General features: G+C 37.6%; 2 protein-coding genes across 4 annotated transcripts; both read left to right on the top strand.

Moving 5' to 3' along the window:
* The first annotated feature begins 30000 nt into the window (after positions 1–30000).
* LOC116727505 (glycylpeptide N-tetradecanoyltransferase 1-like) lies at positions 30001–87709 on the top strand. Of its 3 annotated transcripts, XM_032574970.1 has the most exons (14): positions 30001–30092; positions 55524–55716; positions 66137–66194; positions 75168–75276; positions 75467–75645; positions 82671–82789; positions 83314–83405; positions 83832–83948; positions 84036–84206; positions 85025–85133; positions 85264–85434; positions 85556–85723; positions 85825–85962; positions 87323–87709. In XM_032574970.1, exons 4-14 carry the CDS (start codon positions 75185–75187, stop codon positions 87344–87346), a joined length of 1380 nt encoding a protein of 459 aa, XP_032430861.1. In that variant the 5' UTR covers positions 30001–30092; positions 55524–55716; positions 66137–66194; positions 75168–75184; the 3' UTR covers positions 87347–87709. The 3 variants fall into 3 exon arrangements, 2 of the variants coding, with proteins under 2 accessions (XP_032430861.1, XP_032430860.1); XM_032574969.1 differs by lacking the exons at positions 30001–30092; positions 55524–55716; positions 66137–66194 and adding an exon at positions 74254–75089 and having other exon boundaries at positions 75501–75645; XR_004340810.1 differs by lacking the exons at positions 30001–30092; positions 55524–55716; positions 66137–66194; positions 87323–87709 and adding an exon at positions 74252–75089 and having other exon boundaries at positions 75501–75645; positions 85609–85723; positions 85825–85959.
* A 1234-nt stretch (positions 87710–88943) lies between these two features.
* On the top strand, positions 88944–141420 carry LOC116727140 (supervillin-like). Its single transcript, XM_032574336.1, has 29 exons — positions 88944–89060; positions 104763–105241; positions 108525–108559; positions 111162–111205; positions 117518–117615; positions 119226–119325; positions 120501–121045; positions 122428–122563; positions 128710–128857; positions 129182–129256; positions 129391–129477; positions 130383–130566; positions 130766–130938; positions 132166–132321; positions 132844–132980; positions 133775–133922; positions 134018–134163; positions 134901–135076; positions 135287–135422; positions 136189–136489; positions 136580–136734; positions 136838–136940; positions 137896–138103; positions 138185–138318; positions 138406–138561; positions 139563–139706; positions 139983–140095; positions 140193–140348; positions 140433–141420. Exons 2-29 carry the CDS (start codon positions 104883–104885, stop codon positions 140517–140519), a joined length of 4440 nt encoding a protein of 1479 aa, XP_032430227.1. The 5' UTR covers positions 88944–89060; positions 104763–104882; the 3' UTR covers positions 140520–141420.
* The last annotated feature ends 2759 nt before the right edge of the window (positions 141421–144179 follow it).

The raw sequence follows: 144179 nt of genomic DNA, 5'->3' as shown, positions 1-144179 counted from the left end.
ATTAGGCTGCTAAAAGAATCCCAAGTTTATTTCCATACATACAGGGGACTGAACCAGAGTTTAGTGTTAGTCATGCTCTATGAGTATTTACCATCTCAGATGTTATGAAAAATGTTTTAGATTTTAATAAAATGTATCACAACAAACACAGATAATTTTAGAATAGATTAGTTTAGGTGCCTGCAGCTAATGGTAAGAAACAACAACAAAAAAAGCTTGAGTTAAAACTTTCTAATGATAAAAACTAAAAGATTTTAAGCACAGTTGTATATGCACAAGGGTATATTATCCCATATACAGCGATAATATGCAGACACATACAGTATTTGTTGTCCAGAGATTGTGCTAAAAACCTAAGCGAGCTTGAGGAAAAAGCCGGCCCACTCCACAGGTGTCTGTCAGTAACTGATAACGTCGTTGAAAAGTTGATGTTCGTCAGTAATTCAGTTCAAAATGTGAAATTAATGTTTTATGTAGCTGAAATACACACAGTGATATATTTCAAATGTTTGTGTTCATTTGCATGAATATGGCTTAAAGCGAAAGGAAGCCCGAATTCAGTTTCTCAAAAATGAAGGATATTGCAACAGACCAATGAAATAAGAATTTTTAAGTACATAAATTTTGGCTTACTGAAATGTATTTCCAATACTGTACAGAATGTGCGCTGTGTTTTTGGTTGGGCTCCTTTTGGATGAGTTAGTGGATCGCTGCGTGGCATGGAGACCATCAGTCTGTGGCTCTGCTAAGTCATAATGGAAACACAAGTTGTCAGTTCTGGTGTCTTTAATCATTCTCTTGACAGTACCCTGTAGGTTTTCTAAGGAGTTTAGCTTTGCTAAGTTCCCAGACCAATCAAGGCCATTGATACAATGGTCATTACAGCAGCTATTTCAGCAATGGAGGCAGGTGCCAAGTTCAGCTAAGTGTTTAGTTAATTTTCTCCTAAGCCCAGGTAAGAAGCTTATGGCATTGTCTCTGTTTTAGGATTGTCTTAACACAAATAATACGACAGTTTTAGCCAGCGTCCCGGATACTTCTGTGTGTGTCGTTCCCAGAACGCTTTCAGCTCCAGCTTAAGAAACCGACAGTGAAAATCCTTTGAATAGTGCTTATGTTTTTAAATTGCTTCCATATTTCAAATTACTATAATGTACTTTATCAAATTTACTGTTCTTAAGTCATTTTTAATGTTTGTTTTGTTCTTTGTTGCCCAACATGACTTGTGCTGACTTGAGTTTCTGAGAAACTGAATTTTCTTATGTAGTAGTGAAGCACAGGATCCAGATGCAAGGAGGAAGCAGGCAGGTGAAAATAAATTATTTTACTTTTGGGAACTTTGAAAACAATGATCCAGGGGGGAAATCTGAAATAATGCATATCAAGAAACACAGGGAATCAGGCTGGTAGCAATAACAGAATGAACTGACCAACAGAGAGATATTTAAGCTGGAGAGTTGATTATAGGAGCAGGTGGCTGATTAGAAATTGGGTGCAGCTGTGAGGGAAAGCAAGTAACTGAATAAATGGCTGAATGAACATGCAGGGAATAACGGAGCAGAATAAATAAAGCAAAACACAAAACCAAACTCAGAAATAAATACTCAAAATACTCTGTGTGTAACTAATCTCTCTAGTATTTGATTTTTACTTCATAAGATAGAAATACCACAAAATAACTTTTCTAGATTTTTCAATTTATCAGAAGACAGGTGTATCCTAATAAAAAAATCACAAAATTCACTCATATTTTGATGCCTGCTGAATGTTGTAGACTCACAGTTCAAAAGAAAGACTTCTAAATCTATGCACCCTGTGTGACTAAAACGAGGTCTGTTATAAAGTAAACTTTTTTTGTATACACAGTTGCCCTCAGGTTGTGAAGCATGTTTTCCACCTGCCTGTAGAAGTATGGGTTATTTATGAGTAAACCTGCTTGTTCAATCAACATTGTCCCTCCTGTGACAACATGTGTAAAGAACCTTCTACTCTTAGCATTTGTCAGCACAGTTACAGTCTTGACAGAACTGTGTGAAGAAAGTCCCAGAGTTGTCTAAATCTCCCTCCCTTCAGCCTGTAAGCATTTCATTTATTTATCACTCCAACTCCCCTTTCACTAATAAATAGTGATAGGAACATACACTTTGAAGAGCCGCATATGGAAGGAAGTGTTTGAGCATTGCAAGTGTCATGCAGAGTTCTTCACGGTTGTCATTGATAAATGTCTGCTTCCAATATTCCAGCCGTCAGTAGGGGTGCACAAGGTAACCCGTTCCCATCTGTTCCACCAGCAGGTAGCCTGGATAATGATGTGTCGCAGCACAGCTCTCAGAGGGCATCAGTGAGAGTCTATCAGTTTCCCCGTATCAGTTTTGGACAGGAAAAGTTACTTATCAAGTAAGAACGAAACAGAAATATCAGTCGTTTAACGGCTCACTCTCATACAGCAAAGTGTTCTGAAAATGTCTCTGTTCACGTTTGAAGTGAAAAGACATATATTCTTTCTCTAGCAAAATTCTTGACCTACACTCCCTGAGCTCGAGCAAATTTCCGCCCTAACAGGTTGATACCTGTCCAACGACTGCCTTCTGTGTACAGCATGAAAGCAGAAATAACACTTGCTGCTTGATTTATCTTGTGTTACTCAAGTCAAACTGCATCTCTACCACTGTTATTTTGCCTCCTCCTGCAGACTGCATCTGTTACCAACAAACTCCATGAGGGAAAGTAATTAAAGTGCCAACAGAAACATATGTCTGCTGCATAAATAGACCAAAGTAAGACCAATAAAGAACAAAAATGCATTGCAGTTCTACTTTATGGACACCCTACACAGAAATTTATTTTCAGTCTTTAAATTGCAGTCAAACTGGTTTGTTATACTCCACTATAAAAATGAATGGGATGCAAAATAAAATATATTGGGTTTTTTTTTATTTTCAAATGGTGAGTTTGTCTTGAGGCTTTGAAAATATTTTCAATGTTGGTTGTAATCTAGAATGTTATTACAGTGACTCTCTGCCTGACACAGAGCTTTCACACTTCACACTTCTGAATTCACAGATTGACGTATTTCAGATTTTTTTTCTGTGGAACATAATTTCAAATTATTGTTGGAAAATAAGCAAATGTTTTTGTAAGTAAAAAACACAGTGTGGGAGGCTAAAATACCTCAATATAATGCTATTTGACACAGTAATGGCTGGCATTAGCACATCATCTAATTCAGAAGTGACATTGGTCTGATTTTCTGTAGCCACTTTACACAAACGTTTTTATAGAAACAAGATAAACATTTCTAACAAACAACATTCTTTAAAAAGCGAACAATTACAGAAATTATACTTTAGTTTTAATTAGGCTAGAATGCATTTTCAAGAAAAAAAATGCTAAAATGGCCATTGGCCTATCACTTTATCTCATTTTGAGAGCATGAAAATTATAATGTTGTATTCATCACCATCCATTTGATGCAATACCGCAACTGTCAACGACGACACCCTTTCAAGTCTTTTAAAATACACATGAACATTTAATGGCTGGTTAAAAAAACCAAGGCCAGGTGTCTTTTGAAGACCGGTGTCACATCGTATGGCTGGCTCGCATAAAAGAGGTAGTTGAACCTGTCAAACACATTCCAGTATAGGCAACATGACTTCACTTTCATCTCTGCTTAGCACTATAAAAAAAAATCTAATGACAAAGGATTGTGCTTTGAAGATGTCTATCTTTGAGCTCTTTTCAGGAGTAAATGTTATCCTGGTGTATTTTAATTGGCTGTCAAGTTTTATTATTTGGCAAATGACTGAGATTGTGGGTCCACCTTGTCTTTTTTTCCCCCCACAAATGCTGTAGACAGATTTACCTGTTGATATCTGTATAAGTTGTTATGAATAATCCTTTTGCTGGGGATACAGCACAGCATGGAAGAAATACAGGCGTCTTCAAATTGCATTACACTTCACCCAGAACAAAAATGTTTCCCTTCCTTGCAGCACGGAAGGGATGAACTCTGGCAGAAGGAAAACTCATGGCACATTGAATTTGTAATTCAAATAAGAAAATCCATTGTGTTTGGGTCACAGCAGGGGGAACCTGAGTCAAGGAGGGGCTTATTTAAATTCTGAACATATAGAAAACAAAACTGAAGAATTATTTGTCTGCTGTTTTAGTGGCCACTTAGGCAGCACTTGAGCAAAAATGATGCAGGTGTGTATAGATTACCCTTAAAACAACAGAAACATGCAACACTGGCTGTCCAAGTGGTAACAAACAGTGCTTCTTAAAACACTTGAGAAATCATTAAAACCTTTTAAACACACAAAAAACGAATTAAATCAATGTTTTGCAGCCCCTTGACTAATACTTAATTTTTTAAAACTTGTATTCTGCATAGGTACCTCAAAAAACACAATGATCAAAACACAATGATAAAGAGATATGTCACTTATTACTAATGTAAAACTTTTTATGACATTCTAAAGAAGTTGATAGACCTTATTTAAATTATATTATATTATTTAAAATAAAATCATATCTCTTGAACTCGGTCACATTTTATTATGTCACAACCCAAAAATTCAATTCCCTTTGGATTTTTTAATATAACAACATTAAGTATTGTGTAGTGAATTTGAGGGAAATTACAAATGGTTTCCCGTCTTAAGAAAAAAAAAAATCAAGATACTTTTCTCATGCAATTGTATTGGGTCATCCTCAATTCTTTTACTGAACCACCTTCAGCTACAGCTGAACTGCAACTACAACTGCAAATCTTCTGGGGAATACATCTACCAGCTTTGCACATTGACAGACTGCAAAAAAGCTCAAGCTTAGTCAGTTTGGAATCAACATCAAATTTCAAGTCTAAACACAGGATTCAGGTGGGGACTTTGACTGGTCCATTCTGACACATCTGCTTTGAGTTAAACAATTCCACCGTAGCTCTGTCTGCATGTTTTGGGCTGTTGTCCTGCTGCTAGGTGGACCTTGGTTTTCTTGAAGTTTCAGGGTTTCCATCTTTCCACCAAATTTGGACAGCTTCCCTGTCCTCTCTAAAGAAAAGCATCCCCAAGGCATTCTGCTGCAACCACTATCCTTCACAATGCAAACAGCGAGTTCAGGGGGGATGAGATTTATACCATATATTTGGTGCTTTTCATGGCTTGTGATGCTGCAAACAGAACCTCATATGGGTTTTCTCTCACCACTCGTTCATAAAAGGTCGGATTTGTGGACTGGACAATTTATAAATTCCTGTCAGCAGATTTCCTCACGTTCACAGAAGAGTTGCAATTAAACTGTGAGGAAATTATACACAGAATCTATATGCTAATGAGGAATATATTCTGGGTTATTGTCGTAAAGAGAGTAGATTTCAAATGCACGTCACTCTTTTTAGTTCTGCATTTTTATAAAAGCATTTTTCTTCTCGTTCACAATTATCCACCACTCTGTTGATGTTGCATCATGCAAAATCCCATGAAAACAAATTGATGTTTGTGTAAAAACATCACAAAGCGTCATAAAAGTTTTAGGGGTGTATTTTGCAGGCTCTGCGAACAAATTAAATGAGAATAACTCAAAAAATCTAATCTAAAAATTGAATAACTGAAGGTATTTCAGTGGTAATAGTCCTACAGTATGTCATCAGAAGTAATGTTTTTAATGAGTGTATTTTTTTAACAAGAGAGGGCACTCAATCTATTTACTCTGAGCACTTCAGGCTCTTAGAGGATGTCCTATGAGGACTGAGCTTGACACTATTAAGACCTTCTGTTCCCCTCTTCAACACACCCACACACACTTCAGCAGTCACACACACAGCATTTCTCCTGTGGGGATTATGACATGGAATGCTCCTGACATTAAACACACACCTGAATGCATCAGGACACACCACTACACACACACACTAGTAGCTCCACACACTCTCCCTAAAGGGATTAGTATACCGCTGGCCTTAGACTTGACATTATATTCTATAGGTGATATATATAATAGAAATGAAGCCAAGGCCACCCTGATGAGCACAGCCACAGACTCAATGTGAATCTGCACCTTCCCCACCAAAGCCTTTCAGCTGATAAGAAACAGTTGCTGGTTCGAATCTTCTGCTCAACTATTTGCTGCATATTATGACAGGCAGAATAATTGTCAGGCGAAGAGTCTGGGACTGAGTCAAACATTTAGCAGTGAGAGCAATATTGAGTGAACCTACTGGATCTAAATCTAAAAATGGTTGGTATTTAAAAGCAAACTGCTAATTAATTACTATGAATATTTTCTAGGATGGATGATGTTTTTTTCATTTCATTCTTGCTTCTTTGGTTTATAAAATCAGTTCTCAAATTTAATAAATCCTTCTGATATTTATCTCTTTTTTCCATTATTTTTATTAAAAGCCAAGCTTTGTTGTTCTTGTTTGAGTTTTGTGTTTGAAATCGAATCATTATAGGTAGAGCTCCAGTATATCTTTAATCTTGATCTGAATTAGTTAATTAGGATTTCCTCAAATTAGAGTCTTGATTTGGCCAAATTAACATCCAATTAGGCAGAATTTAAATTAAAAAAAAAGATTGAGAGGATAAGACGGATAATCTCTCCTCAGTACTTTTTCTCATTGGCAGACGGATGATACTGATCAGGGTGTGGTGACGTCAATTTGAGGAATTCATGTCAGTTGATAAAAAAATTATCTAAAGAATCTCAAATGCCTGCATCAAATGGTTTACTTTTCACCAGTGCTCCTCCTGAATAAATATGTGGCAATAGTGGAGAGGAAAGAGCCAGAAAACATCCAGATTAAACATGTTTCCTGCAACAAATTGTAGGTTAAAGGACAGGAAGAAGCAAGAAATGAAAGCATTGACACATCGTTCCATGATTTATTGTAATTTGAAAGAAAAAAAGGAGTGAACATTAGTGGTTGCACCAGCTAATTGACTTTTAGATAAGTTGATTCTTTGCTCTGCAATGACTTTTTAGGTGTCAAGTTGACCAGTTGTAATCACAAAACTCATTTTTCCAAGAAGATGAAAGAAGAGGAACTAGGCGAGTTTATAAAAGCTTAGTTTATAATGTTCCAACATGCATAATTGTGATCAATGTAATAATTTGACTCATATAGTTACAGCTGTCAAACATGAGCATATACCTGAATATCATCAGTACCAGTTGGTGATTGGAGGAAAGAAAATGACTCAACTCTGTGCAACTTTTCCGACCACAGTCACAGAAGATTTAAAATAGAAGCCCTGAACCAGGAGTACTTTCTATGGAGAAAAGAAAAGGGCGTATGAAGTTAAGGGAAACAATGGATAGATCTAAAACAAAGACAATTTGGTAGATGTAGCTTCTTTTAAAGGAAATATGGAGAAAATAAAGTTAAATGTACCAACAACTACAAATTATGCATAAATGGGGAACAACAGGAGAAAATACAGAAGTGAAAAGCAGTCAGTATGTCCACCAGCAACCTCTAATAGGATAACTATAGCTATTACTCAGTAAAAGCTGGGGTACCGTACTTTAACTATAAACTACTGAAAAAGACAGACTTTTGATTACTTTGAAAGTGCATGAATGACAAAAGTATCAATTGTGACTAATTAAGGGAAAGAAAAGCAGCTGGGGGGAAACGTGGACAGAGGAACTAAAGGGAACCAATAAACTTGGTGCATACAGCCCAAATAATAACAAATAGCCTATCAACAGCTCTAAATACTCCTAATGCAAAACCAAGGGATAAACAAAACACAACAAAGAGCACAAAGCTATAAAGAATGAATTAATGGTATGCCTATAAGTGATCTATTTGTGTTTACAAGATAGAAGAGTCACTTTAGATGGAATCACACTGATCCGTTGTACCACTGAAAGCCTGAACATTTCATCATGTGGATCCTGCAAATGCAACTTTAACCCAAACATCAACGTCTGCGGTTGCCTCCATCCTCCAGTAGTTCATCACCGCCGATGTGTGTGATGAAAACTGGCTACATGCTTGACTGCATGCAGGAGTGAAGGAGGGGGCCAATACAAGATATCAATCACAGGTAGGGGGGCCTACTGTTTTTTCGTGAGAGCCACTGAGGGAGAGTGAATGACGACGTTGCCCTCGAACCATTTAGAGGGGTCCAGATGAATAAATAAGAGGAGATGAGATGAACACGGCAAAATGAGAGAATGTGAGCAGAGGTGCGTCACGTGTCAAAAGATCCCAAAATGCCCATTTAAAAAGCTCTTATGATGGAAAACAAAAGCAGGTTATTATACAATATATTGGCCATGATGCCATTCTGATCGATAGACATTAGCCTAACTGATTGATTGCAGGAGTGAAGGTGCCAGTCAGGCAGATAGGTGGCTACTATGAGGCCAGTTTGTCATCATCTTGTGATGATAAGGGATGATGTGACCTGTGAGGCACTCATCATTCATCTCTCGGGCTGATTGTCATTTGACATGAAAGATGATGACAGATTGCAGCACAGACTGAGGGATGATGTTTCTTCTCCTGACAAAGTGATACAGAGATGATTTTTACGTTGTAAAAACCAGGCAGACAACCGGGCAATCAGTCACTTCGGGAAAAGAAGGAACCCAAATCTTAGCTTATTATTTAACACTGAGATAACATTCATAAAAAAACAACAAAAAAAGAAAATACAGGTGGAAACAGGTAATAAAAATGAAATGATTCATCAATAAAATGATTGCTTTCCTCTCCTTCATCCCTTTACTTTCATTTGACACTTTTATTTTACTCTCCTGGGCTCTCTCCCACTGTTTGACCGAAGGCTATGATTACAGTCAGTGATGGAGTTCAGGGGTCTTTGTCTTGTGGAGTCTATATGATGTGATTCTCATAAGATATTACTAGTAAATAATTCATACTCTTACGTGCACAATAGTAGCACAAAACTGCCTTCATCCATTGGACTGCACACATTGTTCGGAAGTTACACACACATACACTCACTTGTCCACACATAATAAAACAGCAGCAGAACGCAAGCACTTTCAGAAAAGGATAATTCTGCAATATTTTTTCAGACTTCAAACAACCTAGTACCAAAACATAAACATACGCTTTACAGTTTTGGCCATTTTGTCTCAACCTGAAGAGAAAAGTGCATGAAAACATGTCAAGTTTCCAAGCAGAGATGAGTTTATTCGCGGTCTCTAATGTATGCGCACTCAGAAACGAGAATGCAAGGTTCATTTCCTTCACATTAGATGTACGGCTCATTTGCATACAGAGCCAATTTAGCTTTTGTGACCCACAGAGCCAAACAAATATATATTCCATATGTCTAGAGTGTGCTGAGTCCATTCAGCGTATCTTTGATGTATGATATTGGCTGCATTAAAACGGATCGCGTATACTAATAGAAACCTACTTGATAAAGTTGGAGGATTTAACAGTCACATTGTTTTACAACCTTTGACATACAATAGGCGTGGATGTGCTTAAGGGGACAGTTGGTAATAATTTCCAGACTTCTAAAGGTGCCTCATTGGTCTTTTCCATCAGAAATATAAACAGTATAGGAATGTCTAGTTGTAAGCTGTTCAGGATAATGTATGGATATGGATGGATCTTGTGTTCCAATGATGTGACAGCTGATGTTAAAAACATTTGAATATTCAACAAGGATAATTAGAGAAACTCTAGCAAAGATAAATTCAAGATAGAAGGGTTTTCTAACTTTATTTCCAACGTAACGGGGAAAACAGAAATGGCTTTTCTGATTGTTTATTTGTGTTTCAAAGAGTTTTGAATTTAGACTTTGTTTATCCGGGAAATTAAAAAAAGAAAACAACCTTGTTAGTGATCCGTCTCGCTCACCTTGTCAGCCTTACTTTGATGTGTTTTAGGACAAATAAACCCAAGGTGACAGTAATGTGCTTACTGTTTCCACAGGAAGCACAATCAAGTCTGACAAAAAATAAAATAAATGAACCCAGAGATGCAACAAAAACAAATCTGGAGTGAAAAATAGATATGAGGATAAATATAAACTGCACCTCAAGGCAGATGTGACCAGATGTTAAAAATCTAATAGTCTCATTGAGTTTGTCCATATGACATGAAGGTAGCAGGTTACAGATTTGCTAAAAATCAAAGTGCAGCTTTTTAATGACATCCTGTGTCTCTTCGGCTGTTATGCCTTCAGGCGCTGTTGGGAAAAACACAAATTAAAAGTGAATGCTGCAACAAAAGTGGTAAATGTGAAAAAATTGATATAATTTCTTATATTTTAGTTAGAAAATCAAAATATATAGTCTGCATTCTTGAGTTTCTTACTAATTATAGCCAAAACAATAAGACAGTGATGGCTAGATTGTGGGGTTTTTTTTCAACATGTGAGGTTTCTATGTAGATTTGTTGAACTTTTGGTTTTCTTCTGCTCCGCATACCCAGATGTGGTAAGACTCACAAATTTGAAATGCAAAACCTCAAGCTTAAGGAACCACTTCTATTCTGAAGCAATCAAAATAGCCATTTTGCCCATTCCCCAAATCCTACCTCAGTGTAGCATTAAACACACAGAGTAGGAGGATGGAAAGAATTCGGGAATGAGTCATGATGAAAGAACAGATTGTGAGGAGGAAAAACGGTAAGTTCTAGGACGATAATACAGTAAACATCAGTTTATGGGGGGCTATTTTACCCCGTACAGTGAGAAAACCATCTGGAATCTGCTCCTGATTGCTGCTGATGAGCTTCAGCTGGGACCACACCTGCCAGCCGCACCCTGCAGATGAGGAAGGTATGAGAGCGATACAGACACACCCATTAACCAGCTGAACACAACTCAACAGACACAATAGAAAGAGTGTTTACTGCTGTTTATTGCCTTATAAAAGCCACATGATCGTGTCAATCACAATCTCTTGTTGAATATTCTTTTCAAAATTGGCATCTGTAAACAAGCTGCTTGTTGGTTTGCACATTACTTGACAACAATGTGAGCAGATGACCTTCGTGAGATCACAAAAGGTATACCTCAAAGTTCAAACTTAGGGCACATTTTATGCACAACTCACATTTTTGACCTCTTTGTAAACTGGTGAAGTGGCTTCTATAATTTTTATGCAGATGATTCTGTATTTAATTGTTTACGTTAAATTGCAAAGATTTGAATCTCTTCAACCTGCTTTAGATGCAGAGCTGATTCTGTGTGGTGCACCTAAAAATGTCACCACTTTATTTTGGTTGTTTTGTAATTTTGAAAAATGTCCCATATGCAGTTTATTCAATTTTTTAAATAGCAAAATGAACAAATCATATTTAGTTTGTATTTTAGCATGCTAATCTCACTGCATTTAGTGCTTTCCTGAGGTTGAGACGGGAGCAGTAGAGGCGAAGTGGAACATTTGTTCGGGGGATGTTTCTTCCGGGTTGGGTTTGGGCGGACTTCCTGTTTGCCTCAGACGCAATCTGGACCCTAAAGACAGCGAGGTGGTCACCATTGCTGAATCCTGTCTTACTGTTCTCCTGGTCAGTACGTAGTTAAAAACACAACAAAACTACACTCTTATTTGATTATTAAATAGCGCCGTGTTACGGTTTCTGTGCACCTTTCTGCTAATAGTTGTACGTTTTAGCAGTTGAGGTTTAGATTGGCAGGATGTCAACCCACGCTGGGAAAGTCTAGCGGGGTAATGTGCTTTAAAACACCATGATATCTTACTCCAGGTTTTAGGGGTTTTGCTTAGCTACTGTTTGTATATTATTCAGCGCACGTTGCTTGGTGATACATGAAGTGGCTTAGAGTTTTAGAGTAAAGCGGGTCTAGCCGAAACTGAAGGTAGAGAAACTATTCTTTGTTCATGAAGTGTGGGAATTCAGAGGTTGAAGTTGGAATAATGCCATGTCATATTCTGTATAGTTTTGTAAGTCTTGTAATTGTATTTTTGATCAATATTAAGTTAAAATCAGTGTAAATTCTGATATTCAGACCAATTATTATGTTGCTAAATGCAGTAAAGCTTTCAAAGAGTTGATGTATCCTGTTTGATACACTATACATTGGTTGTCTTCATCTAGGTGAAGGATGGTACTGAGCTGAAGTCAATACTTGTGAGAAAAGGAAACAAGGTTTATGACAAAAAGGTAACGTAAAGCATTAATATTGTACAAATTGTATTGTAAAGTACCTGGGATAAATGCTACGTTCCAGTTGTAGTCGGAAAATTCTGACTTCCCTGTCAGAAATTTCTAGCGGAACGCCCTCTGAGCTTAATAATGTTTATGTGACCATAAACATTATTAAGCTGTTCATTTTACAAAACATAAATGTGAGAGTGTGTCTAAAATCAATGTTACATGTAGCAGTTGTAGCTGCCTGAACCACATTGCGAACTGTATGCTAAAGCTTTCACACCTTCCTTGAATGTAATTTATTAATTTTCTATAATTCACACTAGATCAACATTATAGCTGAAGGATAAAATATCTAAATGCTTAATATTTTAAACATGCCTTAGATTGCTGAATCTAGACATGAATTTTGTAACCACCAACAAAGTGTTGGGATAATTCTGACTGAATATTTGACCACTGTTGTTGGTTTAGCTAATTTGATTTGCTTGAGCTGATTGCAGTTATTTTTTTGTTGTTTTTTTTTTAAGCTTAGCGGTCATGTGCTTTTAAGCGCTTAATGTTAGCTTGTGTTATTTCACACTTAAGAACCCTGCAATAGCTGTCATGCATAGTGGTATCAGCATTGTTTTACTGCCAGTAGTGCTGGTATATTGTAAACTAAGAATTACCTCCAAATTATTGCCAAAGCTTGGACATAACTGATTTTGCATGTAAATATATATGAGCTTAAATGTATAAATTTGTGGATTAAAGAAAAATTTTAATAAATTCAAACTTGGGCCACAGATTCCCTTCATTATCAAAAATGAATAAGGTTGTGTGCTGTTTTGGTTGCACTGAAAAGATAAAAATTAAAATAAAAAAAGCCAAGAAATATTGTGATATTTAGGGGTGGGCTGTTTGGCGAACATCAAAATGCCACAATTTATCCTTTGTGGCTAAAACAGTCCACTGGAGTTCCTCTGACATTTGGGGAGAATATTATTAATCAAAGGAAGGATTTGGGAAGCTTTAGTTTTCATGAACAAACATTTGAACACCATAGATTCAGTGAGCATTTTTAAGATATTTTTGGAGCTTGTGTACCTAGTTTTACAGTTTAGAGAAGTGACTTCAAAGCGTCTCAGGTCAGCATTGCAGCGGGAACTTCACTCCCACAAACAAGCAGCAACGGCCCAGCTAGCTGTAGCAAAGGAATTGCATGATGCAACAATGGAGAGTAATTACATTTGTTCTCATTTAGCAATAAATGAGAAGGTCAATGAACACCAGAGGATGGTAAATAGACACTTTCAAGTAGCGAGGTTGGTTGTAAAATTCATAAAAAGTCTGAGCCATAATTTTATATTTGAGCTATTTCACCAAAAACCAGTGAGATCATACACTTCTAATTTTTTATCAGTGGTTACCTTTTGGTGTAGTATTTAATTCTCCCAAACTGCACAGAGAATTAACCATTTTATTTACTTGTTAACAGTGTTGAAAGATGAAAACCACGCATAATGTTAAGAAAATGTAAATATTTTTAGTATCAAACTGTATTATATAGTCATGAGCTTTAGTGTCTTATAGAAGTGATTTGTTATCATTCAAATTGGAACTACTGCTCCTTTAGCTAACAGTCTGATTCTCCTAAAGTACTCCTCTTTATTACTCAAAAGTAATCGTGTAGCAATACATTGATTACAGTAATATTTTAAAGCCACTGTACATAATGGAAGAGTGGCAAGAGCTATACTGAGTAATTTTTATTGGAGTTAAGAGATTAGGTAAGCATTAATGTCTTTCACTAAATATTTGATATGACAAGTAATACACAAGCTGGAGAACATGCAGCTGGACGGTGGTTACACATATACATTTATGTATGTATGAAGGTCGTCCTCTGATTAGTTATTGATCTGAACTGACGCTACGCTCTAATGTTTCCTCAATTATTTACCTGCAGACTGGCTGCATCTGTGGTCGTGCTGTGTGTGTAAAGCAGAACTATACATTGCAATGCTCCATGTAGACCATGTAATCACCCAGCAGAGATGGCAAAGAGATGAAATGGGAAAATAGCAATATAGCCTTTTGCGCCTGACCTCTCAGACCTCTTTAGAAAGGATTTTTTTTGTTTTTAAGAAAACAGATACTTTACTGTAGATTGACGTACAAGTAAAAGCCAAAAGGCCGATTAGCTCAGTGCAGAATTTCTGTATCTTTGAATGGCTAAGTCAAATAAGCAAAATGTACTAGATGGTTAATTTTTCTCAAAGTTAATGGATAGATCAAGGCCTGTGGGGCAGATGGCTGGAACATCAGTATTAAAACATTCAGCTAACACTTATTTGCAAGTGTAGCTCAATAAATTTGAATATCTTTGACAATTTTGGTAATTTCATTCAAAAAGTTAAACTCATATCGCATAGATTACATACCAGCCTGAGTGACAGAGCATTGAGAAAACTATTTTTAATACAGAAATCAAATGTTCTGTCATGACCTTTAGAATCATGAGGAAGATTTGCTGTCTTGAAAGCAGTTCAACACCAGATGACAGCCATCTGCTTGGAAATGATCATTGTTTATTTTTTATCAAGTCCAAACTCAACACAGCTGGGCACCAGCAAATTTCAGACCAGTTAAATTTTTTAAGTTTTATGAAGATGCCGATTTCCTCTCCCAGAAGGAGCTGGCAGCTATCCATGCTGCCAAAAACACCGACAACCTGTTCAACGACCATGATACTTCTGTCTGACTTGCCAGCATACTCTCTAAGCCTTATAGACAATCTATGGAGAATTGTCAAAACAAAGTAGGAAGAGAACCAGTAGACTGAGCAATGCAGAAAAGCAATAGGTTGCTACTGAAAACAAACTGGGTCTCCTTCACACCTCAGCAGACCCACAGACTGATCACCTCCAAGCCACTTTGGATTGATGCTCATGAATCATGAAAGACTGCTGTTTCCTGATATTTCTGTTTTGAAACAACTTTTTAATTGATGTGTTGAGAAACTGGATTTTAATTTATCTAGAATATCTTTTAGTTCTAGCACATGTTTTGAATCAGTATTTAGTTGTGCACATCATTTATGTTTGTGGCTTTGGGGCTCAGCGCTATGTAGTCCATGTAAATTAAAAGGTATCTGAAAATACCTTTTAATTTACAGTACACACGCCTTTGTGCTTACACACAGAAAAATTAAATGACTCTATTATGAGCCTAATTACATGTATAATGTAAAATTTAGCTGTCGGCCATTATTAGAAAGATTAAAATCTATGTTCAATCTTTGTGTGCAATAAATAGAGAGATGAACTAACATTCACAATCACAAAAAGATTGTGAGGGAATAATGCAAATTGTGTGACTAGAACCCCAAACAAAATAAATCCATCACAATCTGAATTCTTCACAGTCACTATCCTTTGCTGTCTATTTGGTTTGCACTAGCTAAGTTGCCTGCACACACCAGGCCCTTATCAGTAACACTTGTGGGCATACCTTCATGATAGTGATTGCCTTGGAGAGAAAAGCTGCATAACAAGGCTAATTAATTCATCAGAAAGCCACAGAGAATGCATTTTTGGCAGATAATCTGAGGGTATGCACGCATTTTGGAAATATTTACATTGGATCTGTGCACCTGCTCTGTGCTTTGTGATGGGGTGCCTGCATCTCCCTCACAGCCAGCATAAATTATCTTTACATTCAGACTGGATGGCAGGTGCTTGTAGGACCCAGTGACTACTGATTGTTTGGACAAAGTTGTAGGAATATTTATGTGTCCTGAGGGACTTGCTAGACTATAATTTTTAACTAGTTTGTCTACATCTTCAGGAAAGCTAGTATTGAGACACTATCCCACTTTAATGTTATGATTTACATGTGGTTATTTTGTTTTCAATTGTTTGATTTCAGCTATAACAGTGTTTTAAAACTTTAGTTATTAAAAAGCATTAATTATCATAAGCTCTTATTTAGCCTAATTTATGCTGTGATAAAACGGTGTGTTAAAGTTGCAGTGCTTTGGCTCAGTATCTGTTTACAGTCGTGGGAAAAAGAACAGAAATTCAACAGTTTGTAGAACCACCATTAGCTGCAGTAACTTGAACATACGATCTTTATCATTTTGGAAGACTCTGACATTGTTGGGGAAAAATCTGGTGTATTCTACATTGAAGTTATTCTATTCACTGCTCAGTTATGGCCCTACATTGTTTTAATCGCTTTATGGTCTGAACTTTGACTTGGACATCACAACACATTGATCTTTTTATTTTAAAGCCATTCTCTTGTGCATCCGTTTCTGTGTTGGGATTATTGTCCCTTTATCCGACACAATTTGGGTAAAATTTTAATGGTTGGACAGATGGTTACATTTGACTCTCGAGTACATTAATGTACAGAGACGTTCATTGACAAAAATACCAAATCATCCTTCTTCTGCCACCATGTTTGGAATCTCTTTGTGCTGATCATTGTTGCTACATTTACCTTGAAGGAGAAATCTGATTACTGAATAAGCCTTAATATTGAGCACTTTATTTCAAAAGTAAATAATTTAAATTACAAAGTAACAATAATGTCCACAATGTCTCTCCTGTTATTTCAAGCTTACCTTAAAACTGTTTCTTGAAGAAAATACCTGGTTTCATTAATACTAAAACAAAGACTGTATTTTTTGATTTAGCCTTATATGAATACTTAAAAACACTTACTGGTTTTGCAAGAAAGTCTAGCTGTTATTGTTTGGGTCATAGAGGATGTCCTGCATTAGTCACACCTCTCTTCTTTGCACTAGCCGGTGTAGCTTTATCTATAGATTTGTCTGCTCTAGAATCAGATCTTTCTCAGTTTCCCCAACACTGAGCCTAATAATCCCTCTCAGATTTATAGGCACTAATTAATCATTATTTTCGATCATTGCTGATGTCTGTCCTCCTTAGCATTATGGTAGCACACATCTGCATGTTCTAAGGCAACAAACTGTGAGAATGCATGTTTTATACCAACTGTCAAACTAGTGATGATCTTTTAATCAAATAAATTTAACAAGCTGAACTTTGGCTCTTCTTTCCATGTAAATTCCAGCAGAAGCAGCAAAGGTGCCATCACACTGTGTACTTATCATGTGTGCTGGCGTATTTAAAAAATGCATGTAATGCAAATTTTTTGACATATACATAACATCTATGGTGCTGCAATAACCAATATGTATTAAAGTTTTCCATTGAAAATCACATTAAACTATAAGGCAGAAACACGATAGTCTGATGAGGTATTACATTCTTCCATCAGTTTGGAAGAATGTAAACTGGGAATGGGAAATGGGCAATTTCCCATTTGTCAGTAGAGCATATTAGGGATATTAGGTGATTTTTTTTCTTCAACACCAACACATTCCACTATCAAAACCTAGAAAAACCACAGTGCTTAATTTTTGAAGTTTTAGTTGCAACTTTTGTAGCTCCACTCTGCTTAGACTGAGTGTGGTTATATGATTGCAATCAGTAATGTTAAGTTTCTCTATTAATCAGTAACAGAGAAAGGATAATTGCTTTTTTTGAATTGCACAATAAAGGGTCCAGTTTTCTGAATAACCTTCAACACACTGTTTTATCCTCTGCTCTCTTTTCTTCATAAAACATTTTTCCTTAATATGCTTTCCACCGAAAATTATTGATTCTTAATGCTTTTATTTTTAGTCATTTTGTTGGTAAAATGACTAAAACTAGCGATATGGTGCGGTTTTCAACAAAGACTGATATCAAGTGTTTGTAATGATTACAGCTTCATTCTACTGTGTTCTGTCAAACAATGTAGTTTATTCTTCCAAGATTCCCCTGTAAACATTGTCATTGCATGATTGCACCAAATTTGTTATTGATCTGCTTTGAAGGATAGTTTTTCACAAACAGGGGTGTTCACATTTGGAGATAAGCAAGAATTGTCGAGGTAATAGGTTATCACTAGGACTTTGCAAAATGTTTTTAGATCATTAAAACCTGCCAAATGGTGACTACACTCAAACTTTAGAGAAGTATGTGTTGTAAAATCGTTCACCAGAAGATAAACATCTTTTTCTACAATAACATATTATCTCTCTTACACCTTCACAAGTGGAGCCATACCTAGTAAAGTGAAAACTAGATATTTGCACGTAGTGAATAATAAGATAATTATACTTTTTAGGATCACCCATATGCTTTTTTGTTCTAGTTCTTAAAAATGAATAGAATGTCCATGAAAGGTCATATCCGATATGTAACATTTATTTTCCATCCTTAGTTTGACTGTTTATCTCCGACAGCGTCTTTTATTTATTTATGTACAAAATTAATTTTAAAAAATGATCAAAAACTGTCTGGAACATAATAGAGTTTTGGAGATGAGACTGCTAGCACCATATTTGTCTTATGTTATGTTACTAATGTTAACTAATGATAACATTAGTTAACATTTTGCTACTTCAAAAGTGCGAATAACACTAATGCTCAGTCATTCCAACAGCTTATGAAGTAGCATGGTTTTAAATACATTAACTGAGGATATAAACTGAATAAAGTCCTAAAATTACACAAAATGTATAGCTGAAGAAAATACTTTTATAGGATAAAAGTCTGTATTACTAATTGGCAGTTCTAACCACAAATTGTTTATTTTAGGTGTTTCTAGAAGTGTATTTAGCTCTTCCTGAACCTTGGGTGGACTTTAAGGTCTGCTTTGGGTTTTTGTTCAGTTTGAAAGTCTGGTGAATCACAGAAGACATGGCATTGCATGATGCTTGTCGTATGAACACTGAATATTTACAGTGTCAGAAAAGAAACATCACAGCGTAACCAACTAAGTGGAGATGAATTCCCTTCTGCTTTTGGGTCAGTATTGGTGTATGACTTGGAGGTCAGGCATAAAGGCCTTCAGTGTTAAGAATGTGCCTGACTGTGGAACTGAAAACAAACTCTTGAGCCAGGTTTTTTTTTTTTTTGTCAGTTGAGGGTTTTTGACCATCTCCTCCCTGTAGAATTTGGTGGCAACTGCTAATAGCATCCTCTTCCACTGTTCTTTTAAATTTACAGTAGTAAACCTTTAGTTTGATTGTGTCTCTTGTATCTTTGTTACATTTCTGTGTCCAATGATTTGTTGAGCTGATGATGATGATGGTATTTCCGGTGTCTAAATACACCAGCGTAGATTCTTGGTTATCAAAAAGGCAATTTGGTTTCTTTCCTGGTTTCTTGAACAACTAAAAAAAACCCTGTTGATTGAATTGATCATATGTGCCTGAGATCTTATTGGTCTCACGGTTTGTGTATCACAAAGCAGTGATATATGTAGTGTCACAATTTGTGAACATCTTTCTTGAATTTTTGAATCATAGAGAAATATGTTTTGGCAGGGAAATTCCACTACAGTTATATGCAACAGTTCCATTGACCAATAAACGCAGATCTTTCAGTGTAAGACTGATTCCACCTTGTTGATTGGTTCAAAGATAGAAAAATGAGTAAGCATAGCAAAGCCAAAATGTAATGGTTAGATGACTGAGCCAGAGTTTCTCACAAGGAACAACTCCAAGGACCCAACTGTAGTGAACTAATGACAGGGTCAAGGGTTTCTAAAGATCATTACGGCACGTAATTGAGTTTCAATCCAACAGACAAGCTATTGTGGTTCAGATTACTGAAGGTCTGAAAGCAGTTTCAGCAGAATTCTGATTTATTGTCAGATTATAATAAATCATGTTGTTGTGATTGTTTACCATCCATATGGACCTTACTTTTGACATGTAACAGTTGTCTAAGACATGTTGATGACCATATATCCCCATGGAAACTGTACTCCATAGTGGCAGTGGCCTCTTTCAAGATAGTACATCCTGCCATAAAACAACATTATGGTTGAGGTGTGCATTTGGCCTCCAGATTTCCAAGAACTGGCCCTCTATTGAATGTGCTGGATAAACAAGACAGATCCATGGAGAACCTCACCATTTACAGAATAGCAAGTGTTTTTGGCAGGAAAAAATATGCTGTGCCTCACTGATGTATGTGCATCTTTAGTTTCTGGTTTTCTGTGCATATTTACATGTAAATTGTCTCAATGCCACTTGCATGACAGTTCCCATTGACAATTCAATCTAAAGGATCAATAGCATGAAATTAACAGATATATGGATTTTTGTCCTGGTGGTGAAATGAACTTTATTTTAAGTTTTCTAATTCTCCAACAAACCAATGGAATTGAGATCAAGAGGAGAGTTGAAAAAAACATTTTGCAGAAAAGAGTGGTAAATACAGATAGATTAAGAAAGATTGATTTTATGAGGTGGGCAGGACGGATGGAGGGGATCTAGATGGTTTGGAGGGGAAAAAAGAGTGAAAAAGAGGGTCAAGCATAAAGACATGGCTGACGGATAAAAACTGATTGTTGTTTTTGTGGTTTTCAGGATCAGTGAACTGAAACGTCCAATGGCTATTTTCAGTTTATTGCATCAATTTGTTGGTCCATAATCCGTCCTCACATTCATCCATTTGTCCATCGCTTCTTTTCTTTGTGTTACATTTTACATATTTCTCATATTTCTGTAATGAATTTAAATGCCCAGTGTCTACAGTGTGTCTATGCTGGTCTGTGACTTGCATCAAACAAGGAGTCTTCAGAGCTTTCTGACATATGTGAAATAAAAAAAATGGTTTTGCATGCAAGAAGTTTGATGAAACGTTGTATTCTTAAAATTCTTTGCAAATGAGTGTTTCATATTAATAACACTCTTTAGCTTAGTGAGACAATTCCATTATGAGAGGAATAAAACATTACTGACTATTTAGGAGCTTGTTTATTCATAACGGCAAGTTCTGGCACATGTCTTTTTAAGTGGATTCTTGTTTAGTAGAGAGTCAGTGACAGGCAAAGAATGGCAGCTAAAAACAAGCTCAAATATGGATAACAGATGAATTAAATAAGATGGAAAAGTATGTTTTCTTGTTTTTTTCATGTGCTTAACCTTGAGTTATAAAGACGGTAATGAGATACAGAAGTATTGTGATAATAAAATGCTAAAATTTCAAGCAGAGTAGCAATGGCAGCTCTTTTTTTCTTCTACAAACTCCTTTGGTTTAAATTCCTAGTTATCTTGTACATTTTTGGGCTGTAGCTGAATTACTTTCAGAAAACACAGGAAGGAAAAGTGAGGACTTACAAATAATGCACAGAAAGGCCTCAATCAAGGGCAGCAAATTCTTAAAAATGGATTTGTCCAGATTTCTCATTCGCACAAATGAAACCGTTTGAATTATGCATTTCATCTTTTTTAAGCTCTGCAACGTTCCTTTCTCTGATTATCTTTCCTGCATGTTTATATTTGTATCCCTTCTGTCAAATGTCAGATATGAGAATATGACTTCATATATAATCACTGACAGGCTGGCAGATCAACAGCAACCTCATATGAACACTTAAGAAACACAAACAGCTGAATAAATATGGGAAATCAGACAGGCACTCAGAAAGCTGAGGAAATCATTTGGTTTCAGGCTGTTCTTCTTAATATGGGACAAGCGTTGTTTGCCTAGTTTCTTTAGATTATGATTTAGTATTATTAAAATGCATTAGATGACATCAAATTAATTTAAAAACAAATATCCTGAGAGAATTCTTCATGTCAGAATTCTCTCAGAATATTTGTTGAGAATATGCTAGGTTTCCCTATGAACACTGCCAGAAGGTGGTTTTTGTTTACAGAAGGCCATAATGGCAAATAGTGCTCTACTAGGCGATAAAGAGGCTTGTCTTGTAGAGGAAGAATAATTAAATGCTGCAGTAGACATTAAAAGTGGAAGTTTATGTAGATTTAAATCACTTCTTGTAGAAGTTCAGTATATATGAATAGTCTGGCTTCTTGCTTTTTAATTTTTTTTGTTCCACATATCTAAAATATATTTTAAAAAAGTGCAGCTTGGGAGCAGAAAACAAAGTACCTAGACACAATATTACTTGACATGCTTTTGCCTGACGTTTTGTAAAGTAGCCAATCCAAGAGCACCATTCATTTTCTTTTGCACCCATTGATTGTACGTCCAGAGATAAGAAAGACTGTGGATGTTACCTTCTGTGGCAGTGCTAAGACAAATATATACATATTAAGGCATATTTTGTGTCTGAGCTGTTAAAATTGGTAATTAGAAGCATTTTGGTGGTTTCAAGAATTTAGCTATTTGCAGATGGCATTACATCAGCTGATCCAAAATCCCACAACCAGGGGTCCAGTGGTTAGTTCCCCGTGTTGGAGGTGGACAATCCTGCGTGCAACTATATATTCTTCGAACATATTGTGAGCTGGTCAAAATGCAATGCTTAACATATGCAAGCAGTGTAAGGACAAACTTGCCAAAAGTTACAGAATGTTTGTGGCAATTAACTTATCCTGTCTTTTCAAATACGTTTTCTGTAAATATGGGCTGATTATGAAAAGCACATAGTTGCATAACGTTCATTGAAGAAAAATTCATATTTCCTTTGCTGAAATGCGTTACCAGTTACACTGTAATGATCCGTGGCAAGATGTGAAATAAATCGCTAATAATTAATGCTTTCCAGTTTATACTCCTGGTATCTTATGGTGTGTTTCAAAGCTTTATAACTATTTTTGTTTCCCACAGAGAAAACAAAATTAAAACATTGATGTTATTGCACTTTCATTGCTAAACAGCTGCTAGATTGATGCGATGACGCATCACTTTTAAAGTTTCTCATTGATCTTCCATCAAGTCATCGGCTGATGCATTAATGCGTCTCCTCTCTCTTTTCTTCTCACCTCATTATCAGTTGTATCACCAATGATAAATATGTGCACCCACGTGTGCATCCCCACACCCACGTCTTCCTCCGTGTTTCTGTGTGTCTGTAATTATCAGTGTGATAATCAGGGCTGCATTTAAATGAGAATTAAAAAGATTGGCGCCAGAGAGGATCTGACCTCTCAATGAACTTCTATACACACACAAATAGAAATGGCTACAAAAAGTCACACATTCGTAAACGCATTTACTTTGATTAATAGACATATTTCTAGCTTTCTTTTAACAGTTTTTTCTTGATAAGGCATCACACACTTGTTCATGGTTGTTTTTTTTTCCCCTTGTTTTGACTGTGGTTTACTGTTAAAACACAGTAAAGCATTTGCATCAGCAAATGAAGATGAAAAGTAATGCAAACTTAGAAGTAATTACTGATTTAAACTTTACTAGTTGAACATCCTAATGAACACTGTTAAAGTTTAACAACAGCAGCTGTTGGGAGCTAAATGAGAAAATCAAAAGCTTTGTCAACTTTCATTATCAGACACTTGCCACATTCAAGTTGAAAAATCTAGACCCATTACTGTAACTGTAAATGCAGTTTATGGGGACCAGACATGTGACTTCATACATTGAGTCTTAAATGAGCTGAGGCACAGTCCATAGAGAAGTAGTTCAGCAGATCTACATTAGCCTAAGCAACGGTTTGTGTGAATAAATGTATTGTTCATTACTTCTGGGGGTTTTTTTGTGCCTTGGGGATGAGCTGTATTCTCACATATTGCAGATGAATGCTTGTGCAGGTATGGAATTCATAATGCTAAATGGAGCATGTTAAAATAATGATTGTTTGGTTTAAAGGAATATTACATCCATTTCTGATGTAATGAAGCTAATGATTCTCTGCTGAAGTATGTGATACCTGAAATATGTTGTCTATGAAGTGTGTTTATAACACAGAAGAAGAATAAAATCTTCCTGTTGAAGTTAAAAAGAGCTCAACGTGTGTGTCTCGTCTTTCTCATACTACAGCATCACACGTTGAGGGAAGATCACCTACTACATTACCCTCAGCCATTCGAGGTTGCAGGGTAACACAGGTGTAGTGAATTTCATAAGGGACTTACCAGATAGTATTGAAAAAAAAGAGCAAAAATATAAAGGCAAACAGAATAACTCTGAGGTCCAAGCAAAGATCTTCATACATTTTTTAATCTGGCCTGTGTCCTTGCATGAATATTACTCAGCAGATATGCAAAAAAAAAGAAGAGAAAAACATCAGCACAGATCACAAAATGGTAAATCAGTTTGCCTAACCAAAACATACCATAGCATGTGACTTTGCTAAAGTTAGTAGCATTAAGACCCAGTGGGAGTCGTTGATTGAATGGAGGTCAGGGCAACCCCTTCAGTACACCACCACCCCACGCTACCAACATGCAACAAAAAAGACAAACTCCACTTAGAAAAATGTCATTCTATGCAAAAGAAACTTTGTATTATGTATCAGAACTGGATAAATATTGATCTTGTGTTTTATTAAATTTATTTAAGCCTTAGTCTTTCACAATATCTGAAAGAGAAGTACAAATGCACGTAAAATTCATATAAAAGCAGAAATCCTCTCTCTTTCTGCATCCGATTTGGAATTCAAATCGGGTGCAGATACCAAATTTCACCGATATTACTCAGCCACGGCCTGGGGTCATATTTGCTTTACGTTGCACACATTATGTAAAACATGATCTTAGTGAATTATCATCCGCTCCTTGTAACATTGCTGCATATTACTCAATAAGGAAAGTAAGTATTGACTTAAAACTTACATCATCAACTTTTTGCATTATTGGTCATCTGTATATAATTTTATTATCGGCTTTAAAAGAAAGGAGTAAACAAATAACTTGGTGGAGTGAAAAAATGACTAATAATTAATCATATGGACTAACTTTTTAAAAATTTCTTTAAATATTTATTCATCTTTGGTTTTATTTCATTTTCTTCAGTCGATTTCTTTCATTGAACTCTGTGTCCTTCTCAGGAAACGGAACATATTATTGATATGATTTTTAATTGTTTTACAAATTTACATTGCTAATCTTAATGAACGGTTTCTCTATTTTGCTTAGTTTTTGTTGCATAAATAATCGCATGGTTGAACATTTAATGTGCTGTTGATCATTGAGGCTTTGTTTACAGTGTTTTCATGCACTATTGATCAGAGATAGATTCAGAAAACTAAAAAGCACCACTGGAGAAGGAAAGTAACAGATTTTAGACACCATTTTGTATTTCTTCTCCAAGGTGATAATGTCAACACATGAATAAATTCTACAGACTTAATGGGTAGATGTCCATTCATCACCATGGGTGAAATGTCCATGCTATATTGATTTTTCAAACATTTTGTGAGCATGATGGTGCTGAAAGATGGTTTTGAAAACATGAAATTGAGTTGAGGATTCAATAGTTCCTCATAATTACAAAACAGATTATAGAAAGGCAGTATATGCTTTTTCCAGACAGTGCCATTTTATAACACAGTCAAGTAACTACATTACCTTCAGTTGTTATGAAAATGTTGTATATATCAAAAGCAACTCAAAAGAAACGTGATGTTACCTCATAGCCCTATCTGGCGCTTTGAAATTGACCTCTGTCTCTTTAATAACCTCCTGCCCTTTTCCGACTCTCCCCTTTCAGCACATCATCACAACTATCCTCCATGCTGTTTACAATCGTTAAGAGCTTAGCAGTTCCACCAGGTGTTTGCTAACTGCTGCTGCCACTAGTCTAGAGGAGTGGCACCTCTCCACCTCTCCTTGAGTGGAGAGGTGGAGCTGTGGGTAAATGGGTGGAGCATTGTAAGAAGAGGCGTTTGGCACTCCCAAATGGTTTCCACGAGAGATTCAAGGCATGAATGAGTCAAAGCAGCACTGGGTGGGGTTTTGAAGAGGGAATAATGTTATAACGAAAATGTCAATTACAATACAATAATATATTATTTATTTATAATATTTTGTAAACTTTTAATAAGATGTAATTTCTTTTCCAGGGTACATCCTTAAATTGGTACACAAACAGTTTTTATTGCTCAGCACACATTGCTGTGTTATGTTATTTACCTAGACAACCTTAATCTAAGTTTTTTTTTTTTTTTTTTTACATTTATTTCTAAAATACATATTCTTACAGTAGAAGTTTTGTTGTAAAACTGTCTTTTTTTCAGCCATTTCTGCGAGTTAAGAATACACTTCTGACTAAACTGTCATTTTAACACCAGTGTCAGTAACTGCTTTTTTAAAAATGTAATTAAGCTTTCTTTTTCAGTGTGGTAAGTAAACACTCACAGAGTGTTTTAGTGTCTATTTATATTGGTAAAGCACCATCTGTGTATCTAACTGCTCGTTTTTGTATCAACACCATTAGTAGAAATAGAAAGCAATATATAGTCATAAATATAATCCATTTATCTGTTTCAGGTATATCCGTAATGGGGTCCTCCAAAAGGACATTCCTATAACGGTATAACAGAAATGATGGGCAGACTTCAAACGGGAAAGCAATTCATTCAAGTAGAGCCTGTTAGTATAAATATAGCCAAGAGAGAATCGAGATCAGAGGGTTCATTCATTTGCATCAATATTATACTGTTGGTCTTTTTAATTATGTACACATGGTTTTAGTCTAAACCAAGCGACTATAGAATGGATTGTTGTATTCAGGTGCACCTTTTCGATATCTTAGTTTTCACTAAAACAGTCTGTCAATCACCAGGAACAAATTATATAACACTTAAATAAACAGCCAAAGCAAGACAACAGTGTGTTAATTATAATCTGCTAATTAATGTTTATTTATAAAAATTCTGACATTGGTTAATTACAACCTCACAGAGCACATGCATTATTGGATTACATGGATTTAAATGTTTTCTGTTGTGAGACTAATAATGTAAACAAAACAATAAACCATCTGTTAATGTATAAGTCATTGAACTCTCACTTAGAACTAAAATAACTCAGACGGCACAGGAGGTACAGGTTGAGTCCTCTGTGTATCAAATGAGACTTCAGATTTTTTGAAATGGGATTCTTTGGCATTGCTATCAACAGTCGGGTTCTCATCTGCACCAGACAACCATTGATTATTTCATTTTATAGAAACGAAAATAAGTTCATAATTGAATGTCAACTGTTAAGAAGGAAAGTTATTATGTTAGCTTAAATTTTGGAAAAAGCATGGCTCTCCTTTTCCTCCTGTTAGCCGGGTCGCGAGCGGATGTCATCACAGCTGCAAAAGTACGGCGAAACAGAATGACGTCACAGATCAGAGTTTAATTCATACAGAGCAATCGACAAGAAAGCTGCAGAGATACAGAGATATGCATTTTCTCATGAAAATAAAAACACACAAGGGAAGACAAACGAACACAGAGACAGACAAAGGCGCCCACGTGGAGAAAAGATGAAAAAAAACTCTCTTGCTGGCTTGCTGACCTGTATTTTTAAATGTAAGAGGCGTTTCCCTATTTAATATATGCAGTCAAGGCGTTCCGTTCTTTGACCACTCAGAGACCTGCCCCAGCCCCCAAAGAAACCCGAGACTCCCTGATTTATAGCAAAGGTGTCTGTTTTTTATCTAAGCAAAGGCGGATCACTTCGTGCCCATCTCCATCCGACCCGGGCCGAGAGGCGCCAAGAAGTCTCTGACCCCTTTTCGGACTGTAAATTTTATTGCTCTGTGTGTGGGGGAGGCAAAAGGGCCCTGCTTTTGTTTGAATGTCTGCTATTGTGAGCTCCCCCATGCTCCACAGAAAACTGTTCCAAATAAAGTGTTGGCTATCCCTTTACACATGTCGTAAGATTAAGTGTATTTTTAGCATTAAATAATCATTTTCCTTAGCACAACCTAGAAGCTAGTCAGTGTAGCTAGTTTTAAAGCTAATTTGCCATAAAACAATGGGTTTTATTTGAACAGTTCACTAAAGATGTCTGCATTGTTACTGTTGTTCAAAACCCAGATTTATTAAAAAAAACAAAATTCTTGCTTAAAACGTGAAACGTTACTCATTATATTCGTGTTTTAAAAATTAGGTCAGCAATAACCTGTAAGAGAATTTGTGAGTAGATGTGCCCAAAATGTTCCAGTAGATTATAAAGCCCAATTCCTTCACAGATTCAAGGTTTCGGCTTGACATCATTGCTACTTAGATCCCAGCTCCATTTTAATTCAACAAGTCAAAGATGATCCCTGAGCTAATATGGTTTAGGAAAACCAGCACTTGAGGGGATTAGGAAGACAGATGAGAAACGAAGTAATAAGACTAGAGTATAAGGAACAGGGAAAGAAGGACGAGTCGGGCGCAGGGTCACATGAAGAGCGAGGCAAAGGAGTGAAGGAGAAAGATGAAGAGAAACAAGCATAGGGACAAAGACAGAAGGATTATTATCAGCACTCTAATCTTGCCTTCCCAAAGGTATCTGACATTTACTGCATAGTAGGCCACTCCCAATGCACAACTGTGCTGAGTATTAGGGGAGCCCATAGGATCAAATCAAATGGTAAACATACTAGAAGGACAGTTGGTGAGAAAGACAGTTTGCAGAAGGAAAAAACTGAAAAAAAAGCAGGCAACCTTAGATACAACTACAGTCATAAATTAGTGAAAGAGAGACAAGAACAGAAGGACAAAGAATATCTACAACCCACACAGGACTGTGGTCACAAACAAAAACACAGAACTTTCCCTCCTGTGCCATTTGAATATTTCCTGTCCTGCCATAGTTCTGAAGAAAACCACCTTTTTGAATTATTTTTGGATAGAGTCAGAAGCTATAAAGCTGGTAATATATTCCCAAACTAGAGAGACAGAGTTTCATGGAGTGAATAAGAACCTTCGCTGCTGGAGTTCAGCTTTCCACCTGTGTGTAATTTAGAACACAAACTGCTTGAAATTCAGCAACTAAATTGCCAAAAGTATTCACTTGTCAGACTTTCCACACATATAAATTTGAGCAACCTTCCATTCCTACTCTGGTAAATGGTATATTCTTAATCTATAGCATTTGTTGTAATGTTGGTTCACCTTTTTGCAGTTGTAACAGTTTCAACTCTTCTGGTAATATCTCAAAGGTTTAAGATTGTTTAGGATTGTTTTGGTTTTTGTCCATTCTTCCAGATGTGCATTCTTGAGATCAGAGACACTAATGTTGGACATAAAAGCATACATGACAGTCTCCATGCCTAAAGCATAAGAAAACCTTACGCCTCAGGTTTTCTGTCAGGTTCAGACTCTTCACAGATACCTGTCAAGTTCTTCTGTACCAAACTTGTTCACCCAAACTTTGCTTGTACTCAAAGATAACTACAGCTTTGAGAAACTTTCTAGAGTTTGATTAAATATTCTCAAAGTGTGAAGTGTAGCTTGAAGAGGCACCACACACTGACCTCATGCTTCCCTCCAGTGACGGAATCTGCATCTTCGTAAAGTTTAGGTTTAAACACGTATTTGGAGTAATGACCATGAAGGTGATATACACCCAAACAACAATGCAGACACAGTAAAGGGCCGTATGAAGCAATGTGACCTTTCTTTGCATCAAAGTCTTAGGCATACATGGACCCACTTTCCAGAAGCCCAACATTTTGCAATTAAAATATTTTTTTATTCTTTTATTCTGATGTATTTTAATCTTATTAACTGAATTTGGGGTTTTAATCTGCCACATGCCATATTTATTAAACAGAAATAAATGTTTAAAACTTTGAGTAACGAATCCATATGCCATCTATTGAATTTGAATTACTGAAATAAATTTTTGTTTCAATGATATTCAAATGTATGGAGTTGCACCTGTACCTACTATCTGATGCTCATGGCCATCTTATTAAAATTCATTCAGAGTACAATTATCAAGCAGCAACAGAAGACAAAATTATGTTTATGGAGGCTTATTCATTTTAACAAGATGAATTAAGGCTTTATGGTAAGCATCGTAATAGCAGAGTCCTTTAACAAAGAGGAGCGGAGAGTTGCAATGAGCTTTTTAGTTCAGTCTCATAATGTTAATGTTACTCTGTTTGTTGCTTCGTCCTAGGGGAGAAGTGACTCATAGAACTTGTCATTCCTGACTTTGCCTAGCATGGAGGATAAGATGGTGGTCAAAACAAAGGCTGTGATCCTCCAGGTGAGCATGAGCAGTTAAGCAGCGCAGACAGGTTTCCACAGTTATTCCCAAGGTAAGGATTTGGATTAGCTGAGAGTAAGTTACTCAAACTTTCCAGAACAACAAGACTAACTCTATGGTCTTCAGGGTACTGCTATGATGAATAAAATAAAAGTAATGAACTGACACTGAGGAAAGAGGAAAGTAGGGCACAGAAACTGTGCACCTGTTAAAGAACATTCTTTAACATGCTAGAAATGTTAGGGGACCACTGAGATCCTGAAAGTGCGCACCTTTTTCTACAAAAATCTCAAAGGTTAAAAGGGGGATGTTATGTAAAATCAACTTTTTTGAGTTTTATATAATGTTAATCATTCTTCAAAAACATACCTAGAGTGTTGCTTTGATACTTTCATGTATGTTTCAGAAACCAGAAATGCTGTCCACACAATTCATTGCCCCACAAAGCGCTCCTTCCCCACACAGTTCCTCAGACTAGTGGCAGCAGCAATTAGCAAACATCTGGTAGAACTGCACATGTGCTAATCATATGAACTACCTCTCAGTACAGTGCTCCTAAGAACAGTTGTAAACTGCATTATGGAGAAATGGCCGTGCTGAAGGCAAGGTGTCGGAAAGAGAAGGAGCTTCTTAAAGAGACGGAGGCCAATTTCAAGGCATCAAATACAAAGTCAATTTTTTTTATTTTTGATAAATACAGCATTTTCATAACTCCTTGTAAGATAACTTGATTGTGCTATAAAATGGCACTATGTGCTAAGAAAATATTAACATTTTGATGTTAAAATTTGCTAATTTTCTTACTGTCATACTGTCAGACATACAGTACATCCCTCCATTGTCTGTGCCCACTTATTGTTGCAGGATTGTAGTGGGCTGTAATAGATGCTGATAATAATTGTCGATGCATTTGATTAAACAAAATAATTGACTTATTTTGCAACTGACTGGGCCGGCTTGATTTCTGTTGCAGGAAGAGATTGCATTAGTTTCTCCGGGCTGTGATGAGGTTTCCAGGTTTTTGTTTGATCAAAAAACACACATCCACACACTAAAATTTGGTTTAAGAAAAGGGTAATGATTTTTTGTGATGGAGTGAGTGAAGTTTGTCACTCCATAAGAATTTTTCATCTCGGAACATTACACTAAGATTGCATCATTGCCTGTATTTCCTGTTTAAGAGAGTCTCTTGTGTGTCTTTGCGTGTGTGTGTAAGAAAAAAAAAATAGGAGAAAGATTTCACTGGTCTTCACATGTGTGCATGCAGAATGGCAATGAAAGTTTTGAGATTTTGTCCTCAACTCGATGATGCCTGGAAGATGTCAAAAGCCATGATGTTATGATGATGACATACTGTTTTCAGAAAATAAAATAAAACTGAAAAATTTAATCTCTTTGAAGCCAGACATGACCATATTCTCTTGATCCAGGGAGCATCTACAGGGACTATGGTTGACATCTCATAACTTATAAACAAGACCTCTGAAAAGTTTTCTTTTACATTCTGCTGGCCTCTGCTGTAGGAAACGTTGGAATCTTTTACTAAAGAAAAAATAATTCAAGTATCAGATTAAAACCTTTTCAATCAGCAGGACTAACAGACAGCTTTGAAGTTATGACTTTGCTCCTGGTATGACCAGACATACAGTACAGACCAAAAGTTTGGACACACCTTTCTAATTCAATGGGTTTTCTTTATTTTCATGACTATTTATAAGGTAAGAAATCCACTTATTAACCTGACAGGGCACACCTATGAAGTGAAAACCATTTCAGGTGACTACCTCTTGAAGCTCATCAAGAAAATGCAGAGTGTGTGCAAAGCAGTAATCACAGCAAAAGGTTGCTACTTTGAAGAAACTAAATATAGTTAGATATAGAAAATATAAGGGGTATTTTCAGTAGTTTTACACTTTTTTGTTTAGTGCATATTTCCACATGTGTTATTCATAGTTTTGATGCCTTCAGTGTGAATCTACAATGTCAATAGTCATGAAAATAAAGGAAACTCATTGAATTAAAAGTTGTGTCCAAACTTTTGGTCTGTACTGTATATTGAGCTGCTGTTTGGCTAATAGTTTAAAATTCAGTATTATGAAAATGATCTGAGTCATCCCTTTCTCACTTTAATTTTGCAATGACTGATGAGAACAAAAGTCAAAAAACACCAAAGGTACACAGAAAAACTCAAAAGCTACTGATTAAAATCACTTAACAAAAAGATTACAATAAAGTACACAAATGACTATTAAAAATGTTAAAGTTCAACTGCTTATTAAATAGCTGTAGTAAATCAGCAAAAAAGATGCATTCATGTATCCTGACATGCTGAAGACGACTAACTGATTTTCAAACTGAGAATCAGAAAGACGGAGAAATGTTCAAGTGACTTGAACATACTGTAGTTGCTGGTTTAAAATGAACTGGTCAACGGTTTTCAGAAACTGGGATTGGTTGACAAAAAATGGTCCAAAAAAGAAATCCATGATTAGATCTCAAATTAATTGCACTGGAAAGGGAGCTGAGCTGAGCCGACACATCTGTAGCAACTGACAATAATGTCAATATCAATCAAAATCTCAGAAGAATGTTTATAACACCAAACTGAAGCTATGTTGCAAATAATTTGGGCAGTTTTAAGCGTAAAAGGGCAACCGATGTGGTATTTGTTAGAAGGTTGCTGATTTTTATATATTTCTCCAGTTTAATATGATTTATTAAATGTAGCTTTATAAAACACTAATTCTTTTGAATTAGGGCTTTTGATAAAGTTTTAATCATTTTTATAGTGACTTTTCAAAACTGCTAAAGCTTATAATCATTTATTCATGTTTAAGATATTTTTTGAGAATAATCACCTGCAAGCAAAATGTTTGATTTTGGTTCCCAAAATCAAACTTTTTGAAAAGCTGGCTCTCCATGCATCAGTTTCACATTGACTTTGTTTCGTTCTGAGTTACTGCTCCATGTAGTAGTTTCACAACAAGCTAAATGCCTTACTTCATACACTAGCTGTCTGTGTTGCAATGAAATGAATTCCAACAACCCAACAGTTGTTGGAAAGTGTTTACTCAGGATCTGTTGCAACAACCAGCTGGATGACATTATTTTCCATCGACCCACATTGTATATGATACACATATGCTGAAAAGGAGAACATTTTTAACATTAAAATGAATCCAGCATCCTCATTCACTTTTTCTGCTTGCAGGTTCTGTTAATACCTTGGTAAGCAACTCAAGTTCTACTTATGCATCCCGGTACATGCAGACTGTATCTCTTTACTGCCTCCAGGGTGAATGTTTGTAGTACTCTCAACGGGTCGAACAGAGGAAATTCAGGGTTATTGAGGCAGAATCTCATTTCCCTCAATCCAGCCACATGACAGAACAGATGTAGTTGAGAGATTTATGGTGTTGAGCTCGCGCTGCTTCATTAGGAAGAGCTGAACGTCTGATGATAGACTGGCCTCTGTAGTATCTTTTACTGTCCGTGCAGCTGTTTGGTGCTCCGGTCGGGTCGGGTAAAATCTGGATGGCTGCCATCTGACTTCTCAGGGTGGGTTACAGGCAAAGAGGACCAGACCAGAAAGGTCCAACCAGCATCTTCTGTATCTCTGCCAGGAAGCTGCAAGGGCCATTAAGCATGATATCACAGCCAGACAGCTTCCAAGTTGTTTATTATCACCACCCCGGCTCTGCATGACAGATGCAATAGTGAGCACTCGCACTATAGCGGGATCGCTCCAGCACCGCATGTTGCATGAAAGCTATAATACAATATCCATTCCTTATCAATCTCTTGAAACCTGTTGGGAGCCCTGGGCAACAATCCACCCTTTGTAACTCACTGGAGCTCCTTAATCTCACCGCACTGTCTACAAGACTTCCTCTTAACGTGTGTCCAAACGCTCCCTGCTGCTGGAACAGTTGCTCCCTAAACCAAAACATTCAGAATCACTGCATGGTGAGCGGAACAATACTTTCGTACAGAAATGTGGCTGTATCAACCATGTCTTCCTTTTTTTTTTTTTTTTTAAAGATAAACTGTTTATCTAAAACTTAAGTTTGGCCTCTGTATGTTTTATTTACTTAATTAGGCATAATTTTGTGTTCTGAAAAAAAATGTTTGCACCCTTATAAATTACATCTGTTTTTTGTCATAGTTAAAGGTTTCAAATATCAGATGATAACCTAAAAGGCAGTTCTCACTGAGTGATTTCATTAAGAGGGGAAAAAGTATCTAATCTAATCTGGGACCTTGTGAAAAAGTAATTACACCTTTAAAATACCAACTGGTTGTGCAACCCTTGGTAACAACCTCTATAAAGCATTTAAAACAACTGATGTGTTTTTAAAGTCCTTTGTATCTTTTACATTTTCTACATCATGGAGGAATTTTGACCTGGTCTTTACAGATATTTCTTTTTTTTTATTTAGACAATGGAGATTTTTATCTACTCTTAAATCTACAATTTAGGCACATCAGTGCTGTGGTTTTTAACTCTTGAGATCTTATGAATCCTTTTGGCCATTTCTTGATTCTGCAGGTCTGGTAACAGTCAGGACTTTATTTAGTCTGTCAAATTGAACCAAAAATTGTCAATCACCTTTAAGTCATAACCTAACAAATAAGGTGTTATTATATCCACAAAGGGCCAAGTTGATTTGGAAAGATTCTTAACCTTGATTTAAAAAAACAACCCAAAAAGTAATTTAAAAATCACTAGTTTTTAAAGTGAAAATCAGCATGTTATGTTGTTTTCACTGATTGTCTTAGTTTTTTGCTAGACCAAAGTGTGACAAAAAATCTATGCATTAAAGGTGAACGCACTGTTAATTTATTTTTAATATAAATTATGGTTTCCTTAAACCACACAGAAAAATTTTACTCTGATCTGTATCATTATTCTTTTAAAATATTGTTCTGCAGTGGCCACCAACAAAGCCCACATCAGAAAAACACAACATCCCTAATCCACAGGCAGGTTGTGTTGCTTTTGTTCAGACTATTTGACTTTTCTCAGAGTTTGACAACAGAAAAACCGTCTACTGAATCTCTGTAAAAGCAGCAAAACATTTGCTTGAGAGAAACAGTTTTTTCCTCTATGCAGCTGTAAGAACGTGTTTCAGGCTTACTCAGTAACGGCTGAGCAAAGTAATTGAGGCTAGTGTGCATTTGACATTACTTTTTACCTGCTTTGTTCCTTTTCAAGGTTGTGAGGACTGGAGCTTATCCCAGCTGTCACTGTAATTATTTTCTCACAAAGACTCACATCCTTCTCAGCTGTCAGGCTGCCGCATTCACTGACGACTCAGTGGTGAAATCAGTTGCAATGTCTACATAGTCAAATCGGCACCTGTAATTGGAGTGCTCTCATACATTAATCATGTTGTAATGGCCAAAGCTCGTCCTTCTATCTGCTTGCGGTGGTGCACAGAGTTTACTGGAAAACTGCAAAGGATTTCTTGACGGGGGGGAAAAAAATAGTTTTAGGAATCTTGTAAGACATGAAAAACATTTAAAACAGTGGCACACCCAGCAAGATCCCTTATATTAATTGTTAAAGAAACTTGTATATTATGACTGTCATTTATATACACTGACTATATAAAAATGCATAAAACATTTTCTTCCTTATAGCTTGACAGGAATAAGAGACCCAGAGAACGAAATACAAATATTCCATGTGAAACGCAAACCCTATCCTAAATTTACACCAATTTTACTGTTGAAACTTAAAAACAAATTGCAATTTACCAAAATACATTAGAGGTTCGGGACTAGGTCTGTATTTTATTTTTTAAGATCATGCTTTACTCACGGACGGCATCTCAGTGGCACTAGTCACATCTGATGCAAGCTACAGTGGCATCAATCATTCAGTATACATACTGTATTTGTGCACCAGGTTATTTATCTCCTCTCTCTGCTCGCCTCACACCGCTGTTGATTAATTTTGATGTAATTTCTTGCTCCAGATGGATCATCAAAGAGCACTTTTTCACTGGAAGGGGCTGTAATCTTCAGGATAGCTGGATTTAAACCCCTGTATTTTACTCTGACAAAACTCTCCTCGGTTTTTTATTAAAAGTCACTCCCTTTTTGCTGATGGTAGCAGAGTAATCCGTGCAGATATAAAAGCTCCTGCCATTGCATTACGCTCATATGGCTTTACACAACCTATTCAATTGTAAACGTAATGGAACTTGATAATTATCTGCTTTGGGAGACTCGGCCGTAGAAACAGGTTTTTATCTGGCAGGTTTTAGTTCTGTGGTGACTAATGCCAATCTCAAGAAATGTTTAATAAAAACTGTTACCTCTCCCTAGTAACCACAGACACCACCCTCTGGCTTTACACTTCTATATTATGGAAAAGTGCCATTTTTTACAAGTAAAGCCAACATTTCTTTGACTCTTGAGGCCATCTTTGAAATCCACTCACCTTTCACAGCCTGCAGTGACATCATTTGATTATCTTTAGTGTTCCTAGCCTCGATCTTTGGGGGACGTTTCACATGTATCCCTGCTCCAACGCACCTTATTCAAAAATAATAAATTAAACATTAAAAATGTATCCTTGGTTCTGCAGAAGCCTCCACTGTCAATCTGAATGAGTGTTAAAAGCCTGGACACCTTTTAAACACGCAGGGCAGTGGCTTTCAACTTTTAGCTTTAGCAACTCTGAGGTTAAACACCTGATTGGTTCTGTTTTTCCTCATGTCTTTATTAACCATTGCACAGTTTTTTGGAAGAAGAAATGTTTGACATGCATCACTCTTTTTATTTTACCGCCTTATTTATGTTTTCTAAGATTATAATCAAACACTGGTCAATGGGAATGTGTGGTTTAAAACTCAGATTATAAAACCTGTTTGTCTTTCAAGTTAATTAACATGTTTCTTCATATTAAGGAAGAAGTTTAAAACTGTTTCTTATTGACATTGCAAAAAAATGATTATTCCTAATCAGTGTGACAAATTTAAGCAATTGCATTTTCTCTGCCTACAATCAGACAAGTCTTTGTAGTTAGTCATAATTAGATGCAGATTAAACTAAAATTGCTTTAGTTTTGTTTGAGTCCGAAAAATATTGCAGCTGCTGCAGCCCAGGAACAGGAGAACAAGAGAGAATGTTGCTAGTTTGAATCCCAACTTCCACAAATCCCATGTGACATCTGTGGCCAGAAATAAACCATGGATTTAATTTCAGAGGGGACTCCATTTCAAGAATAAGAGATTTTTTGTCAGTGCCTCAGTTTCTGTAAATACATAATATTCTCTGGTAATTAGACTTGAACTTTTTATTAACTAAAGCTGATGTCTAACTAATAATGGGGCAGTTTTACCCATTCAGAATGGCTCCTCAAATTTTAAACTAAAATTAAATAGATTAAATAGATATCAACTTCACAGTTGAAGTGGTTTTAGCCATTCTTTTTTTCTGAGTAGCATCAGGCAGTTATTTTTGAAAGTAGATTCCTTCATTTTCCATAAATATGTAATTGGCTCAAGTGGACTTGGATTAATCAAAAAATAGCTTTACTTTCTTGTTGCAAATGTTTGTTTTTTATCATTCCATCACCTAAAAATATAATTATGATCTTTCCACGTTACAATAAAACAGAGTGATTTATGTGTGACATATATTTTTTAAAGCTTGCTTTGTTTATTTCAAAGGTAAAGTTGGTCAAGTTGGTCTTGTTGCTATGAAAATGTTTCACTACAGGGGATTGCTCTTTAGGTGGTAAAGGGTGCTTCCGCTTGTGCTAAGGTTAACTGATGTTGTTTTCAAACAGTAACTATATTACTGAAATAGCTCCCAATTTCTGCTGCTTTCTGGACTTTAGGTATAAAATATGCAAGAAATACAAACAATAGGTAGTGTAAAGTAGGTCTGTCACAACAAGCAATAAATCAATTAATCACTTGATAAATTAAAACAAGCTATTTCAATTTGTATGATTATATTATATGACTGTATGATTTACAATTTTTCTCTTTCTACCAAAAACTGGATGACAAACGTCTTCACTCCGATGCTTTCGTCTCAACTAACCCCCCCTTTTTTTAAGGACTGTATCGTTTACAGAGATTTTCAAATTCATTTTATTTGTTTTATTTATTTTGAATATTTAAAATGTCTTCCAGTTCCAGTTGTTAAATATTCATTAGAATTTAAAATTGATTGATCTTTGAGAACTTGTTCTTGTCATTACCATTATTTTACTTGAAAATGATCTTAAAACAACAATATTATTGGTCATTGTGATATGGAGCAGAGATTTGCTCATAATTCCAGTGATTTACTCTTACGAGAAAACGCCAAAATAAACACATAAGCCCTCATGTGGCGCAGAATCTCATCTTTTTTGCTACTCTCTATTTGTTTCCAATCCTTTCTGTTCCAGAGGTTTGAATGGCAGCTCATATAATAGGAAAGAAAACCCTACCTCTCACTTTCCTCATGCAAGCCCTTCAACAGCTGAGAAATTGAACAACTGCTACTTCTGACAGGAACTCAATTAAATCCTGAGGCCACTATAAAGAAGAATGGAGCTATGTGTTTGTATGTATGTTTGTGATATAAAGAGGAGAGGGTCCAACTTCCTTGTCTCTTTCTATATGCATAGTCGGAGACAACAAGGAACAATTTGAGGATTAAAAAGAAACACAGACTATGTGAAACCCAACAAGAAGCCAGCACGAATAAGATGAGAGAAAGAAACAGTAAACTGGAGACAAGACGTTAAGAGAAGCTGCCCCTGTGGCACTGGGTGATAAGGACATTATGTAGATTGAAACGCTTCATGCAGGATGAAATCAGCATAAAATAGTCCAGCAATTTTCTTTTTAAACTCGTGTTGTATCTTGCTGTGAAATTATATAGAGATTCCACATTTAGAGGTATCTGAATGACGACCTGCGTTGCGATGTGAAGATACAGAGGAGCGGTTCAGATTTGTCCACATCGTGAATTAAAACAAAGGTCAACAGTAGAAAGTGGGAATATATGATAGGAATATATGACAGGCAGACAGATGAGGGTTGTTCTTGTATGGACCTCTGTTCACTAACATTTTGAATATTTAACAAAAAGTAATAGATCTCCAGAGGCATATAAGGTATTTCCTCAATACTTTTAGCATGTAACAAGGTAAAAAAAATCTTATAAAACAGATAGTGGTATTTTATGACAAAAGGCATTATTCAAATACTTTAAAATCCTCCCGTTTTTAGCAGAACAGTTTTGCACTGTAATGTTTTATGATGTGTATTATTGCTGTCTATAAATACTGTCAAAAACTGTGAATAGACCCTAAAATATCTGTGCATAACAACATGAGATGGACGATGTGCTGAAACACTAAAACCCGCCCGTTCAGAGTAGCTTTTGAACCCTAATAAATGGAACATCGACCAACATACAGTATATGATGTGTATTGATGATTTTGATGATGGCACTAGACAAAATGCAATGTGTGTGACTGGTTTCTCAATTGGTGACTGTATGTTCTTATGACTTTTTATTTTTGTTTTTATAATGTAAAGCCCTTTGAACTGCCTTGTTGCTAAAATGTGGTGTAGAAATAAACTTGATTAATGTATTAGCATCCATGCTCCAATCAACACATTATGAATGAAAATGAACACTTTTAATCGCCTTTGAATTCACTTAAAAGAACTTATGAGTAATAGGTGTGACGTAAAGACTAAGGTTAATAACCAGAAAACCTGAGACAGCATCACAAACCAGCTAAAATACATCTGAACTGTTTAACACCATTTTGTTAGATTTGAGGATTGATTGGGGGTGTTTCACTTCACATCTTCAGGTGCTTCTCTTCCTGCACTGTGTGCTTCTGATCTGCTATTTCCACTCTTCACAGTGTGAGAGATTGCCAATATGGACTAAATTTAAATACTTGTTCACCTCTAGAAAAACTGTTGATACTTTAAAACTAACATCCTTCTAAGTTAAAGATTATGCCCGTCTTGTGATTTTTGCATCCTGGCAGCATCCAGGAACTCCCACTGAGCACAGCATAGGAATATCAGTGAAGCTTTCCAGTACAGAGAGAATGAATCTGACATTGGATGATGTTTGTCCAACAAATTGCCAGCTTTGTCCTTTGTTTGCTTTCTTAGACAAACTGTTGAGGATCTGAAAAGAAGCCAATCTTGGCAAAAAGTCTGCTGAACTATCAATACTTGTTTTTCTGTCTTGGTCCTAAAGTTTTGACAGAGAATGCCAAATACAAATGTGGCTCAAAAGCCTTGTCTATAAACGTGTTTTTATATTCCCTATCTTGATGTATTTAAAATCATATTTTGGCCAAAAAACATATTTTGGCAAAAGTTTAGACATGACAAAATGAAAACCTGTCACATCTATAAAGTGTTGAGTTTGATGCATTCCCATTTCATACAGTCCATATGGTTTGGTATTAAGGTGGTTCAGGCATCTCATAGTTCAAAGTGGAAGATGATGGATGGATGGATGGATGGATATTGGCATGAAAGGTGCCAAGAGTTCAAAATGTCATGTGTGCCCTAAAGTAGTCAATTAATTTAACAATTGAATTGAACAGAAAACAGGTCAGACTGTTTTTGCGTAACATTTATGTAAATTTTGTTGTTGTGGGGCAGATGTTCGATATATGTGGCATCTCTAACATGCAATATTCATGCCACTGAGGTTTTTGACGCCCATAATGCTCCCTTCCTAGCAGTCTTGCTTTGCTGGGGATCATGGAAGCTACAGTGTCAGATAAGTAGGAAGGTGATGCTGAATTTCTTCTTAATGTGACATACAGCATTGAAATACGAGGGAGACGAGCAAAAGTGTGATGGTGTGTAAGAAGGCTGGTAAAGTACAGGAGCATGTTAAACATTTGCACCATAAAGGATGACATGACTCATATTTTTTATATAACTAATTATGGTTTTTGCCACTAATTTTTCTGTCCCACTGCAGTCTGAATTCCATACAATAAGAAACATTAGGTGTAGAGATTTTAATCAAATACAACAATGGCAAAGATTAAAGGTAGGTTCCTAAAAACGATGGATCAATCAGAAACTATTCACATTCAATAGCAGTTTCAATAGTATACCCCATATATTTATATATTTAGTTTCAATTCCAGACAGCAGATTTTGCCTGACATTTAGGTAAAAGCATGGACAAAAACTGAACTTAAAGTAAAATTCTACATTGTGTGTGTAGTAGCTCATTCCAATATATATAAAAAAAGTACAGTATATACAAAGGCTTATGACAGAAACTCATTACCTTGAGAAGGAGAATGTCTTGAGAATAAAATGAATTATAAATGAAGCATAAAGAAAGCGAAAGAAGCCACAAGGCCCTCAAGTCCAAGGGAAAAAATGGACAGTAATGACACTGGGAAGAAGAGAACATTTGCAATGATTTAGAGTCTCTGCTCCGTGTGAAGCTCAGCTATTTCTGAGACCTGAATCTCATAATCCCCTCCCTGCAAACAAAGCATTTACTAATTCATTTCCTGAGAGCACCTCAGCAGCCTTAAAGCCACAAATGGAGCAATAAATAGCCTAATAACATGCAGAGGGCTCTTTTCACAGCTGGGTTGGCCCTGTAGCACCTAACGGTCCAAACTGACACTGCTCTCTAAGAAAATGTAAATTGTGGCAAAAGATATTTCTAAATGGTTTTTATATGAAGAGGACAACAGGATTTTAGAAAATAAAGTGTGTAATAGCATTTATTCTACATTAGACATATCAATATACAGGCATAATTTCTAATCAATGGAATTTAGTTTTGCATAATCAAAATGTATTTAGAAATATTTTTACATGTATTCTGCCAAATGGAAATCACTAAATAAGAAGCATGTGGATTTTATAAGATTTTCAGAAAATTTGGCCAGCTTCAATGAATTTATTACTCTTTAATCAATGAAATATCGGTAATAATAAAACACATTTAACACTATTAAACACTAAAATTATGTGTGTAAACGTTTGAGTACAAAAGTTTACACACATCTGGTCAGTATCAGGCATAACTGTCTTTTAAAATGTATGACTTTGGTCAAAACTTCTGGGTTTCATTCCAAGGGTTCATTATATTATCAATCAACCTAATATTTACTCCTTTATCACTTATTCACAATCAAATCTAACAAGTATGGGCTTGTTAGATTGGTCCAGGCTTGGTTCTGACAGAGCAAGGCTCCTTGCCCGTTCAGAAGGAAACTAGGTTTCTAAAAGTTTATCTGGGTGAACTAGAACTTAGTTTTTTTTTTAAAGATATTCAATTTTGAAGATTTGGGAATAGGAATACTATAATTGATTGTTTTGGTTAGACTCTTAGCATTTTGAAGGGCCTTTGAGAGCTGTTACATTTATGTGAAGATTCACATCTAAAGTGTTTGTGTTCTCTATAACCTTTTTAGATTCACGGGGATATTACATAATGTCCAATGATTTCTCAAAAAAGCAAATATCCATAACATTTCTCTCTCTTTGCTCTCTGTGCCCTTCTCAGAAGGTTCCTTGAGTTCTGGCGCTGGCAGCAGGTCTTTGAGTCCATGATGCTCAATGGAAGCTGTGTGTATGTTGTGAGGCACCAATAAAAAAGAAAGACCTTCCTGGTTGTTATGTAAACACACACAAAAAACCATACAAAATTAGAGATGAGACCGGGGGGGAATCTCTTTTCAGTGGAAAAGAAAATGTTCAGGAAACTAGTTATCATTTGATGGTCATCATCTAAAAGAAACAGAAAAAAGGCTCGCAGGCCACTGAGGCAGCTGTGCTTTCAGATAATCCAGCAGTGAAAACACAGATGGGGCCACCAGCCAATTTTGGAAATAAATATAACTTTTTTTTCCTATACAGAAAAACTCAATCGAGAGGCTTAAAATGATAAAATGTGTGTAAATCATGAGTTTTCTGTTTCTAATAAATCAGTTAAAGGAAGACTTGTGATTTGAACCATGCTCTTTCAACATTCCTTTTTAAAAACTACAAATTATCAAGCAACATTGGCACTGAGTTTATAATGACAGCTCATCAATGATTTGTTTAATTCCTCTCTCCAATACCGGGCCTGTGTCACTTCAGAGCTGCCAAATATTAAAGACCTAAAACTACAAAGCTTTACACCTGAACGCCTCACGCTGTGAACACGTTTTTTTAAGACCCCAGGCCTGGAGTGACGAGATTCACATTATGGTGTTTCAAAGTCTCACAAAAAGACACTTCACACAACTGTGATTAAATACACACACAAGAACACCCCGACAGCAAAATGGTCATACTGTGCAAAAAAGAAAATACGTGGATGAACGTGCGACTGCTGTTAATTATTAAATAAATGGAGTGATTTAAATATAGTCATGACTGGTGCTGAAGTCGTTTTATGTTTGGGGTTATATATATATATATATATGTATACATATATATATGCATATGCAATAAGAGAGAGGATGGAAGTGATATTATGGTCGTGTCTCTCATTATCTGTATGGAAAGATCTGACTGAACATTCATCTGACCGACTGGGCCGCAGTCGGTTTATTTTTACAAGTCTTTCATGGGAACTGAAAAGCTTTCAGCTTGTTCAGAAAGCAGCTATGTATTGGTCTATTAATCTTTCTCTCGCTCACTCACAAAAAAATGCTAGTCACGCTAAATGATTTTAATCTTTTATGAGTCTCTAGCACTAATACAAACTGCACACCAATACTCATTTAATAATTAAAGCCTTGAATTGATTTTTGCATTACAATGCTTGTGTTGAGGGACATTAGTCTGTGCTGCTGATGATAATAACATAGCTGATTCCTTCCAATAAAAGCAGCTTCACTTCGGCAGCAAATAGAAATGGAGGGAGAGACGAGGATGGAGGGGGGAGGGGTTGCAGCAGGAAGCAATATGATAGAAAAGATCAACATTCAGAGCCTTTAGATTGTGTTTTTATTCAAATAAAAGGCTATTTTAAAAAGAGATACTGGGTTTAATGGAATAATAGTTATTACAATTTTATGGAAGTCTAGCTTGACACCTACATCTCATTTTATTAATCTTAGGTTTTAAAGATTTTGTAAATTGTTTCTTCCACTACAGCAGTTTCGATATTTTCAGAAATAGCAGTTTGTATGGATTTTCTTGGGCTTTGTGATGTGCAGACCATCAGTCAACTTGTGTCCTTTTTGACATGAACACAATTTCCTCGTGCCACCAACACCGTTTGTGATGGGAGGCATGGCGTGATCAGAGTCATGTGCAGCTATAATCAGTTTTTTCTGCGATTTTTTTTTTTTTTTCCTACAAGTTATCGTATTTCTCTTAACCATTTTACATACTTTAAAGCAAAACATCAAAATGCAGCGCTTGGCATCACAGCAAAAATCTGAAATCAAACCCTAATTGCTGATTAGATGACAGGAGAGAATTGGATGCACTGGATCTTATTTAGGCACATTGAAATAAACAGAACTCAAATATAATTTCCCACCAAATTTTTTTACAGATTTTTTTTTTAAACTAAATTTTAAATTACCCATCTTTTTGTTCCTCTTCAGAATTACACATTTTCTTTCTTGGTCTGTCACCTAAAAGTAAGACTTAAGTTACAGATTTTTTTATTTATTAAGTTTTTTCAGTTAACCCTCTCCAGTGAGGCCTTCCCACTGAGTTATCAGAAACGTCTCAGTCCAGATGTTACCTGTAATATTCATCACATGAAAAACATTAGCATGGGAGGCACTGCTAGGGTTTTATATGTACACCACAACGCTGCTGGAAACCTAAAAAGATGGAAATCTGGAGAAGGAAAGAGTCGATCCCCAGTGAACCGATGATCCAACACATGTGGTATCTCTGAAGTTGACAGCCGGGTCCTACAGGGAGGCTGCTACCCTAAAAAGGCTACATTAAAGGGATTCCCAAGGAAACGGCACATCATTTATCATTCCTGCCTTTATTTATGAAGGGATGTTCGAATGTATTTGATGTCTTGGAATTGAAAAATATAAATTTTACTAAAAGAAAACAGACCAACTGAGCTACAGGAAGAAATTTTCTGATTTTAAAAGAAAGAAATGATGAGGTAGTCTGCAAAGTAGTAGATTTCTTCAGTGGATTTTTTTTTGTAACATGCTGAAGTGTTTTTAATCTGCAGGGTTGTTGTTTACCAGAGATGCAAAGAGCAGAAACATTCAGTGGACTGATTTGCTGAAAATTACAGCACTCTTTACAGCAGGGGTCTCTGAATCCCATTCTCAAGAGCTTCTGTCCCACAACACACCGGCTCTGTTCAGTCCGCCTCAATCGAACTCTAGTTCGTTCGCCTACAAAGTCCGCTTGATTTGGGGAAGTTTGAATCGAGCTCGGTTGCTGTAACTGATTTCTTGAAGCTCCCATTTCCTGTGGGACAAAAGACATGATTGTCCACTTTCTGCCTTGCTGTTTAGCTTGTAGACCAAATGCAACGTGAAGTCTGGAGAACCAGACTCGCCTTCTGTTTCTCCCTTGTTGACAGAAAGAGTGTTTGAAAGTAGAGCACAAAATATAACATCTGAAAAGTTAATCCAAAACTTTGAAATGTCAACCAGTTGTGTGCATAAATACACATGGAGGTTTCAGAAGTTCTGTGATATAGTATTATTGATTAATTGTTTGCTTACTGATAGTGGAAAGATATTTCTGTTGGAAAACTTAACAAATCTTAGAAGGAAGGAATATGCTACTTTTCTCCACTTGAGCTTTTTGATTGACCTGCATTCAGGTTCTGAAGATCTTAACACCAATCTGCCCGTTCTGAGACAGTAGAAACTAAAATGCTGTGCCTTAAGTTCAGGACAGAAGTTTTAGTGGCCTTTTAAAACTTTTAGACAAAGAATTTGACATATATAACGTATATAAGCAATTTCTGTATTTTTTCTATGCATGTGAGAGAAAAATTGTATGCGTGTGTGATATTTTAATAGTGTGTATGCACAATTTTAGTATTTTTTGAGTGTGTATAAGTCTTTAGTAGTGTGTGAGAGACAAAACACAGTTTTGTCCTAAACAGCCCCTCATAGATAAGCCTGACAGGTCTCTGAATGGCTCCTGTTAAATCTGCTGGTGGTCATCTCTTTGTCTGGGTGTCTTTTGTGAAGATGGATGCTAATTATGCCACCTGTATTTGGTGGGGGAGCAAGAGCCACAAGAGGAAACAGCAAGAGCAAACAGTGAGAGGGGATGAATGATTTTTTTAAAAATCTCTGGTTATGATATGAAAGAGATAAAAAATAAAATGTATTTCTGATTTCTCTCAACACTCTTTTTTTGTAGTAGTGTTTTAACTGTTATTTTATCTTTAGTTCTTTCAATATTTCTAAGTTGTCTTAGAACCTTCAGTCTCTCTCTCTCCACTTTTATCCCTCCTCCACTCTTCAATCTCTGTCCTGATTATTCTACACTTAAGGTATTTTCGGTGAACCTTTTCAAACTCTGCCTGATCATTTTGAATGCACACTCATAAGCAATATGTTGAAGTATTGCACGCAGCCACTACACACATATACACGCATCCACTGTGCGTATGCTCAGAGCTAAACACTCATGCAGCCGTCCAGTCATTTGTAAAAAATTGCCCAGTGGAATTTCCTTTGTTGCCTCTGCAGGTTTGATCACAAATCAATAAAGCATCCCCACAGCTGCCATTTTAAGTAGTGTGTAGGGTCTGTGTGTGTAATTGTTATCTGGCTAGATTTTTGTTATACTTCAGTAGGTCTTATTTATTCCTCATCCTTTTGATTTTGTTCCCTTTAAGCTTTCCTGAAAGGATGTTTGTAATACTTAAATTTTTTGTGTAATTCTGTAGTTTAGAAATTCTTGTCATATTTATACCATTACTGAAAAATTGTGTCGCTTTGCTGCTGTTTATCTACTTTATAATTCAACATACATTTAATCCAGTGTCATAAATGTTGTATAGTATATTCTGTGGAACCTTTTGTACCTTAAATTGGCATTGTCACATAAAACTGACCTTTTTTTTTTAGCTTTAATATAATCATGTTATAATGTTAATTACTCATTAAAATATACCTGAAGTGTTTCCTGGATTCTTTCATGCTTTGTTTGAGAAACCCTTTAATCTCCCATGGCAACCATTCAGCTTTGCAAAATTCCTAAGTTGCAGAGTAAAATTTACAACTTACATTAATATAGTTACCTGCTCGTGCTATAAAATGGCACTTTGTGCCTGGAAAACAGGTAATACTGCCCCTTTAAGATAAGATCCAATGTTAGAGGATCTGTGTTAAAGGTCCAGAGGGACACAGTTTAATGTATAATCTGACTGGTTCAACACAAAATCAAAGTGCCTTTTAACTATTTCAACATAAATACGTGTCCTTTAAACTTTTACATACTGAAGCACTCTCCAAATTAGGTGTTTTGGAATTTCCTCTGATCAGCGGCACACACTGCTCCCGAAACCTCTGACTAAGTTCAGGCTGACACTGAGCTCCAAAATGCCTATAAACGCCTTAATTTCCCCAGAGAGTTTGATATTTTCCTACAATGGTGCACTTACTGAAGCTTACAAGAAAACCAGAATAACTATGGCGCCGAAGTGCACTTTTTGTGTGCACAGTGTTTAACAAAAAGAAGGCATGGGAGCTGACGGGATCCATGTCGAGAACAGATTCGTTAGTTCCGAAGGCTGCGGTGGAGGATGTCTCTGCCGTCTTTCAGTGCAGCTTTTGAAAAACTCTTAATGGATGGTGGTTCTGTCAGCACCTCTTCCCCTTGTCTGAAACTTGATTGCACTCTCAGGCAGCCGCAACACCAGCTACACTTCTGAACTCAGTAGACTCTTGGCTCCATTTGATGTTGGCAGGATGTCCTGAGCTCAGCCCGCTACTTGATCATCAGCACTAAAAATGATTGATGATGCCTATAACCCATGGGATTAAGCCTCTTTGACCCATCTCAGACTGTTATATTTGGGAAAATGGCCTTGTCTTTTACTGCACTTAAAAAAATAAAATCTGACAGGCACTTATCTTTATGTGCTGCAGATGACTGATATTGGGTAACTTCTGCAAAAGTTACCGTAAGTCTACAGAAATGTGAGGATATAAATCTTGCTCATTATCTTGTCCTATTTGTGACAGTATTCATATTATATATAAATATATAATATATTAATAGATAGAGCAGTCTCTATGCTCACTCAAGGGTCACCTAAAGTTGCTAGTCCGAACATCTACATTGCCCTAAATTGAAGTAAATGAAATACCATGGACTAAAAAATGTGAAATCATGGCAGTTTCAAGTTTTTCTTACTATTTATGAGTCATCTATACAAAGTGCAGCAAAAAACTGAAGATGAGAGACGCAAAGCTTTTCACAAAGTATTCCTGGCCCAGTGCTTCTGGGTTTTTTCTGTCTCCCTTCTTTTCTATTAACCCACAGTTGCTCATGGCAGATGGCCACTAATACAATTTCCTTCTGTTCAAAGACAATTGTTTCTTTCCATTGTCACAATATTCTTGCTGTAAAGTTTAATGGCATTTGAACGGCTCCCTCTTTAATTTCATTGATAATTTCATTTATGGACAAATGCAAAGAACCATCAGAGCTCAGTAAGTGTTAGAATCCTTGGACATTTGGGTCTGGGTTTTGGTTTTTCTTCCTTATTGTTGCTTAACATGTTTTGCCATATTCAATTCAGTATCCTTTATTCTTTATTGTTTCAATGGTCTCACTGTTTGTTTTTCAGTTTCTGTATTTACCCTCTAAGTCTGAGACTCTGATCTGAGACAAGGTCCTGCCCCAATTGGAGGAATTAAAGTATCTTGGGGTCGTGTTCATGGAGGACGGAACGACGGGGCGGGAGATCGATAGACAGATTGGAACCCATCTGTAGCGACTAGGAGAGAGCTGAGCCAAAAGGAAAATGATGAATGGATTTACTTTAGTGTTTTGATCCTTATACGGTTAGATTTAGCTCCCTTAGATCAGTGGTATTACTTTCTGTGGAGTATCTGTTCAGTCCCTAGTTTTAATTATTCATTTTAAATCACTACCTGTTGGCCTCTACTACCGGCTGCACCCTGTTGATAATCAACCACCTCCTCCTCTTTATTTAAGCCTCTCAGTTTTCTGATGGATTCTCCGTCGAGTATTGTTGTCTCGCTGCATTATATATGTTCTTGCTTTTTCATTGAGAGAAATCTCGTTTTGCCAGCTGACCTCTACACTTGAGTATTCTTCAAGCCCCACTAGACATGAGAGAAACTCTTTGTATAACAGCATTCTTTTACCTATTTACCATTTATTTGAAAGATAGACAAGGTACACCCACTGAACAAATTGCTACATAGACCTGTATAATTTCTTGCTAACACAAATAGTGAATCAGCCAATCACATTTCAGAAGCTCATTGCATTTAAGCAACTAGATGTGATTAAGAGGACTTGCTGAAATCTAAACCTAACATCAGAATGGGGAAGGAAGAGCATTGGTATTGACGTAAGTGCCTTGTTAAATCTGCTGCAACGTGTGATGCTATTATGTCATTGTGGACCAAAATCTCAGAGGACGGTTCAAACACCTTGTTAAATCTTTGCCACAAAGAATAAAGGCAGTCCTGAAGTGAAAAAAAGGTCTTGGTACGAGTTAGGTGACTCTAATAAAGTGACTGGTGGGAGTTTATATATAAAGGTCAAGCAATGGGTGCTTGTTAAAGTGACTGCAGCAGTTCACACTTCTGCCATGTGATAAGTAACATGTGAGGGTTACTGTGTCTGACATATGTATTCTGCTGATGTACGTTTGGAGTGACACTGACAGCTGCTGCACATCTGAATCGGTTTTACAAAAAGGTTTAAGGGGAAAAATTAAAAAAAATATTGCATCTTTCACTGATCGGCTTTGTTTGAATTTGCTTAAAGTAACTGATCTGTGTTGATTGTCAGTTTAGATTTAATCTTGTAAAGTTGATAAGTTAGTGAGCAGAGAAATTTGATGCTTTGTGTTGTTGGAAAATTGCTTCCTATCAGACCTTGAACTGTTTTTGTTGTCTTTCATTTAGCTGGAGTTGATTCATTTCTGTCTATGATGATGAGCTCAAGACCAACCCCCAAAAAACTAAAGAGGATCAGACAGGCACCGAAAATTCATGGATGAAGGAATGATAGCTGCATTATGAAACACTTTTACACTAATCATTCACTCATTCACATGTTCCACTCAATGAAATCACAGGTTAGTCAAATTGTGTTTATGTTTTATTGCCACGTAATTACATGTTTCATGGTGATAATTTGCATGCAATGTAAATAAAATGATAAGAATCTCTAATTTGCTATGACGCCTTTGGGCGATGTTTTGACAAGTTTCTTTTCAGCAACATGTAATTTGTGCTTAGGTGTAAAAACTAACAGATACATACAAAGCACCTCGCCTGCAGAGGTGTTGCAGAATCTGCTGCCAGCAGGATCTGGCATAAATTAGCTCCCAGGTTCTTTTACAGCTTCCTCAGGGGGAAAAGCGCTGCATGAATCCTTTCCATAATGACAAGAAAATTAGGGTTGAAAATGCACCTTTTTTGCGTGTGAGTGTTAGCATGTAGCTCTGCAGGTGACATTTCAGAAGAAAGGGGAAACTAAAATGAAAGATGATAGAGAAGGAGCTTTTTCTGGTGGAGAGAACAGCAACTGCAGACACACTTTGTGTGCATCGCTGCTTCATCCACAGCAATATGGACTTTCACACTCGAACCTCTTTTACCCCATAGTGGGAAAATCATTATTTTCATCTTCTATTCAATAGTCAAATTATTTTTTTGACAGTTCACTTATGTTGCCACTTTTGTCCCTCATGTTCGCCCGTCGGCTGCAAGACCCAAAGTCACCTCATCACCCTGTCGTTGACTTTTCTTATCCTTGTGAATAAAATAGACCTCACTCGGGGAGTTCTTTTGTGACCTTGGCCCATCATCAGGGGCTCACATCAATCTGCACAATCAAATATGTTTTTCATTTTCTTCATTTCCTTTGTAGAATTTTACTTCAGCTCACAGAAGTAATGGGAAACGGAAATCAACCTGCTGAAAATTGAAAACTGCCCTCTCGGGACCAATGGATACCATATATGTCTGAACTGTGCTGGCTGCCATATCCTTCATAGATTCTTTGTGTTAGAAAATCAAGCTGAGTCCTAATCTGCTATCGTTCACTTACCTGAAAGCAAACCTCTTACAATGATGCCAATCTTCTATATTTTAAATAATATCCCACAAATCTTTGGAGTTTTATGTTCTGCAACAACACATTCAATATTTACTTATATATGAAAGAAACATGTCTTTTTAAAATATTTATTCAAAAGAATGGTTTGGAAAAGAAACCGATTGATTATGAAACATTAGAACTAATCTCATAGCTTAAATATAATATTTTAGTTTGTGAGCAAAACATGTGAAAATGTTCATTCACCTGTTGAACTTTGTAAATTTGGTCACATCACAACAAAGTTTGTGGATTTCGCTAGAGTGTTAAGTGATCAACTAATGCTGTTCATTTGAATGTATGTTTTACTTTGGTGTTTAAAAAATTACAAATAAAAACTGGATCCTCAGTTCCAGTTTGGTGTCTTTTGCAGCCTCTGACAGCTTTTCTTCCCAGATTGCCTTTAGCTCCATCAGTCTCACCATCAACACTGGTATACCCTAATGAACCCACGAGTAAAACACTCTTCGATCTTGTTTTAAATGAGAGCAACTGCTGCATTCATTGTGTTGTTTTGCTCTCCCAGCCTTTTTTTTTTACCGTCCCCCCTTTGTATCCAGATTGTTGTTAGTTTACAGTATTATCACCTGACAGACAACACCCAGGGGTTGTAATTAACGTGGCTGCCTTCAGGTTTTTCGGTATTCAGAGGAGACGGATGCTGTGTTGTTTTGGGAGAAATTTTGTCATTTCTCTGCGAGGCAAATGCATTGCTGCTGGTTGTTCGGAAGGCCTGACGTCTCTGGCCTAACTTGCTTTCCTCTTGTGGAAACGACTGACTGAAGATCTTATGCAGAGGCATCACGAGACAGGATGAAATTATGGCCTGAGATGCTGGGAAACATTTAGAAAAATCTGCTTCTTTGCTTCTAGCAAACGGGCTTCAATTTTGTTCTCTGTACCACCTCTGATAGACACTGCAGCAGAACCAGAATATCCCACGAAAACCACAGTTTTTAAGATGCTCTTATCCATGAAATAAATGTAAAAAAAAAAAAAAAGAGAGAGAGAAAAATAAACATTGATACTTATCCCTTCAAATTCTGAATGTTTTTGTTGATTATCCTTCTAGAATTTTTCTTGCTTTTGCTTTCTGGTCCAAATGTCCCCGACTTTTTTCTGCACCGTTTGTGTTGCACACAACCAATGGACAAACAGAGCCGCTTCGTCGAAATGGCTTCCCCTCAGCTTACACTTATTGCATCCCTCCATGCACCGTCACTACATATGTTTGCTCTTGCTGCAACCGAACAAATCACAATGCATTATACATGACTTTGTGACAATCACACAATATAGGAAAAATAATAATTTCCCCCAAGAACTATGTATTTGCATCATGACTTTGTTTGCACTGCCTCAAGCAGTGACCTGAATCTTGTTTGTTTTTATATTTTTTCCTATATTGTATATGTGGTATTGCTTCACCAAATATGCAGCTTGCGTTGGTTGTAAACAAACTTTAATTTAACATTGACCGAACTTTTTTTTTCTTGTGGCGAGTTTTATAATGACGACCAGTCATTTTGTTTGGAAAGTACTTTCAATGTTTGACAAATACAAGAACAACGTGAAAACCACAGATGGTCTTCAGCAGCACTTATAATTGCGTAAACAACACAACACACTTGTTTTAATAGCGTGCCGTTGGGTTATGAGTGTGTTTCCTGTTTGTGCTGAAATGATGCGCATGATGAAGATTCAGGTTGTCTTAATCGAGCCACTCTACATCCCAGAGGAGTTGAAAAGGAGGCTTCATGGATACAGAGCAGGGCCAAAGAGAGGAAAGGAGGATGTTCCATCCATCTCTTCACTCAATCAGGATTTAATGATTCCAACATCCCTCTGACTGACTTTCTATACCTCTCATTAATCTAACTAGTATAATGCTTTAGAATGGATATATCTTGTAACAAGGAAGTGGTGCACAGTAATCTTAATTTTGGCCCCAACACTTCTCGAGCAAAAGCAAATGATGTGGATTCACGGATAAGTTACTCTGAAAGATCATCCCTGCTGCCCAGATATTTAGCTGTTAGCATGTCATGAATGTCATAAGACTGTTAGTTACTTCAGTCTTCAATCAGAGGCTTCTTTTGATTCAGTGCAAGACTGACTGCTACCAGAGATCCTTCCTGCCACAACATCGTCATTCATGACTCTTTGTACATGCTTGGTTGATATGAGTTATAACAACATTTAGTTTCCCTTTGGGATAAGTACGTATTATTGATTTGAACTTAAAGTCATGCCATAGAATTTTAAAGGGTTTGAAGTCTACACTTTGACTTAGACACTGCAAAACCTTCTTTTTTAGCAATTCAGAGTTGAACTTCCTGGTGTGCTTTGGGTCATTGTCCTGCTGTGTAGCAGAATTCATGGTTTTATCAAATTATTCTGATCTTAAAGCAGCAAAACAGCCCCAGACCATCACTCTACCACCAGTTGTTTTTGACTCTTAGAATCATTTTTGTAGAACAGTCATTCTTACAAAGATTGACCTCTGAAATATGTTTTTCCATTGGTAGATAATGGCTCTTTCTATGGGTTGACATTGAAATAGGTCCTTAGAAATAGCTTTGCAACCCTTTTCAGACTGATAGATATGTGGGACTTTGTATATCAACTTTTTGTAATTTTCCTTAGATTGGAGGATGATGTGTTGCTACTTCACCTTGTCAGATAATTTTGTTGATCAAAGTTAACAGAATATCATATTTTCACAGACTTTCAGGTCAGTTTTTCTCTTCCTCTAACAAGGTAAGTATTTTATGATTTGTGAAAAATAAATAACGAAATAAATCCTTCTGGGGGCAAAGACTTTTTCATAGTGGTGTGTGTCAAATGTTTATTTTGATGTTTTATTTGGTCAATTTCACCAACTCATGGGCATCTAGGTGTTTCATTTCTTTACTGATACATAAAAACCTTGACAGAAATGAAAGAGGGAATATATATACCCAAGAGCAAAAAAATGCCAGGTTGTATTTTGCTGCAGGGTAAACTGTGTTGCTTCCACTTAATGCATTAGGAAGAACTGAACGTGAGAGGTAATACTAAATTTAGGAAAAATATATATTTAAAAAAAAAAAAAAGGCCTTTAAGGAGAGACAGTTGTGAATAATTTTGTTACATTCAGGCTCCTGCTGTTTAAAAAAATAATTAGTGTTTTTGTTTCTCTGAGTCAGTGTAGGGACACAAAAGGAAAAGCTCAATTTAATATGTAATCTCTTATATTGATGTCAGTAAGTGGTGGGAGACTGGTTTTTAGTGGGGGACTCTTCTCACCCTCAGGCACAACTTTAAAGGAACAGGGAAATTTCGCTCAAACAGAATTTATTTTATATTTATTTCTTCATGAATTATTTTAAATAAGGTTTTGTATTTTTGCCAACAGGTTCGCGAAGGATTCAGCCTAAATAAAAGTTATTTTCATTATTTATTGAGAAGTAAAATCTTAATGTTCTTGTTTGATTAACTAAATGACTGAATTTAAAGTCAGGAAAAGTGTCAGAATGAGTTAAGTAGTTGTAGGGATAAGGCTCAGTCTTTCTGAAAGTAATGCATCAGAATAAAGCCATGTTGATTAATTAGCATTTGCATGTGACAGAGGCTTTCTTTTCTTCATATAATGTTTTACCTCTTCAGGTTTTATGATTTACTTTCAAAATTATTGAAATCAACTCCCATGCTTCTCCAGATTGCATATAAATTGCACATGAATGTCATTCATTGAAAACAAACCATGCTCTTTTGAGTCAATGTACATATCATCTCATTATCGCAGACTGCAAATAATTTATTAAATTATACGCAAACAGCTTCCATGATCAAACAGCTTTCACCGATTATATTAGAATTTTATGAAAATAATGAACGAGGAGAAGCCAGGTATTTAATCTTTCCGAATGTTCCAGTTTGAAATCAGCATTGAGCTACTTCTACTTTAATCCAAAAACTTTCTCTAATCTTTACAGAAGACGGTATTTGAATAAGAAAAAAAAAATCTTTTTTGTGTGTTAGTTCTGCAATTTCATCCTGACGAGATCTGGTGTCTGCGCTCTTAGGGTGACATAAATCCAGCTTAAATCCAGTAGAATCGTCTCTTGATGGGTAATTCTGTTATGCTTTACTTTTTTCAAGGAGGAGGAATGTCGGCTGGAGTCCATGTGGAAGGCAAGATCGACAATAGAGGCTGGTGAAGAAATCTAAGACGGCAGGAAGTGAGAAGAAGGTGCCAGGTGAGGCTGAGGAGGAGCACTCTGAGCTGCTGATGAATGAAGAAAATGAGTGCGATAGAAGGAGGCTGAAGGAAGAAACCCCTACTTGTCAAAATGTGAGTAGGATGATGTCTCATAAAGATATGAATAGAACAGCAAAGTACATTATTTAACACAATCTCTAGGAGTAAAAGAGAGCCCAAGAAAAGGAAATGAAGTGCAGTGATACCAATTTTCCAGGACCGGACTGATGAACAGGACTTTAAATGAATACAGTATGAAGTGGATTGGCCGCGCATAGGGCGACGGAAAAGAATAGTGGAAGGAAGGTTTAGAAAAGGAGATGACTAGTGAACAGAAGCAGCAAAGAGGGAAAGCCGAGGACACATTAAGTTTGATTTTTGCTTTTAAAGTCCTGAAAAGGATAAAGAAGATGTCATATTTCATCCTTGAAGATTTTAAGGGGACAGCAGAGAAAAATGTGTGTTGCTTCACCACAATACACTGTATAGACAGGTTGCGTACGATGTCTGTTTCATATTTTTCTATTTCCAAATTTTCTGTTTTACGTTGTTATGACAACCCTGACGTAAATGACTCATAGTTCTCTTCCAATACTCACTGATTAGTGTTTTCAGTGAACATAAGGCAACCATAGAAAAATAGGAAAGGACATAAATAAAAAGTTGCTCACTTCATTATAAATTACTTTTAACATCAGCTATTTATGCTTTTCATAACAATGTACTACAAAACTCACTCAAAGAATTAAATTCTGTGCAATTTAAAAATATAATTCTTTATCTTCATTAGATTATGTAGTTGCATATCTAAAGGGATAATCGTTAGAGTTGTCATATTACCTTTCTCAAGAAAACGGTAACTGAAGCTGGAAAGAGAACAAAAAGTTATACACCTCGCTCTTAAATAGATTGAATAAAATGTTATAACCTCTGATTTCTAAGTGAAAGCTGGCATAATAGAGAAAACCCTGAAGTAAAGGAGGAGCAAAAGCCGAAACGGAGATGATTTACAGGGTAATTATCTCAAGGAGGCAAGACTCAAAAAAAATCTACAGCTGGTAAAATAAGTCCTGAAATATGAAGGTGCATGTGGTTCAATCACTGATAAATGATTTTTCATGGTGTGGAACCCTATTAGTCATCTCATTTAAAGAGAATAAAGTAAATGTTTTATTTTTTACCCTCCACATTTAAAACTGTCACAGATTAATTCTAACATGCTCCGTCTGATGGGTTTAAGAAATAACTGCTGTTATGTGGTCTGCTGCTTTCTAATGTTTTCACCCATCTTCTGAATTTATTTAATTTAGTTTACATACACTGTAAACTAAATGGTGGAAACTATTCCTGTTCAACAATGTATAGAAATGTGCAGTAAATGTGCAAAATGTTAATTAAAATCTCATCTAAGCAAAGTTAGACCTGGCTCACTGTTTACTAAAAATATTGACTTGCAAAAACACATTTTCCTTCTTGCTGCAAGGAATTCATTCGGTTATTCCATGCCAATCCCTCTGTGTCCTCCAAAAACAAAAACTGAAAAAAAAAAATAAATAAATCATCCAAGCATGCCTGTCCGTCTGTAGTGCTGGCAGATCCATTTATGTGCAGAAACAGCCTGTGGATGCAAGTGGTCAGATTATGGGTTCTGTCGCTGTTTGATTTCCCAACATGTGTTTTGTCTGTTCATAACTTGACAGTTTGCTTCACTTTGGTGTGTTTTATACCTGCTTGAAAGTACCTGACCAACATTCTAATTTATTGAATATGACTGTATTAGTTGTGTGTTACACTGTTGTTTTTTTAAAATCACAGTCCTCAATAATTGTACATTTATTCTGTTATTCAGAACCTAAAATGCCTACAGTTATCTGTAGGCATTTGAATCTTGCTGTATTTTAGTCAGTTTAGTTGACTATAGTTTGATTTTATTGATACAGCCTTTTTACACTTATAAAAAAATGAATTAAATAAAAAAAACTATATATACTATACTATACAACTCAACCTGGCTTACCACAAAAAGTTACATCTTATGTTCCTTCATTTTAATCACATTTCAATTCCCAGATAAAATGTTGATCACTTTAGATACATTTTTAGTTTTTATATTTTTTTTGTTATGTTTTCATTAAGCATTTAGCTTAACGAAGTTTAGTTTGCAGATTTTGTTTTTTGGTTAAAAAAAACCAAACAAACTTCATGTTACTTTTGTGTTAGTCTACCATGATAATTCATAATAAAATACAACAAAGTTTGTGGTTATAATGTGAGAAAAAAAAAAAGTTAAAATGATTCAGGGCAATTATTCAATTTCTGAGACACCTTCAAACCTTTTATGTGATATCACATAAACAGTTTGAGAATACCAATGATTTCTGTACAGTGAGAAGAATTTTAATGGCCCTCAAAGGCATCTTCCCTACACCGGTTACAGATGTAACTTATCAACTGTTCACATAGAAAGGGCAGATTGTTGGCATTGATTTCTTGCCTCCCCCTGAAAGAACCATTTTAATATTGACAGCTCTCTGACCTTCTCAACAACATTGCACACAATTTGTGCTTGTACTTGATAAATTACTGATACATGTAGATCAATATAGAGACACATCGCATAGTGTTACTTTACTGACACATTTATACTAATATTGATCTAATCAGTTCAATATGAGTAAAGCATTCAATCAAATATGTAACTATATCTATTTCCCATTTTAGTGATTGATATTTGAATTAAGACTTCCTCCCAGTGAAACTCCAAATCCAGTAAAAATTAATGGGGAAATATGAAATTTGTCCGAGGAAGGACGTTTGATATAGCTGTAGTAATCATTGTTGACAGGTGGGACTGCCTCACCTGTCAATGTAACAAGTAAAATAGGTGCTAACAATGATAAGAGAAAATCAATATATCCACATGACAATTCTGTCATTTGTTTTAATGTAACTACCGTGCCACACTAATAGGGGGCGATGCTGAGCCGCATAGACACAATGTGCAACAGGTGCTCTTCTTCTACACATTGGAACGACTGAAAATAATCAGAAACCTGCAAAAAATAAAAATAAAATGCAGTCAGAATGTGACTGTCCTCCTTGAAGCAGCTTGGCTTAAAAATGAAAGGAAAATGAGAGACAAGAAGGACAGGTTTTACAAAAATATGACAGGTATTTATGAAGGTTCATACACAATTTTAACAAAAAAGAAAGCTAAAAAATAATTAAATTAAACAAAGAAAAATGTAAACAAATTCCAAAAAATATAATTGGACCTTATATCAAATACTCTTGTTTTTCTTGCTGTTGTATTGTCAAACAGAAGATAATTGATTAAAGTATAATTCAGACTCTCCAAATAATGTCGAAAATGGAAACTTAAGTTTTTATTTTGGACCTTGGGTTTGTGCTGCTGACTGTGGATGAGTCAGGGCCTCACCAGACATGGACCTCACCACACACCACGGGCAGAATGCCAGTCTGGAAATCTGAAATGTTAAATGACGTGGAGAAAAAATTGATTTACGGATCAATTCTGGCTATTAAATGTTAATATATCTTGCCATATCGGAGGTAGTGCCCTATCAGCATGTTTTTTTGTTTTTTTTCCCCCTTTCTGTCTTTGGTTTTGTACATTGTGGCTTTCTTTCTCGCTATAAGTGAATACATCCTGGCTCTCTTCCAGGTGAAACAACAACCTCATTTTCAGGTAGACCAGAGTTTGCTTGTTTGGTTTGCTGCAGAGTTCAGATGAGTTTTCTTCAAGTGAAGGAAACAGTTTGAGGAAAAAACTCGTGCACATTATAAACATCATAAGTCTAAATTGCTGCGGTGCAAAAGTTCTCCAAAGGTAGATGGTTAGTTAACAGTTTTTAAGATTAAAGATCATTATATCATATGTAGTTATTTTTTGCAGCCTACTCAATTTTGCTTTTCCTTCTCATTATCGAAATTGACTTTTTTCCTCTGGATTGGGACAACATTCAAATACTATAAGTGCTGCTGACCTGTGAAAATGCTTAAAATACGCCACTTCTAAATTATTTGTATGTTACAAAAAAGGGATTTAGATCCACTGGCACTTCCACATTTTTGTATGAATGGATTGATGAATGGCTTAATGGCTTGAAATATAACTGAAAAGGCAATTTATTTTAGTAACTCAATTCACTAAGTGAAGCACATTATATAAAGTGATTAAATGTGATTTAACAGGCTGCGATTTTCAAGCCTTTATTCCTGATAGTTATGATGATTTTTCACTTACAGCTAATATAATCATATTAAACCAATAAAACCCATTTTAATAAATAAATATGGGTTTGATGAAAAGTATGTTCTTGATACATACACACATATATACAAATCCATTCAATAAAGTATAATATTTCCGAAAAGCTCATTTATTTCAGCCACTTGATAACTAAGACAGATGGATGTTTAAGAAGCCTTTATTTCTTTTAATAATCATGATTTTCCACTTACGTGTAATGAAAATTTGACATTTAAAATTAGAATGTTGATTCAGACCATTAAACACTTCTTTAATAAAGAAATATGGGCTTAATAAAAAATGTTTAATACCTGTTTAAAGGCTGTTATTTAAGATGTAGTTTTAATTTGACAAACGGGCCTCCTCTGAACACATTCTGATTTATTGACTATGTCTGTATTTTAAAAGGGACATATTGTGCCACCTTGAACAAGTTGTCATCAACTTGATGACAACTTCTCTAGCAGCGCAGACAGCAGTAAGTCCAAAAGAACACGATGCTCTACTAGATGAGGGGCTCAACTTGGGGTTGCTGTAAAGGGGCAGTTCCTGCTGATTGTGACCAAATAATCAGGAAGTTTTTGAAATGACTTGTTTTCCAGACACCAAGAAATGTTAACTCATTGCCAGAAAATGACTATGTGTTTTCTTTAAGCTCTTGGGTTGTTTCTAAAAGCAGTAGAGAACCAAATATAAGTTAAAAAAAATTTGCAAAAAGCGAATAGATCTTTTTTACTGGAGGCTATTATGTATTTCTCATAGAGGAAAACTGACTGGGTGTAATTTTGGCTTCGGGGATATGTTTCCTTTTGGTGGTGGTTTGTCCTTTTAGCACAAACTACTGCTACTAATGCCACAGCTAAACAACACACAAGTAGAGAATCACTGTCTGTATCTATAATGCATTAAACTGCATACTGGCAATTGCAACTCAGATCAAAATACTCAGGTATCTGCAGCCTTTCAGTACCATTTTAACAGTTAAACTTTACTTCAGTCCTCAAGTAGTTAATTGGAAAAAGTCACGTCAGGACAGATGTACACACCTGAAAAACAAATTCCTACTGGGAGGGTGCAGAGCAGGAAAATATAAAAGTGCCTGGAGAAAGAGCTCAAGGCTGGTATGTGGTATTCAGTTTGTCTGTTGTCAAAAACTCTTAATAGCTTTCTCATCACTTTTCACTTTAATCAGTAAAACTTCGCAGAGCCTTCTGGCGAGAAGGCAACAATGAAAACTCTGCTCCTAAAAGTATTGTGTAACCGGCTAATACTAATCTCCATGCTATCACTTTATCATTGCCTTCCTGTTACTTTGTGAACGTTAGAACCTGCTACGGGTGAACTTGTGCCCCACACTAACACAAATGAAAGTGTTTTTGTGGCGGTGGTTTTTGTTGTCTTCTGTTCTTCTGACTCCTTATTGAAAGGTCTCTTCTTGTCTTTGCAGATGTCAAAATGTCCACTTTCAACGCTATATGCATCTTTGTTTTGTGCTGTTTTATTGTACAAGGGGAACAGACCTGTCCTCTGCACCATCACACTCATCGCTCTATCATACTGTCTGGTTTGCTCTACAGCAAAAAATAAATACACCTCTTTCCTCTCTTTATTTTCTCTTTTAGCCCTTCCGTATCTCTCTCTCTTCCTTTTGCGCTGTATTTCACAGGTGTCAGAAAGGCATTTGTGTGCTCTGAATGTGGAGTGGAGGTGATGTTTGGTTGTTTTGAAGCAGGCCTGTCTGTCAGCAGTCTGAATACAGACGGAGACCTATTGATTTCTGCTTTATGAAGCTCATCTGTATGCCACGTACATTCAGAGAAAAGCACATACACATCTGTTAGCTGATGCTCACAGTCTTTTCCAAAATTACAGTAGTGCTTATATGGATAAGGATATGAGGTACATCATAATGTGATGTTAAATTATTTTTGTTAAAAAAAAAAAAAGATAGCGAGTCACTGTGTTTGTTTGGATAAGATAAAACTTCTCAACAATTTGTGTTGTTCGGAAGTCCTTGCATAACAAAAACTTCACATTGTAATAATTACTTTTGTAACAACTTCCATTTTTGGCTCTAAATGGGAGCAGCAAGTATGATTGAACTTTTACATCTTTGAACTTCATGAGCATCACATTACAAAACAGCTCCGCAAATGACTCACTTCTCCCTCAGAAAGGTTCAGGTATAATCATGATAAAAAGCGTAGTTATGGTGTTCTCAAGAAAAACAGCTCTCATTCGACACTGCCTGCATCTCCAGCTTTTTGCTGCCCTCTGTGAGAGGGTGTGAATTCATTCTTAGCACAGGAGCTTACATCTTTTGCATAAATGAAAATGAACAATAATAAGATTTTTCTCCAACTCACCACTTGGGTACTGGCATTTACAAGCATTGGACTTCTGCCAGAGTTGTTTAGTTTTGAGGTTTGTTCCCATCGGAGTGTCAAGCCAACACCTAGTGAGAGAGGGTCCAGTTTCAGTCCATTTGTCTGCCAAATAAATTAGATTAAATAAATTAAATTAAATTAACCTACTGAATACTTACTGCTCATGGCTTACGGTCTTAGCATTTCATAAATATGAAAGATAATAGGGCATAAAAATTACAAATTTTCTTTCAGTTAAACACTGTGTTACTTTTTGTTAAGATAATCATGCTGGCTAGTTATGCAGGTTTAGCTTTACATCACATAGTTCACCAGGAAAATCTCTGTTAAAGTCGTGGATATGAAACAAAGTTCTGTTGCGAGGCTCTGGAGTGAAGTGTCACATTGTTAGCGTCAATTAAATAAACTGTACAATATATTCAAGTGTAGTCTATTAGTAGGTGACAAAAATTACAAAAGATTTCATTGTTATTAATACACAGTATATTGGCAAAAATAGAGCTCCAGTGAGCTCTACAGCAGTCGAGACATGTGTCCTCTGTTTCATGCCTCTCTACAAATCCAGTGGATGATTCTACACTTGGTAGATACAAGGAGATCAGCACTGGGTCGACTTTAAGCGTAGTGTTTGGTGTGTAGAGAATGATGGTGGCGGGTTATATTTCACCAGTAGGGTCAGTTGGTTCCAATAAAAAGAACTCTGAATGCTTCAGTTTAGTTTCAGGAACAGTTTGGGAGCGACCTCTTCCGTCTCCAACATGATCGCACACCAGAGCACAAAGCAAGGTCCATGAACCTGAGCTTCCTGTGGATGAAATTAACTTGACTGCATCAAGTCCTGACTTCAACCCAAAAGAACACACAATGATTTAAACTACAAGCCAGACCTTCTCGTCCAACATCAGTGTTTGACCTTACAAATGTACTTCCGAAAGAATGGTCAAAAGTTTAAGTACACTCTTATACTTTGTGAAAAGTCTACGCAGCTCATCTGGATTTATTGAAAAACGTTCATTTCACAAATACAGTCCTGTCATACCTTTAAAGTTTATGTTGCTTTTGATGCTCTGTTAGTTTGAATAGTGCATGTGTGTTTGGATCAAAGTTGTCGCAGTTTTCAGCTGCAGCTAGGCCGGGACCATCACTTTTGCCGTGATGTTGCTAATTCTTTGTAATTTTTTAATCCATTTTTAAAGATCAACTGAATGTCTGGGAATTGAATTCCACTTCTCTGTTTGTGACTCCAAGTGGTCAGGTATTGAACAAAGTTTAACTGACTTGAACTATTGCTGTACTTATGTGTAAACTTTCATAATAAAAGTGTTTTGTATTAATTTTGGGAGGTCGATACGAGAATACATTAAGGCTTTAAAAGCATAGAATTAATTTTAGCTGTCTGTTGGGGTTTTTTTTTAGAAATCAAAATACTGAAGATGATCATATTGGGGGGGAAAGAGGTATGTCTAAGTGTTGCATCTTCTTCCATGATTTGTGATGAAACTGGAATGAAACTGTGTCCCAAACAGAGCCAAACTGTTTTCTTAACTTACACAGAGTTATCTCTTTGACCCTTAGGCATCTGTTGGTGCTGTCAGTCTAAGATTTATTTCCTTTAAAGTCTTATCTTTTCAGCTTTGACACTTCTAAAAAATACTTTGCTAAACTATTCTGGAGACATTGGGGGCAGACAGTTTAATTTATGACCTCATTTTTTTTCATAAACACACTTGTCAAGCTGATCTTTCCAAAGAACTTTGTGACATAAATATTAACAAAGTTTGAAGGGTAAGATAAAACGAGAAAGCAGTCAACAAAACGCGCAGGTATGAAATACTGTACTGATATTGTTTCAAGTTTTTATATAAAATGCATTGCAAATATTAGCTTTGGGTAAAGAAACTGAAAACACATTTTATTAAACTTCTACAGAGTTACACAGATGCTGTGTGTAGTTCCTCCCTGGCAGGATGTCAAAACTGTAAACAAAGGTAGACTTAAAGCACAAGATTACTACAGCTGCTTGAATAATAGGACAGACTGATGAGTCTTGGAAGGCAGAAACCTCAGTGGCCACAATCCAAGGCATTATTTGTTTTCCCACTTTGAATACAAGTGAGTAGGATGGAAAGTTGCGTAGTTGCTTTGGAAGACAAAGCCTTGAAATGCTGGTAGATTATTCTCCATGGTTACAAATGATGAATGTGTTCACTGTCAACGCTTTATGAAGTTAAAAATGATAGTGAATTGTAGGAGCAAGAATAATGCATACAAACTGACAGCCAAAAATATTATGCCTCATAAATATATAAGGAATATCTATGTTTGTTAGAAAGTGTATAGTTGTATAACATGAAATTATTAAATGTCACAAGTTGGGTCTGCTGTAATCTTTTAAAGTTTGAGATTTTTATGACAACAGATACACACCATGGAAGATACCACCAGAAAACGTGGTTTATAAAATATTCATCCTCCTTGGGTTTTTCCAAATGTTTGACACATATAAGAAATCCTATGTGTGGTGGAAAAATGCCCAGCACCCTCTAACTGCTTCATCGCATAAAATTGCAATTCAATACTGGGAGCTTTTCTGAGACAATCTGAACAACTTTGAGGGATATGGAAACTTTTTCAATGCACTATTTAGTTTCTACAGAACCCTTGACATTCTACACCTTAAATTTAAATCAGACTTCTGTTATCTGACTCACATTCCTCAGAAACAGACTCTGCACCTTGCATTGTTTCTTCACTGTGTCATTCCTGCATGCCAAGGGTGGTGTTATTTTGTAGATAGAGGTCCAGGAAGGCACAGCTGAAAGGGATTCATGTTCCGATGCATCGATTAATGCATTCTGTGCAGCTCCTGGCCTGCAGCATGCGTTCCACAGTTGTTGGCTCTGTTGCCATGAAGAAAAGATCCTGGGTTTCAGTCCCAGCTGAAGCTCATCTGTGTGGAGTAGATTCAAGGCTTTCTGGGGTGTGCTCTGACTTAATCTGACCTCAAATAAACACATGTTAGGATAAATTGGCAATTCTAAATTACCCATGAGTGTGAGAGTGTGTTTGTGATTGATTGTTTGTCTTTTGTGACCTGACAACATGGTGCACACCACCTTGGGAAATAGACCCCAATACCCGCCCTTCCCCAATAGATTAAGCAGATAAATAAATAGATTAATTGAAAGTTCAAAGTGCTTTCTCTTTTTTGTCTTTCTGTAAGTTCTGTTTTTGTTTTTTTCTTGTGAAATTATTTTTATTCAAAAACCCAATTGTTTCTTTGGGAAGGATTCAAATTAAAGTTGGCTAGTTTGCAAATAAAAATCAGCCATTTAAATTGTGCCGGAAACACAAAAATAATCGTAATGCTTCTGTTTAAATCCTACAGCAGCTCGCTTTATCAGTATTTACCCAAAACATAAACTGTCAGACAGCTACATCGTATCCTGGAAGCTTTGTTGTTGTGATCCCGATTGGAAATAAATTGCGTTTAGTTTTTCTGATAGAAGTATAAATGAATGTTCTTGAAACCGGGAACGGTGACTTTTCGTCTAAGGAGAGAGCTCTGTTGTAGCACAGTTTGATTCACTTACACACACATAAATGGATAAAAGACCCAAATAAAATTACAATCTCATATGCTGGGGACGGTCGCTGTTAACAAAAGAAAAGACCTAAAAGAAAAACCACAGAGTTTTTGAGACAAATGTCCCTTGTGTGCTTTATCTTCTGCCAACATTTTAAGAGTTTTGCTGGACACTTTCCAACCTGGCCTCACTTAAATCCAAGAAATTACTGAGATTCAGACAATCAAAGTGTGTCTGTCTCCCATTTTGTTCTTATTTCTTTGCAGGAGGAGAAAAATGTGAAAGAACAAAGCAAATGAAGATGTGAGAGGAAAGAAAGAATAGGTGAGGTGAAGGTGTTGGGTTTTCACAAAGTTTCTTCTGTCATTATTATATATTTAATGTCTTGATCTTCCACAATAGTCTATTCACCAACATGCCGTTAAAAAAGTCACTTTTCACTGTGATGGATTCAAGCTTTTAATTTCTGCAGCAGATTTTCCCAACAACCTCAAACATTACTGGTATCAAAGCCTTGAAAATGTTTAAACACACCTTGAATTTTTTCACTTTTTATCTCAGAGAGGATTCAGTAAGGTATCATGTAAAACATTGTAAGTACACTGACGTTTGTGTTTGTAATGAGTAGGAATGCACCGACCCACTTTTTTTATTTCCAATACCAATATCTAAGATTAAGTATCAACTGATACCGATTCAATAAAAAAAAGTGTTGAATTGACTTAAAATGTTTCTTTTTTTTAAAAAAAAACACAGACATTAATGTACTTAATTAGAAATTTATTTGATAACTATGCACCGGCACAGCACACTTAAATACACCAATAGTTTCACAAGCTTAGTCAAACATTTAAATCAACAGAACTTTAATTTGTTTAATCAGTGCAACTAGGAATATAAAAACCAATGTAAATTAAATATTAAAAAAAAACTGAAAATGACAAAAATAATAGGCTGAATGTCTTGGGCAAACATGTAAAAATAAACTGCAACAAACCTTTCAAATGGTTCAGAAAATGTAATTAGGGATTTTAAATATAACGTAAGATAAATAATAAAGCATAATGTTGTTCAGAGCACAAAGCACAGAATTAGAACCAGTACAGATATTGATATCAGATTGGTGCATCCAGGGTCGCTGCCAGGAATCTTGGGCCCAATGACAAAAGATGAAATTGCCCCCCCCCCTGCAGCTGCTGTTAAAATTTTTTGAATCTATCTCACAATTTTAAAGGCTTGCAACGGCCTTGCTTTCTTCTGGGAGGTTTGGGAGGGGCAACATGTGATTTTTACTGCTAAAAACTATTTTAGAAAACAAAATATGATTAATTTTGTAATTGACAGGGCCCCAGTTTTTTTTTTTTTATTTCTATGAAAAAAAAAATAAATAAATAAATTGCAGAGGGCCCCCTGTCGGTCAGGGACCTTTAGAATTGTCATAATTCCTGGGTGCATCTGTAGTAATAAAACAAAGTTCAGTGGTACATGAAATAAATTTGCCATGTACTGTAGCAGGTTGAATGTCAGCAGTGTTTTCTGGTTCCACTCTTCAGAGAAGGAGTCATGTCCAAATAATATGAACAAACATAAGGTCCTATGATTGCTTGACTTTAAAGAGAAGTTCCTCAGGATGTGAATGTTAGGCAGATCAAATATCATCCTGAAGTCTTTAATGAAATCTTGTTGATTAAGACCTATAACTCCATTGACTTTGCTAAGACAAGTGCTAATTTTCCAAATATTATCAATTAAAAACCTTTGTTCAGAGGCTAGTTTTTAAAAAAAAAAAAAAAAAATCAGGATTTGAACATTTTAGTTTATGTATAACGACAAAAGATGCTTTGATACATTATTTATCTGAGCGCCTGAGCGAGTTTACATGAAAATTTATATTTGTCTTTCCCCAATGGGCAACCTGTTCATATAGCCTCAGGCTAAGAACCTTTACAAGCCAGACAGCCCATCAAAATGAGTGATAAGTAAGATATTGTAGAACAGGCACCTGCCTGTGAGGCAAAATTTGTTTGTTTTGGCGTTTTTCACTGCTTACCACATGTCAGCGCTGACAGAATGCGATTTCACTAAAGTCAAAAAGTGCATCCTGCGAGAAGTGGTTAGGCAGCTTAATGGAGTTGGAAACTAAAACAATCAGTTAAAAATGTTTTTTTTAATTTTTCAGACACCGCATTTCAAACCTCGATGCAAACTAACATTTGTGACAAGATGAAATTGTAGCATTGTTCGTTGGTTGTGTATCTTTTGTTCCAATGGCTTTAAAAGACTCACATTGTCTTCCCGCACATTTAACATAGCAGTTTACTCAATTTAATACCCAGATATGCACCATTTCTTGGACATGAAAAATTTCTCCACGTCATGTAAACCTCACATGTTCTCCACGGCTGAAGAATCAACTTGCACATTCTTGCTGCCAACAGGAATTTCTGAAACACAGAAGTATGAGGAAGAAACAAGGCAAGCCACAAAATAAATCTTAGATTGGGCACCAGAGAAACTGAAAGACAAGAGTCAGCGCAGAGGGAAAATAAATAAATATATATATATAAAAAAGATTCTGGGGCTGTTGCTCATTCATCCAACCTCACAAACAGCAGAGTTACAGAGCAAGGTGAGGCAGACGTAAGAAAAGAAGTGAAGACGAAGAGGATTTCATTCGGCAGAGAGATCACAGCTATCTATTTACAGATTAGCATTGGCTCAGGCTGTGTGTGTGTGTAGCGTGTATGTAGGCAATGCAGACACCAGCACTAACATTGCCACACATCTATTCACTCGCACATACACACACATCAAACATGGTTATATCCCGTGAACAAAAGAGCAACAAATGACCAGGGTGCAGTTTGTGGTTGATTATTAACTGCAGGTATGTCTGCGTCATCTCCAGGGCTGCATTTGTTCAAAAGGCTTTCATTTCATGACAACTGAACCATACATTATATTTGAGAGATTATAGGGATGAAAATGTGGGGGAAGTAAAAAAACCTACAGGAGTTTTCTTCAGTTTTTAAACCTCTTAATTTCCCTTTCATTTTGTTGATGGCTGAACTGTTGAAAAATTCGCCTTCCTGCTGACCTCCAATTGGACTTAATAAAAAATGCAGAAGGGGAACAACAAGACCAGCAAACAAAAGAATTACGGTGAAATGAAATTTGTGCCACAAAATTGAATATTTGGGGGTTTTTTTAGGTGTAAAAGTCAGGTTGGATATTGTGCATGCAGCTAAAAGAAACAGTCACAAAAAGAAAAACCCAGAAACACACAGTGGAGCCACCAGGAAGAGGCCGAGCAGGTCAGACAACACCATTTCCTTCTTGGTGTGCAAATTTTTAATGTCCCTCACTCAAATCCCAATCCTAACCCACCCACGCCACAAAAATGTGAAGCTTAAACAAAAGTAATACATTCTGCAGAAAGTTTTGGTTTTGTTGTGCCACTGCAAGATTAACAGTTACAGAGGCATTGTTGGAAACATCTGAATATGTTCTGTTGCTGAACCGAAAACAACAGACGCCAAAGGACAACCACAACGCTAAAATTATTCATCACTGGAAAAAAACCAAAAGTTTGTTCTCCCAGAACTCTCTCTAAACTTTGAGTTATTCCAGTAGCTTTAAGGTTTTCTTTTTCAGCCTGTTTGGTCTCAGTGTGTTGCATGAATAAGGTCATGAGTCAAATAGTTTCCTTCCGCAATATGCTAACTAACATTTGTATATAAGGCGATGGGTTCAAGGTCTTGTCCTTTAAAATGAGATCTTCCTCCATCCACCACATGTTTGCATTCAGGGGCCAGAGACTTCGTGATATTAAAACGAGACAAATGAAGTCTGTCTGATGGTGAAGTAAATGTAAGCTAATAACGATAAACCCTATATGGTTAAAGGTTTTTTTTAACTTGAGAGGTTGTATGAAACTCATATTTTGAAAACATAAAAGTGGTAATTTGCCCACTATTATCTAAAATCCACAAATACTTGAAACTCCCTCTGAAAATGCTTATAAATAACTTTTAGGTAGCTCAAAAATCAAATATCCATTGATTCACACAGTAGAAACCGTCTTGGCTCTACTTCAAAACCCAATGTAGCCCTTTGCTCTTCAGCCAATCAGCACCCAGGAAAATGGAACTGCGCCCCAGGATTGGCTTCTTTGCAAACACCAGACAATAGCCTGTCAAAATACAGTACGCCACAGTGTTTCAGCTTTCCAAGCAGCATTTTGTTTTGATTTTAAATCATTTTAAATCCGTGAATGGACGGGGGTTCACTGTGTTAACTTATGAATCTTAAATAGTTATTAAGTATGATAAACAACGTTTATTCAATACGTTTATTTAATACTGTACACACCAAGTAGCGGATTATGTTAAAGTTAACACCCAAATAGAAGTTTACCATCCGTAAATTAAACAGTAAAGTTTATTTTACTGTTTAAGGAATCTGGATTGTCTTTCATCATTTCATGGTGAAAATCTAAAACGCCTTGGTCAAATGTGAAATGACTGATTCTCAAGCAGAAGTTTTAAAAACGGATTGAGAATTGCAAAACTTGTTTTAGTAAAAACACACATTAGGACCTCCAGAGATTGAGACCAGGATTAAATCAAACACACACACACACACACACGCCCATACAGACTGGTTCAATCTGTATCTAATCAGTCTTCTCTCACTACGGTTTCTTTAAAATACACTTTGTAAGATCTTATCTCGTATTGTATATTCTACCATGTACATCTGTTTTGCATGTTTGAAATTTTACAGTAAATGGCGTGTACTCTGTGCATCATGGCTAAACTCCTGCAATTTCAGTACATCTATCTCATTAATATTGTTTTGCTTTTTTCCCCCTCTTCAAATAAATGTCCTGCTGCATTGTTTAGAGAGGGAGAGAGAAAAAGAGGCTTTCTCCTGGCATGAATTCCAAAACAAGCCATACTTACTAAGTATGTTTCCAACTGAACTGTTATGAACTTTAACATTTAACATGCTAACTGAGTTCTGTAGAGTCTGAAATGTTGCTCTTGGGTATTTTGCAATTTCTCTTAGTATTGCATGCTCTGACCTCGATGTGATCGTGCTGGGACATCTACTCCAGGGAAAGAGTGAAATCTACCTTGAATGTTTTAGGCTTCTGAAAATAAAAAATTCCAAGGGCTCATAATAATCCTTCCCAGGCTGATGGCCAGCAGCATTTTCTTTTCGAGATCGTTGCTGATATATTTTAATGCTCTTCAGTTTAGTTTTATCCTACACCAATTCACAAGAGAGGATATCCAGAAGAGAGTAACATCAGTTTTAAGTCAAAATCAGCATGAGGTGCAACCATGCTGCTAAATGCTTTTTTTTTTTATAAAGGATGAATTGTTAGCCGAGAGATCAGTCATCAGCTTTTTACTTAGTTTCTTCATTCCCACAGAAGCATTAAATGGCCACATACTCCTTCTACTGGTGGCCCTATAGTATTTGTCAAATGAATACTGTTCTGTATCAAATGTTATTCACTGTTCATTGCAATTACCTAATTTTAGAAGATTTGTTATCAGAAATGATAAATGTTTTCTAGATTCTGCTACATCCGAATCTTCTGTCCACCACATTAGGATCCGTTAATGCAAGTGTCCTTGGCTTTCTGTAAGCGGTGATCTCAGGAAAACCAGCTGCAATGCTTTTTATTTTTGATCACACAGAGAAAATGTTAGTGGCAGCTGTAAGCAGGGTCTTGTGCACTCGCTTTGTTTGTTTCTTTATTGTAGAAAGTAATCCTGGCTCAGTGTTTGTGAGCTTTCCTGGACAGATCCATACTGTGTGTTATTGCATGATGTCTGCTGTTCTCTCATACTGAACAAAATTCTGCTTGATGTCTTGTAAAAGGGGAGTCATTCATGTCATACTTCCTCTTTTTGTTCTTTTTTGTTGTTGCTAAAAAAAACAAAAAAACTTGAGGATCCAAATTCAGCTTATATGAAACTTAAATTTGACTTGTAATTTAGTTAATTACTCTGTAGCAGCCATAAGTACCAGTGTGGGAAAAAATGTGTTGCAAAAAAACTAAACCTGCCCGTCATTCTTAACACACCATCACCATGGCGACGCACGCTTTTCTTTTGCAGGGACCGGAAAGCTGGTTATGGTTCACATGTCGATAAAAGAAAGACTAAGGATGTCTGAATGCATATGCCTATCACACTTTTCAGATTTTTTATTTATATAAATGTATATATTATTATTATTATATAATATTTTCTTCTACTTTATAATTATGCACTGCCTTTTTGTTTGGTCCATCGAATAAACTGATAATGAAAAATACTGAAGTTTGTGAAACAATTCAAGATCTATGTTAAGTATTACATTAACTCAATGCATTTTTTCCGCTCCTAGTAAATTTCTTTTCTTCTCTTTAAACATGTTCAACACAGAATAACTGAAATTATGCTGCACTGAAGACTGAGAGCTAAGGGGCAGTTATGCTATATGTAATGAAATCTTTCCGAATTTTATGTCTACTATAATCACCAAGACACGGCGTGCAGCTGAGCACACACCACGGCTGTGAGCACATCACCCTCGCAGCAGATGAAATGAACGTGTTTATGCGGTACATAAAAGCTGTCATCATTTAAGTCACAGCCAGGTACAGAATCTGATGTCAAATTATAGCACACGACAGGCGTCACCATAAGCAGACTCAAATTGTGAATCCGTTTGACTTGATTCACCTGCCAAAAGATGAGGGGGGAAAGAAAGAGAGTGATTTTTAAATTTTTTTTTAACAAAGGAATAGACCCCTCCGGATTCTTTCACCAGCTTGAGAGTGCTCCATCTCTCTTGAGGCGAACACAATTGTTTATATTTAAAAAAAAACAAACAGGATACAGCCATGGTTTTAGGGATAAATACAGATTAGATGAGAATAGCTTTATGATGTTCACAGAGGAGGTAATTTAGCCCTCACACTCTGCCTTTATGGTTTGCGTTTGTGCCCCCAGTGTCGCCAGTTTGGTTAAATGTCTTGTTAGAACAAAGTTCCCTTTTTAAGAAAGAATTATAAATAACTGTGACCTGATTACTTGGGACCTAATTTCTAAAATGTAGCGTGCGTTATGTTGAAAGAACCTGAGCGTTGTAATGAACGTGCTCGTCTGCCTTTTCTTGCCCTCTGCCTCTTTGTTGTTCAATCAGCAGTTGTTTATCCACTTCGCACCAGCTCCTCTGCCTCGCCCTGAATGATGGCAGGTGTTAGTAGCATCCTTCTCCTCGTGGCATTTAGCTTTGAGTGGCAGGATAATAAGACAGAGGCGTGAAGCATGGACAAAAATAGCTTCAGGCTGCACTTTTAAAAGATGAAAAACATGCAGTCTGTGTCTGTTTCACATGCATATTTTAGTTTAAAGCGCTTGGATCAAAGCCTGGTGGGCTGTTTAAGCACAAATGGTTATTCGGATGAGGTGAGCTCGACGCTCGTGACGGCGCGCACCAAACAAATCCAAAGCGGCATGGAACGGAGTCCGCAGGGAAAACACTTAACGTCCCTGGGGGTGAAGCAGAGAGATTGTTCATCATGTATGATGTAAGAAATGTCACAGCACTTGTTTATAGGAGTCCCACGAAGGATCAGCGAGGAGGAAGCGTGTTCTTTTACAGTCCAGCTAACTGATTTATTTAATTTGGTTATTTTAAACGACCCTCAGTGCCTCATTCATTTGGCAAGTGCAGGCTTTTAAATGTGCTTCAGATTTTTCACGCTAAAGGAGCAGAGATTTTTTAAAAAGTTAAAAAGCAGAAGTTTTCAAACATACTGTATAAAAATACGCTCTCTGATATTAAAACAGACTAAAATCTTCCTATTTTAGAAAAGTTAGGATTACCAAATGTACTTCTGTTTGCTAACCGGCAGAATTGTGAGAGATTTTCAAATATTTCTCAATCTAGAGAGAGAGACAGAGATAAGAAGAAGTTCAAACCACCTCTGACATCGCTCATAATATAATGGATCCTTTCCCCAACCGCAATGCGTCTCTGTCTGGATTTCTAACCATACAGCCAGAAAAAGAGCAGCAAAAGCAAATGAGGTGGATTAGCAGTGCATGTCATAACAGTCAACCATGAAACACCAATCATAAACATTAATAATGCCAATGCTAAAGCACTACAAAACACAGTATTTAGCAGACACTAATGCTAACGTGCTAACTTCAATTTAAATTATATTGAGCACGAATTTATTTTCTATAATGCCTTTATGTATTGTATTTATGTTTGCATGATGTTCTCTACTGTCTGTGTTTTATTTTGTTCCTGCATGTTTCTTGTTTGAAATAAAGTTTCTCTGGGGGGAGGGAGAGAGAGATGGAGAAATAGAGAGAGAGGGAGTGAGAGAAAGAGGAAGAGAGGGAGAGACGGAGCATCAGGAGAGCATGAATATAAACATCTAACTACCTGAAGAATTCTGAACAGTCAATAACCACAACTTCAAAACAGATGTTGAGTTTTATGCAAATCAAAGTTTAGAAAATAGCAAGTAAGTTCTTTAGAATTATCAGGAAAAATTTTATTTAGGGGAAGCTGTGTGTGATAAATATGTTCAAAGTTAGTAAAAGAATTAAACAATAAAAATAGCTTTGATATTAGAATATTAGTGGAAGTGTGCCTTCCACTGGCGACAGTCTTCAGTCAGATACCGCTTCAGATTCACTGCAAGACTGACTGCTACTGGACGTCCTCCCTGTCCACAGCAGCCCCATCCACAATGATGTTATTAAAAGTTACTTAAGATATTAATTACGTCAACATTTAATTTCCCTTTGGGACAAATAAGGCATCTTTGAATTGAATTTAGAATTGAACACTTTTCCCTAATTAGTGGGAAATATCTGATAAACATTAGCCATTTTAAGAACCTTTGCACTGCTGTGCTGTTTTGATAATCTGATGCCAAACTGTCAATGTAACAGGACATAAAACAAGTTTATTAAAAATGTTGCACTTATTGGTTCCTCTGTTCCTCCTCTGTTATCAGTCAGCGGGGTGTGAGATGGGTTGGGTTGTTGAACCAACAGATCTCCTCCCTCCCTCACTGCTTTTATAGATAACAGCAGAACAACTGCAAATACTTAAAAAAAAAAACACACAGCACCAGTTTGTCCACAGCTTCAAGGAGACACTTTCTAATACGATGACTGACACGGATTCTTTGTAAGTACGAAAATGCTCTTGGTGTGTACTATGTTTAACTTCACTGGATGGGAGGAACCAGTTTCTAATGGTTTTCAGGGATAAGGCGCCGACAGATGGTGAGAGTGGTGGTCTTAAAAAGAGCAAAAAGAAGCAAAAGAGAGAAAATGCTTGGAGACCAGAGGGACCCAGAGACCCATTTGCTATGGTTAGTGTCTCCACAGCTAAAAGCAAATATTGTTACACTCACTTCGACTAAAAAAATAACTTTGGTGTGCCTTTTTTTTTTAAGTACAGTTTTTAGGGTTAAACGACCATGTTTCTCTGCTTAGCTGTACTCATGCTGAAATATTGTGCAGCTGGTCAGGCGAGCTCAGGGTTTTTGTGCTAAATTACAGTAAAGTGTCCTTCCTCTTTTGTGCTCTTGGCCAGCTGGATGCTCTGCCAGAGAAGGAACAGCAGGAGATACAGAAAGCCCTTCATCTCTTCTCTCTGGGCACCAGCTTGCCTAAGACCCTGCAACAGGCCAAAAACCACACCTACCGCTTCTGGGACACGCAGCCCGTCACCAAACTGGGTAAGCAGAGAGTCATCCTGTCATGATGGTTATGTAGATCAGAAGTTTAAATAAGAGGATTCACTGTAAGGTTTCTGTTAACTCAGGAAAAAGTGTAAATTACATTCATATATTACTGAACAGAGCAGATGAATAAGCGCATTTTTCTTACTTTGGAGACAGACAGCTTTCCTTATTTTGGGTTATGTGCTAATATGTTGTGAGATAAATAGTCACTTGGGTGTAGTTCAGTTGTAGCTTTGTATAATTAGACACATGAGGTCTTTAAACCTCAGAAAGTAAAAATATAAAGTGTTTCTATCAACATTAACCTCCTCAAATCTGCATTTATGAAATCTGCACATTCTTTAAAAAAATCTTCATCTTATTATGATTTTATGACTCTGTAGAATATTTTATTATGTAATTAGGCAAATGTGTTGGATTACATTAAGTATTACATTTTTAATAGATCTTTAATATTTATAAGAATCTACAAACTCTGCATAATAAAATCTAGACTTTAGTGTAATGCATGTAAAGTTTTACCATTTTGGACTAGCTTGCAAAGTTAGTCAGAGCAAATGGATAAGCTAATTTTTTGTGTATTTTGTTTCAAAATAATCTTTTAAGCAGTTTTTTGATTAGATTTAGCAGTATCAAGCAGGTCCAATTTTCCTTTCCAGTAATGGCGTCGGTCGTCAAGCCCTGATATCTCTGTGGATGAGCCTGTGGATGTGCTGCTGCTAGCATGAACAACACGTGGTGCACACTAGGTCCCTCTTAAAACTTAATGTAGATCACTTTAATTTTATTTAGATTTCATTATGGTGAAAATGTCAACAAATGTACAGTGGGTGAATGTTTATGGCCCTCTTTTTTTAAAGACAATTTCCACTTTCAATAGCTAGTAGTTACTCAGGAACACTGTGTGCTTCTGTGTTACAACGGTTTAAAGGGCAAAACAAAAATTGCATGAAAAATCTCAGGAGTTAAACAATCAGCAGCCAAACTTAGAAGTTAGCAATCATCTTTTTCTGGTGACTTTTGGAACCTGCTGCAGAGACAGTAGGATATACAGTAGGTGCTGTACGTTTTTGCTTTGTGTTGCTTGTGTCTTCATGAGCAAAATTTATTTATGTACATCTGCAATAGTAGTGTAGTTGGGACAAAAGAGATGGAATTTAGGAAACAACTACCCTACTGCGGATATTTTTTTTCTCCCATTTTGGAAAAATGTGCATCCCTTTGCACTACGGCCTATCGAAAAGGTTGTAGGTCGAGACATTGTGGACATTAATAACTATATCGAAATTCGCCTGAAAATGAACGAAAGCATGGCTAAAGCAGTTCTAGGCTAAACAATCTGCCAAAATGTTTGTAGCTTATGTTTTCTTAGTGGGAATGGAGTCAGAAGAGAGAGAAACAGATTGGGAGTAACCCATAAAAACTGATTGTAGTTTCTATCAAAGAACGATAGAATCGGCATGTGGGATGTGGGCTTCAACACCATCGCTTTGGTTATCTCCAGATATGTAGTCCACACCTCAAATGACTTGGTGTCTGAGAACTATTGTGTGATTGGCCAGAAATCCAAAGTGAGGATATTTACTATATTTACAAAGGCTGAAGTGGGAAGCACCTGTGAGGACTTGCCTGGAGTTCTGCAGTTGAGATTTTGAAGTATTACTTGTCTGGACCAGAAGGAACGTTGTTGTTGTTCAGACTATCTCAAGTAATAAAACAAATCTGTTTGTTCTGTATTCTTTTTTTAAAAAGGTTTTTCTACCACTGGTGGCATTTATGTGAAAAAGGCTAATGTCCCGGGATGGTTTGTCGACCTGGAGATATGCGGCGGCTGCTCTCTACTCCACATCCCACCTCATGGTCTTAAATTCTCATCATGTGAATTCTGACATCCTGACAGAAATTGTCTTGCTGCTGGTTCACCATTTAACTCTTGGCTAAACAGCAGAAACATGTCCTGTCATGTTTTAGGGTTTTATTAGGGGCCCAAAGAAAGACAGCCACTGGTGGTGAGTTGAGAAGTTTATTAGAAAATGATAGGAAGATTTAAAAATCTTTGGATGAAAACAAGACATGGAGTAGGAGTCAGAAGAAAACAGGGTAGAGAAGGAAATAGGCAGACGGAGAGCAGGCTAGTAAAATAGAGAAGCTGAGGAGGAAAAACAACATCCAGAGGGATGAAAGATTAACGCTAACTTGAGAAAATTCACAAGTAAAATGCAAGAATAAACTAAGAACTGAGTACAAGAGAATGAACTGAAATAGCAAGACCAAGGCCGAACACAGATAAACAATAAAATAATCAAAATACAAACGCTGATGAAAACCAAAACACCCCCAAAACCATGGCATGTCATGAACTGAATGACTCATTTTGTAATGAGCCATTATATCTTTGATATAGATATTTATGCATGTTTACTTTAAAATCATCAGACCATTGATATGTATTTTTGAGCTGCACAGTCATGCAGCTGCTGGCTCTGTTAACTTAGAAAAGGTCCTGGGGTCGAATCCCACCCTGGGGTCTTTCTGCATGAAGTAAACAGGTTCTCCTCTTCTACACTATGTTTCTGGCTTCATCACACAATCAAAAACATGACTGTTAGATTAATTAGTCTTTGAATTATCCTTGGGTGTGTTTGGCGTGTGTGTCTTTGTGTTACTCTATGATGGACAGGTGACCTGTTCAGGGTTTACCCCACCTCTCATCCAGTGACCTTTAGAGATCCCATGAAGGAAACATGGAAATCAATAATAGATGCATGGATAAAAATTCTATTTATTAACTTGATTTAAAAAAAAAGATTTTAATAAAAAGAAACTGTGAAGATTTTTTTATTTCCTTTTTGTAAAACCAAAAAAAATGTATACGGCTTCACTTTGAACCTGGGGAAGTGGAAGGCTTTAGAAGTTTAGCTACAACATTTTTTTTTTTAAATCTGACTGAAGTGGCGTTGTGACTCATGAAGCATGTCACTACTATGTTCACCTAGAGAGGTGGTTTTGCAAGTTGCAATTCTTCTCAAATCTCACACTGTCTAAGAAATTATCAGAACTACACGGCAACCAAGGCCATATCACTCATTACCAGGGCCGGCCCAAGCCTCCTTGGGGCCCTAAGTGAAATTTGGTTTTGGGGCCCTCTAGTTCTGCTAACAATGTGGGCTGGCTGCAATCAGCAGTTCGATCATTAGATCATTCACACACCTGTTATAAACCTTTTTTTTTTGCATCTCTGGCAGTGCTGTTTACATTATATACTGTACATGTATAATATAGGATACATTTATTGGCCAACTGATTTATCAGCCAGTTGATTTCTGGGCACCGATTTCCTTAATTTTGGGGGACCGTGATCTGCTGATATTTACATGTGAAGCTGATCTTTATCTCCTAATCTTATCTTGGTCAGCAGAAGTTTAGAAATCAGTCTCAGTCCTCTTCTGCTCTGCAGTGAGAGGTTTGACTGACAGACCAGCCCACCAGGTCAGGTCTGAATGTTTACAGTTAACACTATTCACCCCACTGTTGCCAGCTCTCAGTGACTTCCTCAGAGGGAGGCAGAGAAAGTAACACATATCAGTAGATATTTTAGTTAAATGTTTGTGGCTGAAAATGACAGGAAAAAAGAAACTTTTAGGCTTTTTTTGCCTCAGTGTTTTTCATAGCTCATGTTTGGTAAGTTGCTGAATGCAGGGCTGGAAAGTTAGACTGAGTTATCAGTGAGGAGCTAAGGTGTCTGTTAGATGTGAAAAGTATCATTTTATTTATTTTGCAGATCAAACTGTTGCACTGACGTAGAGGAGTTGTTCAAGAAGAACAAAACTTGTCTTTATAGATTTTATTTTTGTTGGTCAAACTGCTGTATTGAGTTTAAAACTGCTGAGTCCTATTTTATGAGCTGTTTTTTACTTCGGCATAAGAGGCATAACCTGTTCAATTGCCAGTCAACTTATATCAATACATTTTGACCAATAATCAAATGTCTTTTGACCAAAAAAATATACTAGAATCTGGTAGCCTGTGTGTGCTACCAGAGTATTTAGCTTGCTAGTTGTGAGGTAAATTATAAAGTGAGTGTTCAGTCCTGGAATGACAGTCATTATGCTACGTCGATGCATAATTTTAATCTGATTATTGGACTGTAAATAGTAACGTGTTTGAATACTTGTTACTGAAATAAGGGGTCAGATTAGAGTAAATGGCACAATCTGTCAGGTTTCCGATATGCGTCCCCCCAATGACAGACTACGCCCTTGCCTTCAAATGGTTTTCACAGAAGTTTCACATAACTTAGAAGTTGATGTAAAAATATTGTTTGTTTTTGCCACAAAATCATTGTACTCAGCAGCAAACAACATATCCCCAGCTACAGCATAGAGTAGCTCATCGATGTAGCAGCTATGTTGCCTGACAGAAAAACGTTTTGCTAGACAATGTCAAACATTGAGAAGTTTTTATTATTATCAAACACGGTGGTTTGAAGCCAAAAATACCTGAGAAATATACAGAGCCAGCCATGAAAATCAACTCATTTAAAGTTAAAACTCAGTTTCGCACAAACACAAAGACCCTAGAATAAATGTTTGGCTGTTGAACTGGACAGTTCCAGGTCGTTATCAAGCTAATTTTCTATTAGTAGCTTTTCAAATCTTTTACATTACATTACCAAGGCACATAAAACAAACCTTTGTCTTGGCTTTTTCTATTCTTCCTCTTTCTTTTCTCCCTCCCCAAAGGATAAGTCCTTTTTTGAGACATTGTTTTGCTTACTTAACTTCTGACCGGAGCTTTGGACGTTTGGATGCTCGCTGCACATTGCAGGGCAGCTCATGATACAGGCGAAGCGTGTGGTACCTACCGCGGCCACCAGGGGGCCCCAAGAGCAATTATTTTTTTCTTTTTATCCATAAAATAATGATTTCTACATTATCAGATATATATTGTTGTAAAAACAAATCACTTCGTAGTGAAATTATGTGTTTTTGATATTATAATGACATAGAAATTATTACGAAAAATAAATAAATAAACTTCACTGACAGTGTTGTATAAAGTACTGAAATCTCAGAGTCAAGTAAAAGTACAAGTACCTCTCCAAAATATGACTTTGGTAAAAGTCGAAGTCACTGACTGAAATGTTACTTGAGTTAAAGTCTTAAAGTATCTGAAACTTCTTGTACTTAAGTATGGAAATTACTGTAAAAATGGATGTACTCAAGTAATGTAATGAAAAGTACAAGTAAAAAGTAAAACAAAGCAAATGCAGTTTGAATGACATTTTTTATATTTTGGTAAACTTGTCAAATACACTTAAAATAATGTACACAACCAAATGCAGGCAAAAGTAAACCTGCTAATAGATATACCTGCAGGCATCATTTAGTTAAGAAAATTATGTGCTTTACCTATAGCACAAGGTTAACTTAACCTGCTTTACAACTGAACCAGCTTCTTAGTATACCCTCCAGGATAGAAAATACAAAGTTTTTGTAAGCCTTAAGTTTTCCCTTCAAGTAAGGTCAGTGCTGAAAAATAAATAGTACAGAAAATGCGGCCAACATGAAGAAAAAGAGCTGTTACGATTACTCTACTTCACAAATCAGTGAATCAGTCAATCCTACAGTCAGTAGGTGGTGCACACAACTGGTCATTATGCAAAAGAAAAAAAGAATTGGGAGGGAAATGCAGCTTATTGGCATCTGTAAACCTGGTTTTGAACTTGCATGCCTTTCCTATATTCGTTAAATTTAGTCTAAATTGCTATTGCTATGGCTTCTGTCCCCCCTTGAACAGAGGAGTCTAGGTAGCCTGCTACAGTCAACATTAGGCCTAAGCTAAATACACCAGGTGTGGAACTGAAACAATGCCAAACAAAGTTCATTTATGGTCAACGTTTCACAATACAGTAGTGCCTAGTGACCAAGCTATAGTTACTGAAACAGGAGGATTATAACCATTTCATAAGACGTTACCTCGACGTGTTTCTTCAAGTTGGACGGGGAGTTTTTGTAAGATAGAATTTCCACATCTTCGGGCAGGAATAACATAAACTGCATGCGCTACGACAAAATCTTTAACACCCACGAAAGAGTGTATTGTGTTTAAATAAGGCCATGGGCTCTCATCACCAGCTGGTGGTTCCCCTGGAGCCGTGTCCGACGTAGTTGCAGTCGTTGTGGTCTCCGTCTCCTGCTCCATGTGGCTGCGGCTGATAGCGAGACTTGCTTTGTGTTTAATGGGAGAAGCGAAACAGGTGTATCCTATTGGTGGTGATGAACAAGCCCAGGCAAGCAGGCTACCGACTTTGTTCGGTAGCCTACTTGCTAATCAGTAGGTGGGGTCAAAACACTTGCGTTTCTCTCTCGCTTTTTTGTAACGAGTAACTAAACCACACATTGAAAATGTATCGGAGTAAAAGTACGCAATTAAGTTCGGAAATATAGTGAAGTAAAAGTGAAAGTCGTCAAAAATGTTCATACTCCAGAAAAGTATGAAGTACTCCAAAATATACTTAAGTAAAGTAGTGAAGTATTTTTACTTCGTTACTATACAACACTGTTCACTGAGGGGGCCCCTTGGTGGCCCAGGGGCGCTAAGCGGCTGCTTAGTTTGCTTATGCCTTGGGCGGGCCCTGCTCATTACCCAACTAAAGTTTTCACGTTCCTTAAATCACACATGAAAACTGGGAGGACAGCTGTGATAGAGTCATTAGCAGAAGCAGACGGCAGACTCAGGCACCGAGTCGCCTTCGGGCTCTGTAAGCCACAGCCGACGGGGTCTAGGGAACCGCAACAACCAGCGTGGACAGAGTCCAGAACAGCTGAGACGGGAACGCTCCCAAACTGAGCCTGATTGAGAGGCTGGTGTTGAGTTGCTTCAGGGCTGTGTTGTCTTTTCTCCTCCGTTCCCTGGAATTGTTTCTCTTTTTATCACTACTTTGTTGTCATTTTCAGTACGTATGGCTAAGGATGATGGTAGGCGAACTTCATTTGGTATGTTTTGGTTTCGCTCAGGTGACCACATTACAACTCATGGCCCAGTCGAGGAGGTGGACGCCACTATCCGGAATGAGCCATGCTTACTTCCTCAGGGATTCTCCTGGGATACTCTGGACTTGAGCAGTCCTTTTGTGGTAAATCACCCACCATAACCACTGGTACACATCAATAACCACAAACCTACTGTATCTGAAACTCATCTTAAAGGAAAGCCAAACAAAAGCTGGCACCTTATGTCTTTCTATGGCATAAAACATCCAAAAATAACAGTTGTATTCAAAAATTGAACTTTTTCAGATTATGTCACATTTCAACACAAACATTCATGTATTTGGTTGTAATTTGATTTCTGTTGATCTCTACAACCTCTTGATTACTTGTGTATTTATTGCTCTTAAGATTTTCTCAGTTTAGATAGATGTGAGGCCTTAACAGAACAGTTGGAAAAGCTGGTTGTGATGTGACAAAATGTGAAAACATTTAAAAGGTATGACTACATTTTTAAGGCACTGTAGTTCTGTTGTTTCCTTGACAACCTGTGTTTAGACAGACTTGTTTACCAGATATGGTGCTGTTCACTCTGGTGGACAGTTTTTAAAATCATGACCCAGCCAAATAAGCTTAACAAAATTGTTTTATTTTCCGGTTTTCTTCACAGTTGGGAGAGCTGTGCCATTTGTTAAATGAGAATTACATGGAAGAAGACGACAACACAATCAGATTTAACTTTTCTCCCGAGTATCTACTGTGGTAAGCTGCTGTGTTTAATAGTACCTTATCAATCAATTTTTAAATATTTATGCAGTCGATTTAATAATCCAGTGGGCATTTTTGTTTCAACCTACCCCCAATTAATGTTCAGTTGAGATCATTCGACAGATCCCCATTGGTCTGTCACAGCCCAATAAATTCAGCTTGTGTGTTTTTTTATAGTAAGCGAACTGCCTGTTCTATTCTCCTTCATTTTAGAGCTCTGCATTGATTGCTTTCCAACCCTTTGGGCCACTAGCAGCAAATCATTTAACACTTACTTTGAATTTAATATTTGTCATTAGTTTTAGAAGAGCTAGAGCTGACCGTTGGTCCCTGAAGATAAAAAGAAATTCATGTAGAAATATAACGAAAGAGAACATGTTTTTCAGAGACATACTTAAGTGTCACTGATCTCCTCCTAAGGGCTTTACAGCCTCCAAACTGGCTGCTCCAGTGGAACTTGGGCGTGAGAGTAGACGCAAATAAGAAGTTAGTCGGTTTCATTGCTGCTGTACCTGCTGATGTTCGCATTTACGAGACGTGAGTAGCTCGTAAATTCATGCAAAGATATGTGTGTGGGTGTGTGTGTGCAAAACCAAAGTCAAGAGCCTGAAATCTGTCTCTCAGGAAGAAGGGGTTGGTGCAGGTCAAATTCCTGTGTGTTCATAAGAAACTGCGCCTCAAGCGGATGACACCGGTTCTGATTCGGGAACTTACCAGAAGGGTCAACCAGCAGGGGATCTACCAGGCTGTCTATGCAACTGGCACAGTGTTGCCAACACCAATAAGCTCCTGCAGGTAGTTACTGCACATTAAAGTAAATTCAAAGCAGAATCATAGCCATCAGTTATTTAAAATTGCATTTTTCTTATGTGTACAGACACGACTTTGCCTACATTTTTACCACCTTTGACATTTTCAACATGACTTATACAAATTCAATGTGTTTCATTAAGATTTGGTGAAACACAGACTAGTGGATAATAATAAAGGAAAGGGAAGATTAAACTATTTTTCAAACAAAATCTGAAAAGTGTGACACACATTTGAAATTTAGGGTGCCACAAGCCTTGCAAGAGACATAGGAGAAAAAGGTGCTTGCTTCACCTTCTAGCACAACAAACCTACATATTCAGCTAGATCTACTATAATTTTGTTTTTTTGTCTTTTTTTTTTTATCAAAGCACCTTTTACACGCCAAATTACCATGTTACAGATCAGACCGAATCAAATTGCAACTAAGTGGAGAGATTAGATTTTTATTTTTACTGGCTCTGTCATCTAGTCTGATTGATCCTGAATCATTTTAAAAGAAAAACTGGCAAAAATCCAGTTTCTACATGTGCAAATCCAAGAGTTGCAGCTCTGATACTTGAAAAATCCATTCTATTAAGTATTAGTACATACAAAGTATAGACATTCTGACAGTCATGTGATGTTTTAGTTTCACTCCAAATTTATGCAGCATAATCCAAGGTGGCAGAAACTTTTTCAAGGCCGTATATGTCATTTGTAATTGCCTTTCTGTTCAGTGATCTCACTGTATGTACGATATTTTTCCTCTAAAGCAACATCTGCCTTTGTCATCCCTGATATAAACTAATGAATCCTCTCAGCCAGTGGCATCGCCCTTTGAATCCCCGTAAGCTAATGGAGGTCAACTACCCCGGTCTAAAGCAGAACATGAATCTGCAGCGAGCCTTGAAGTTTAACCGCTTACCTGAGGTTAGTGTGTGCTGCCATCTAGAGACAAACATGTGTTATTGTTACTGAAGGGACAGAGGTGTTAGACTGTAAAAATATCCTAAGAGCACTGATTTAAGCAATAAAGTTTTTTAAATAATTTTTTTCCAAGGTGACAAAGATAAAGGGCCTGCGTCCTATGACTAAAGAAGATACTCCAAGGATCCTCTCATTACTCGAGAAAAACCTCTCCAACTTCCACCTCAGCCCCCTCTTATCGCTGCAGGAAGTAGAGCACTGGTTCTTACCAAAGGAGAATGTGAATGACACCTACGTGTTGGAGGTCTGACCTTCTTCTATCTGTACTTTAAATTCCTTTGAACAGAGAAAAACTTTTTTGTTAAGAATTTAAGCTGCGGTGCGGTGGTGGAAAAATTGATTGACCTTCCGTTCCTCGCACACAGGCGGACAATGGTACTCTGACTGACATGGTGAGTTTTTATGCCGTCTCCTCCAGGGTGCTAAACCATCCAGTTCACACCAGTCTCAGAGCCGCTTGTCTTCTGTACGCCGTCTGTAATGTCACTAAGATGGCTGACCTCATGCAGGACACGTTGGTTCTGGCTAAAGCTGTGAGTTTATCTGAATATAAGCATCTCTGATTTAACAAGCAGTGCTGTGAAAAATGCCCACACTTTTCTTTTCTTGTTTTTTTTTTCCCTTTCACAAACAGAAAGGCTTCGATGTCTTCTGTGCTCTCGATGTGATGGACAACATGAGTTTCTTGGAAAAGCTCAAGTTCACCATCAGCGATAAGAGTGTCCATTACTACCTGTACAACTGGAAATGTCCTCTCATGAGCCCGGACAAGGTACTCACCACTGTAATGTCTCCACTTGCCAAGAGAAACTTCTGTCTGTCAGGTCCTGTAATGACCTTTCACCCCTTTCATTTCTGATAATATTGTCAAAGGCTTGAATCATCTTGGAACTACAATTTTTTTCACAGAACAGAAAATTTTAGGCTTGAGATTATTTATTACAAACCAAATTGAAAAGGAAGATACATCAGGTAAAATTTATTAAAAAAATAAATTAATTAATTTTAAAAAAACTGTGAAAGTGGTAAGAAAGCTTGAATGTTTTTTTTGATTTATTACACATAAAAAGCAGCTTGGACATTAGTCATACACAGCTTTTGTAATTTGCTTGCACCAGAGCATCTGATTCCTTTCTTGTTTAGCCATTGTATGCAGATTTTAATTGCTCATTCTTAGGCCATAATCCTGTTGAGAGACCAGGTTGAGGAAAACTTCAACCTTTGGACAAAGCTTCCCATTTGACTCTAGTTATTTAGTATACAGAAGATAAGCCCAAATCTTCACACCTTCGCCACCATGCTGGACAGTTGGCATGAGGTGTTTGTTGATATTTTCTCCAGACATGGTGCTGTGTATTGTGGGAAGACTTCTCTACTTTAGTATCATCTTTCCATAGATGTTTGCCCAGTCGTCTTGCGACTGATTTAAATTTGTTTTACATATCTACATTTCGATAAGCTAAACTTCTTTAGGGACAAGCTCTGATGACAACCATCCCAAGAAAGCAACATTTTCCCATTCCTTCCTGTGGATAATCAGGGGGGTTGCATCAGAAATGGCATCCACCTAAAACGTCTGCCAAGTCTGTGTGTATGCAGCTGGGGAGGCGAGGACTGCTGTGCTGTAGGAACTCTGTGTAGGGAGGTGCTGCACGGACAACAACTGTTGCAAACATTGACATACTCCGTGAGAACTCTAAAATTCAGACTTCTTGGGTTTTGCAGTTTCTCTGAGTATTCCATAGTGTGAATTGGGGTGAATTTGTTGAAAAGCCAACCTCGAGGTAGAAAAGCATCTGTGTCAAATGTTTTCCTGGAAATGATGGAATTTGCACATTTTAGAAATGGTCTTATGATCTTATGTGTTTACAGACTAATAGCAATAACTGAGTCTCTAAGGTCATTGATACTTATATTGATGTCTCTCCTCCTTTTTAAGGAGGAGAGACATAAAGGTGTGTGTCTTACTCCAGACTCCTTTTACCCTTGATTATAGATTAAAATCATAACTGGTGCAGTTAAAGCAATGCGTATTCTTTTTTATTAGTCTTACTATGACAGCCTTTAATGATTCTGTGGCTGCTGCAGTGATAGTTTGCAACCATCCACACTAACAGGTGTTTATTTTACAGGTCAGTCTGGTGTTACCCAACTAATCTGACGCATTGAAGATGAAATGATCTGCATCACTACCTGTGCTTTCAGCATTCACTGTGCTGTACAAAATAAAAAAAGGAAAAGTAACTGATGGAGCAGTTACAGTCAGATGGATTAATCTATTACATTGTAATGTGTGTGTTTACATGTGAATGCACGTGTGTGAGACTGTGCGTGGGTATAATGATCAACATCAAAAGCCCTGTGGTTGTTACCGTGATCAGTCCTAAAACTGCATTAATAATTGTCTAAAGCTTCAGCTTTAGAATGTCAAGAATAAACAATCATAAAACTCATTGTTTAATTCAGAATACATGTTAGACCAAAGGAAAACATAATAAAATCCATCCTGAAAACCTGAATGTCTAATGCATATAATTTTGTTATTTTATTTCTGCAAAAAAGGCAAACAATCCTGGTTAGCTTTCAGGGGTTAATAATTACATAAAACAGTAAAGCTTATCGCTGTGTAATTGTTAGACTGTGTGAGCCAACCACAGACCAAATGCCACATCAATCAATCAATCAAATTTTATTTGTATAGCACATTTCAGCAGCAAGGCATTTCAAAGTGCTTTACATCATATCAAACACAGAAACACAATGCAACATAGAATCAACAATCAAATGTTGCATATTGTTTTAGTTTGAGCAGTAGGGTGCGCTACAGTATAATATCATAGGCAGGTTTTGCCTCTGAATGTACTGGAAACCAAAATAATGTTTGGATTTCAACAGTGACACACAATGAAGTGATAGAAAAAGGCATATAAACTAAACAATATACATGAAGCAAATGTCAGCAAAAGAAAGTTAATTTATTGTACAACTACAGAGATTTATCATTTCAGTAACAGGTTACAAAAAACATGTATGCAGTATATGTTTTATTTTGCTTTCTTACTTGTTTCAAGCAGTATTAATGTAACTCAGGCCAAATGTAATTCTAGATATTGTTACTGCTTCCAAAACCGTTAAGGATTGAGCAATAAAATACATCAGAATAAATAATTATGTAATTCTTATGTTAAATTTTTCTCTTTTTTAGCTTGCATGGATGGTTATTTACAAAGAAGTTGTAATTATTTACACAGGAAATATACTGTAGGTAAAAGGAAGTTCACCAATTTCCTGAAATAATGTGACAACATTATAGATGAGCTTAAGTATGAATTAAAAGCTTACCAGTAAAAACGTTAAAGTGAATTCGATTTAAACACTATCTTATCTATGAATTACGTATTGATTGGGAAAAAGCATTATTTGCTCCGTTCTTAGTACTCTATTCACACAGGAAGAATTTGCTAATGTTTTCAAAATCTGAATTCAGAGTGTGTTTTGGTTGTTCTTCTCAGTACAAAGAGAACAAACATTAACAAACAAACATCTTTGATCAATTCGTTTTGCAAGACAAAACTTAGACCAAGCTGGTTCAGTTTATTAATCTGTGTTCAAAAGATCAGCATCTTTCTATTAAATGATTCATACAATAAGGTCCCACTAGATAAAACTCGAAGAGATAATAGAGAATGGGGCGTTTACTAGCACCACATGAACGCAACGCTGTGGTGAGATCTGACCAATCAGGAGCCAGAAGGCATTTTAAGTTTGAAGAGACCGGAGTTCGCCGGAGCACTCGCTGCAAGCTTTGCTAACGAGCGTTGAGCTGCGAGGAAAGTGCATTTAAAGCCGGACTGCATTCTGAAGAAGAAGGTAAAGTGTTGATTTTATTTCTCTTTTCTCTCATTGCTCTTTTTAACGGTCGCTCTCACTAGCGGAACGTCAACCACCGCCTCGAGCGACGTGCTCAGGTTAACGTTAGCAGGAACTTTTCAAAAAAACAGCTGATGAGCGTTTACACTGTGTGGTTTCCTCACACTTTGTAGTGCCTACTTTCACACAGACGCTGTATATTGTGCGCTAGTTGTGCTTTCTGGCTTCTGAAGAGACCTCGGATAGAAAAAAAAAAAAAAAAAAAGCGCAGGTATGTTGTGCCGGGGTATAAAATTGGGAGGTTATTTCTACGTTTTCGTAATAAATGAGTCGTTGCAGCGTAACTTCTCTATTGTTGCTGGCTGGGGTTAGCAAAAAACTGCGCTTCCTGTGAAGATATCTAGTCATTTCAGTGTTTTTTTTTTAAAAGGAAATATTAATCACTCGTTGTTCATTGTATGGTACGGTAAAGTTACCCTGTCATTCATAAACTCACGGTCTGTCACTGCATTAGTCAAGGCTCCTTTTACAACACTTTAACCCCTTCAAGCTAATTTTTGTCTTTAACGCTCACTTGTTAGGTTTAGAGTTGCTCATGGTGTTACAGTTTAATAGGGGTTTTCTGTTAGATTTGTCCTGCCCTCCTTTCATCAGCTACCCTTATTCTGCAAACAGAGTAATAGGTCAACGTTTGGGACAGTGCTGTGCAAACCCAGCTGTAAAAACAAAGTGAGTTTTAAAAAAGTGTTAGGAAAGTTGAAATACCCGCAGTCAGTAAAACCTTTTCCTTCAGTTCTGTGGTGAGAACTCTTCTTGTAGCTCACCACAGTTAACATTATTATAGTTTTGAAACAGATCTATTTGTCTGTGTCGTTCTGCCCAGGCAATGCGCATAGTGTCAGACATATTGAGCAATTTGTAGCTCCAGGCAATGCAGTGGTATGATAGTTTCAACACTGTAGTAACTGTGAATAAAAATACAACTGCATTTCCTTTTCAACATTTGTAAATCTATGGTATTTATGTCATGTTCTCACATTCTGCTTCAGGGGTTTCCTGTAGTCAGATTGAATACTAGTAAACCTCTCCAGAGAGGAAATGTGAATAAAAACAGAGAAATCACAAATACTTGTACCTTGAGTGAATTAGGTCTATTTACCAACTTTCTCTTCTGCAAAGAAATGCCTTCTATGAATTCTTTCATGGATGTAGACATATTGTGAATGATTGTTTATTGTAAGGGTATATTTAATCAGGCTTAATGATAATTAAATAGCAAAGAAATAGAAAAAAACTGATGTTTGTTTTATTGAGGGCATACTGTATGCCGCGTGAGTTTAAAACAATGTGTTAATGTAATTGTTTTTATGTAAAACAGTAAATAAATGATTCCATCTGCAACTCTCGAATCTATTTATGTTAACATTTATTTTAAGTTTCCTCTGTGCTCCAGTTTTGAGAAATCTCTAGTCACTCTGACACTTTCTGTTGAATCTTATTAAAGGAAAGATGAGAACATTTTAGTAGTTTTGAAACTCTTAGGATCTTTTCACACCTGATAGTCCAGTAGACTTGGTTTGATTAGGGACCAAAATTGCAACATTTGTTACGTTTTCAGTTGGTGCAATTTGCTTCCACACTGCAGTGTGTCAAATGAACTAAACCCTTCCAAAAACCTGTTCACCCCTTTGCCTGTGGTGACGCTGCACCAAGAACCACTGAAGAAAACGACACAAACGAGTGCAACTTCCTTTTTCCCCAAATGTATGCAAAAATGGAGTGACATGAAATTTTAGTCTTTGTAGAATTAGTCTTTTTTTAAAAACCCTACAAGCCATTTCCTCTGCTAGAGCTAGATAACAAGTGATTGTTTTGGTCCTACTTACCCAGAATGCTCTGTGCTATTGTCTGCGTCTTGCTTTTGGAGCGTTTGCATTCAAACTGCACCAGAGTTTGCTTCAACCGAACTGAGACCTCGGTTTTTAGGTGGACCAGAGTTTGCTGTTTTGGTCCACATCAGAGTTTGATGGTGCATTCATACCTCCTCTAGCGAACCGGACTTTCTAGACAAACATACCAGAGTTCCATTAAACAGACTAAATGCACCCTTACTGTCAACTTTGGATTATATTGTATAGCTGTTGACAGTCCTGCGTCCATTTAATTAGTTTTGACAGATTTAATAGTTTCCCTTGAGACTAAACTAATTTTGAAGTATGTATGATCTGTTTTTTCCAGTTGCAGAAAGAAAGTTGTTAGTTATTTTTAGGTGTGGTAGCTATCGTTTTAGAAGTACGGTACATCTTGCTTTTTCCATATAATGAACTGAATGAACCACACTGAGCCCTCATACCTATAGGTTATGGAATTTGAGACACACCAACCTGTCATTTTCCTGTTCCAAGGCATCCCAGCTGCTTGTGTCACAACAGACCTCCCCAAACCTCCCCGATTCACACAGAGTTGTGCAAGATAGCAAGAAGAAAATGCATCTGAAGAACGTGTTTCTGCAGATTCCGGTGGCTCTTTTTTTTTCTTGAACTATGAGGTTGTTGTCGTTGATAAGCAAAGGTGAAGGTTATCTGGTTTTAATCTCCTGAATAACTTTTTTTCAGTCAGGAGAGGCTGGTGTTGCATTGCCCTTGCAGGAATCTTGTTTTTTAAACTCAGGCAAGAGTTCCTCCAAATAGTGTATGACTGTGTCCCAGATGAGGGCCTCTGCTGCAGAGACATGTTTTGTTCTATACTGGAATTTTTTCCCTTTAGTTCAACTGAACATAACCGGGAAATAATCAGGTTTCAATTTCTGGACCAGTGAAACTATTCAAATAAAAATTACAATGTGTCCTAGGCTTCGTATTACAGTGCTATATCCTTGACAGTTGTGCAAAGTCATCCTTCCCAAAACTTTTTCAAAGTTAACTCTGATCAAATATTCTCTCTCTCTGTCAAATCACTGTGCTATCTAACTGTTGGTCTGTCATTTGACTTCTTGGTTTTTGTTTTTTGTAGAGCATATTAAGAAAATACATCTTTGGACAATATATACTCTGATGCAGTTTCTGCGTGACACAAAATTGACTGGTGTTTGTGAAGCACCTGATTCAGGAGCGTGATTTATTTTCCTCGCTGCTGATTGGAGCCCAAGAGTTGAGATAAGGAAGACTGTAGATGTTATCTTATGCGTTAGCGCCAATACGGTTTCCACTGTGCGTATCAATGCATGACAAAGTTTATTTACTGTTTAAACTATTAAAATAGGGAGGTATTGAAAATTTTTTGCGTGGGTCTCAAGTATTCATGGATTTTAGCTATAACACAGCTCCTCTGGTTTGTCAATGCTGGGGGTCTGCTGTACATAGGTAGGGGTTTATTTTGCTGTGCTGTGCAGGTACCATATGTTCAATAAATGGCATTGATTAATTTTTTCATCTAGTATTGTCGGCATCAGCAAGTATCTGGTCTTGAATGACTCTTGCCTTTTTAAAGTGATGTTGCATCTCAGCCTCATTTTAGTTGCTGCTGCAAAGTTGCTGTGATTTCTGAAATCACCGTTGAGTGAGAAACTCGTCTTGCTGATGATCAAATAGTCGAATGTAACAACATGAATAAGAAAAAAGACAGCATTCAGTTCTTACTGATACTCTTTCATCCTCTCTGGGAGTTCTCCCTGGCCTGAACTGTGCACTACTTGGCTGTGTTACTTAACAGTTAAATAAAATAAATCAACTGAACTGTAAAAGGAGGCTGCAGTAATTTAGACAGTAACCACCCACACATACCCATCCCGCTCCCTTTTTTTCTGGTTCCATCTTTTTTCTCATTTGCTTTCAGTTATAGTTGACCTGTTGCAAGAAGTCTTGCAGTACAAATATTTACATAATGCAGAAGGGAAATGATAGTGGGACAGCAGGGATGTCCAGAGGGAAGAGTATGAGGGGTCACCCTCAAGCTAAGACATATTTATAAAGCCAGCTTACAGTCGTTGGAGTCCTTCCACCGTCTGAATCAAAATCCTAACCCCATTTAGTTTTTCTTGCATGGCACCATTGTTTTTTTTATACACAGGATATTTTCCATTGCATAAAACTATCCCATGCTGGATTCACTCCTTGCGTTACAGCAACATTTCAGTTAACATCACCAATGAAAACAAAGCATGAGAATAACATGTGCACTCAAAACAAGTGATATAATGACCAATTCTTTCCATTCATGTCTACCCGCTGGCCATTGCATTAATGCCCATGTGAGTAACAGATGTTACCATTAAACATCAATGAATAATACATGGATGCTCTAATGTATAATCGGTAAACCACACCAGGCCATCAGGCTGCTCCAATACAGATTGGAAAAGAAATTAATAAGCAATGTTTGCCGACCTCACTGAAACAGGAATTTCTTTTTTATGCCTTATTTTTACTTTCATTCGGGAACTTTTGCAGTTATATCTACACAAATTGAGTTTCTTCTTAAGTGTTGTGAAATATAATGCAAATTATAGAAACAGAATTTTGCTGTAGACTTAAGGCATGAACCTGTAGTAGATGCTCATGTTTCCATGGCATTGTTGGAATTACACAAGAAGTTTTAAAACAAAAAGTAACATGAACAGATTGCTTTTATTTAAAACATAAAAGCACTAGTTATTCTTACTGCTGCTAAAATATAACATACTAATCATTAAAGCAAGAACGTATAGACTGAATATGCAATACATTTTGCATTTGTTTTCAGGTAAATGTGTTTCTGGTGTAGGATATTATCTTTTGGTTATTCTGATGTTTTTAACATAATACTGGGAGTTTGACAAGCTTTTTTTTTTTTCTTCGACTAGCCCGCAATTCTGCTGCTTTACAAATAAGTTTGGTTTTTTTTCTTGCAAACTGTTGTTTTAAGGCAGTGTTGCACTAGTATGATAAACATTTGTTTTTGGGGATGAATATTTGTCTTTGTTGACATGAGGGAGAGGAATATTAAACGTTCAACTCTATTGAGGGAAATTTATGCATTTAACATTTATACCAGCCATAGCCATTTGGTAAAACAAACTTGTTTTGTAGATGTGTGAGATTTAAACCCAACTGTGTAGGCCTTAATTAGTTTAAAGTGTATGTCATGAAATGGTTAATGCATCCACAGCTAATGTTCTGTCTCTGTGATACTTCCCTGCACCCCCAGTAAGACAGCAGATCCTTTAGCTCTTCCAGCCCCCTCCTCAGTTACATTCCAGCTGACCAGATGGTGTCTGCTCTACACAGTGGACACCAGAGAGCCAGGAGGGAGAAACCCCACCAGCAGGATTCTCTGGACGACACATTCCACCCCAATGATTCTCACACCTACTCGTATTGCTTGCTTTTCTACATCCAGCTTTGACCTTGCTCTTATTTTGCAGACAGAATATTCTGGGAATAGAGTCCACATTGAAACGTTTTTGGGGTGAGGAAAAATCTCATTATGGTTTCTTTGGAATGACAACTCTGTTGTTGCTCAGCAGTGAACTCTGCAGCAGCCAGAAATATGGTTCATGTATACATACTCACCCAGAGTTATTGTCAGAAGTGTGGTAATGGTTGGCCACATTAACTTTAATTGGAAAATGGGTTGTTGTCATTCACTTTCTGGCCAATCAGAGTTTTTACTTCAGCTTGTCAAAAATCATTTGTCTGACTTTGAATCTAAGTCCTTGCACAGCAACATCAAACAAGCACAGAAAATGTCATTGGGAAACTAGAAGGGAAACAGAAAGTTTTCACGAAAATGAATAGATCAGATAAAAAACAAACAGGATTATTGCCTTGGTAAAGTAACCTGTGAAAATCCATTGTCCATTTGTGCTTTTTCTGTCAGGAGTAAGCAAAATAAATGCAAATGAAGTCTGTAGGGGTGGAGGTGCTTCTACACAAACCTACAGAACTAAACATTAAGGTCAAATGGTAAGAGCTCCAAATGTAGCTCTTCCACAACATATGTCTTCCAAAAACAACTATCTGGATGTTTCTTTCTAGCTTGCATGAAACATCTGAAAGGCTTCTCCATGTCTGTTGTACAAACGTGTGTGTTTGTGTGCATGCATATGATTGCCTGGCTAGATACAGCACTATAAACCCCACCCTTCCTTCTCATCTCTCAGGCTTCCCTGATTGCAGTCTTGTTGTGTGTATGCCTAATGGTCTGTTTTCTGTGATGTTCTTGCTAGATGTCTGTCAGTTTGCATGGTATTGTGTATGTGTGTGCTTGCTTTCCTTTACGTCACATTTAATGGTTCCTGTGAAAGCAGCAAATGGAAAGCCGGAAGACTGGGACAAAGAGCCAGCCTGTAAATAGAGTTGGAAAACACACACACATGCTGCTCTGGTGTGTTTTATACTGAACCGTTACAGGAGGTTAGGCAGCGTTCTTTGTCTCTGTGGTGACAGGGACGGCTCAGACCTGACCAGGTCACTAGGTCTTTACAGTGTCACTTACTAAGGCAAAGCTGAAAACAAGCATGAGTGCCTCCGGGGGGTTATTATGTCAACTGCCTTTCGGGTGACTGGATACAGTCAGCAGGACTTCTGGTAAAAGGGATTTAGGGGAGTTTGTGTCTTCCTAAGGCAGAGAGGAAGAAGAGGGAGGGAGGGAAGGATTACTCTCAGGCCCTGTTTTTAACTCCATCCTTTGCCCCCTGCTCCTCCTTAAAACTTGCCTAGATGTCTTTGACGTCCTGGAAACACAAGCTCAACTAAAGCCTGTTCTGTTCTACATTTTTATCTCCTTCCCTCATTCTCACTTCTTTGACCTTTGCAGTTCTCTTCATCCTCTTGCTGAACACGCTTTACAACTTCCAGTGTTTCCTCTTGTGCTTTCTGTATCCGCTTCTCCAGCTAGGCTTCTCTTCCTCTTGCTGCTGCTTTTCTTTCCTCTGCCACTTAATCCACGTCACTCCCTCTTTGCTTCTTGTCGTTACGGCTGAAAGGTCGAGTGGAGTCCGGTCTTGTGAAAGAAGAGCCTATGTTGTCGAAGACAAACACACCCTCCTGTCAGGATCATACTTCCAACCTTTCTATTAATGGAAGCCCTTTTCTTTCTACGGAGTGTTGTAAGCCTTTGAAATTTCAATTAAAACTTTGTTCCACCAGTTGTTGGAAGCAGTGTGCCTAAACCGCTTTTAATGCATAAAGATTAGTTTTTAATGAGAAACATGTTGGCCACTCTGTATGTGGCTGATTGCTACATAAGGGTGGCTTAAAAACTGATGACTTGTTCTCCCTCTCTCCTTTTCTAATGTCTTGTTTGTGTCATTTTAATTCATTGAAGCTAGAGCTTAATATGCGCTTATAAGGTTAGAGTTAATGGCAGAACATTCAACTCAAAAATACTTTATTAATCCCAAGGGGAAATTAAATATTGCCGTAACTCATATTAACCAAGGTACTTCATAGAGGTTTTATAGATGCTAGTAGCTATGGACGGATCTCCTGCGCTGGTCTGTATGCACAACAGACTTATAGAAAATATGCAGAATCTTTCTTCAAACACTGAAGGACCTAAAGTTCTCAACCACCTCCACTTCTTCTCACATAATGGAGAAGTTTCAAGAGAAACCTAACCCCGTTTATCTTGAAATCAACAATCAATTTCTTGTTTTGTTCACATTTAAGTGAAGGTGATTGCTTCCAAAGGGGCTGCGCAGTTGGTAGCACTGTTGCCTTGCAACAAGAAGGTCCTGGGTTCGATTCCTGGCCCAGGGTCTTTCTGCAAGGAGTTTGCATGTACTCCCTGTGTATGCATCGGTTCACTCCGGCTTCCTCCCACAGTCCAAAAAACATGACTGTTAGGTTAATTGGTTTCTCTAAATTCTCCCTCTTAAACACCTCCCAACCCCACTAGGGACAAGGGTGTTAGAAAATGGATGGATGGATGATTGTTTCCACACCATGCTACAAAGTAATCCACCAACGCTTCTCGTCCATCTCTGATTCACCCAACAAATGCCGAGTCAGCGGAGTGTTTTTGCAGATGACAGGGATTTGGAGGTTGGAGGTGTACACAATGAGAAGAAATAGTGAGAGCACAGTCCCCTATGGTGCTCCTGTGCTGCTGACCGTTCAGTCTCTCAAACTGCTGTCTGTCAGGTAGTTATTGATCTCATGGTGTGTTCGATAAAACAAATCATGCTGAATTGAATTTTTGAGGAAATCAGAAAACATTCTCGAAAGTCAACCAGGTCTCCTTATTTTAACTCCTCAGTGTTTCTTTTTGAACTTTTCATATTTCCAGAAACCAGCTGAAAAGGTCTAAGACCTAACTAATATGTGCGTATTTTCTATTGTGCTGTGCAGAAACCTGGTGTTCTCAGTGAAGCAAAGTTTCCACTCTCCACCTTCTTCCCTTTGGAGGAAAGTGGGTCAGCTGCTGGCCTTCTTTTACACAGTTTCCTTTTGTGTTGTCCAGGGCTGCAAAGCAGTGTCTTAATAGGTCTCTGATGTCTGTGGTAACTTTAGGTGGATTCCTGAACATTAACTGTGCCAGCATGTTGTAAACATAGAGCAATAATAAACCTTCTCCAAAAACTATTTCAGGTGTTTGAGCAGTTTTATGCAGTTTTGTGCATTTTGAACCAAGAATATGTCAAAATGTTTACAGTTTCTGGGGTAAATCTCTTAAATGTCATTTCAAGGTTTTAAGTTGCAAAAGGAAAAAAAGTAACAGTAAAAAAAAACACTGGTAAAGCAAGACCCATTCAATGGAAGTACATTTTGATGAATTTAAATGCCATTATTATGAGATGACATACTCCATTGTTGTCATTAAAAAATGACTAGTTAAAAACAAAAAGTTTGCCTCTGTTTCCAGTCTTCGGGTTACTCACTTTGTAAAATAAAAAAGATTTCCTTTAATTGTGTTACATTTGAAACATGCAGCCTTTTCGACGTAAATTGACTGTTCCTGAGGAGGGCTGTGGCTACATTCCTGTTTTGTCATTCTTGTGTGAGCATGTGATTTCTGCAGGAAAATCAGTTTGTTAGGCAACAGGTCAGCATTTGCCCTCAGGCGGGTTTCTGCCTGGTCTTTATCTTAATCTGAAATATAAATGTTTTTGGTTGGTTTTCGTCCTTTTTAGGTAAGAAACACCGTCAATAGCTACTCCTAAAGGGAAGCTCACATTTAAACTAATTAAACGCATAGTTTTATATTCCAATCTTTTTTAATGATAATAACTGAAGCCAATTAAAACCCAAAATTTTCTCCAAAAATTATATTATGTAGGATCAAATAAATCATGTTTAATGTAGAAATGCGACACTATGATGTGGAACACCACTGATTTGCTAGAGGATAAGCCACAACAAGCTATTGCTATAAAGTTCACTATTTATAATGCTGAATGCAAACTTATTAAAGGAAAGTTAAGTGGAAGGAAAACATTTTGTAAAAAAAAAAAAAAAAAATGGTTCACTTGTTACTTAATTACTGTATATCCCAGATACCAGTTGGAAATATTCCACTCTGTTCAGCTACTTTGTAACCAAAGACAAAGCGAGAAGCTTCGTGTCTGGGCTAGGAAGAAAAAGGAAGCATCTTGGTGGTCAGAAGTCCTCTTTTCACAATATAGTAAACTCTCTGTTTCAATTGGAAATCAATGTCCCAGAGTCTGGAGGAAGGTTGGAAGAGCACAGAATGGGCCGGTGTAAAGGTTTCTCAGTCAGACGGAGACATTGATTTCAGTTTTGATTAGGGCGTTCAAAAATCTTTTGTCTTATTCTTGGTTTTTTTTAGCTGTAAGTAGGCCTGTCGCGATAAACGGTAAATCGATTAATCGTACCATAAATTAAAACTATCGACGTCATTTTAATTATCGGCATTATCTTCTCTTCCGGCCTTTTTCCTCTTTCTGTTGATGACACCGAATGAAAAAAGGCTCAACTCCGGTGCTCTCCACTGACCCCCCCCCCCTCTCCCCCCTCCTCATTTCCTTAGTGTAAAGCTCAGCGCACACTACACGATCTTAGATCTGTCGGCCCATTTTCAAAACCTGACAGACCACACATTACCCGACAGAAATCCTAGGTATAACGGTTCGATCGGGTTCGGTCCTGCCGTGTGGTGTCCAACAATGGGCACAATATAATGGCTACAAGTCCAGTGAACTAATTTTAAAATCAGGCATTAATCAATGCTTTACTACACTCTACCTGCAATGCATGTGGCTAGTGTCAGCGTAAAGTCCTGACTGAATGAAAATCATTATAACCTATTTACGTCACGTTAACGAAGAACAGCTGAAAAGTTACCGGGTTTATCAACTGCGGTAGCAATTTCGCTCCAACTCCTCCTCTTGTCATTTCTATATTCTTTGCATGTTGAATAAACATTAATGTTGTTTCCACATATCATCTCCGATGTCCGCTGGACTTCGGGTTGCACCGTGTCAGCTGTTTGGGATTCCCCTCCGTAATTTCCCCTTTTCTGATTGGCTGCCTGTCACATTCAACAGGCTGCCTTAAAGCGCCCAGTCGGGAAAACCCCTGATTTAGATCAGAGCGGCAACGACGATCTACCTTAACACACCACACAATCTTAGAAAGACCAACGTTTTAAGATTGTTGTAAGAGGGAAAAAAGGAGCAAAAAATCATGTAGTGTGAATTATTGCATCAGGTAGTCGATGGGCCCATCTTCTCTATTTAAATCTAATTATTACTGAAGGGCAACATAATATACAGACTTCATAATCTGCACTCTTTTGGTTGAATGCAGTATTTATTTCCACTTTGGCTTTATGGTGTTTAGTTTTTTTTTTTTCAAGTGAGTTTTTTTGTTAATGGAGACTGAGAATCCATTTTATTTTTGTTTTTGGTTGTTTTGTTTATTTTGTTTATCAGCTCAAGTGTTAAGTGTTCTTTTGAAAATAAAGTGTATCTATCTTTGACAGGAAATCGCATGCATTATTATGTCATTTCCATTAAATCAGTGTAAAAAGGTCTTCAAACAATATTATCGTTTATCGCAATAATTTTTGAGACAATTAATCGTTGAGCAAAATTTGCTATCGTGACAGGCCTAGCTGTAAGCCACAATCATCAAAATCAACAGAGGATTGTTTATGAAATTTAACACTGTAATAAATGTATATAACATAGTTTCACTTTCTGAGCTGAATTCTTAAAGTAAACATTTTTAACTATATTTTGATTCACTTAGATGCACCTACTAGTGTTTCAAGTATTTATTTTCCTCCTGTAATATTCCTAAAAGGGCAATTTTAGAAATTTACAATATCCTCCATACATAAGAAACTATGAAGTGTTAATCTTGTAGCAGCAGCTTTTTATGTTATCTGCCATTATTTGGTGTAGAAGATTTTTTTATTTTAGCTGTCAAGGTTCCGTTTATTAATTTGTCAAGCATTCTTTCCCACAAGCGAGAAGCAAAAATGACAGGTTTGGACTCCATAGTTTTGTTATTTATTATTTTGGTATTTAGTGCTTACTCCTCAATCCTCATGCTGCAGTACTTTCTTTTAAACTGCAGGATTGCATGAATATTTTTTACACCAACTTCTTCCTCCTTTCGAGTTCTGCTCTGCTGCATTCAATAGTCAAGACAGTATTAGCAGCAACTGCATAATTTATGCTGACTAATGTTGAACGATATAATTAAAGAATAATAATTTTGTCCACAAGCAAATGTATGAAAATTCTACCACAACATAAGAATGCAAACCCTATATTAGATCTTCATACCTTAGGGTTTATTTAGCGGGTTGTATTTAAATGTCTTAATTAATCATATTTGAGTTGTGTTGTAACTTCTGCTTTTATGATCAATTGCTACTGGTATTTGCTTTCATTATGCAATTGCTTGCTTGTAATTACAGAACTTTTGGTGAGTGAAAGGATGTTTAAAATTCAGATTGGTTTATTAAAAGAGGAAATTCAAATCTGTATCTGCCTGTTAAAACAGGCTTTCCCTCTGCCTGTCTGTTCTCTTGATATTTTCTTTTTGTATTGCCATGTTCATGGGCAACTTCCTTTATTAAACAATCTCTTGTGGTGAAATGTTTTTGCTATGGTCAGAAGGTGACATATTTGGCCTTTGTTGAGACACCTCCTCCTCTGTGACAACTCCCTGTGTAGCAACAGAATCACCCTGCTGATCAGGAACTGGAGGTTTATTCGTATGCCCCATTGGATCAGAAATAAATATGACCACATAAATTGGCAGGTAGCTGATATTGGCAATGACAGAAACTCACTGGCCAAATTTGTTTGCTTATCTGCAAGTAACTTTGCTGTATTTCTGAATATATAACCTTAAATATGTAATTTCAGCACCAAAACACCTTGTATTGTTTCATTGCTGTTGATTTCCTAACAAATCATCTATTCTAGATGCATCCAAATTGGCTGAAAGAAGTGAGCTATGACTCACCATGTTTTTAGTCCTCTCTTTGTTTCTTAAAATAACTATGGCAGCTTCCAAACAAAGCACCCTAAATGTGCTGGGTCTAAATGGCTTCAGCGGACTGTGTAGCACTCCTTTTATAGGTAGACGCCTAGGTGATTATGTAAGTGTCCTGAAACCATCATCCAAACTCAGGAGCTCTTGCCTTCATAAGGCAGTCCATTGGCTTTGTTTTGGAGTGAGCAACAGCTTGGTGCTGTGACTTTATCGTATTGTTTTATAAAGGAGTTTGTTGGCATGTTTCCTGCTTTGCTTATCCAGCTTGTTGTGAGGTCTTTCTTTCTAAGAGTCTCTGTGAACATCAAAGGTTTCTGTCAGACTCGGGATTATTTGGATTAATTATAAAACTAAAGAAAAAACAACTGGAAAACAGAAAGAAAAATGCATTCTTGCATACTTTGTTGTGAAGAAGTGCCAAGTCACACAAACTTTTACAGTATTTAGTTTTCAAATAGTTGTTGTTGTTTTTTTGAAAGCTTTTAAACTTTTGCTTCCTTGTTTCTTTTTTTCAGTCCAGGTTTGTCAATATTACCATTTTTAGAGGAGGTTTGATTAATTTCTTGAGTTTATGTGACTTCTTTTCCTATGAGGCCATAGTTTTAAATTGGGATGTGATCATTTCATCCCTTCAATATTTCTTACTTTTGCAGATTTTTTGTCTTATTACCTGAAATTTTCAGGTACAAACATTAGACTTTTGCTGAAGGCTATTTTGTACATAAATTTGCACTTGTTTGGCTTCCAAAGATTGAAATGGTCTGCAGAAAGTAAATTTGAATACAATGTAGCAGTTTGATTGTTGTAATCTGTTTAGTTTTTTAAGTGTGGGCCCATGGAAACCACAGTTGATGGTCCATGATGTGAGAAATGCATGTCAGGTAGCATTTCACCTAGGTATGTGAGCTTCCCAAGCTGCATTTTCTTCACAAATATTTTGAATGTGCTCTTTGAAATGAACTGATCTCTCAAAAAAGCCTGCATTTTGAAAACCTCTTTATTCAAATGTTGAGAGAAGAGAGGTTCTCAGGCTTTAGTCAGCTGCTTTAATGGCATTAACAGTTCACCTCAGTATTTCATTACAGCATTTTTTTTTTTTAATGGGGCCAAAAATAAGTACTGGGTGTATAAATATTGGGTCAGTATTTATACACCAGAAAGAGTCGTAAAGGATAAACTCCAGGTTTGTTCAAGCTTGTCAGCAGTGCAGAATAGACTATTTGAGTCAGCTCGTTTATCCCTTCATTCTTTCCTTTTTACCTTCCTTCTTTCACTTTGAGTCTCTCATTACCAACACTGTCCAGGCTCAGCGCTCTGAATTATGTTTTCCCATGTCCTATAAATGTGAGAAGTTATACATTGAGTTAGGTCAGGCCCTGTAATTTGAGGGAGACCTGGGGGCTTCATTAAATCTGAGTCTCTCTAGTGTGTAACTGTACCTCTCTCTTTCTCGCTCGCTTCCCCTTTACTGTTCTAAGACATCATAGGCATGCTTTAGCTGTGAGAAATGTCTGTGGAAAAGCCCCTGTGCTTGATGTGTGGAGTGGTCAGAAACGGCACATAATCATTATTGCTGTTGTCAGCTGGCATGTATTTATGTGTCTGTCGTTTTCAGGCCTCTACATCCATCCAACTTGTGGTTTTCTGCCCTGAGATTACTCAATGGAACAGAGTGACTTCAGCTCAACCTTGTGATTTTTCTAGCTTTTTACTGTAAGCTATTAGTTTTCAGAAGGCAGTCGATTTATTTGATGTTTTTACTTTTACTTTACGTTTTACTTTACTAAAATGTTGAGAAAGGAAAATTTAACAAATCTAATAATTGCAACTGGTGGAAGCAAACCCAGCTCGCCTGTCATTCCTTCCATTAAAAGTTCCTTGCAAAAGTATTAGTACTGTTTAAAATCTATTACAACCACAAACTTTATTGCCCTTAACTGGTACTTTATGCGACAGAAGTAGCATGCTATTATGAGATGAAACAAAAGGAATGCATAATTTTCTAATTTTTCTACAGGGTAACTCTTAGAAGCTCATCCTGCATTTCTTTTCTGCCTCTTTTACTCTAATTGCTCCTACATTAACTCTGTTCCTGCAAGCTGCCATCACAAGTAGCCTAACAGCCCTCACATTAAATTATTTAGTTTATTATGAAGGGCTCAGAGAGTTGGTACAGAACATTATTGAAGAAACAGGTGCAGGGTAAGGTTTTGGAGAATTGTAAAGACGTGTTGGGATATAAATCAATTGCAGAGTTGTCAAGAAATGGCTGTTCCAACAGACAAACCAGATAGTTAAAGCATTAAAGAATGGGTATTATGTATTTTCCAGGCACATAGTTCCATTTTATAGCATAATCAACTTACCTTCAGTTATAAAAATGCTCTATATATCAACACTAACATAAATTTGACTTGACATCTGACAGCTTGGAACTGGCCTCCGTCTCTTTTAAGAAGCTCCTACATTTCAGACATGCCACCTTTAGCAAGTTATCACAATTATTCTTCATGATGCTGTTTAGTTTTTAGGAGCGTTGGACATGGGCAAAATTTCTCATACGGGGAAAAAAAAAATCGCCAGCGGTCCTAGTACTCTTTAAAAATTAATAAGAGATTATTTACTTGAAATAAGCTCCCATATCCTGCTTTAAAAATTAATTGTAAGTCAGTTTTGTCTTATTTCACATGCGCTCAAATATTTGAACTAGAAACTGTACCAAGAATACTTGGTGAGATTTTGCGTTTTTGCTGTGTGCAAATCTGGGCTGAATCATTTTCCTTCTTCACGGTCTGTGTATCACACAAAATCCCAATAAAATACAATAATTACATCTGTGGCTGGAAAGGCATTGTATATATGTTTACCCAAAATAATTTGTACATTTGAGGCATAAAACATGAGTAGAAAACACTTTTATACTCGTGCTGGATTTCTCTGGCTTCGCTTTTGTTTTAAATGTTGAGTCAATGCAAGGTAGGTGATTAGCACTGGTGCAAATCCCAAATCAAGCAAGCAATAAAATGAGCTTAAGGTTATTTTTATGTTTTTCTCAGTCCCTTTACACCCTTTTCCCCTCTTTTCCACTCCCACTCTTCGTGAGTTGGTGGAATAAATGTTTAAATGAGAATCTTAATACGACTTTCATAAATTGGGAGCTTGCACACAGCCTTTTTATGGCGCAAGAGTCAAGTTGCTATAACTGTTTTGTCAATCATGAACTAATATGACTTTCCTTTTCTGTTTGCAGCATTGTCATGGTTTTGGAGTGACCGCTTGCCTTCCAAGGAGCGTCCACTGAAAGCTAAAAACCAGATCCGTTGAACCACTCGCCTAGAAACTCATCGCTCGGACAGATCTGAACTGCCTAATGGATGCAATAGACACCTTGCAGAGTTCGACCCCAGAGACGAAGGCTGAGCGCATCGCTCGCTACAAGGCAGAAAGGAGGAGGGAGTTGGCAGAGCGCTATGGCAACACGGAGGAATTCACCTCTAAATATGTCCGAAGGGATCGGAAAATTGGTGAGACATCCGAAACAGCATCCTTGGGAACCAAGGAGAGAGAAAAACACGAGGATAATGGGTCAGAGCCAACATACTCCAGGAGAGGGATGAGAACTAAAGTGGCAGACTCCAGTGATGAGGCCACCCAGGAGTTAGACACAAACACTGACCTTAAGACAGAGTCAGAGGTTGTGTCCTCCGTTAAGGCGTCTTCTAGCTTCAGGTGAGTGCAGAACAAACGCAAATCTGTTTTGCTGGATGTTTGAGCAGGGCAGTCAGCGAGACATAAAGTTTATGAGAGCTGCAGTACGCAGCGTTGCAGATGGCAGAGTCATTTAGGAGGCAGAGCCGCTACAAAACACACTGCAATACGTGCTTCATTTAAACGTCAGCATGGAAATCTCAGCTCTTAGCTGGAGCCGACTTGCATGTGCATCTGCTTAAACTGTTAGATAGTTAAGCGTTATGGCTTCCTTCTGCGGCATCTCTGAGCAAAGTGAAGGCAGCCTTCCTATAAAGCAGTTTGCTGTTTTCACAGCATTGAGGAGAAAGCTTGACCCATTAGGGGAACACTTAGTGCTGTGTACTGTTTGAAGTAAACACAAAGAGAAGCTCTTCCAAAAATGGTGATGCGTGCAAGGCAGAGCTAGCACTTTTAATTAGCCATTTTTCCCAGTACTGCTTGATTTGACTCACTTGATATATGGTGATGGAAGCTGGGGGGTTAAACACTAACCCACATTATCAGGATTAGTTGGAAGACTTAAAGTTTGCTCATTGCTCACCTGGAATGTTCCTCTGGGGTTTGCACATATGTGGAGAAAAAGCATGTCCAGTCCTAGGACCTGGGATGTTTGAGCTGTGATCAAGCACTGGATTGTGCTGCTTGCACATATCTGAACTTGTCTGTAACTATAGCAACTGCCAGAGGGAGCAGCAAAGGAGAAGGATGATTTGAGTTTGTGTCAAACAAAGAGAAAATCAGCAATCTGTTTGTTTTTGTCAGCTGACAACAAAAATCCATCTGTTCCTAAAATAAAATCTGTGTAATTTTATTGTAGAAAAGAAAAATTTAGAACTTTTGTGATGTTTGTTTAATGTCTTCATTGACGACATGTTTGTTTAAAGTGTTAGTATAAAGGAAACTGAGTGGTTTCAGTGATAAGGAAAGCTGTCTCTCATGACGTCTATCTGAGCCAAACAGCCGTTCTTCACTCTGTCAGACCTGATGAGTGCCATTCCAAAATCTATGTTTAGTCTGCAGTTACATTTTTCCCCAACTTCTTATAGTGAAACTCCTTTATTACAGCTTACCGAATCAGAAAAAAGTTTTATTATGATACCATTGTAGTAAAATATTAATTAGAAATAACACGTTTTTGCTGCTTTTCTTTTTCACCATTGCATATTGTTTTCAAAACTCACTGTGAACTTTAGTATCTCACTTACTAGAAATATGCGCCCGATTTGGTCGGTTTGGAGTCCATCCAACTGACTGACTACATCATTGATACTCAGATTGTGAATGCAAAATATCTGAAAAATATTGCACTCTGCCCATTTCAGTTATGATATTGCAAACTGATGTTGAAGAGACGAATGCAATTCATTATATTGTGCAGCTCTAGCTTAATTATATTAAACAAAATCTGTAAACATTCTTAGTTTAACACCAAATTAAGTAAGCCAATTAAATTGCAGGATGAACATGCATAAGTGAGATTATTACAAAAAGAATCCTGTTGTTGGAAATTGCAATCTTCTTACAGTTTTTTATTTTTATTTTTTGCAAAGCATAAAAATTTGCCTTCTCATGTTTGATGTGCAACATCCTGTATGGACTGTATAAAACCCTTCCTGCTCTGTGTTTTCTTTTGTAATCTAACAGTGAATGTATGACATAATTCACTGGAGCAAGAGGAAATTCACTTCAAGGAGCCGCTGTATTGTAAATCTTTCTTGACTTTCCTCTATATCACGGTCTTCTCTTCCTGTCTTCTCCTCTTATTTGCTGAGCAAACCATTCTTTCTCCGCCGTTTATCTTGGCAGCGAACGACTGATACATGTATCCCTCCTCCAGAGCTGATTGTCGAATCGACCAATGTCACCTTGCCCTGCGGTTGCAAAGGAGTGTTACATTAGAGCAACCAAAGCATAACGTCATCTTCCTAAAATAATGGTCTAAGTAAATTTTCTCTTTTTTTTACCAAAAGTGATTTTTAAAAATTGTTTTAATTGTCTAAATCATCTTTCGGCAAAAAAGAGGTGGTGATTTATTTATTTTTGATTACTTTTGGCAAGATCTTTAATAGCTGTGCTAGGGCAGATATGTTGTCAGACTGAATACAGTTACTTACCAATTACTTGCACTTTTACACTTATTTAAATGTACCTATATACAGTACAGACCAAAAGTTTGGACACACTTTCTCATTGAATTCAATGAGAAAGTGTGTCCAAACTTTTGGTCTGTACTGTACATCTAGTCTATTTACATATATTATATCCACAATTGCATAGCCTTGTGAAGGCTTGCCAATCCAAAACCCCTTTTCTCCACAAAATCTAAAATAACTATATGGTTAAATAAAAAAAATTATAAATATTTCATTATAACTCTAGTCAATATGTAACATTTGCAGCAACATAAATATTTTAAATGAAAACTAAATTATGTCATATATTTTTGTGTTAATGCTCTCTTTTAACCTTACAATGAGACTTTCCTTCTGGCCCAGATATTAAAGCTTTAAGCACCAATATACAGATCACAACAGACAAAAAGAATCATATTAAAAGTTTAATTTAACCAGCATCACTTTCAAACATTGACTCCATACTAATAGTCAGATAGCACAGGTTTATTGATCTAAAGTGACAGGCATCATGATGTCATGCAGTCATGTTTAGCTGTGACTGAATTTCTTATTGGTCCAAACCCGTTTACATAAAATAAAGATTTTAAATTGACGGGAATCCTTTGGATCTAAGATAATTTACCTCTACACCCTAGCTTAAGACCTTGATTTTGATCTGTACGTTGCCACTTTCTGCCCTTCATTAACCTTTGACCCCTTCCAGATGTCCACTATGATTCCCCTTTTGTCACCAGCGTCCGTCGCCCCCCACTCCTCCTGTTACATCATTGCTCCCCCCTGCTTCCCTTTCCCCAGGCAGCTGCCGTCCCCATCCATTTTTAACGGCCATTACTTAGAGATGAATTGCTCCCTTCAGATGCGACCCAGGGAACGCTGTTACATCACTGCTAGCATGCAGCTGAAACAGACGCATGTGTTAATGTGTCGAATGCGTTTCAAGTGAGACAAATGAACTGGATGGCTGCCGTTATTCAGTTCCAAGACTGTCTGAACTGTTTTAAAATGAGTTGATTGCAAAATTACTGTAAGATCTTAGCAAGCTTTGGTTATAACTGCCATGCAGTCCCATTACTCCATCACACTGGTGAGTAACCTCATCTATATCTGCCTTTCTCTCACCCTGTTAGGCTGATGGAAACTGATGACCCGGAGGAGCCTAAGGGTAAGATGAACCCTCGACTTTCACTGCACTCAGATACTCTATTGTTCCACATGCTGCTTTCTCATTCAACTGTTGCTTATTAGTCAGTCTGAAAGGAACACTAAGCTCACTCACTGCTGATGTCAGATCACCTTATTGATGCTGGCATTGTAATAACCTTCCAGTCAGGAGGGATGTAGCAAACTATTATCCCTGATGATGAGTTTGTTTTTGCAATTAGAAAGAAGAGGGTATTGCTTGACATTTAGTTTCCTGCCTTCTGTCTAAACTTTTTTCTTGTGTGTGTATGCAAATATGCTTATGCTAGTTTGTTCTTCTGTTGATTCTGATATGCAGTTATGTGATGCACTTGTTTAGTTCTGCATTCTTTACATTCTAATTTCTGCTGCTGTACAGAGATGATTTAATTGGACCACTGGCAGCTTTCACTTCTAATCATCCACCGCGTTGCTTTCAATTGCTTTAATTTTCTCATTTTGTCCAATTTCTAACCTTCTGATGTCAAACAATGTGGCAATCAGACTGAAACCTGTGACCATGTGTTGTTGGAGTTCTTACAATCCACACAAGGTCTGTGTAAAATGTGTATCCTATCAACATGCTTTCTAAAGATGCCTTCATCACCAAGGTGCTCATAGGTCGTCTGGTAGCCCGATGAGATGCCTGATGAGAAAATGTCTCATTTTAGCTTCACCAACTGAAGCTAAAAGTTGTGTGCAACTGTCTATGCACATCAAGAGGTGAGGGAGGGTGGTGCGATAGTTTGTGTGTCCTTCAACCAGGAAGCCACTCTGTCCTTTTATTTTGAAGAGTTTAAAGCATGAAACCAGAGTCAGTCCCAGATTTATTGCAGTTATTTCACTTTTATATTCTGTTTGAGAAATTAAATAAACATGTCAGGAACTATGTTTCACATCTGGTGTGTGAAGGCCTTGGGATTCCCCTGGAGGAGCTGGTCCAAGTGCCTGGGGAGAGAAATGTCTGGGCTTCTCTGCTGCCCCTTCGACCCGGCCCAGGATTAAAGACACATTTGGATTTTTCTGACATTACACAGACATTTTGATGATCTTTTTCTTAATTTGGGCTGAAACACTGACATATTTATGGTGTGCTTAGAATTGCAGAAACATTGCTGGTAAATTGTTTGACAAGAGACAATTAAGGTTTTTACTGTCAGTATATTTATTTAGCTAAAAAACTTGCTGGCATTGTGGTTGAAGTTTTTGCCTGACAATGTCTCATGTTTACTTGAAGTGTTTCCTTGATCATTCAGCCGATTTATTCTGAACTGCTTACCCAGACTCAACTTTGTTAAACTGCGACCACAAAACCATTTAATTGCACACAGTTTGTAAATACTCTTAGTTTTGATTTTTGTTAATGCAGGGAGGACTTCCCCTCTTCTCCTGGTTTTATAAAGCTGATATAAATACTGCCCTATTCTCAGAGCTTACAAGCTTTAGATTTGTTTATATTTTCAGCTCCAGGTCAAAGGTCGATCCAATACTCTCTCCACAGCTCTAAGAGGGCCATCTTGAAGGACAGATGCAAACACTTACTGAATCGTCTGTTAACCTTAGTGGGAGTTTTTCCATTGCTTTGGTTTTCTTTTCTCCCTCTCCCTCCAGCTTTGGCCTTGAATCACTGATGATCTAAAAGGAAAACACTGGATTCAAGTCAAAACTATGAGTGCAGTTTGAGTGGAGTCACCATTCTGCAATGCTTAATGTTTCCTCATTTGAAGCAACTCATGCTAAGCTCCGAACAGCAGGGGAGCTGGGAAGCATAAATCAGAACCTGGAGGATTTTTCCTCTTTCATTTGAAACGCTCAGTTTGTCAGAGGCAAGCCATTATTTTTGTTAAAAAAGAAAATAAAAACAGATGTAAAGAGAAAGAATGGATGGAATTGTGGTGAATTAAGAAATTAATGGTGTGTTTGAAGATAGTTAAATGTAATAGATTCCTCATGTTCGTATTAGGAGATGATAATCTCGGTGCTGGTTTTCATCAAGTAGCTCATATGAGACCTGATTCTACCTTTCCCCTGAACAGATGCCTAAGCACTAAGGGAATGTGTTCCTTTGCATGGAAAAATCTGATATTATTAATATTGTTATTATTATTATGAGCTGTTGAGCCATTATTGACTTGTAAGACTGAACATGAGGCCAAGTTTTCCATTTCCCGTTTTCAGCTTAAGTTGCTGAAGTTAACAATGTGGACAACTTCACTGTTTACATTTTTCAAGATGTTATCCCCATGTTGTCCCTTGTGAGGACAACTTCCACTTCGACTCATAAAAATGTGCAAGCATTTCTCTGTGCAAGTCATTATGTAGAGAACGAAGCCAATTTATGACAAGGCAGTTTGGAAAAGACTGTATGTTTAAGCTTGCATGTTTTTTAAAGTTTTTTTTATATATTTCAGAGCAACATTTGCATGCAGGGTGTTAGATTATTATCTTTCTTTTCAACTAACCACAACTAATCATAATCAAACAGTTTTCTCTTACTTATTGCATGCTACACATTATTGTTTGAGAATCTTAACCCTCATTGTTGACCTCATTATAAACTTAAAGCTTGCTTGTGTCCTTTTCAGCTGAGAAGGCTTCAGATTCTGCAGGCAAGATGCCGTATTTTAAGGTAAGAATCCATTCATCTATCCATCCTTATCCTGAACCCGCCCATCCCTAAAGGGTGCACACTCTACACATGTTGCCACTCCATCACAGGGCAAAACAGAGAGAGGCACTACCATCAATCATGCAAGTATGCAATCATATCTAGAGGCAGTTTAAAATAATCAATTCTCCTAACAGACGGGTTTATGGACTGTGGGATGAAGACAGTGTACCCACGGGGAACCCACACCATGGCTTCTACTTGTTCAAGTCAAACTAGTTTTTCTGTGGAAGTAGCTCATCTAGCTGGGCCTCATAGATATTAAAAAAAGATATTAAAACTTGGCTAGCTTAGAAAACAACCCATATCTTCTCGCTCCTGGCGTGTTGATTTGATCAAATCATCCACTTAACCTGAATTCACGCCACATGATTTGTCATTATGTCATAAACAGCATCTTACTTATGAAGTATGACAGTTAAAATCAATTGCAATGTTCTGTCCTCATCAAAATGTTTTGGTTTGGTTTGCATCCTTGTCTGTTTGTACAGCTGACTATGTTTCATCTTATGACCATTTTTGAAATCTTTGAAATCGACAATTATTGAAATCAAATACAACTGACATTAGGCTGCCAACTGTTTGTCTTTGACAAGTTTTACAGGAGTTAATGCGTGAATAGGTTGTTTTGACATCTGTCATGGCGTTGTGGATTGCTTTCCGTAGAGCTTGACATTACTTACAAATTATCAGTATGGTTTCAAGACGTGTACAAACTTTGTTCGCTTTCCATTGGCAATGTACTGTATGTTAATGAGTAGTGATTTTAAGCGTTTTAGTTTGCCCTGTCTCGTTTTGACTGCATGGCGCTGCAGTTGTTAGCATTGTTGTTTTTCAGTAAGAAGGACCTAAGTTCCAATCTTGGTGTGAGGTCAATTAGGACCTTTGATTTATTTTTTTTTTTGTGCCATCATTTCATACATCTGCCTTGATTTTTCATCCCTTCTCTGCTTCCTTTCACCTTGATTATGGTTCTGATTTTCATCTCTGCATCTTTGATCAAACCAAAGTAAATCGAAACATCCCCATAATGGGTGGCACACTGATGTATGATCAGTACAAAATGTCCTTTGGCAAATGGGTTTGTTTTGTTCTTGGAAAATTGGAATATGATACAATGGAAGCCACAAAAGTATAAAATTGGAAAGTAGTTATGGAAGCAATTACATGTTTATTGGCTGCTCTAAACTGCCCCAGTTTGCCTTCTGTGGTCTCCTGCAGTGCACTGCCTCTCATCAGTTAGTTGCTAGAGATAATCACCGACCCCACAGGGAAATTGCAGGGATGATCACTAGAAATTGACTTTTTTGTCCTCTTAAGGTTTTCCAATTATAGTAATAAACGCATGTTTGAATTTGTCCTGGAAGGGGTTAAAAAATGGCGAATTACTATTACAGTTCAATCAGGGTATGTTCTTCTATTGTAGCGTAAAATTTTAATTTCAAGGTATTCTAAGCACATTTTTGTCTGCATTTTGCATATAGCAAACTATTTCAGTCTGTCTTGCACCTGAAAGAAACTAGCTCAAGTCAGTGTGAATCCATAGAAAGATTAGAAACAAGAGCATACGAGTTGTTCAGTCCTTTAAATTAATTAGTTACTTATTGAAAACCTCTAAATATGAACCTTTTTCAGCATTGAAAAGTCAGTCAACTCAGTGTCACCTCCTCACCTTTACATTCATCACTAGACAATAATTGCAGAGTATTCTGTTTGAATGACTTCCACCTGTCTTTTGGTATTTATTGTTATAAATTTAAACGGCTCACGTCTTTCTGAGTGGTCCTTCTATTTTGCTAGTATTTAAGTATGAAAATCCCCAAAGCCATCAAACTGACAGGATAAATTCAAGCTCCAAAAACCTGAACACGCAGATTTTGTGGGTGATGTCACACACTGTGCCTGTGTTTAGTTCTTTCCATTTCACTCGGTGCTTTACTCCCACCCTTTTCCAGAGCAGCTGTTGCACACTTCAGCTCTTCTCTGGAAGCTTAGCTCCATTAATAACAAATTGAGCCATTTCTTAGCACACCGAACACTCTTGCACCTGGTTGCAAACCTGGCCAAATTCATGACTTCAGCATGCACAATCTATGGAGAGATTAAAGCAGTTGTGGGAAGATTTTTTTTTCTTCATGCTAAAAGATGATCTATGGACAAAATTTGAAAATGTCCCAAATCCTGTGGGAGATCTGCACATGTGAGCTTGAAAATGAACTATGGACACATATCTGGTTTTCCCAGGCTGCTTAGGTTTCAGAAGTGGTTTGGTTTCATGATGTTTGATGTAAATAGCTGTTCTAATTTGGCGATTACAGACCAGCAGCAGAGCCAATCTTGGCCAAGTAAACCCAGATGGTAGCAAGTTGCTCCAACAAACAAACTTTGTGGGAAAGCAGGTTCCCGTTGTACTCACAATGCTCTATCCCATCCGTGATTTTCCCTGATATATGTTATTGCACAGTTTCTCATTTGATGGTTAACTGTATTGAAAACTGCCATTTGTCTGTCTTCACTTCACTCTGGTCGTTTATGCCTCCTCCACAGTTTCTGCTGAAAAGTCAGTCAGTGTTTAAGTCAGAGAAGATGGCATCAGAGTTGAGTTTCAGTTTGTCAACCTTTTAGCATAAATGCAAACAGAAAAATACACTTCTTCAAAGAGAATTAACTCGCTTATAATTGGATTTTTCTCACTTTTCTCAGTGAAAATCTTTCTTGGAGAAGATGGTAAATCCTGCTGTGTAGAAAACAACTTCCTCACTCAAAGATCAGTGGGTAGCACTTAGCTTGTAAGAGGCTTCTCTAATTTGGGGTATTTACACAATTTTAGGTATTTTCTTCACAGCTGGAGGCCCACTTATCTTCACCAGGTCACGCCAGGGGTTTGCTAAAGTGTTTACTCTCACAGCTGCAAGCTTCACTCTCAGCATGTGTGAAAAAGACTCGCTAGTAGATCTAAAAAGACAGAAACGGACAAATTCCTGTCTATTCATTGAGTAGGTTGGACTAGTTTTGAAATCATTTTAAAAATGGTTTTAAATGGTTTTAAAGAAGGTTTCTTTTATTCTGTACAGAAACGACACAAAATTTGATCGTAATGGCAAATTATTTCAAATGATTACTGAAAACTGATACGAAACACTCCATATGTGAGTTATAAGTTGATGCATGGTCATTCGTAGAGGACAGGATTTGTTGTTCTCAAAAATCCTCAGCCAATTTCTTTTAATATGTAATTGAGGCCAAAAGTGTTGCCTTGACGTAGAGCGACCTTACCCATTTAAAAAGACTGACACGGTTAAACACAACCTAAGGTTTTGTGACAACCAACAGCAACATGGGATTTGTTAAATTATTTTAACGACAAAAAATGAAGACCTCAGAAAAACTTTAGTTAAAACAATGTTGTATAATTGCAACAACCCTAAAAAGCCTTAAAATGACAGAAAACATACGGTACTTCAAATAGCTGTATTACTACAGCTATTTGATTTAATACAGCAGAGCAAAATGTTAACATTTGAGTCAAGAATTTGATAGCTGCCCGTTATGATCGATGGAAGACACAGTTTGAAATCCCTCCTTGTGATCCTGCTGTCCATCTATGGAGCCTCGTTTGCAACTTTCTGGGCTTTGGGAATTGTAGTTCAGATATTTATTTTAGCTTTTGAGATGCTATTTATCTACCATGTTTATAGTGTTGTCACGCACAACTTTGAGCTTTCTTTTTTTCCACATTTTCCAAGAAAGTATAAACTATAGCCCAGCAGAGGAAAAAAAACCCAAAGCTCTCCTTTCATACTTTTAAATGATTAATTAAAACTCATTGCATAAAATCCTTAAAAGGAGAACACAGAAAAATTTCAAAGGAAATTTTAACATGAATCAAACCTTAAAAAACAAACTATTGTCAAACTATTGATATGATCATAAAGCAAATTTCTAACCAGTATTTTGGAAATGTTACCACCAACCTATTTTAACAGCATCCTTCAGGGAATTATTTTTAGTGAAAGTGACCACCAACTTTCATTAAAACGTTGGTGGTCCACCAACTTTCACTAAGCAATAGTCAAATGGAATGACTATTGCATCTGCAATAGTCATTGGATTGCAAATGACTATTTCATCCCTGGAAAAGAGGCATGAAACGACCAAATTTGCAGTATTAAATGGAGAGGCGCACAATGATGTGCAGCAGTTTGCATGTTTATGTAAGGATTTTCTCATGGTTTGAGAAAGTCCAACAAAATTCTAACTTTATGAGAGACTCATCAGCAGAAAACAACTTCATCCTCTTTACAAAAGGTTGACAATGTTAGCACACACAACATCTGGCCACAATAAAGTGTTTTGAGTAGAGGAAAAACGGAGTGCAGAATTAGGCAGTTAGGCACAGAGGGAACATTTTATTGGTTGAGGGAACAATGGATTCCATGAAAAAGCTGAATGTTTCTGAAGGAAACATATCACTGCTTGTTTTCAAGGGAAACAAGAGCAACTCTAGACATGCCTCAAACACACTTCAGAGCCCACAATAATCCCACCAAGTGCATAGTTAAGCAATTCTTTATGTTTCCTGGATTTATATCTTTTCAAAAATCTGCAGATGGGATCTTCAAAGAGCCATTTACAAAGAATTAAACCCATTTAAAAGCATTCTAACTGGGTTTCCCTCATGCTATCTAGACATTTTATGCCCTGGAATCCAGTTCGCATGATCTTTATGTAAATTACATCCAAGGATGTTGGATGTTGCCTGACTTTCTCCTGCCCAATACCCTGCTAAGATGGTAAAGAACAGAATGGTCCCCTCATGAAAATAAAATGCCATGTATCTTTGGAGTCTTGCACAGCGGCTTCACTCAATACGTTTTGCAGAGGTGAGATGGACTGCGGCGTCCGTCAGGATTACAACCAGCTGTTCAACGGCCATAAATTCAGATTTTTCAATGATGCTCCACAGCATTCCAACATACAAACTTTGAAATATTCCAACATACAACTTTGAAATATAAGTTTGACTCTCCACAGACAGGGTTAGGGTTTAAAATCTATGACAGTTGAAACCTGCAGAAAATATGAACAATGAGGGAGTTTAACTGAGATGACTGAAATACGATGTTGAGAAAACTCAATCTTTCCAAAATGTTTTTTGCATGTTCCATCCCAAAAGGAACACTCTCTTGATTCAGTATAATATCAAATGTTCTTCCTACTTGACCTTTTTCTGGTGTAAATGTCCACCTGTTTATGATATTTACCTTGATACATGCACTAGAAACAGAGGAGAGTTATAACAGTTGCAGTGGTTTCTGCTAAAGGTCCCTGAAGTGAAAATGCAACCCGTATCGTGCAAAAACAAGTTGCTACATAGTTATATCTGGAGATGCACCCATCAGGTTTCTGGCCGATGTCAGTTTTCAGTTTTTCTTCAGGTGCAGCCTGCATATTCTGTTTTGTTTTTTTGCCTTTTAAGGAAACGTACTGTGAGGTTTTGTAATACAGGTAGTAGTTTTGAACCCAGCTGGGAGAAGAAATTTAAAATATGTTTCAAGTTCATTCATTAAGGCATTCTCTGTAACTGGATGATTCAGTTGAATTGAGTTTTTAAGTTTCCTGTCCTTTTTGTATTTATTTGTATTTCTGCTGGTGAAAACCTTTATCAGAGCTTGACGATGGAGCTGCAGCACCTGGTGATTGCGTAGCGTAATCAACACTTAACGCTCAAGGAAGTTTGTCGTGTTTTAGTCCTTTGCTGAAACGTTGGAAAGGCGCTTTGCTTACATCCTGTAGTTTACCTCTCTTATCCTGTTTAAAGCCAGAGTAATCCCAAATAGGCAACTTTCTATTTTTGGGCAACAAATTACTCAACTTTAGGACTTCTGTGTTTTAAATCTGGAAACCAGTCCATTCATGTTTAGATTTTTTTCTTCACCAGCTACCTGACTGCCCTCCATGAAACAGACAAAAGATGGATGGATGGATGAAAATTTGTTACAAATGCATTCACTCAAAAATGTACACCTAGTATTAGTGCATTTAAGTATTTTTTTATACATTTATTCTTTAAGTTGGGCAGCATTTTGCTACATTCTAACTTTTCTGGAGCACTGCAAGGGTTAACTGCAATTCTTAAAAGAAGGGGTGGAGTCTTATTTATTCACTCACTTCCTTTATCGGGACATTTGTTACAGCTGGAGTAGGACTTTGACAGGATTTCTTCCATATCTTGGCCTAATCTTTATTTCCCCAACCCTTCTGTATTTGTAGGAAGTGGAGGGAAAAGTGGATGGTAGCAGCACCCAGCGCTGTGATGACAGCACAAAGCATCAACTGATCAGCAGTGACAGAGAGGGAACTTCCACCAGGTGAGCGCTTCAGTGATTTCAGCGTGGGTGGGACTGTTTTATTAGATTTTTATCTGACCTTTTTGTTTCCTAATGAAATTTGTGAGCTGGGGGACAGACATTAATAATAGACTGAAACAACTTGGAACGCAGTGCCACCCACGCACAGCAAATAGAGCATGCTGAATGGAGCACAGAGGTTATTACAGATCCTATTTAATGCCTGTCAAATGTCATAAGCAGCTGAAGGGATAAACCAGGCAGGTAAACCTGTAGGACTAGCCCGCATGAGACTATAAAAATACAAACACACAATGGTTTGCACCAAACCGGAGCAAATGTTGGACTGATAGCCAGACTAGTTAGCAGTGCAGTTTGTAACCTTTGAGTTTTCTTTCATTTTTTTCTTTATTGTCTGCATATAGTCTGACTCGTCATTCATATCGTTCAGCTTCCCGCTCAATCAGGAAGCATTTGAATTCATGTTATTGTCTCCACTTAAGACTTTGTCGCTGGCCCTTTTAGCAAACTTTAGTAACACAAAATAAGAATTTTCACTGATTTAAAAAACAACAACAAAACGCTTTAAATAAAAACACATTGACATTAGTCATTGCTTTAAAAATGTGAAGCTTGAGGTAAAAGAAAGTTCCCTTTTTTGGAGCTCTTGTGGGCTTTAATGGTCCTAAGTTCAGGATTTGAACTATCCTTGTATATGGGGCAGCTGCTCTGCCACTACCTCCTACACATAACTTACAGTTGAAACGCAGTTGTAAAAGAAAAATAAAACATTTTGTTTGATTTAAATTTTTTATGTCAAAGTTTGCTTCAGGACGGTCTAATTGTCATTTACGATCTGTGTGTAATGGAGAGACAGAAATGCTGCATGGAGAGTTTGTATAAATGTGGCTCTTAGTGAAAAGCACATTGAGTGGTCAATAAAACTATAGGGGCTCTTTATAAATGGACTTCCATTACCATTAACAGATTTGACTCTTATGATTATACTGAATCAGTTTCCCATCGGTTTAGAAATGGACTCGTTAGAAACAGGATGGTGCTCTCAAAAGCATCATCTCTAACTGTGTCTTGTTGTTTTCCCAGATTGAAATGACTGATGCAGATGTTGACATAAATTTTGACTAAACTTTTTGTTTCACAGTCTTTAAATGAGGTGGAAAACCTACCGAATGCACAAAGTAAATATGCTCCAGAATGTTGTCGATCTCTGGTTTTGTGACGCTCTGATCTGCAGATACTAGTTTCAGCTAGTTCTGATATGAGGAAACTATAATTAACATTCAGAACATTTTGCTATGTCTTCTGCTCTGAAGGGTTGTCAATTACATGTATTAGGAGGAGGTGTAACATTAAAATGGGATTTTACTACTACATTAGAACAACTAAATTATTGTGCATTTAAATTGTGATCTATGATTAACTTATAGTGAAACTCGGCCTCTCCTATGTACACCCTGTATCATACAGCTTGAATTTCATTTATTAAATGTAAGTTTGCTTTTCAATGTGCTTTTTCTGTCCTAAGTTTTTTGATAAGTGAAATCTACATTGTTGCCCATTTTTCTGTATTCTTCCCATGAGCTTTGTGCATTATTTCCTTATAATTTCAGCCTCTCCAATGCTGATAAAGAAAAGGCAATGGAAGAGTCAACACAGGAATCTTCCTGGAAGGAGCAGCAGGAAAATACTGCCACTACCGAGGAGAAGCAGGTCAGTTTTAATGTGAAATTTGATGTATTGTGCAGCTCAAAAGCTAAAACATTTGCTTAAGAATTGGATCGCATTTTCATAAATCTATGAACTCAGCTACAGTATTAAAGGGATCTCTGTGGGTTGTGTTTGGATGGATTGTATATTCCTGCACTGAAAAAGACCTCATGCAAGCCAATTCCTAAACTCTTACGCACCTTGAAGTTTGGCTGGGCGATTTTAAGGCCTGGTTCAGTTTAGACTTTTTTTTTCCCTTTTTTTTTTGGAAGTCAACTTTCAGTTTATAATTCATACTTAATGTAGACTTACAACATAGAGACTCACTCCTTCTTTTCCATAAGACATAATGTTAATACTTTGCCCAAATCTTAAACCAATTCCCACAGGTGATGATTTTAACTCCACACACGCACCCCCTACACACGCAGCCAGCCGCACTCTGCACTCCAGTATTTATTAAAGAAGACCACCAGGTTAGCATTACATTGTCACACCCAGCCTGATCTCACAGTCTGCTTCTCCTCCTAAATCAGCACTCCTTCCCAACCTTTGGCCCGTCCGTACAACGTGTGGGGACTGTTCCAGCTGCTATCGGCTCTCCTAAGTGATAACATACTGAGTTCACACTGCATACGTTGCTTGGTGTTGCAGTCTTAAATTCCTGATCACAGCTTTAAAGCATTAGATATTTTTAGATGCCTCAGCCTTGCATCTTTATTTTATGTAACATCTGTTCCCTGTTGGATTGTAAAATGTTTTTGATTTTATTCAAAAGGGGAAAAAAGTCTGAAATTGTATTTTTTTTTCAGTTGTATTACAGATTTGTTAACAAACATTATGCCTTTACAGTCTTTTAAAACAAAAATTATAAAAGTAAGTTTTTGAAAGCATCTTCGGATATTTATCATTTCTTTTTAATAAATTAGCTTGTTTACATGTACTGAATGGAAGCAGGAAAGGACAAAAAGGCAACAAATGGGTGAGAAATGGAGCAAAGGCAGGAGCTGGCTCAGAGCTGCAAAACAAACTTTGGGGTTTTCAATGGTCTTTTGTGGAATAAACAGAAAGACGAATTGTTGAAACTTGTCGTCTTACAGAGTTATCGTCCCCAGGCGAAACGAAATTTATGTTGTACTGACAGTTAAATCATGTTTCTTCTTCTTCCCCTGCTGCAGCCTTTCAGTTTCCTCTCAGACAGAGCTTCTCCCCCCAGCAAGAGCAGGGATGCGTCGCCCCCTTCCAGTCCGCTCAGCCAGTCTGCACCTTCGCTGCAGCGCCAAGACTCTGGGCCTCAAGGCATCAAGGGAATCCTAAAGAAGAGCCGCTCCACCAGCGTGGAGTCGGACCACAGCGAGAGCATGTCAACCGGGATGCCTTCCCGGCAAACTAGTGTCACCTTGAGCCACCCTGAGAGCGAGGAGGAAGGAGAAGAGGAAGACGAAGACGAGGATAATGAAGAGGAAGATGTTGAGGAAGAGGTCAGCAGGGAGAGCTATAAAGAGGACGATTCACCAACTGATGACATCCCAGATGGTGGCAGCTTCAGCGTGCACAGAGAGGAGAAGAACAGCGGCGGCAGCACCAGCAGCAGAGAGAGCTTTGAGGAGATGCGGAGTCCGTCGCCCGATGAGAGCCTGGAGACCACGTCGACCGTGTCCGAGGACGTCGACGAGCTGGAGAGCAGCTTGGATCAGAGTCAAGGCTCTGCGCTGAAACACAGGTCAGGATATGCACAGACACGCACATAGTGATGGAATCAAACAGTGAAATCCCAGCAAATAAAACATCTGATAGTCTGGTAGAATAGTTTTGATTCGGGACAAAAATTTAAATTTTTGTTACATTTTCAGCTGGTGTGGTTCATTTTCTCACTGCATTGTGTCAAACGATTCAAACCCTTTGAAAAATCTGTTGCCTCTAGTGGTGCTGCAACAAGAGCCACTGAAGGAAACAACACAAAAACCTCAGACGTAGACATGAGCACAACTTAGCACCTCCGCAATGTGTAGACAACAATGGAGTAGTGTCAGATTTTAGCGGTTGTAGGATTTCTCTTTTGTCTTCGGTAAAAGACCACTAGCCACTTCTCATTGTAGCGCTAGACATGCTTTGGTTGTATTTACCCAGAATGCTCTGCGCTGTAGTTCGGTTGGTCTCTGGTACGCTTGCATTCACATACGCATTCAAACCTCACCAAAGTTCACTTCAACCGAAATGAGACTTCGGTTTTTAGATGGACCAGAGTTTGCAGATTGACAAATGATTCACAAATGAACCAAACTTTCCAGGCAGAGCCGTGCAGAGACCTTTGGAGGAGCAGGGGCTCAAAGTTAAAAAAGGGCACATTGAACAAGATCTTAAAACACCGTACAACAACATAGCAACAACAGATATTAATCAAGAATTCAATTGGATTCTACTATATCATTGCCATCATGAGGGGACAATGCAAAGCAAATGTAGTCTATATTTTCCCCAACAGGTAAAAAGTTGCTGTTTCTGCTGCTGACAGTCCTGGAGGGCTGAGTTGATCTGAGACTGTAGCTGTTCAACAGACCAGAGAGAAGGTCGCTGGTTATGAAGTTATGAAATAAGCAAATTTCTGCTATTTTATTAAATAAGCTCTAATAATATATGATATCTATCTACCTGGAATTCACCTGGAATCTACCTGGAATCCCCCGGTGGCCCCTGTCAGTCCACCGATGCTTTGGGGACATTTTGATTCATTTAATTGTGGCATGTTTGGTTTTATGCAGTGGTTCTAATTATTGCTACAGTATTTTCGCTGATGTTTATTTTGTGAACTCTAAATGCTCTGGATCGAATCTTCCTTTAACACTTGCGGTTCTGCAATAAGCTCCCTCTGCACCCCCGTCTGCACGGGCCTGTTTCCAAGCAACTGACTTGAGTTCTATTAAACTGGGCTTAAACCTAAACAGTTGGAACATTTTTTTTGATCGTTGGATTTCATTCTGAAATCTTTTCACTACTTTTACTTTTGACACAAAATAATAAAGTGTTTCAACAAGACAAGCAAACACTGTTTGGATCAAGTTTGAAGGGCTCCGCAATTACAATGACACCTTTTCTATTTCTCAGACTAGCTGTGTTGTCTGGCGAGGACGGTGAAAAGAAAGACGGAACAAGAAAGTCCAAACCGTCGCAGCTGATCCAAACGTCACTGGCAGATCGCTTCACCCAGCTTCACGATGCCGAGAATGCCTGGATGAAAAAGGTTAGTTCCCACACCGGGGTTATCACAGAGAAACACTCCATCAAAATCAGCTGTTTTTATTTAAAGACAAGAATCAAATAAAATATCGAAAATTTGCAGCAAATGTTCTGCTTTTTGAACAGATTTGGTAATAAAGTGGAACCAAATTTAAGTTGAACATTTTTAAACAACATTGAAGCGTCGTCTGGGAATCTGGAAGCTGAATTGGTAGTTATAGTTGACCCAGTTCAAAATCTGATTTCAGTATTCTTCATGTCTGGAAATGTATAAACAAAGGAAAAATAATTAAGAGAAAATATTTCTCTTTCCAGAAATTATTCAATATCCTTTTATCTCAATATTTTGTCCATTTGTCCCTCATTTTGTTCTTCCTTCCATCATTCTTTCCTTCTATGTGTCTCCTTTCTTTCCTTCATTATCTTCTTTGTGACTTTCCTTTTTCCGTCTTTCCTCTAGTTTTTCTTTGTCTCCTTTCTTACTCATTATTGTCTTTGCTTATATTCCCTCCATTTTTCCTTTCTCTCTGGAAAAGTCTGGTGTTTTTGTCTCTGTGAAGTAATGAGGCACAACCAATATATGGAAAGTGTTTGGGTCTCAGAGGGTCACAGCAGCTTTTTAAACCAAAGGATATTTTATGCGTTTAGTGGTGTGATTTTAATCATTCGCATTCATTAGTTTATTTCTGACGTGACAAAGCTAAAGCACATATTTATTGTTTTCTTACTCAGACTTCAATGATAAAAGCCACATTTATTGCATTGCATCGGTTTTATGATGGCACCAAGTTTTATTTAGGGATTTGGAGAAGTGGCAGTAATGAGCGAACCCAGCCAAACACTTCAGCCTCTACTTGGCTATGTGCAGAAGTAAGGGGCGACTTGGCTGTGGACATGTCTCTCCGTCTGCTGAATAAGCATATTTCCTCCGGCCGCTGCCAGGAGAGCGTGTGGTTCAGAGCTCTGGGGTTGCAACAGGTTTAAGAGCGGAGATCCAGAGCTCAGCTTACCTCCCGAAGAGAATAGAAACCCACAGCTTCCCTCCACTTGTAAAAATAAAATTCTACACCATGACCAAACACCTGAAAAGCCTCCAACCTAATGCTTCCTTCTTTTTCTGGCTTTTCTGCTCACTTTTTCTCTCCTCTTCTCAAGGTTAGAAAAATAGATTTCTCCACATGCCAGCTTTTTGTGTTCACCACATAATTGAATTTCTCGCCAATATTTGTATAAACTTTCAGGTCAAACAGTTTTGTACCACGAATCCTGGATTAGTTGTGCATGTTATCATCTTATGCACCTCACACACCCTTCTCAGGGAAAATATAAGCACCTGCACAGAAGAGCTTGTAAGTGGAAAGTAAACGACACGCTATTTATTTTTTTTTAACCATTCTACTGACAGAGCTCATGTACATACAAGACGTTGTGCCACGTTGTGCATCTATGTAGAGCATCTTTTGACTCGATGTCTGTGAAGATCAGTGATCCCCTTTTGGGATTTCTGGTTTGAGCTCAAACTTCATCCAAAGATGAGCTAACCTTAGATCCTCTCCATGTCTGGAAAAAGCTGCTCAACAAAATTAGACCCTACTCCCCTCCTCTGTCACATGCTGAATTATGATGTCATATTTTATTTGTGTGGTCGGTCTTGATTATGATACATCAGCACAAATCCGTGGAGATTTTGTGAACTTTCCATTAATGGCGTAAAAATTTGCATTTACAACGCATGAGCGAGGGCCAAGCAGTTGTCCAGAAGGTCTTCAGGGCTTTTCCTTTTATTTCTGTCTGAAATTATGGCCTTTACTTAAATATGATGTCTGCATCTGAAAAACACGGCTACGAGCACCAAAGCCATCTCTTCCTCAGCTCACACTTGGTCGTTCCATTTTTTATTTCTCTCTCTCTCTTTTGAGAAAACTGCTTTGTTTATTTGAAGTTCTAGTGTTTGTTTTAATTCAAGCTTACACAGTTAGATCAGATGTTTGTCCTCTTTGGTTGAAATGTGAAATGACGAAGAATAAAACATGTAGGGTTGAGGCTGTGATTAGGTCCAGATGTTTCCTGTTAGACCTGCTAAGCCTTTCTCTACACCCTGGTGTTGTAAAGCGATGCCTGGTTGTAAATTTGATTTAAAACGAGGCTAGTTGAGTCATGAGGAATAATTGTTACTCATATGTTGTAACAATGTTTTGATAACTGATGATGACATCTTGTTTTTTTTGGGGGGGGGGGTTTACGAAAGGTCAGCAAACAACATGGAAAAAGCTGCTCTGTGGCTGTAAATGAAGGTCTGCCCTTGTGTTGACTTTTCAAACATGTTATATTAAATCCATAAATAAATTGGAAATGCAAGATTTTCCTTTAAGATGTCTTTGTTTTATACACCTGTAATAAGTCAACAAATCAACAAAAACCGGATTGTCTGTGAAAGCCTGCTGCATAATATTTTTTTCTTTCTTCATTTGTAGCTTTTAGAAAGCTGGTTTTATATCCTTCCACTTTGAAGATAAATTATTTATTTGTACACATTATGATTTGTTGTCCTTGCATCTCCAAACGCATATGAACATTCCCACCCCACTCACTTCATGCTAAGCAAATGACCCACACTTCCTGTAGTCTTCCATGTAAAATCTTGAAACCGTAATCTGCATCTTCCCCATTCTCTGCTTGTAATTTTCCTTTTTTTTCCTCCTTTCTTTATGTTTATTACTCTTTTATTGCTCTCCTAGCTCCTCCTGCCCTTTGTGGCTCCTATCTACACCTACAGACTCTACTCCTTTCTTTGACTTTGACACCTGCCTGTCTACCTTTCCTCATTTCTTCAGGTGAGTGTGTGCACATGAAATGGTGCATGTTCCTGTTTAGCATGGGCTTGCTTACTATTAGGGATGCACTCTTTGCTGTTTCTGGCCAATCAAAACCTTGAAAAAGCTTGACAAGTCGATTCCGATTTTGGCCAATAACAATTATTTATTTGTTTATTTATTCATTTATTTTGTCTGAAAAGTTGCTAAGATGGCAGGTGACGTGATTTGTCATCTGTCAGTTAGCCCTCTCTCACTTCAAAAGCTGTGCAATTTGAGATTTTGTAAATACATTTGCTCAATAGAAACAAGCCAAGTTTGACAAAAACTTGTTTTTCAATTAAAAAGTTTTGGTGCTGGGATGGTGGTGTTTTTTTTTTTTTTTTGGATGAATCAAAATTGGTTTATTTTGCAAAGCAGCAATGGAAACACCTTTTTTGAAAGAAAACAAGAAGTAGTTAGAGGATAATAATACAACATTTTCATTGACAATGTTTTGCGCATATTTGTAATGGAAATGCAGCTATGGCTGATTTTCAGACTTTAGCAGAGACCAGAGAGAGACGATTGGTGGATAAGATTGATTTGACACGAGTCAGCCTGTCACCGATCTCACAAAATGAAAGAAATCAGCACCAATTTATTAGGGTAGCCCTACATACTATGTTGCTTTTTTCATGCAGCATGTGTCCCAGACAAGCTGTCTCCTTTTTTGTTTCTCACAGAGAAGTCAGAGCTAAGATAAATGTATCTTGCTGCTTCACAGGTGGTTTATACCTGTGTTTATACTGAAGAGTAAAGCTGGGTTAAAGGGGAAAACCTGTAGTTTTTGGGGGCCTCATCATCTCTGGGGTCCTGTCAGGCCAAGGTATTTCCCCTCTGTGATTGACTCCAGACAGGTTTGTAGCTGTAGTTTATGACTGGACAGAAGAATGTAATAGAGCTCATGTTTAGGTAGTTGTGTATATATATGGTAGCATCGCTGAATGGGATTAAAAGTGTCTCTAATGTGGTGCTTTAAGCATTTCAAGTTTTATAAAATATAATGTATATATTTGAAGATGTTGGGTGTTTGTACCATGACAGCATACCATTAATGTCTTAATCAGACTGTAAAAGGCTCAGAGTTCAGCTGGTCGCTCGTGATATGCATAGTTTTATTGACCAACAGAGAGAAAATGGGACAAAGAGGACTTCTATATGCGGACATGTTGGCATTCATGCTGAACTTAACTGTAAAATCAAGTGGATGAAAAATTAACTCAATGCTGCATTGTGTTAAATATGGTTGGATTTGAACCTTTAGATGTTTTATCAAACCCAGGACTAAGATTTCACCTCATTCTTAAACTCTTGAGCACAGTTTCATTTTTATTACTCCTGTCACCAATGTACAGATATTATAATGACCGGCTTTTCTCAGAATGGCATAGGAAAATGTAAGAAAAAGCCTCCAGGCTGCTCATTAAGACACAGATGTTCAGTTTCCATCTTTTCAATAAAATGCAGTACATGCCTGAAAGAGGGCTTTACTCACCCGTGTCCCCTTCAACTTCTCTTTTTACATGCAAAGTAAACAATGACCTCATTTTGATGTTCAGCTCCAATGTTTTTGTTGGGCTCTTTCTCAGTAGGTCGACTCGTTTCATCCACCCTGGGGTGAGATGGTAGACCCCCGGCTGATAGGCAGTCAGACATGGCAGCTCTGTTTTCCATTTGTGTTTGCGAGTGTGTGTGTGTATGTGAAGCGGAGATGAGATTGGAAACAGTTTGCAGTATATCAGGATGATCAAATGGGATTCTTTGAACTTTTTTTCTTATGTCACCAGGGAAACCTACTTATCCTTTTTTTCTTTTCTTCTGTGGTTAATTCTGTTTTCATGGTCCATGACAGGGAGTATTCAATTTAAAAAGTTGTTGAAAGATACAAGAAACAACAGCTTCTTGTAAATGTCAGCTTTAATATCTGTCTAGTCTCTTATTAGACAAAACTACAAAATAAAGTTGTCACTTTTTGGGGGAATCCTTTGTCTGAAAATCATCAACTCTGCATATTCTACATTTCTGAATGGAATCCAATATACTTTTTATTTTCCTTCAAATCTTTCTGTGGAATGACAGCAATCAGCCTCAGTGTGATGATTAAAAGATTTAAGGAACGCCAACACGTCTATTTTCCCATGCCAGAGTGCTTTTCATCACTGCTTCATCCCAACATGTTTTTCCCTTTAAAGTTACAGACATCTGCAAATGCTTAAAATGACTGCAGAGCGTGAAGATGACGACAGTCAGGAGATCCCACAGATCATCATTCAGCCACAAAGAAAAACGTCCACTGGGACTGCAACTCGCTGTTTAGCTGCAGGAGTCCTGAACATTTGTTTATCTTTTACTTTAATTTCAAGTAGTTAAAGTTGACTTAGAGTCGCTCTGAAGTGAGAGAATGTGACACGTTTCATGTCAACACACAACAGCGGGAATACTTGTTGATGAATGCTCGACAAGTCCTTTTTTCAAGCAGACATTTTTCTTCTTGGAATTGCTTTTTGATGGGTCTGCTTCTGCTGAAATGAAGTCACCAGTTACAGTGAATTACACACTCTGAGTTGCTCATTATTACAGAAAAACGAGTGTGTGATAGAAATAGTTCTTATGTAATCTTAACAGGCTGTGAATATATGTGTGTGGGGGGGTATTTATATTTACTTTAATAACGCTGCTAAGTTACAGTGTCCTAATAAAATTACTTTTGAATCATCGACTTTGGATGCTCACAGAGAGAGTATACCACAGAGACATAATGACTCTAAATGATAAGTGCTGGAAAACAGAAAACCAGAGGCTCAAGTTGTTCTTGCAGATATTATTCATATATTTAAGTCTTTTGTCTCTGTAAAATTGCATTCCCTTTCAAAACTATTCACACCAATTTAGCTTATTCACATTTTGTCATCTTACAATCACAAATCTTTAATCATTTTTACTTGAATTATTTGAAATACACAGTTAGCAAGAAAGTAAAAATTTGAAAACTGTTTTTTTTTCTGTATTCGTCCTCTTGTTGGCTGGTGAACCTAAATAAAATCCAACACAACCATTTTTGATTATCTCATACATATAATAAAAACAAAAGACATTGATGTTTGTATTTGTATCCTGCCAGAATCTGAATGCATCTTTTTAACTTTCACCACAATCAGGTTGTGTCATGCAAACACTTTTCTTGTATCCTTGTACATCTGTTAATATGTGAGATATATTGCATGGAAATCTACCAGCGCTGGGGAAAATCAGTGTTCTCGCAGAGTACTTACTGGGTCGTATTTGAATCCAACAGAAGTCCAATGTTGATATGGAGCCCAAGATGTCGCTGGCAGAGAGGATGAAGATCCTCAAAGACAAAGAGGAGCAGTGGAAGAGCAAAGGCAAAGGAGCAGCCAATGACTCAGTTCAGTTCACAGTGGCTGGACGGATGGCGAAGAAAGGTAGGGCGTTTTTACATTTATTTATTTGCTGTACGGCTGTATCGGTGTCAGCTCTCCCTAAGCCTGGCAGGCATTTGATGAGCAGTGTCAGGTACAACAATTTGCTTTGCAAACATCTCTCTGAAGAAAAAATGCAAATAAAACCTTACAGAAAACTTTCAGGAAAAGGAACAAAAGCTCAGCAGAAACTCTAATCCAAACAAAGATTCAAAGAAAGGCAGCATATAACCTGAGCTACTGCAACCACCAACTGGCACAAGCTGCTAATACTGTAGCTCTTTGAAAAACCGGGAAAGAAATAACTTCCATGTTGTGCGGCTCCAGGTCTCGTGTCCAAGGACGAGCCACCTATCATCACTCTGAAGAAGTCCAACGCCACGCCTGTGAAACCACATGAAGGTATCGTCTGGGATTCAACTGTAATGCTTTTGTTTCTTAAACCTGGTCTTAGTGGTTTAAGGAGACTGTTTATGTGCCTCAACCTGCCTGCTGATTTCACATGGACTAACTAAATCTTTCTGTCCACTGGGCAGAAATCTCCAGTAGGACCGACGTCAAAGTGGAGGGAGATAAACGTCTTGACAAGTTAGAGTCCTTCCTAGACAAACTCCACAATAAAGGTACAGTCTGTGCTGTTATTTACTTTAAATGTTTATTTTGACTCTGTCAACAAAGCATGAATTCACTAACACCTGAAATATAAAAGTGGTAGGGGGTGCTGCTAACTAAAAACTGAGTTTTGCTAACTCTAAAGCACTATACCAAAACAGTATGTAGCGGAAGCTAATGCTAAAATGCAATTCAAATTATGTCTGCACTTGAAAGACTATGACCTTCAAGGTCCAGTTCAATTTTGAAACTATAATTGACATGTTCTATAATTCTCTTGGAGATTGTATTTAAACATTGTTCTCTACTGTCTGACTTTTATTTTGTTCCTGTATGTCTCTTGTTTTAAATAAAGTTACTTTATTTAAAAAATGGAGAAAAACAAAGGAAAGAAGAAACTTCTGTGTAAACAGCACTTCAAAATAAGAGCACAAATATTGATGTTTAACTACTTGAAGAATTCCTCAGTTGATAATCAATTTTTAAGACAAACCTTATTTAACTGAAGGCTTACAAAACAGCCAAGTACATTTTTCCAGAAAATAATTTTCAGTTAGCTAGCACTAAATGAAAAATTAGCCCCACTATTAGCGCCTTAGCGGAATTGTTCCCACCACTGTATGATAGCTAACAGAGCAGCAGCTTTCTGCAATCTCAAATGTATATGTGCTGATATGAATGACTAGATATTTTTAATATATTGTACAGCCCTAATTTATTTTATTTAAGAAGGCTGCACATTACTCTTATTTTAAACTGTGCTAAGTCATGAGCATTCACCAGCTAAATCTACACCGGCATTATTGTTTACAAATAAATTCCTGAAGGTTTCCAGATTTTTTTTTTCTACTTTACTAAGAAAATCAACCTCATTCTTCCTGTTTCCTGCCATACTTCCTGGGCTCTGTGGGATTAGGTGTGGGCAAAGCCAAGTCATCCACCATCGAAGTGACGGAAGAGATGGAGAAAGAGGTGATGACTCTGGACGATGATGAGACATTTGGCAACTTCTACAAACCTGTCTCCCCGTCCACTCTCCTGGAGTCCAGCGTGGTTTTGACTGAGGAAGACCTAAGTGACATCCAGGCTGACACACCAAAGTTAGTTTTAAAAAAATCCCATGTGTCTTTCTCTTTTACTCTGGTGATATTTATCATCTCTGATTCGTTAGGAAATATTTGCTCCCTCTTTTCCAGTTTTGTACTAACACAGTTTTGCTGTCTATAAGTGTTAAGAAAACAAGATTGTATTTTCTTTTTAATATAAATAAAATACTTTTCTGTTGCATTTCGCCTCTAGGCTGACCTCAGCGGTAGCAGAGCACAAGCGAGCGGTGCGGCCAGCCAGAAGGAATCAGGGCTCCAGGAATCCCCTGCGGGCTCTCGCTGCCCGTAACGACATCCGGCAGGTTTACACCGAGCAGAGGCTTAATGTGGCGTCAGTGGAGACCAAGAGGATTCAAGTGGAGAGGAGTAAGTCTGCTCACATTACCCTAAAGTAAACAAGATATTTACCTAGAACAATCCAGCAAATAAGCTGGATTGCAAAGCAATGAAATCTTTTGGAATTTTCCATGTTTAGCTTCTCTTAATTTTCACATCCATCAAACTTTTTCACATGTTGTCACACTATAACCAGAAACCTCAGTTTATGAATGGGATTTTGTCTGGTAGACCAACACAATATGATGTAACTGTGAAGTGGAATAAAAGAGATTACTTTTTTTTTTTTTAGAAATAAAAATCTGAAATGTGTGGCCTGCATTTGTTTTCAGCCTCTTTCACTCTAATACCCTTAAATAAAATCCCACAAGCCACCTAAATGGTGAATCTCAGTGTAAATGCAGCTGTTCTGCAAAGACTTGGAGGTTGATTGAAAGATATTGGAGACCAAGGCATAGGCTGGTCTGTGAGGTAGTTATGGAGAATTTTAAAGTAGGGTCATTTCCCATGCTTTGAGGATCTCTGAGTCCTTCTCATTCCATCATCTCAAAGAGAAAAAGGATGGCCCAACTACAGACATAGCAACACATTGCCGTCCACCTAAACTAGGACACAGGAGCAGCTAAGTTGCTAATGTTAGCTCTAGAGGAGCTGCATATATACACAAATCAGGTGAGTTGCCGAAACGAAGATGACGACTCAAAGACAAATGCACACCACCATTTTAGTTTATTTGGCTAAAAAATTATGCTCAGGTTTGTGTTGGTCTACAGTTTGTAATTATAATGTGACAAAATGTTTTTTAAAAAAGCCCTGAGGATCTGACTGTACTTGTTCACATGGAAACTGAAAACATGTATTGTGGAAATGTTGAAGCTGGAGACAAGTTGGGTGTATTTAAAGATGATGTGGTCAGCTGCTGGACACTTTTATGCTGCATCGTAGGTTGTTTGCATGTCTTCACTACTCTGCAGACTACACTTGCCTGAGCCTCTTTTTCATAGTTTGCATTTGAGGATGTGGGCAGGATTACAACACGAGCGTTGTCTAGTGGAGCTCACATGAACGCAGTAATACGAAAGCTTGACTCATCTCTAGCACTTTCTACTGAAGTATTGTTGATGCTTTTTAGTCATACTATGAAATAATATCTTTGCCTAAAGCACAGAAGTTACTTAATACCTGAAAAGAGGCACTATTGTTGGTGCAGTATAATAATCACATCTTTGTTTTATTTTGTTTTCTTTCCCACAAAAGTGGCGAAACATTCCAACTTGGCAGACGTGGCGTTGGCTGGGCTCGCCAGCAAGGAGAACTTTCGCAAAGTCAACCTGCGCAGCGTGAAGTCCACAGAGGTCGTGACTAACAACAGCGCTGTGCCTTTTCACAAGCTCATGCTTATTCGCATCAAAGGTCAGAAAACACAAGAGAATTCTCTCTCTGCACAATGTGGAACATTAATGATGACCACAACTTTATAAGAAAAATTTGTGGTTTATTTTGAAGAATCAAAAGGAAATTACTTTCGTAATATTCAGGTTAAAGTTTGTTTTATTAGCTGTTTTTTCAGGGTTGTTATTCAGTCTAGAAAACTAGGGAAGAAACATTTGTATTTTGAGAATTTGTTTGTCTTCTGTCCTTCCCTCAATCCTTTCTTGTGTCTGCCCTTTTTTCTGAATTTATCTCCTTCCATAAACCCTTACCTATTCCTTTCCTTGCTTTCCTCCCTCCCTTGTGTCCTTACTTTTACTTCGTTCCTTCCTTCCAGTGTCTGGTATCTCCCAAAACCACATTTAAACCTCTTCCTCCCACCGTAGAAATACCTACCACAAATTTATTTTGAAAATGGCCGCAGATGACTAAGAAATCTCTCATTTTAAATGAAAACCGTTTCGGAACCCTGGTTATGGAAGTGAAAGCTGCTGCCATCCGCAGGTCGGAGGCACATCCAGGTGCGCCTGGTTGAACCGACGGCGCACTCGCTGAACAGTGGGGACTGCTTCCTCCTCATTACCCCTAAGCACTGTTTTATGTGGAGCGGAGAATTCGCCAACGTGATTGAGAAAGCCAAGGTACGGAAGCTCACACTGAATCAAACGCTTCAGACTTCCCCAGAAAGGGGTTTTCACAACTTCTGTTGACATGTTTAGACATGTAGCGGTTCACCTGATGAATCATCTCTATTAAAGAAAACAAGGTCCTGCTGTGGGAAAACCTGCTGGAACATTAAACAAACAATAATGCTTACAAATCTCATATTTGTTCTGTTTTTCAAGCTCCTGGATGTGACTTCTTTAGGCTTTTCAATACAATAGCAGCTATGTTCTCTACCTCTTTATCATTTCTACAGATGTTAGAAGAAATGCGAGAAATATGTAAACAGTTTGACCAAAGCCATGTTTGTATTTTCAGTCCGATTCTATTTTATCTCATGCAGACACTCTGCTGAGGAGAATGCAGCAGAGCCAGTCCAGTAGCAAAAATCGAACGTAGCCATTAAATCTGTCATCAGGTTTAACATTGCACAACATAATATGACATACACTGTGCAGACTTTACAATAGTAGTTTGTAACTCCTACTGATAATGCTGCTAAACCCAAATTTCTGACTGAATGAAAGGCATTCTGAAGACTTTGAAAGCTGCTGCTAAGTTTCAGCATTTTATTTATTTTTATGAGTTGCTGTAAGTCAGCGTGGAATCATTGCACAATCTGACATGCCCCAGACTGATAGCAGACTGTCTGGCGCTAGTCTAGGACAGGATTACCCTGGATCCGTCCTGCATGAAGCACTTTGAAGATACTTACAGTAAATCCTCCATTTATGCACATATATGATATGTTAACTATGCTTTTTTTGGCCAGGCATCGGAGATGGCATCTTTTGTTCAAGCCAAGCGGGACCTTGGCTGCAAGGCTCCCCAGGTGTCCATACTGGAGGAAGGCATCAACACTGAAAGCAGATGGGCCAAAGAGTTCTGGAGCCTGATAGGTGGAAAGACCAAATACAGAGGTATGATAGCAAATCCTTTCGTTTTAGAAGAACAGAATATGTAAACAGGTGGTGCCATTACTGACATACTGCATCTGTGTTTGTGCGTGTAACAGGGGCAGGGGACCCAGAGGAGGACGAGCTCTATGAGAGTGGGGTGGTGGAATCTAACGGGGTTTACAGACTCCAGGGAGACAAACTGGTACCTCATGAAGATGCCTGGGCTTCCATCCCCAGTGTGTCTCTGCTCGATTCTAAAGAGGTAACGTCACTAACAAACGGATCTCTGTTAGAGATGCACCAATCAGTCAACCAGAGATCAGAATCGGGAAATTTTCCCTTGATAGATCTGCAGGTTACATGCTGAAATATCGTTTTTGGGGGTAATTCTTAAATAAATTTTAGTATCATTCATGAAATGGATCCAAAATTTTAGGTTTACACAGTTAAAACCAAATATTTACATACACTTTCTAAAAATATCCCTTTTCAGTCATTTAGGATCATCAGTTGAATGAGTTACTTCTTCTTTTGTAACTAAATTAGTGCAATACTTCGATTCCCAACCTCAGAATCTTTCCTCCCTTGCTCCCTCCTTCCACTTTCTGTTTATTTGCCATTTAAAATAGACACAAAATTTCTGCTTACGATTCCTTTTTTGACACGCTGCAAATAGAAATAATTTTGGCAATCCTAACTAAACTAAAATGAGAAACTTTGTTAATTTTTTTTCCTATATCAACATTATTTGACATATAATGCCCTCTTCATTTTCTGCTGGGTGTATCAAAGAGTCTGTTGCCCATTTCTTTTCTCCTTGACCTTTATCACCTGAATTATTCAGAATGAGTCAAAATCCTGAATCAGAATCTGACAAGCCAGATTGTTGCATCTCCATCTCCTGATCATCTATGTGGCCCATTTTAAATGTTTTCTGCTGTTTCTGTAGCTAAATTGACTTTTCCAATCTTATTTTCTCCTGCTAAAACCACACAACAGGTTTTAGTCTTTGACTTTGGCAGTGAAGTGTATGTATGGCACGGAAAAGATGTGCCCTTGGGTGACAGAAAAGTAGCTGTCAAACTGGGCAAACAGCTCTACAGCGGCAACTACGACTACAGCAGCTGCAGAGTCAACCCTCTGGATTCCTCCTGCAATAATACGGACGTACCTCAGTGAGTATGACGAGCTAATGACACCAAAGGACAAGATTCATTTAGATGATTACTCCTGCTACTCGCCTTTGAGTTGTGCATAAATATAGAGAAACATCTGCTGCATTGTTTCATGTTTATTTGGTGCCCCCTACTGGTTAATCTTCTCCAGCACAGCTGCACACACATGGCGGCATGTGTGTTTTAAGTTTGTCTGCGTGTGACCTACAGGAAGGGTGAGGGGCGTCCCAGCTGGACTCTGTTCGGCCGGCTGTCGGAGCACAACGAGACGTCGCTGTTCAGGGAGAAGTTCCTGGACTGGGCCGAGAGGAAGAAAGAGGAAGCGGCTCAGACAGAGGAAGTCAAGGTAGGTGAGACCGGAACGAGCCGTCACCAACCATACCCGTCATAAAGCTGATTGGAGTCAGTCATTATTACCGCTTCGTGGTTTGTTTTCCATCGTAGCCTGATCAGCTGTAGACATCAGGACATGTTTTGGTAAATTAATTGTAATAAATTACAGCACTCATTTTCAAATGCTGTATTAGACAGAAAGCATAAATAATTTTGCATTCACTGCCAACAATGCATAATCAAGCTCAAGTTTTTTTGCTAATTTGTTAGCATAAAAGTATCAGTATTACATTAAATCTAAACACTGTTGTGTCATCAGGGTTGTAAAAGTTAATAAATGAAATTATCAAAAATGAAGGACATTAAATTTAGCTAATTAATGTCCTTAGGATAAAAAAAAATCCCCCCCACATCCTTAAAAGTAGAAAAAGCAGAAAATGTGGAATATTGTATTTGAAAAAATATATTATCATGGACACATAATGCGTTACTGAAGCAGCAACGCGTTATGTGGTAATGTGTAATTCTGTGTATTTGGAAACATTTACTCTTTATTTTTCAATATTGAAATAATCTGCCAGAGAAACTGGAACGTTTTCATCACTATTAAGAGATTATTCCCTTAAAGAAGCTACTGTATATTGTTAAAGAGTTACTTATAAGTTAGTTTTGTCTTATTTTAAGTGTACTAAGATATTTGCACTAGAGAGCTTTGCGCCATCATTTTTTCGAATATGCAGAAACGAAACAAAAACCAAGTATTTTGTTGTTTTACTCAGAGCCCGGAACATTCCACCCTGCGCTCCCCACTTGACTTGGAGCTACAGCCATGCGACGCCAAAGCGCTGCTGGACAATGAAGCCGACCCGGTGCGGACCGTCCTGGAGGGCGTGGACGTGCAGCGAGGCTATGGCCTGGTGAAGACCGAGGACGGCAGGCAGGCGGAGCTGGCCACCGTGGCGGTGGAGGCGTGGCACATCAAGGAGCACGGCGAGGAGGAGCTTCCAGAGGAGAGCGTGGGCCAGCTCCACGAGGGCGACGCCTACATCATCCGCTGGAAATACTCCATCACCACCCTCGGTGAGTCGCGTGAAAACGAGTCGAACCATCAGAAGGGAAAGCAGGGCGTGTGATTCACCGGGTCACACTGGATTTTCTGACTCGTCTCAGTTGGGAAGCGGCAGAAACCCGGAGAACTGAGCACAGCGGCTCCTGGCAGAGAGAGGACGGCGTGTTTTTTCTGGCAAGGCCGGCACTCCAGCGCCAGCGAGAAAGGAACGTCAGCCCTGATGACCGTGGAGCTGGGCAGCCACCGGGGGTCACAGGTCAGCTCATCACTAACTGTCAATAAAAACATCCAAACACTTGATGCCTCCTCCTCTGAAAAGTTCAGACTTCCATCTGCTTGTTTCTGATTGGCCGGCGCAGGTGTTGGTGACTCAGGGTAAGGAGCCGCCATGTTTCCTGCAGCTCTTCCAGGGAGGATTGATCGTCCACAAGGGCAGCAGAGACGACGCTTCCAGCAGCTCAGGTACAAACGGGTCACTTCCTGATGCTAACAGGGCTCCTGCTCACAATGACAACAACATCGTTTGAGTTTAGGATTTTTCCAGTTGGGATCAGTTTGCAAAAATAAAATAGAGTGGAAAATGATGTTCTGGTATTCTTACTTTCTCCATTCATTTATCCTTTCTTTCTTTCCTCCTTCGTGTTTTTCCTTCCTTGTTTCCTTACTGTCCTCAACTTCTACTGTTGTTCCTTTGCTTCCTTTCTTTCTTTTCTTTTCAACATCATTTTCCCTTCTTCCATCTTTCCTTTTTTTGCATACATTCTTGCATTGTCCTTCTCTCCTCCTTGTTTATTTCTTCCTGTCTTTACTTTGTTCCTCCCTTCATTGCTCATATTCTTTCTTTTCTGCACAAATCCTTTCTTCCTCCCTTGTGTCCCTACTTCCATGCTCATGTCCCTCTTGCCTCGCTTCGCTCCTTCCATCCATCTATCCTTCCTTCCTCATGTCCTTGTTTTCTTCCGATATTCCATGGGTCCTTTATTTTCACCTTCCTTCATTCATCTGTTCTTTCTCCCTCATCTCCTTTCATCCTTTTTCCCTTGTATTCTTGCTTTCCTTCTTTCTCCTGTCCTTGCTTCCTTTGCATCCTTTTTTTCTCCCTCATGTCCTTTATTCGTTTCTCATGTTGCTCTTTCCTCTAATCTATAGCTTCTTCCCTCCTTGTGTACTTTTTTCCCTTTATTCATTTTTTTTTGTTCTTTCCTTGTTTTTTGCCTTTACTTCCATCCCCTGGTTTAATGCAAGTTTCATATATAAAACTCACAGTTGTAGTTCATTGTGAACTTTTGTGTTTTACATTTTGAAGGACTAACAACTATTCCTATTTTGCTGAACTTTTGCATAAAAACACCCAGGAAGCTCTTCGTTGAACTCCCATATCCTGACTGCAGTAACACCCTCTGCTTGCTGCATCCAGGTGGTTGGAGGCTGTTTTGCGTGCGCGGCGAGGCTGTGGTGGAGGCCTCCCTGGTGGAGGTGGCGTGTGAGCATGCCAGCCTGCGTTCTCGTGCCAGCCTGGTGCTGCTTAACGCTCAGAAAGCTCTCCTCTACTTGTGGCACGGATGCAAAGCCCATGCAGACGCCAAGCAGGTGGCCAAAAGAGCAGCAGACAAACTGAAGCAGAGGTAGGATTTGGGATGAAACTGAAAGGTTTTCACAGCCTCACTGTCTCCTGAAGGGAACTCATAGGTTTGTCTCTCCTTCAGGTGTCCCTCAGAGCTGGGACTGAACAGCAGCAGTAAGTTGAAGGTGGAGGAGGTGGAGGAAGGCTCTGAGCCTGCAGAGGTTTTGAAGGCTTTAGGCCCGCAGGACAAGAAGGCTTACGACTGTATGCTGGAAGGTAAGGGGGGGATATTGGTGTGCTGGTGGGGAGTTAGCAATGTGCTAAATGGAAGACATCATCGGTGATGGTGTGTTTGTTATCAAGATCCTGGAAAGTACAACTACACACCCCGCCTGTTCCGGCTGAGCGCCAGCTTTGGGATGTTCGGATGGGAGGAGCAGCTGTACCCGGCCAGGGTGACGGAGGGCGTCATGGCGATGCCCTTCCTGCAGGAGATCCTCTACTCCGCACAGCAGCCAGGTAACGCTCCAACAGTTCCACTGCACATAGGTATGGCAGGCTGTTTTAACATAAAATCAGCTTCACCACACTTAACGATCCAGATATCTGAAATTGGTTCATGAATAGATGTATTGGTAAATTCAGATATCTTTAATTATGTTCTGACTAGTATAAACGATGTCAGATTTACCATTAATTTATATGGTTGATTCAAGATGTCTGCAATTAATTACTGACTCTCTGAAACATATATTTCAGATGTCAACAAATAAACTGACTAGTCATAAAGTAAATTTAACATATCAGTTTTTGTTTTGAATAGTCATATTTCTAATTAAAGATATTTTAAATGTATTTTTAGGTGGGAGATATACTGTATACTGTAGATCTGTAACAATTAATTGGATTAATTGAGATTAGTTAATTATGAAAAATCTGCAAAATGTGCTAATTATTTTTATCTGATTAATTGATTCAACATATCGAATTAAATAATGTCTAGGTCAAATTTAATTAGAGATATCTGTAGCCATAAGTTTGACTAGGGAAAATAAATTTTTAGATATCTCCAAACTATTCAGAGATTTCTTTAGACAGATTTTCTATTTGAGATATTTTAAATTAACATTTTGACTAGTTAGAGATGAAATTGATCTTATGTTGAAAAGGACTTCCAGAGATATTTCTACATTTTTAAATCATAAACAAGTCTTTATTTTCTGTATTTTAGTAGGTTGTTTCTCCTGGTGCTACTTCTCTTTAGTCATTGGTGTTTGTGTTAACTCTCAGGAACCACAAACAGGATTGGTCACATTCCTCCATAATGGAGGAGCAATTATTAGAAAGACAAACAGGAACATTCTTTGTAACATTAAACCTGGGAGCTCTGTAACTTTACTTCTTAAAGTTATTCCTAATCTGACTGTCATGTACTTTCTTTACAGCAGCTGTTTTTAACCGTTATCTGTTTCTGCTGGAGTCCATCTTATGTTTTTGTTCTCATGTCATTTCTTCGTCAGCCTTGTTTCTCCTGGACAACCGCATGGAGGTGTATCTGTGGCAGGGCTGGCAGCCGGACGACACCCAGAGCACCGGATCTGCAAAGATGCGCTGGGACAGTGAGAGGAAGTGCGCCATGGAAACCGTGCTGCAGTACTGCAAAGGTTAAAGCTGACACACACGTGCATTTTGGCCCTTTTGTTCAAGTGAATATTTAACTGTAATGTGCCAAAATGTGGAGAAGGAAATGCAGAAGTCATCCATTTTTTCCTGGCATAAAGTTCCCTTTCCAAACAAAAGGGCTGATTTTATTTGGTTTTGTTTAAGTTTTGTTTTTGTCAGCAGATAATAAAAATTGGTTTTGGCTCAAGATAATAAAACTTAATACACTTTTAAACCAAAATTAACATTTCAATTGTTATTTTTCTGCTGATTTCCAGAGAAGAATCCCCGGCGCCCCCCTCGGGCCTACCTGGTCCTCGCAGGCTTAGAGCCTCTCACCTTCACAAACATCTTCCCATACTGGGAAAAAAACACCAGCATCACTTCTACGGTCACTAACAAATACTTCCTCATCATTATCATCCTCTTGTGTAAATGAATGTTTTATATTAAATGTTGCCGTGTGTGTGTGTTTTAACAAAATGCAGACTGGAAGCTCTAAGAGCAAAGTGATCCTGGTGAAAGAAGCTCTGTCCAAACTGAGCAAGCAGCAGTACTCCATCGAGGAGCTGAGCAGTAAGCCTCTGCCGGAGGGCGTGGACCCGTTGCGGCTGGAGGACTACCTGTCAGACCAGGACTTTAAGGTATGACACCCCCACTGTGCTTAATGTGTGTGTAAGTAAGAGAACCATGTTCTGATTTCTGTGTCCCGTTTGTTTTCCTGCAAGACGCTTTTCGAGATGAGTCGATTCGAGTTCAACTCCCTGCCAAACTGGAAGCAGCAGAACCTGAAGAAGAGCAAGGGTTTATTTTAAAACTGTACACACTCTCTGTTAATCTGTTTATTTTTTACTCTTCTTTGCAGCTTTTATTACATTTTTATTCCTTGTTTTTTGTTTTAAAAAAATCCTCATATGTAAAAAAACTAAAAAATGTAAATGTACAATTATGTGGTTTTAATAACTGTGCCATTTTGTTGTGCTATTCAGTTTCATTTTACATTTTAACGAACGATTATGTGCAATTAATCTTCTCCCTTCACACTATTATAAATATGTAAGATACTGTTAATGTTTATTGAGGTTTACTCAGATGTGTTAATTATTGTTTAGAGTTTAAAGCCTTTTTTTCCATTTTAACTGAAAGAGCAGGCTCTGTCAACGGGACAAGACTGCTCAGTAAAGTTGTCAAAACAAACCAGTTTGATTGGTTCAAACCAATCTTTTTGCTTAGATAACTAACTTTTTAACAATCTATTTTTTATTATTGGACCAACTAAAACACCTGTATTATTTGGTACTAAATATTAACTCTTTATTTGGGCTCTTCTTGACCTCCTTCTGGTTGTTTGGGACCAAAATTAAGCCGTCTGTCTTCATTTGTTCGTATTTTTTGAGCGCCTGTCTAAGTTTTTTTCACTAAAATCTGAACTTTCGAAGCATTACATGTGTTACATTGTGACTATGAGAGAATGTCCGGAAGAAACTGCTGCATAAACTGCCTGTATTAGAAAACTCAGTGTCTTTGTGTTGAAACGCCACGTAAAAAAACTGCCGGTGAGGTCTGGATTTGGACTTTAGTTTTGTTTAGTTTTTTTGTAATGCTCTTTTCATTTGTGGCAATCTGTTTGTGATAAATCTGTATTATTGGTCAAGTCAGGTTGGGAATGAGATAATCAGTATTTCTTTTAAAATAAAAAAAAATGTATAAAAGAAACTTGGAAGTGACTATTTTTTATTCAAACATCTAAACATTAATATATATGAAACAAATATCCACTCAATTTAGAAACTAAAAAGAGAGTTCACTGTTAATATTGATCAAAATAAGATAATCAGATTAAATGCAGAAAAAAATGTCTTTTGATGATGCTTTTTTGTTAAAAAGATGTCATAAAAGCGGGGAAAAAAACAGTTGGTTTCATGAGTTAATGGAGGATAACTAAACATTGCTTTGAGGCAAGTCAACAATTTGAAACATATGAACAAGAACAATTGGTGAGCAGGTTAATTAGAAGTTTTTGTTCTGGTAAAAACAAAGCTGCGTATCACCAGACATTTCCAAAGGTGAAATGTTAATGGAAGATGTGCAGAACCGTTTTTTTTTCCCACATTATTTTAAAATAGATGTTTTCTTTGCTTTGACCGCCAGAGGGTGCAATTTGTCCAGCCTTTTAGCTGTAAAACCTTTTACTTCAAATCCGTGAAGCCTTACAGACCCATAAATCATTAACTAACTAAAATTAAAACCTGTAAAACAAATTAAATACCTTTGTTTCATGAATGCAGTGACTGATTATGCATTTTGCTCGCTTCATGCATTGCAATAGCCGTTTTAAACGACACCTGTTTATTTAGGAATCCATGTGCAAATCCAACTGCTGCGGTGTTTTTATGCAGCTCGTATGCACACAATGTGGAGGAGACTTATTTAAAAATCAAAGAGCTGTCCCTCTCTCCGTGTCCTCATGTCTTATTGATGCCAACAAGCATACGGAGGCAAAGTTATTCACACAACAGATGGCACGAGCCAGTCGGCACTTCCTCAGAACAGCAACTGGGCGGCCTGTTTGTTTGTTTGTCATGTATCAACTCTGCCCTGCCAGCATTAATCATCTGCATCACTCTGCCTCCTGCCTCAGGTGCTGCAGCGTCCCCACGCCTTGGCCTACATGTGGAGACACAGTGAAACAGCCAACACAAGCCACATCAGCTGGACGGCTCTGTGCTGGGTGTGAGATGAATGAGTTGGGACTTGCAGGATACTGCAAGTGGTTTCATCAGGACTTCAAATCCTGCCTGAAAATGAGCCGGAAGATTTCCTGGAGGTACAGTTTACCAAATCTTTCTCTTCTTCTTCTTATGGATAGATGCAACTATTTGTCGTAAGTGAACATATTATTTTGAAAAATGCACAATTTTCTGTTCGAGAGCACATTTCAGTGTTTGGAATAACTTCTCATTTAAAAACTAATGATGGAATATTACAAATAATCAAATCTCATTCAGTAAATTGAAACCCAGTAGAGAACTTTGGGATGTTGTGGAACAAAAAATTCACATCCCATGAACTAATATGCAGCATTTGTAATATTCTGTCATGCAATTGTGGACCAAAATGTTTGAGAAATAGTTCTGAAGCCTACAGGAGCAGCTCCCAGATGTTCCTAATAAAGTGTCCAGACAGTGCATGTCAGCATAACTGTGTCTCCCTAAAAGTACATAGAATAGAATATAACTTTTAACCCAACATTTAAAATCCAGCCTCCAAGTGAATGTGAGAGAATTGGAATCTGGGATTCATATGGGATTACAAATTCATATCACAGCCAGGAAACGGTAGCATCAGCAACGGGGCAGTGATACTTTTAAATTTGCAACTTTTCCAGAAATCCCCTCTAGTATCCGGACCAAATGGAGTAATTTTATTTTCCATGCCTGAGTAGCTCTATGTATGGTGTGAATTTAGACATCTGCCACATTCTGACTGCCAGGAATCGGGAGGGACCTGGGTCTCATCCCAGAAAGATACAGCAAATGCCCAAAACATGAACCAAAAGAGATGAAAACCAAGTTAGAGCCTGAAAACCGTCCTAAACAGCCAAAGGAGAGATAAAGACTTAACTGAATTAGAGTAAGAGAAAGCAGGAAACTTCTGCAGAGAAATCACACAACAGGTATAGTTGTGAATGTACCACCAGACTGGACTTTTTTTAGTTCGGTGGTTTCCTCAGTATGAAAGTGTATCTCTGCTGCTTCACAGTTGTTACATTTTCATTATTTTATGTTTTGTTTGTGCATGTTTACTTTCCATAACAAATACAGGAAGAAGTCATAATTACTCCTCAGAATCTGAAAACAGCTACACAACAAAAGAATCAATCTGTTTCCACATAATACAATGCACACACCTTACTATATAGACACCTTTCAAAACAGGATATATAACACACAAAGCCCTTCTATCTCGTTTGGCTGGATAAAGATTAAAAAAAAGGAATCCTAGTTTCATTTGAGAAATCCATGGCCTTGAAAAATGTATTGCGTGACCTGAGCGAAGCCCCCAATACAAAATAAAGGAATCCAGCAGTAACCTTGGCTGTTTGCACACCATGGTTTGTTTGCACTGAAGACAGTGGGTAAGGGATAATGTTGCTCATTAATGTTTCTCCCTGGTACACCTCCCAGTAGCGGTCTGACCTTTCATCTCTGCTGGTGACATGAATTTTCAGCAGAGATGAAAAGTTCTCACAGACCTTTGAACAATTACAGCAGAACAAAACCCCACTATGGCATCCAACACATTTTATCTGAACATTCAGTAACATTAGAGCGAAATACCACCAAACACAAGAGTAAAATAAGGAATGTACCTCCAATAGAACTAAATAACAACTTTAAAGGACACGAAATAGTTAAACACAGAGGCTACAAAATAAGTATTCACTGACGTAATTCAACAGAGTTCCAGTCAAT

The sequence above is a fragment of the Xiphophorus hellerii genome, chromosome 10 (genome assembly GCF_003331165.1).
Source record: "Xiphophorus hellerii strain 12219 chromosome 10, Xiphophorus_hellerii-4.1, whole genome shotgun sequence".
NCBI classification, from domain to species: Eukaryota; Metazoa; Chordata; class Actinopteri; order Cyprinodontiformes; family Poeciliidae; genus Xiphophorus; species Xiphophorus hellerii.
This window is presented reverse-complemented; position numbering and strand designations above follow the sequence as displayed.

What these genes read in the sequence shown, in the direction of transcription:
- LOC116727505 (XM_032574969.1), top strand. Translation starts at nt 75,070, where the DNA reads ATGACTGACACGGATTCTTT. An exon ending in ATGACTGACACGGATTCTTT is followed by an intron (nt 75,090 to 75,167) that starts GTAAGTACGAAA and finishes AATGGTTTTCAG; the next exon opens with GGATAAGGCGCCGACAGATG. An exon ending in GCAGCCCGTCACCAAACTGG is followed by an intron (nt 75,646 to 82,670) that starts GTAAGCAGAGAG and finishes GGTTTCGCTCAG; the next exon opens with GTGACCACATTACAACTCAT.
- LOC116727140 (XM_032574336.1), top strand. Translation starts at nt 104,883, where the DNA reads ATGGATGCAATAGACACCTTGCAGAGTTCGACCCCAGAGACGAAGGCT. An exon ending in GCAAGATGCCGTATTTTAAG is followed by an intron (nt 111,206 to 117,517) that starts GTAAGAATCCAT and finishes CTGTATTTGTAG; the next exon opens with GAAGTGGAGGGAAAAGTGGA. An exon ending in CCACTACCGAGGAGAAGCAG is followed by an intron (nt 119,326 to 120,500) that starts GTCAGTTTTAAT and finishes CCCCTGCTGCAG; the next exon opens with CCTTTCAGTTTCCTCTCAGA.